General features: G+C 31.2%; 14 protein-coding genes, 1 non-coding gene and 1 pseudogene across 21 annotated transcripts; 10 read left to right on the top strand and 6 right to left on the bottom strand.

Annotated features, from left to right (window-relative positions):
* The first annotated feature begins 23,931 nt into the window (after positions 1-23,931).
* On the top strand, positions 23,932-25,146 carry LOC113867586 (putative disease resistance protein RGA3). The gene has a single exon (XM_027502979.1). It carries the CDS (start codon positions 23,932-23,934, stop codon positions 25,144-25,146), a length of 1,215 nt encoding a protein of 404 aa, XP_027358780.1.
* Positions 25,147-31,515: 6,369 nt separating this feature from the next.
* Positions 31,516-34,125, top strand: LOC113867585 (putative disease resistance protein RGA3). Its single transcript, XM_027502978.1, has one exon. It carries the CDS (start codon positions 31,516-31,518, stop codon positions 34,123-34,125), a length of 2,610 nt encoding a protein of 869 aa, XP_027358779.1.
* A 4,282-nt stretch (positions 34,126-38,407) lies between these two features.
* LOC113867584 lies at positions 38,408-41,244 on the top strand. The gene is made up of 3 exons (XM_027502977.1): positions 38,408-38,632; positions 39,222-39,714; positions 40,643-41,244. The coding sequence occupies exons 1-3, from the start codon at positions 38,408-38,410 to the stop codon at positions 41,242-41,244; spliced, it is 1,320 nt and encodes a 439-aa protein (XP_027358778.1).
* A 5,570-nt stretch (positions 41,245-46,814) lies between these two features.
* LOC113868244 lies at positions 46,815-46,921 on the bottom strand. The gene has a single exon (XR_003505266.1). It is a non-coding gene; the product is annotated as a small nucleolar RNA R71 (small nucleolar RNA).
* A 14,548-nt stretch (positions 46,922-61,469) lies between these two features.
* Positions 61,470-66,184, top strand: LOC113868086 (putative disease resistance protein RGA1). Its single transcript, XM_027503651.1, has 3 exons — positions 61,470-61,671; positions 62,372-64,977; positions 65,391-66,184. Exon 2 carries the CDS (start codon positions 62,373-62,375, stop codon positions 64,968-64,970), a length of 2,598 nt encoding a protein of 865 aa, XP_027359452.1. The 5' UTR covers positions 61,470-61,671; position 62,372; the 3' UTR covers positions 64,971-64,977; positions 65,391-66,184.
* A 6,112-nt stretch (positions 66,185-72,296) lies between these two features.
* Positions 72,297-79,158, bottom strand: LOC113867074 (deoxynucleoside triphosphate triphosphohydrolase SAMHD1 homolog). 2 transcript variants are annotated; one of them, XM_027502041.1, is made up of 19 exons: positions 78,980-79,158; positions 78,827-78,864; positions 78,716-78,738; positions 77,146-77,252; positions 77,016-77,067; positions 76,832-76,916; positions 76,541-76,631; positions 75,715-75,753; positions 75,506-75,573; positions 75,294-75,356; positions 75,113-75,168; positions 74,948-75,021; positions 74,686-74,778; positions 74,489-74,590; positions 74,185-74,265; positions 74,004-74,095; positions 73,873-73,888; positions 72,911-73,021; positions 72,297-72,824 (listed from the first exon to the last, which is right to left on the bottom strand). In XM_027502041.1, the coding sequence occupies exons 1-19, from the start codon at positions 79,100-79,102 to the stop codon at positions 72,711-72,713; spliced, it is 1,428 nt and encodes a 475-aa protein (XP_027357842.1). In that variant the 5' UTR covers positions 79,103-79,158; the 3' UTR covers positions 72,297-72,710. The 2 variants fall into 2 exon arrangements, with proteins under 2 accessions (XP_027357842.1, XP_027357843.1); XM_027502042.1 differs by having other exon boundaries at positions 72,334-72,824; positions 74,004-74,068; positions 78,980-79,127.
* Positions 79,159-81,267: 2,109 nt separating this feature from the next.
* Positions 81,268-84,463, top strand: LOC113867256 (photosystem I assembly factor PSA3, chloroplastic). The gene is made up of 3 exons (XM_027502444.1): positions 81,268-81,765; positions 82,302-82,466; positions 83,365-84,463. Exons 1-3 carry the CDS (start codon positions 81,394-81,396, stop codon positions 83,683-83,685), a joined length of 858 nt encoding a protein of 285 aa, XP_027358245.1. The 5' UTR covers positions 81,268-81,393; the 3' UTR covers positions 83,686-84,463.
* On the bottom strand, positions 84,306-87,738 carry LOC113867255 (formate dehydrogenase 1, mitochondrial). 2 transcript variants are annotated; one of them, XM_027502442.1, is made up of 6 exons: positions 87,467-87,738; positions 86,475-86,646; positions 85,706-86,246; positions 85,312-85,436; positions 84,872-84,984; positions 84,306-84,769 (listed from the first exon to the last, which is right to left on the bottom strand). In XM_027502442.1, the coding sequence occupies exons 1-6, from the start codon at positions 87,542-87,544 to the stop codon at positions 84,656-84,658; spliced, it is 1,143 nt and encodes a 380-aa protein (XP_027358243.1). In that variant the 5' UTR covers positions 87,545-87,738; the 3' UTR covers positions 84,306-84,655. The 2 variants fall into 2 exon arrangements, with proteins under 2 accessions (XP_027358243.1, XP_027358244.1); XM_027502443.1 differs by lacking the exon at positions 87,467-87,738 and adding an exon at positions 87,085-87,224 and having other exon boundaries at positions 84,399-84,769.
* Positions 87,739-93,958: 6,220 nt separating this feature from the next.
* Positions 93,959-99,169, top strand: LOC113867492 (protein farnesyltransferase subunit beta). 2 transcript variants are annotated; one of them, XM_027502856.1, is made up of 13 exons: positions 93,959-94,214; positions 94,305-94,410; positions 95,353-95,388; positions 96,036-96,118; positions 96,241-96,294; positions 96,631-96,682; positions 96,983-97,047; positions 97,148-97,204; positions 97,314-97,386; positions 97,498-97,584; positions 97,658-97,790; positions 97,921-98,045; positions 98,714-99,169. In XM_027502856.1, exons 1-13 carry the CDS (start codon positions 94,003-94,005, stop codon positions 98,948-98,950), a joined length of 1,320 nt encoding a protein of 439 aa, XP_027358657.1. In that variant the 5' UTR covers positions 93,959-94,002; the 3' UTR covers positions 98,951-99,169. The 2 variants fall into 2 exon arrangements, with proteins under 2 accessions (XP_027358657.1, XP_027358658.1); XM_027502857.1 differs by lacking the exon at positions 95,353-95,388 and having other exon boundaries at positions 98,714-99,074.
* A 3,286-nt stretch (positions 99,170-102,455) lies between these two features.
* On the top strand, positions 102,456-104,719 carry LOC113867583 (CASP-like protein N24). The gene is made up of 3 exons (XM_027502975.1): positions 102,456-102,994; positions 103,774-103,909; positions 104,528-104,719. The coding sequence occupies exons 1-3, from the start codon at positions 102,456-102,458 to the stop codon at positions 104,717-104,719; spliced, it is 867 nt and encodes a 288-aa protein (XP_027358776.1).
* A 718-nt stretch (positions 104,720-105,437) lies between these two features.
* LOC113867538 (2-methylene-furan-3-one reductase-like) lies at positions 105,438-107,752 on the bottom strand. Its single transcript, XM_027502923.1, has 4 exons — positions 107,504-107,752; positions 106,773-107,096; positions 106,424-106,583; positions 105,438-105,872 (listed from the first exon to the last, which is right to left on the bottom strand). The coding sequence occupies exons 1-4, from the start codon at positions 107,705-107,707 to the stop codon at positions 105,607-105,609; spliced, it is 954 nt and encodes a 317-aa protein (XP_027358724.1). The 5' UTR covers positions 107,708-107,752; the 3' UTR covers positions 105,438-105,606.
* A 4,928-nt stretch (positions 107,753-112,680) lies between these two features.
* Positions 112,681-115,505, top strand: LOC113867582 (2-methylene-furan-3-one reductase-like). The gene is made up of 4 exons (XM_027502974.1): positions 112,681-112,914; positions 114,135-114,458; positions 114,877-115,036; positions 115,237-115,505. The coding sequence occupies exons 1-4, from the start codon at positions 112,681-112,683 to the stop codon at positions 115,503-115,505; spliced, it is 987 nt and encodes a 328-aa protein (XP_027358775.1).
* Positions 115,506-118,868: 3,363 nt separating this feature from the next.
* Positions 118,869-120,624, top strand: LOC113867581 (annotated as a pseudogene).
* A 5,217-nt stretch (positions 120,625-125,841) lies between these two features.
* LOC113867282 (protein KINESIN LIGHT CHAIN-RELATED 2) lies at positions 125,842-129,366 on the top strand. 4 transcript variants are annotated; one of them, XM_027502491.1, is made up of 3 exons: positions 125,842-125,932; positions 126,633-128,553; positions 128,758-129,292. In XM_027502491.1, the coding sequence occupies exons 2-3, from the start codon at positions 126,635-126,637 to the stop codon at positions 128,972-128,974; spliced, it is 2,136 nt and encodes a 711-aa protein (XP_027358292.1). In that variant the 5' UTR covers positions 125,842-125,932; positions 126,633-126,634; the 3' UTR covers positions 128,975-129,292. The 4 variants fall into 4 exon arrangements, with proteins under 4 accessions (XP_027358292.1, XP_027358291.1, XP_027358293.1 ...); XM_027502490.1 differs by having other exon boundaries at positions 125,859-125,932; positions 126,596-128,553; positions 128,758-129,293; XM_027502492.1 differs by lacking the exon at positions 125,842-125,932 and having other exon boundaries at positions 126,282-127,060; positions 127,166-128,553; positions 128,758-129,366.
* Positions 129,367-131,410: 2,044 nt separating this feature from the next.
* Positions 131,411-134,311, bottom strand: LOC113867814 (GDSL esterase/lipase At3g27950). The gene is made up of 5 exons (XM_027503302.1): positions 134,015-134,311; positions 133,139-133,339; positions 132,606-132,778; positions 132,235-132,505; positions 131,411-131,839 (listed from the first exon to the last, which is right to left on the bottom strand). The coding sequence occupies exons 1-5, from the start codon at positions 134,271-134,273 to the stop codon at positions 131,604-131,606; spliced, it is 1,140 nt and encodes a 379-aa protein (XP_027359103.1). The 5' UTR covers positions 134,274-134,311; the 3' UTR covers positions 131,411-131,603.
* A 1,973-nt stretch (positions 134,312-136,284) lies between these two features.
* Positions 136,285-141,819, bottom strand: LOC113866975 (L-aspartate oxidase, chloroplastic). Its single transcript, XM_027501834.1, has 8 exons — positions 141,636-141,819; positions 140,714-140,858; positions 139,753-140,104; positions 139,088-139,330; positions 138,791-138,847; positions 138,627-138,707; positions 138,058-138,119; positions 136,285-137,618 (listed from the first exon to the last, which is right to left on the bottom strand). Exons 2-8 carry the CDS (start codon positions 140,845-140,847, stop codon positions 136,604-136,606), a joined length of 1,944 nt encoding a protein of 647 aa, XP_027357635.1. The 5' UTR covers positions 140,848-140,858; positions 141,636-141,819; the 3' UTR covers positions 136,285-136,603.
* Between the last annotated feature and the right edge of the window lie 2,360 nt (positions 141,820-144,179).

The raw sequence follows: 144,179 nt of genomic DNA, 5'->3' as shown, positions 1-144,179 counted from the left end.
ACATTGCTAGTTAATCATTTGAATTGACAAAACTTATGGCAATAACTACAGATAAGATTTTTTCACGAATGAAGTGACAATCAATCTCAATATGTTTCATTTGTTCGTGAAAGACTGAATTTGAGGCAATGTGTAAGACTGAATATGGTTATCAGAAATGAATGTCATTTGCGTATCTTCTTTAAATTTCAATTCTTTAAGTAGTTATTTCAGCCATATAAGTTCACATGTGGCTAAAGTCATGGATTGATATTTTGCTTCTACACTAGAAAGAGAAACCACATTTTGTTTCTTGCTCTTCCAAGAAATTAGATTACCTCCAATTAAAACACAATAGCGACCTCTTATCATGAGAGCCTACATAACTTGCATAAGAATATCCTACAATCTTATCATAACCTTTGTCCTTGTACAAGAGGCTTTTTCCTAGAGCACCTTTTATATACTTCAAGATGCGAATCAATACATCCCAATGTCCTTGACAGGGGCCATTGAGAAACTAACTTACCACACTAACAGCGAAAGAGATGTCGAGTTGAGTAATTGTGAGGTAATTTAGTTTACCAACCGGTTTTCTATACTTTTCTACGTCAACAAGAGGCCCCCCTGACTTAGTAGAAGTTTAGAATTAGGATCCATAGGAGTATTTACATATTTGGCCCCGTTAAACCTATTTCTTCCAATATATCCAATGCATACTTCATTTGTAAAATTACAATACCATGCTTGGATTGTGCCACCTTTATTCCCAAGAAATATCGAAGTTTTTCAAGGTCTTTTGTCTGGAAATAGTGTCATAAGTGGTTCTTCAAGTGTGTAATGTCATGATGGTCACTGTCAGTGATAACAATATTGTCCACACACACAACCAAGTAAATGCGTCATGTGGTTGAGTGGTGATAAAAAAACTGAATGATCAAGTTCATTTCGAATCATCCCAAACTATTGGACAACAATGCTGAATCTACCAAACCTAGCTCTTGGAGACTATTTAAGACAATACAAGGATTTTCGAAGACGACAAACTAATCCTGAAGACTCCTCCTGAGCAACAAAACTAGGAGATTGCTCCATATAAACCTCCTCAGCAAGATAGTCATGAAGGAATGCATTCTTAATATTAAGTTGATGAAGGTTCAAGTGGCGGATGACAGTCATGGACAAGATCAAGCACATAGAGGTCATTTTAGCGATTGGAGAGAATGTGTCACCATAATCCAAGCTAAAGATCTGAGTATAGTCTTTTGCCACAAGACAAGCATTAAGGTGATCCACTTGACCATTAGAACCCACTATAACAGTGAATATCCACCTACATCTAACATACACTGTCGCAATGCACTCAAATAATTAGGTTTTGAACAAAACAATGTAGTAATAGGTGCAACCTAGATTGTCTCCCAAGGAATTATTCTAAATTTCATAAACACATCAAGATAACTGAGGTTTGGGGTTTTCATCAATCAAGAATAAAAAATTCAATTTGAAATAGAAACATATTTAAATTTAGAAACAAATTAAGGGTTAACTTAGAAAATTCATTCATTCAATTAGGATTCATCATAGATTCACAAGAAACATTCTGAATTCAGTTCTGTTTTTTCAACTTTGATTCAAACACAACAAGATCTTCAAGTTTTTAATTCAAAATTAACCTAAATCTCAAATCTGAGATTAGCCTCTAATTAAACCTATTTCAATTCAAATTAATCAATCTGAATTTCAATTTTGGAACAAGAATTTATATTCTAATCAGAATAACTTCATCAAACATTAATCAATGTTTGATTGAAAATAAAATAAACTAGAATTGTGAAGGTAGGAGAAGAATTTGAACTGAAATTCAATCTAATTAAGAATCAAACCTCATAATCCATACATTGAATGATGAATCTCCTAAGTTGAAAGGAGATTTAGCCTTCCATTATAGCAAAACTCAAAAATGCAAAGTAGAATACGAGAAACATTACAAGAAAAATAAGAAAGAAAAGAAAATTACAATGAAAAACTCTAAGATTGAGCCTTGGGAATCGGCCCCAAAGCTCTCTCTCTAACCTCCTAAGAGTCTAAAAGTGAAAAATGATATTTATAATTTTCTTGCTTTTCTGGCGTAATCACTATTAGTGCATAGAGTGATCATGCAAAAGGCCTTTTATATCTTTCTCTGGCTGAAGCAATCACTATTAGTAGAGAAAGTGATCATTTTGTAGTGTTTTTCCATACTTTAACATGCGCGTGTATCTTATAGTGAACACGCGTAACTCTATTCAAGTCATAGCTCTCTGTAGTGAACACTTTGAGTGATGAAAGTGATTACATGTAACTGTTTCTACTTTTTGAATGAAGCATAATAAGTTATTAAAATGTAGAAAAATTTGTGAAATTTTGTATTTGTAATTTAAATATGAAATGTGGTCAATTGTGATGAATAATAAAATTATAAAAAATAAAATGTAAAAATATGTAACAAAATACAAGTGCATGTAAAATTGCAGTGTAATTAATATTGTTATTTAGAAATAATATTTAACTTTATTTAGAGAATATAAAACAATTAAGAAATAAATGTGGAAGTAACATCATTGTTTAATTTAGTATGGTAGGGTTTAACAAATTAATGTAATTTATTTAAATTTTTATGCTATGTTATTAACAATTAAATAAATATATATGTTCTAATTGAGTAGTATAATTTGTTGATACAAAATAACTGATTTTGTGATCATTGTATATTGGAATGGTCAAATATTTTCAAGTAATAAGAGTATTACATTTGAAAGAAATAATAAAATGATTAAGATTGAACGTATAATAAGTTTGAAGACATTGAAAAGAAAGATTCACGTAAAACTGAAATTGTCTACTAGTCAAGTTATATCTAGATTGATTTCATGATTTTTAGAGACAATACATAATTACAGATATATGTGATAACGAAGATATTGATTGCATGTTAAGTGCTTTTTTATAACAAAATCAATGAAGTGTAATTGAAGTATATGCAGATATTGCGTCTGGTGAGAGTTCTTGTATTCAGTCACAAGGTGTGGACTTAAATTTATCGTGTTCATGTGACAATATTTCTAAGGCAGATGAACCTCCATTTGGATAAGGTATAGTAATTTTATAACTTTGATAAAAATTTATATTTAATTTCATCATAAGTATGTTTACCTAAAAGTAAATGTTATTGGTGTGTAAAAACTGATCACTGGGCAAGTGTACCCGTTGTCGAAATAATATTATTAAAATTAAAATTAAAGTACCAAGTGTCGTATCCACAGGGACTGTTATTAAGAAACTTTTCCTTAATTGTGTAATTGTTAATAAATATGAGAAATAAACCTTGTTGATGAAATTGCTAAAAGTAAAAGAATAATAAATTAAAAGGAACAGATATTCTAGTGAAAATAAATTATAAAAAATTATGACTAAAGGTATTCAATGTAAAAAGGCAAGTATCTAGACTGTAAATCCCCCTAAGTGTCTAAATAACTGAAATTCTTCTTCAACTACTTAGTTCCAAACCCTTATCGCTGCAGGAAATTCCAAATTAAATCAATACCTTTCTCAAGGATAATGATTCCTAACCCTCAGTTGATTAATCGGAATCTCTTCCTTAATTAATACCCCTAGGTTGCATTAAGTTCATTATGAATTCCATAATTAGGGTTAATCTTAATACAGAAAACTCACGTCTTTCTATCTCTAGAAATACATTCAAGTCTTTTTAATTGAGCAATGTTAATTTCATGCAGGAATTTTACTCAAATTCAAACAAGAAAACAAGATAGAGAAAATTGATACTACTCAATTAAACCCAAGAGAAAAGAACATGAAATAGCATTAGAAGAATTCCAGAAAATTTAGTCAATTAGGATTCATTACGTCTAGATACTCAAAGGAAAATTAGAACCTAAACATCTTCAAATTAAAATTACAAAAGAGATGAAATAAAATGCTTAATCCCATCCTCTTGCCGTCTCTGAGTCTTTCGTCTCCAAAAACTGCCTCCCCTTTAGGTTTGAGTTCAGTTCTCCTTTTATAGAAATTATCCTAGGGTTAATTTTCTCGCAAAAGTTAAATTTCTGACGCGCGTAAAAGTACACGCCTAAGTACACGGCCATGTACTTGGCCGTGTACATCTCTGTTTTCTAATAAACGCCTTTCAAAGCTTTCCATAAAAGTACACGCTCATGTACACGACCATGTATCTGGCCGTGTACATCTCTGATCTTGATGATACACTTCAATTGACGCGACCAGTAAGATACACGCTCATATACACGGGCATGTACTTGCCCATGTATATCTCTGGTTTCTTTTTCTTCAATTCTTGACATCTTTAAGACTTTCACTTCTTGATCCTTTTTCCTGAAATATGAATAAAATAAAATTAATAATAATAAATTTTCTCAATAAATAGCTTAAAACTCTCAATTATCATTTATGAATTACAATGTAGGATCAAGTATAGAAAGCATTTATCAGTTATGGTTATGTAGAATGTGAATATAAGAATAAGGATCTTGATGACAATGAAAATGAATGGGGAGATCCTGAAAAAAGTTCATCTGATTCTGATTCGGATGTTCCAATTCATAGTAGTTTGAATATAAGTGATAATGCAAGAGAAGGAGGTATTAAGTACATTAATCTCTGATAAAATATTTTTTAATAACAAAGTAAACTAACTCGATTGTGCCGTTATATGTAGGCTTGGTTGAAACTTTCTTTTGGAATTCAAGTCCACATTATACTTATATTAACTAGGAACATGCTGATAAAGAAATGGAAAATATAGATGTTGATCCTGATCAAACATGGAGGGAGGGTGATACATTATTTGTTGGCCAAATGTTTAAGTCTAAAGAAGATGTTAAAATGGCTATTAAAAACTTTGCAATGAAAACACATCAAAGTTATTTTATGGTGGAATCAAAACCAACAAAGTTCCATGTGAAGTGCCTAAATCATATAAGTGGATGTCCTTAGAGAGTTACAACAACTTTGGGCAAAAATTTTAAAAAGTAGAGAATCACAAGGTGTGGTGGAACACATACGTGTGTTCATGCAATGATGTCTCTTGACCATAAAAAATTAGATTCAAACTTCATTTGCAGTTGGGTTATTGATAAGTTGCACCAATTTATACTGATAGGTTTGATGGTTGTATATTTTATTGAAAAACATTATACATAATGATATTGTTATTTGTAGGTATGGTAAAAGAATAACCATCGGTGCCAAATCACATTAATTCAAGAAAGAATCAGTGGTCAATTTGGTTATCAAGTTTCTTACAAAAAAGCATGGAAGGCAAAACAGAAAGCTATTGTAAAGGTTTTTGGTAATTGGGATGAATCGTATGCTACATTGCCATGCAATTACATTCATCTGAGTCAGTATGCAAAATTGAAACCAACGACTATGTGAGGGATCACCAAGTGGATAACAAATATAAAGTGTTTAATCAGTTATTTTGGTCATTCAAACAAAGCATCATTGCTTTCAACTTTTGCAAACCCTTAATACAAGTAAATGGTACATTCTTGTATGGTGAGTACCGACAAACTTTATTGATTGCTACCGCTTAAGATGGAAATATCTGTGTCTTTCCAATTGCTTTTGCTATTGTGGAAGGGGAAACTTTGTCAGCATAGGAATAATTTTTGGCTCTTATCCGTCTTCATGTAACTGAAAAGGCAAGTATTTGTTTGATCTCTAATAGACATCAAAGTATTAAAAGTGCAGTTTCTAATCCACATATTGGGTGGCAACCTTTGAACGCATATCATGTGTATTGCATTCATCACATAGCAAGCAATTTTAATCAACGATTCAAGAATGCAATTTTGACGAAAAAGCTAATCAAATTAGGTACGAATGTTATTTTAATTTAATGACATTTATTATTCACTCATTTGGTATGGAGAAAGTTGAAATTTATAATATAATTGATTTCTTTTAATAGGATATACAACATGCAAGCAAAGATTTGAAGAAAAACTTGAACAATTTTGTAATAAGTTAAAGGATATTAAAAGTTGGATTAATTGTGTCTCCAAAGAAAAATAGACTTTGTCTTATGACCACGAACAAAGATGTTATGGACATATGACTATCAATTTATCTGAAGTTATGAATAAAATTTTAAAAGGTGCAAGAAATTTGCCTATAATAGCATTGGTAAAATGTACATATGCATATTTAGTAGAGTATTTTGTGAAGCGTGGTGAAGAAGCAGTGACAAAATTTAATAATGGTAATAGATATTGTCCTAAGTTAATGCAGCAAATGAAAAAAAAATCAACAAGAAGCTTTTTTACATCAAGTTCGACGATATGACATACAAAAGAATAAGGTTTAAAGTAGAAGAGACTTTTAATCCTGTCACGCAACGAGGTGGTAACAAGTGGATTGTGATTTTATCCAATAGATTTTGTGAATGCAGAAAGTTTCAAGCGTATCGCTATCCATGCTCACATGTCATAACTGCTTGTGCATCTGAGTATTGATTATTGGCAATGGGTTGATCTTGTTTATTTTATGCAATATGTTGTTAATGCATACTCATCTGACTGGTGGCCACATGGAAATGACAACAATATTTTAACATCGAATGAATGGGAGTTAATACCTGATGACCAAAGATCAAGGAGAAGAGGTCAACCAAAATCTAAACTTATAAGGAATGAAATGGATTGGGTGGACTCTCAACCACGTCAACGATGTCACTTGTGTAAACAAATTGGCCACAACCAACGTCATTGTCCTAACCATAATCAACATACATGACATTTTTAAAATATAATTTGTATGACTATATATGTATTCATTGATCTTGGCTATTGTTTACTACCCATTACTATTATAACATTATTTATTTTTGTGACATATTCAGTTGTTATAATAGCCTATGCAATTATGTTAGATGTTTTATGATGGTATAGACAGTATTGCATATCATATGTATGGTAGTACTACAAACGAATCAATATATAAATAAAGTTTCAACTCTACATAGGATAGTCATAGTACATAATCAAAATACATATGAAAATGATGCTAATATCACTGATGTCTACCCTACTAATCATGGTCCTCATATGGAGCAAGAATGCAATGACGAGGTCGATCTCTAGCCTCCCTATGAAGATTAAGTCTCACATCATGCTAGGCAGCATCTGTAACTACTCTAAATTTGGCATTTAGATCAACGTCACGATCCCCCAATGAGACTGCAGAATGCTCTCCTAGTGTCTCAATAACTGGACCTGGAGCGGACGGTGTGAATAATGACAGATCATACAGAGGAGGGATCATAAAATGATAAAAGTCAAGAATATAGTCTTCTACATTACTAAACAGAGACCCAAACTGTGTGGTAGGTTGTGATGAGTGAAAGAATAAAGTTTGTGTAGACTGAGAAAGAATGAATGGCACCTATGAGGGGACAAAATACACACCATCTTGCCTAATTGGCAAAGGCGGTATAGACCATGTGGTAGCTTGCACCTATCTCCTCCGTCGTTGCAAACCTCTCCCTTCTTTGCGTCCCTCAGACTGTTCAAGATCAACATGTGGCTCCTCTGTGTGTCTACTTTGGACAAGTGGGTCAACTGATGATGATGATTCTAAGATCTGAGCCTGTTCATTCTGTAAAGACAGCATAGTCTCAGTTGTGCGCAACTCATCAAAAGTGAATGATTGTTGACCATCAGTAGCCAAGTAGCATGCTCTCATGTGCATCTCCCAACAAAAAAAAAATATTATACTTTAATAAAAAAATACATGCTAATATTAAGAAAAAGTTAGGTGCAAATACATACCAACAATGAAAAAATAGGTACATCTCTCGTCATCCAACATCTAGTATGACAAATGTACCATCGCATGTACTCTGAATTGGAACTCAATAATTCAATCTGTGGCTTGTTGCTGAAAACCCAATCTAGGCGCCTCTCCTATAACTCTAAGACATGTCTGAACTTCTCATTCCAATTCTCTCCAGTCTTACCTTTGAGTGTGATTTCATGTAATGTATCAGGTTGATAAGGATCCAGCGGAATGTGTTGGACCATCCCAAACTGACGCATCACACAATCCAATTGGTGCCACTCACAAATCTGGATACGAATAAGGGCACCACTGACCTCCAAGTAACTGTTGACTATAAGGCTATTATACGATCTGCAAATTGAATAAACATAATTCCTTTAAATTTTGTGATAGTATATTAATAAGAAATAATTTATAAATTAAAAAAATAAATACCTCATCACACATAAGACGATCAAATTTATATTTATAATATGCAATATTTTTCTTCCATTTTCTAGGCCTCCCAATTTACTAACCACCTAAACAATAACTAAATTTATAAAGTATATCTAAACATTAAGTATTAATATTTAAAAAAAAATTATAACAGTACTTATGATATAGTATGCATACTTGGCACCATAAGGAAGATCATGCCATAAATGTGGAGGATTAGAAGGAGCCAAATATAAGAACCTATCTCACGCCCACATAACTAGCAATGGAGTCAAACCTCCAATGGCAAGTCTATCAATGTTTGTCACCATGCATAACTCTCTGTATAAGAAACTAAGAGCTACTCCTCCCTAACTATACTACCTTGTGATGGTGAAATCGTCAAGCAACGGCAAGTAAGGAATTGTGACCTTACTACTAGAGTTATCAACTAGCATAAAACCTCCAATAAGTCTCAGAATATTCGCTCTAGCAAATCTTGTGAGCTGAAGCTTGTCATGATTATGCATGGCAACGTGAATAAAATGTTGATCTAACCAACTAAGCTTCAAACTACTCCCCACAAAAGCCTTCAATGGTGGTCTAACACCTAGACTATCCTCAACTATCTACGGCCAATTACCTCCGATAGCTGTAAATATTGGAAGCCCACGAACTCGAAGACCTATCTAGATGGCTATTTCCTCAAGCGTTATGGTGCACTCTCTTAGTGACATATGCCATATGTGAGTCTTAGGCCTCTATCTTTCAACTAATGCAGTGATCAAATGTCTATCCAATAGAAAGTTAGCAAGCTGAACAACTCCAGCAAAGTCAGCCATCTTCAAATGAGGTAGAATCTCTGTTGGAACACCATCTAGCCAACTGATATGAACTGACACTTCATGACCTTCAACATTGGATACTCTCACTCATCCCAAATGTGTTCAAAGACATGTATACTTTGGAAACGCAACAAAGATTGATCCTCTTAATAAACATATCTTCAGATGAAGATAAAGCCATCTAAAAAAATTAAAAATATATATTAGCATTATTATGTCATTATAAACACATATTCAAAATAAGAGTAGAAGAACAAGTTGTTTGTGACGCCGGTTCCCAGTATGTCACGTGTCAAAATCTTGCCTAGTATTGCCCATGATAAGGTGATAGGTAAGTCGTTGCATCAGAACCAATACCATTATGATCTGGACAAGTAACGTGCTTCATCCATGACTGTCCATTTTAAAAGTCTATCATCCCTCTTTAGTCGATACTCTTTTGTCAATAACACCTGTTTTTTATCATCTAATTTCTTTCGATATTATTATTACTATTATTTTCTTTTATTTCTTTTTTGTCGATTTCTAATAAATGTCACTTATTAGATAAATATTGACCTAATAGAGTATTAAATAATAAAAAAAATGGCCATCGTCAGTATATGGCTAATATTCGTGCTGACATAGCAAAAAATTACACAAATCATAAAATTAGTTTCAAACAAATATTATTTTAGAAATTTATTTTTAAATATGTATTAATTAGATAAAAAAGTCAAATATATAACTGATCTTTCTATCCGCATTATTTACCGGCCCCACCTTGATCCACACATATCAACAAAACAAGTGTGTTGAGGCCAGACACAACCTTGGCTAGGCCTCGCCATTGTCACTGAGTTGGTTGTGTCCTTCCCTTCTTAATGACTTCTTCACGCCCTTCGGTTCCAAAAGTTTATTATTCAATACTTTGGAGTGTGTCGGGTTTGAAAATAAAAATACAGTAAAATTTACTTTAATAAATTTTATGTTTAAAACTGTACATAAAAAGATTTTAATTTTTTTTTTCCTGAATTGCACAACTTTAATTTTATCTTATTCTAGAAGTATTTTTGTTATCCAAAATAACTATCCAACTTTAATTACGTATATGAATTAAAAAATATTAAAAATATTATGCTTTTGTATAAATTTAAATGATCGTATAAAATGATCGTTACTTAATATTTTTTTAATCTCTCTTACCGTGTATTTTCTCTTTTCTATTTAATAAGGATGTTTGTAGAACTTTTTTTAATATAGTCTAAATGTTTAAAATTAAAAATTATTTTAGACTAAATAAAATTTGAAAAATGAAAAAAATATTATAACTAAAAAAGTAACCATAAATTTTTATGTAATTATAAATATCACTGTTCACTGACTATATTTATGAGGCTGGTTATTTATAAAAGTGTACATGGATTGGATTTCTAAAAAATTAATTTAGATTTATTTAAAATTTATTTATATAAATTGGATTTTGAACTAATTTATTTTAATTTTTTTAAAAACTGGTTTAAATTTAGTTTTGAAATTTGAATTTGATTTAAAACTGATTTTGAACCAAATAAAATTATACTATAAATATTTTTATATTATTATTAAATTATTATATAATAACTAATATAAAATTATATTTAAATATATTTTAATCTATTAATAATATAATTTTTCTATTTTTGTATTTTATTAAATTAATATATATTTATATATATTTTACTTTTTATCATCTTTCCACTATACAATTTAATTATATGAGTTAAATTTTAAACTAGTTTATTTTATTTTTAATCAATTTAAAAGTAGTTTTAAAATTTAAATTTAATTTAAAAATTGATTTTAAATTTAATTTTTGTTGAAACTAGTTTTAAATTTAATTTTACATTAAATTAGTTTTAAATTCAGTTTTAAATTTAATTTTTAAGGTAAAACTTATTTTCAATACATTTATAAATTTATTTTTAAAAATAAAATTTATTTATTATATGCACTAGTACATTAAATTAGTGTGTTTTAAGAAGATTTTGATATATTTATTAATTATATTATATTTTATAGAAATTTATAAAATATTAATTATAATTTTTAACTTATTTTTAATAAATAGAGTTCATAATAAAAGTTTAAATTAAAACCTATAAAAATAAAAATTAATAATGTAAATAATAATAAAATTATTTGTTATAATATTTTAAAAACTAAAAAATAAATATAAATATAAAATAATATATATATATTATTAAATATAAAATAATATATATATTATTTATTTATATCTAAATCATATGTATTTTTCACTAAAATCATGTTCGGATATTATATTATATTTATTGAATTTTAAACTCAATATCACAAAATAATATATTACTTTAAACTATAAAAATATTAAACATTTTAATTAGTAATTAAAAACATAAAAAATACAAAGATCTAAAATTATTTATTATAATTATTTAAATATTATTTTAATCTTTGTACAATTTTTTATTTTTAATTTATTATTTACATAAAAATTGTAAATAAAAATTAAAATATTATTTTTAAAATAATCTTTCCTATTAATTTTTAGAGTTACATTATCATCTCATATTCTAAAAAAAATTATATATATATATATATATTATTCCTAATTATCAGTTGTAGTCCAAACTTGAAGTGAAATTTTACGTCGAGAATAATTGGGACTTATTGGAAAAATTACATAAGACTAAAACCGGTTTTATACAATTAAATCTAGTTTTATAAAATAAAATCTAAATTATGTCTACACTAAAAATAAAGTGATAGACTAAAACTGGTTTTATACAATTAAATCTAGTTTTATAAAATAAAATTTAAATTATGTCTACACTAAAAATAAAGTGATCTGGGTATCTATTTTTTTTTAAATTTAAATTTTTTAATCTAATTTAGATTAAGTTATTGATTATCTTAATATCTGAATTTTTTTACCACCCCTAGTTATTTGTCCTTGTGACTGATGGTATCATAAATTTGTTGTACCATGAAGATAAAAACACACACATAAATATTGATATAATCATATAACCAAACAATTAGTCTCACTATCAGGGATAAAAATATTCAAATAAATTTATATATTTTTTGCTCTCTTAAAAAGTGGAGATTGTGGAGACATGATACTGAAATAGAAATTTTTTTCAATAATATCCTTATATATTTTATATTTTCAATAAATTGTCATGAAACAATTTCTTCTAAAAACTTAAGTTATTATTAGATAGTAGCACATAAATGATATTATACTCTTATATAAATGAAATCAAATAGTTATCTTAAACTTCACTCTTAAACTCGTCATAAACTAAGTTTGTTGAACTATTAAAAAATCAAGATAAAAATAGCTCATGAGAGTTTACCTACTTTGAGTCTTTAACATTGTGTAGTCTTACCCCATTTGTTGTGGTTTTGTTCTTTTATTTTTTTTTTAATCACATTCACACACTACATTCAAAGAAAAATCATATGAGTTCGAATACACAATCACTTCTTAGATGATTTTTAGATGCAAAGATTATGCTTTATTCCTCACCACATTGCGGTCCTTTATGAGGGTAATGTTTTATGAATTGAATACAAATAATAAGTCAAAAAGTTCATATAACTTAACATGCTTATGAATTGAATTTTATGTCTTTTGCTCAACAGTGTCGCTTTATATATCTAGCTAATATTTTAATGATCAATAGAAGAGGTCAAAACTTTTAATTGATATATAATTAAATATTATACATAAGGGGATAAATACTACAAAATAACTACACAATTTATAAAATAGGAGATCAATTTTATGGTTTTCCTTTTTTTTTATTTGATATTTCTTTTATAGAGTTTCTCAAATACTATGAAATCAAATATAAAAAGTTAAAATTATTTCTGATCCTAATATAATATTTTAGAATTAATTAAAATTTTATCTATTGAAAATTAAATATTAATATTGTCTTTAGAGAAAATAAAAAATATTTTTTAGTAAATATATTTATTTATGACACAAATAAAGAGTTTTCTCAATATAGTAAATAATCAGACCAATATTTTACTGTATATATTATTTTGTATTTATTATATTAAAAACTATAAAAAAATTAATACTTTATATTTCTGTAAATTATTTATAACCAATCAGTAATTGTTTTATCATTATATATATGAGTATGAATTTCTTTAAAGAATTAATTTATTTTTTTTTACTTTTACTATTGCCACCATTTATCATAGTGATTATATATGTTGTGTTGATTATTTTTTGAGAAAAATATTTAAAATATAAGATATTCTATATCATTGTTAAAAAAATTATATATTATTATTTTATACTTTTGTTTGAATTTTATATGCAAGATAAGGGATAATTATTTAAACATTTTAAATACACTTTTCCTTTTAAATACTTTACCTCAACTCTTAGGTTAATTTTAAGTATCTAAAGACAATAAATTTTTAAATGAAAGATAATATTCATTGAATTTTTACTTTTTGAACATAATAATTTTTTTTATACAAGTTTACTATTTTTAAGTTCCTTATCCTTAGTGCAAATTAACATTTTCTTTTATCTTATAAAATGGATCTCGTAACAATTTTAAGTAAATATAATATAATATATATTAATTTAAAATATTTTTAAAAAAAATCATTAACAAGACTTGTACTTTTTAATCAATTTATATTATTTGTATTATAATTTTTTTTTTATCTTAGCTTGACAAAGAAAACTTTTTTTTTTCACAATTTTAGAGAATAAATTAACAAATGTATATGATTTTAGGGAATAAAGTAATGTATTAATCATTATTTGTATGTTTCAATTTCCAAGTTTTTTGTCGATATGATATTTTTTCTAGGTTTACATTCTTGGATCTTCCTAAATGTTAATGGGTGATTAATATGAAGTTTGCTTCCGTTCACTTGCTTCACAGTTTAACATTGAAAGCAACGTATCTCATTCTTTGACCAAATTATTACTCAAGCTTTTTTCGGTAAACTAGTTGAAAGTTTATAATTAGTATAATTATAGTTAGCTTCTTTTATGTGATATATTCAAAATGACTCAACTACCTTATTTTTTTAAAAATAAGTTACTACCCTTCCCATGCAACTAGATAAATATTTATTTTTCTTCAAAATCTCATTTGTTTACAAGAAAGAAGAAAAGAAGCAAAGTATCTTACTTTATTTTATTTGTTTTACGTACATTTTAAAACTTCTTTACTCAAAACACACGTTTCCTTACATTCTCATGTAACTGTGATACCTACACCCTTATTAGTTAATCCCTTCCATTCAACTGTCCTTTTGGTTTTCTCATATACACATTTCAAGAGCACAATTGTATCCTATAGCCTGCGATTAGAGCAAAGACTATAGAGGTGAAATTATACAACTCTTTACATTGTTCCCATTTTAGCAATTTTTACACAGTTATATATTTTCCACCAAAAAATTTTCAGCATGACAATTATACTACATACCTTTATAATTACAAAATTGATGTAAGAAAAATTTCATTTGCAAATCCCAACATTACAAAAATCTCACATATAAGTCAATTCTCATGCTTTTGAACTTCCTTCTAATTGTAGTTTTTTCTCCATTTTTGTTTTGCTGGAAAATCATAGGCAAACATTTACTATATATATTTTTATTTAAAAATTAAGATTCCGTTAATTCATGCCATTAAGGTTTAACTGAATTGCATTCTATTTAACAATTCACTTTTAAATCTTGGTTTCATGCGTAAGAAGGGAAACAGTGCATCGTGTATTGATGATCTTCGAATGAAACAGATGTCTCTCCAGGCCAAGGTTTAACTGAAATTCAAGGTACAAATAGAACCATTAATTAATCTTTAAACTCAATGAGCATGTCTAAATTTTGTACACTCTTATATGTGATACGTCTTTCTTGTCTCACCTTATCATCTTTTTTATATTTTGGGATGTCTAAACCCTAAACCCTAAACCATGCAATGAACACTTCCCGAACTCTTCCCCATCTATGAAAAATCCTCCATAGTCCTATTTCTCCAATGTTATCAAAATAAGAGAAATAGTAAGTTTTAATATTGCCCTTCTCTTTCCTTTCATCGTATTTCACTTCTTTTTTCTCATCTCTCATGTTTCCACACAATAATTTTATGACATTCACTTGTAAAAGATTTGCATGATTATTTTTTTTTCTCTTAAAGATCTTTTTCATTTCCATTTTCATCCATTTTATATTAGAAAACAAATAAAATTGCGCTATACAGTCATAGAGGCTATGATCAAAGTCTTAACCCATCCATCTCTCCAACTACGTGACTTTTTCATGCTTTATCTTTTTCATTCGCTTAAATTATATCTTGATGGTTACACTAATTATCTGTTGCATTTTGCTTTTACATTTGGCATCGTACTTTATTTATAGATGATAGCGTTGATCATACCCTAACTAAGCCAGCCATCACACTAGTAGTTTACAAACCGCAATACATTGTTAGCATTGAGTTTTGTTACAGTTAATATGGTCTCTTACTATTATTTTAAATTAAACAGAAGAATTGCGCTTCCAAAGAAGAACTCCCTCTACTGTTAGAGCACTAAACATTTGCATTTGTGGTGAGGTGATTCTCAATCCACTTAGGTGGTGCTAGATCCATCAACAATAAAGAATCAAGCTGGGTGAAAGTTAATTGCATAGGTATGAGTTTTTGACGTTCCTCTAGTTGAGATGTGATTCTGAATACGAGTAATGTTTTTCAAATATGCGTCTTACTTAGCTTCCTTGACTTGATTTAAAGTTTATTGAATTTATTACATAAATAGAATTACAAATTTAAAAAAGTTTAGCAAATTAACCCACATTTAATCCTTTTATATATTTATTTGGTTAGATAGGGTACGTGTGCCAGGATTTTAATATAAAAACCAACTATTAAAAGCAATGACAAAATGATGCAAAGGTATGATAAATATATTTTAATAATTTTTACCCTAAATTTGTTATTCTTAATGGTCAATAAGATAATTGATTAAAAAAAGCATTAGAAATTAATAAAAATAGGTTTAGATATTGACACACGTCGCCAGCAAAATTGTACTGGAGCTTTAGAGATGATAGTTATATCGCTATCCGTTGACAAATTGCGATACGTTTGGCTTTGTTACACTCTGTAAAGTGGTATTAGGCTACAAATGCTTCCATGCCAAGACAGAATTTAAAGATATATAAAATGAAGCAACAAATGAAATGGAAACTTAAGAACACATATTTATATAAAGTTTTATAACAATTCAGTGCTCATCATTGTCCACCTATCCCTATTTTAAACTAAAAATTGACAATATTGATGCGCTAACAAGTTCCAATTGATCGAATTTTTTTTAGTCTGTCATGTGTAATTTGAATTCTTTCTTCCATTATTGTCTCATTTGTATGAGTAGGAGGATTACCATTGTCATTTGTTGAAGAGGATAAAGAAGGTGCTGCTACAATCTGTTCTGCCTCTACCTCTATTGGTGTAGATTGGTTGGTTTTTTCAGATGCAAGGTTAGACTTCTGCGTAAGAGATGGAGAATGGTTTGTAGAGGAACACTAGATACAACCTCTTTTCTCTTTCACACTATAAGGACTACAAGACCCAAGACCCATTATCCTTACTCCTCTTAACAGCTCAATTAAAGACGCAATTCAATTGTCCATCTCACTTAATGCCCACAAGGAGAGATCAAAGAGAATCATTCACCAGCCACGACACCTCCAAGATTATGTGGTCACATGTCCTGCTTCCCGTAAAAAAGAAAAATTGGTTAGGAAAGAATGATTGCAAATGTTCTTTGTATTTTTTTTCCCTCTGCACATGATTAGTACAGCAAGGCAGTTGCCAATTGTGCATATATAACATAGTAATGTTATGAAAAGGATAGACAAGAATTAGTAAAGTATTACTTTCTCTCTAAAAATTCTCCTTCTTTTCTATTATTTTCCCCTTCTTCCTATAGCAGTACCTTTCATTGACCCCTACTCCCTATGACTGAGTCTCCTTTTCCTCCCAATAAGCCCACCAAATTCAACTTAAAACTAGAACAAATTCTTCTTTCTCATGCAAGCCTCTCTAATACCTTTCATGACATTACCAACCACACCTCCATTCTGGAAAACCAACCTCATACACAACAACTTTTTGCCCGCACCCGTCCTCTTAAATTTGACCTCCCTACTTTTAACAGCTCTAATGCCTTAGGTTGGATCTTTAAGGTCAACCAATTTTTTGAGTTCCACCAAACACCCATCGATCAACGAATTCAGATTTCCTCCTCCTATCTTGAAGGACAAACTCTTGCTTGGTTCCAGTGTATATTTAACAATAAACTTTTGACATCCTGGGACTTTTTCTTAAGAGCCTTGGAGCTGAAATTCGATGATCTCATAGCCTTTCTCTGCAAACTTACTCAAACCCAAAGTCTTATGGATTATTTCTTTGAGTTTGAGACTTTGGCTTACTGGATCTCGGACGACCCACAGAGCTTCTATCTTAGTTATTTCCTTTCTAGCCTTAAACCCTACCATTGCCACTAGGTAACTGCTCTTTAACCCCTATTTTTGTACAACCTTGTCGTTACCCCCATTTTCCAAGGCAAGAAATAGAGGCTCAAGTCCAAAAGATGTTGACTTCAGGTTTTAAAAAACCCAGCAATAGTCCTTTCTCATCACCGGTTCTTCTCGTCAAAAAGAAGGACGACACATGGCATTTCTGCATTGATTACAGGGCCTTTAACGCTGCCACCGTTAAGGACAAGTTCCCTATACCCACAATTGATGAATTGCTCGATGAGCTTAGGCATGCTTCATAGTTCTCCAAACTGGACCTTTTTTCTGGCTTTCATCATATACTGATGGTTCCTTCTGACTCAGAGAAAACAGCTTTCCAAACACACAATGATCATTTTGAATTTTGAGTAATGCCATTCAAACTCTGTAACGCTCCCTACACCCTAAACCTTAAACTCTGTAATGCTCCCTCTACATTTCAGGCCACTATGAATGACCTGTTTTGGCCTCATCTCTAGCGCTTTATCATCGTCTTCTTTGATGATATTTTGGTCTACAATTCTACCTTGGATGATCATATCCTTCACTTGGAAACTATTTTTCAGCTTCTGCTCTCTAATTATTTTCGCTTAAAAGGTAACAAATGTTATATAGGACACCAGCCCATTCAATACCTGGGTCATGTGGTCTCAAATATGGGTGTTTAACTGGATCTTGAGAAGCTTGAATCAGTCCGAAATTAGCCAACCCCCACCACTCTCAAGACCCTTCGTGATTTTCTTGGACTTACAGGTTTCTACTGACGCTTTGTCTCTAGTTACGCATCTATTACACACCTTCTCAATGACCTTCTGTTGATAGGCATATGTAGTACCTGTAAAAAAAAAAGTAATAAAGAGTTTTTGAAAAGAGTTTCTAATTTATCATCCCACATAGATTAAAAGAATAGTAATACAATGTATGAGAGAGATAAGATGAGATGAGCTTAGGACTTATGGATTCACCTACTACACTTTTTTATATTCTAATTAATTTAATCCAATATTGGTATCCAAATATTTGTCAACCACTAATAATTAGTTTTATTAATATCAAATGATTATGCAATGTCAATATTCTTTTTCCTGAGCAAATATCCTAATAATCATGCAAGATAATTGGTCGAGAAAGAATGAAATCCTATGAGTTTGTTACTTTAATAAAAGCTGAAAGAAATGATTAAGTGTGATTAACCTAGTCCCTTGTCTCATTTTATTCTATAGTTTCATTAATTATAGTGGTACGATCGCCTACAATGCAACTAACTATGAGATTCTAAGAGTGATCAAATCTTAACATACACAATATAATCCAATAGAATAAAAAATCAAACATTAAAGGAAAACCAACACCAACATTAAAGTAAAAATACACAAAGTTTGCAATAGGATCCATCATAACTCTAACTATAAGTTTAGTTACTCATAATAAAATAAACTAAAAAGAACGTGATAAATAAAATCATAACCACAAAGAAAAACTCAAACAAAAGGAACCCAGAAAGGTAAAAGATGAAGAGAGTTCTCGTTCTTCGAAGGGCGCTTAATCACTTTCTTGAACTCCAAGGAGAATATCGTCGTCTTTACCAATAGTCTCAATTGACTCTCAAAGATGAGTTTGGTTTGAACTAAGAAGGGGAAGAAGGTGTGTAGAGAAGTGAAAGTGTCTGAAGTGTGGAGCATAAGGCCTATTTATATAGGCTATGCCCTAAGTTTCTAATTGGTTTAGCTCTATCTTTTTAAATCAATTTTATTCACAATCAAAATCGCTCTCAATCTTTATATCTCAATCTTTATCTAAGTTTAAATTCAAAATTCAAACTCAGATTCACATAGCAAAACCAAGGACTAAAAGTATCTAAATTTTATCTAGAATATCTCCATAATGCATTAATAATTGTTCCAGCTAAACTACAACAAATAATAACATAATTAATATAAATATATAAGAAATAGGGTTTAAACGTATAAATATAAGTCATAAAATATATCAAAATATGAACTTATCACATTCTCAAGAAGGATAACTTTCTATGGAGTGATCAAGCATAAGAGGCTTTTAATCACCTCAAACACACTTTTCTTACAGCACCTATTTTGGCTATTCCCAAGTTTGACTCCTTGTTCACAGTCCAAACAAATGCATTAGGAATAGGCATAAGAGCTGTTCTTGTACATAATGGACACTCAATTGCTTATTTTAGTAAGCAATTCTGCCTTAAACTTCACAACTCTTCCACTTATATACGCGAGTTATGTGCAATTACTTTAGCAGTACAGAAATGGTGCCAGTATCTCTTAAGCTGTCACTTTGTTATCCAAACGGATCAACAGTCTGTAAAGGAACTCCTCACCCAAACAGTTCTCACACTAGAGTTGCAAAATTACCTATTCAAACTGTTGGGTTTTGACTTCGAAATACAGTACAGGCCAGGGAAGTCTAATACTGCCACTAATGCTCTTTCATGCCTTCACGGGCCTCTTGACCAAGGTAATGAGCCCACATTATTGTCCATCTATGTCCTGTCCATTACACATCTGAAATTTTTTAAGGACCTCAAATCCTCCTTGTCGGCAAATCCAAAATTCATAGAATTAAGGGACAAAATGTCTGCTGCTCCAAGTGACTTCCCGCATTTTTCCATCAAGGATGACTTCATTTTATACAAGGATAAAATATGGCTACCACCCTCTTGCTCTTTCATCCCACTTCTCCTCCACGAGTTCCACTTTACTTCTATGGTAGGACATACAGGAGTATCTCGCACCATGAGTAAGCTTTTGGCCGATTTTTATTGGTCCACCATTCCCAGAGATGTCCATCAATTTGTGGAACAATGCCACACATGTCAGCAAACTAAAATTTCTACACAATGCACACATGGGCTATTACAACCAATCCCTCCTCCATCGCGTTGTTGGGAAGATTTATCCCTTGATTTCATTGTCCGCCTTTCTCCTTATAAGGGTTTCACTACGATTTTAGTGGTCATGGACAGATTCTCTAAGGGTGCACATTTTGGGATACTTCCCAAGTCTTTCTCTGCAACCAGCGTAGCTCAATTATTCATAGACATAGTTTGTAAGCTTCATGGTTTACCACATTGCCTTATCTCTGACTGTGACCCTATTTTCATCAATCAATTTTGGCAAGAACTTTTTCGGCTAAGTGGTACCAAACTCTGTATGTCTACTGCGTATCATCCTTAAACGGATGGCCAAACTGAGGCGACTAACAAGGTGTTGCAGCAGTACTTTCACTATTTTGTGCATCACAAACCTTCTCTTTGGGACAATTTCTTTCTTGGGCTGAATGGAGCTTTAACACATCAGTAAATGCTTCCACAGGTTTTGCACCATTTGAAGTGTTGTATGGTCATAAACCCCCTCTCATGGCACTATTCCTTCCTGAGGACACTTCCAATGCAGCAATTTAGTACAAACTCTCTACTCATGCTGAAATTCTCCAAAAGCTCAAGTCTAATTTGAAGAAAGCTCAAGAGGCAATGAAAAAATGGGCTGACTAGTCTCGTCAGGATTTGCAATTTGATGTGGGTGATTAGGTTTATGTTCGACTTTTCCCATGTAGGCAATCCTCAATCCTTAGTTACAGGGTCATGCTCTGGAAAACTTCTGACAAATTCAAGTATTGATCCAATGGAAGGGAATGCCATTAGAAGAGGCTAGCTAGGAGCCTTGGTTCCAAATTTAGAAATAGTTCTACCTTGAGGACAAGGTGCTTCTCGAACCCAAAGGAGATGTAAGGACTGCAAGACTCATTATCCTTACTCCTCCTAACAGCCCAATTAAAGACTCAATTCAATTGCCTATCTCACTTGAGGTCCATGAGGAGAGCTCAAAGAGAATCATTCACTAGCCACGACACCTCAAGGATTATGTGGTCACGTGTCCTACTTCCCATAAAAAAGAGAAATTGGATAGGAAAAAATGATTGCAAATACTCCTTGTATTTTCTTTTTTCCTTTGCGCATGATTAGTGGTGCAAGGCAGTTGCCAATTGTGCATATATAGCACATTAATGTTATAGAAAAGGACAACCAAGAATTAGTAAAGTATTACTTTCTCCCTGAAAATTCTCCTTTTCTATTATTTTCTCCTTCTTCCTGTAGAAGTACCTTTCACACACCAAGTGAACAACTACACAACACAGCACAGTTTTAATTAACTAAATTAATTAATTATAATTAAAGCTATTCATTTGTCTTCTTCATTCTCTTTTTAATTAATGTTTGGCACAAAGACAAGAACAATGGTGGTTCCTTTGCTACCTCCCTTTGGAGCTGACTTGAAGTTGTGCTATAGGTAGGAGATGGAAGTTCCTTAACTGGTGGTTTTATTGCAACAGTTTAACGATTTACAGTTGCTAGTTGACGCACACCTGGTCGTCGTTGTGATTTCAAGAGACAATATTATTTTTTTTTAATGTAACAAAGAACAAAATAATAATGTAAGTATGCATTTGACCAAAGACATGACTATCGTTTCTAAAGCTCCGATACAATTTTGTTGAGAACACGTGTCAATATCTTAACCGTCCAATGTCTATTGCTCTTATCGTACTAGACAGAGAATTAATTTTAAAAAAATCTTCTTATAAGAATTTATTTTAAAAAATACATTATTTAAATAAATTAACCATTTTACTACATTAAATATATAACTGATCTTTCTACCCCCGTTATTTACCGGGCCCCTTGATCCACATATACCAACAAAACAATTGGGTTGGGGGCAGACACAACCTGGTCTATGCCCCACCACTGTCACTGAGTTGGTTGCGTCCTTCCCTTCTTGGTGACTTCTTCGTGCCGTTCAATTCCAAAACAAAATAGAGCACAAGCATTAGGCTACACAAATCTCTGCATCTCTGAACTCGGCTCATTGCTCTCTTTCTCTATGCTTTTTGGTGTTATTGCATCATAGTTCAACTAGGGAAGAGTGTTATATATATACACACACTTTAGAGCAGTGGTCTGTTTACGATATAAGACTTAGGTGCATATCTTACACCTTTAATAACTCTCACTTACTGTACTTTTTACAAAACTCACATCGAGAATGAAAGTTGATATGCTATAGATCATCTCTACAAAATTTTACACTAATCCGAAAGTACGTCAATCAACACAATATTTAGCTATAACTCAACCATTGAATAGACAAAAACTATATAGTATAAAAGAAAGGTAAGTATTTATGTCAAGTTTTACACCAGTGCCAACAAATCACTCCATATTAAGTTATCCTGTTCAGAAAAAAATGTTTGAAGAGCGTAAAATTTTTCTTTACGTTTGGATGGTTTGAAGAGTATAGAACTTTTTTCATTTTTCTTCTGAATAAAAAATTAATGTATATTAGAATGTAATATTCCACGATTTTCATTTTTTACTTAAAGAGTCCTTCATTTTACTCTTCGAAAGCTTGATTCTGTAACTAGCCTAATTAATTGTTTTTTGCTAATTTGAGCGTAGAGTCTTGCTTCATTTATTTTGTACTCACCTGAATTTGTTTGACCTGCAAGATGGTTATTATTATTATCATTATAATTAATAATGATTGTGCAAATTATCCATTTTAGAAGGATGGATTTCATAGCTGAAAAAGTTGTTGGAGGGTTGAGCTCTCTCGCTCTCTCAGAGCTCGGAATCATATGGAACCTCAGAGAAGATAAACAAAAAATTGAGAGCATAGTCTCTTCAATAACAGCAGTGCTCAAGGATGCAGAGGCAAAGGCCAATCAGCATCAAGTTAGGACTTGGGTGGAGGACCTCAAAGATATACTTTTTGATGCAGATGACTTGTTAGATGATTTCTCTACTGAAGCTTTGAGAAGGAAACTGATGAGAGGAAGTAAGATGATAAGAAAGTTGAAAACTTTCTTCTCCAAACAGAATCAAATTGCCTATGCTTTCAAAATGGGCCACAGAATGAAAGAAATCAGGAAGAGGCTCGATGATGTTGCAAATACTAGGCAGCAGCTTCAACTGCATAATTACCCTGTTGAGAATCCAGATGCATAAAGGCAAAGGCAAACCTTCTCTTTTGTGAGGGAAGATGAAATCATAGGGAGAGAGGAAGAAAAGGATCGTCTTAAAGGCTATTTATTTGATGCCAATGTAACCGATAATGTTTCTGTGATTTCCGTAGTTGGGATTGGAGGATTAGGTAAGACTGCGCTTGCTCAGTTAGTGTACAATGATGAGGAGGTCCAACGAAAGTTTGATCTAACAATGTGGGTATGGGTCTCCCATGAATTTGACATATGTAAAATAGCTCAAAATATTGTTAGGCAAGCCTGTCAAAAAGAAAACAAAAATAATGGTGGGCGAGCACAAAATATTCTTGGGCAAGCCGAAAATATTGTTGGGATCGAGGAGGCGCAACAAAAATTAAGAGACAAAATTCGAGGGAAGAAATATTTACTAGTGTTGGATGACGTGTGGAGTGAAGATCGTGAATTGTGGATTCAATTGAAACGCTTATTGATGGAAGGAGGACATGGTAGTAAGATAATTGTCACCACACGTAATAAAAGAGTGGCAAACATAATGAGCGCATATCAACACGTTGTATTGGAAGGTTTAGACTTTGAAAGATCTTGGAAGCTATTCTGTCAAATGGCATTTGATGAGGGAACAGAGCCTCGTGATTCAGAATTGGTAGACATTGGAAAGGTCATTGTTAAAAAATGTGGAGGAGTTCCCCTTGCCATAAGAAGTGTTGGTAGCCTCTTGTTCTCTCGAAAGTGGGGGTATAATTATTGGCGACATATCAGAGATGTTGAGTTTCCAAAAATTGAACAAAAGGAGGACAAAACCTTAGGGGTTCTTAAGTTGAGCTATGATTATCTTCCCTCTTGTTTGAAACACTGTGTGGCATATTGTTCATTGTTTCCAAAAGGTTATCGGTTTGAAGAATCTCAACTCATTTGGTTGTGGATGGCGGAGGGATTTATTCTCTCAGATGACACTAGATGTGAAGAAGATGTTGGACATGAGTACTTCATGGATTTGATGTCAAAATCTTTCTTTCAAGATGTCGAAAGGGATGTCTTCGGAGAAATATGGTGCAAAATGCACGATCTTATGCATGACTTAGCACATTTGTTAGCTGGAAATGAATATGCTGTTCTCAGAGAAGGAAAAGAAGCTGACATAAAACAGAGAACCCGCCGTCTGTCCTGTCATTTTCCCTTAATTTCTGCTAGTAATGTATCATCTTCTTTGACAAAAGGAGTTAAAATAAGGACTCTTCTTTGCACTGAAGATTACACAGAAAATTATCCAGGCTCGTCAGCTTTTGGTTATGTTTTAAACCTGAAGTGCTTACGTACACTAAAGCTTTTTAATTTGGACATTGAAGAAATTCCAGAAAGTATCAAAGAGTTGAAGCATCTGAGATACCTTCAACTTTCAAATTTTCCCTGGCTGCAGAAGCTCCCATAGGAGATTACTGGCTTACCTAACTTGCAAACTCTGTGGCTCATTCGATGCCCCAAGGTGAAAGAACTACCATCAGATGTCAATAAACTGATAAATCTCCGGCACCTTTCGATCCTTGGTTACCCAACTTGCCTAGAATGTATGCCGCAGGGTGTGGGGGAGTTATCAAGTCTCCATACTCTAATGCCATTTGCAATGGGCCCTACCGACAGCGAGAGCAGGCTAAGAGCACTGAGTGGTCTAATCAACCTCAGAAAACTATATATCACAAGGTTGAATTTTCTGCGCCAATGTGCTCGAGATGTTGACAACGCAAAGGTACTTGTTGCGAAAGCACATTTGCAAGAGTTGCGATTATGGTGGTCAGAATTTTACCAAGGGAACGAAGATGAAGAAGCTGTACATAATGATGAGATAATTTTACAAGGCCTACAGCCGCATCGCTCAATCAAAATCCTAGCAATAACTGGATTTTCCGGCACAAGTTTGCCAGACTGGATTTGGGGTCTCTCATCACTCGTCCGTCTTGAGCTCTGGAGTTGTGTGTTTCTGACTTCACCATCTGAAGGAATTCTGAACCTCAAATCACTACAAAATCTCGTAGTAATCGGATGCCCAATCTTAAGCGACAGATGGAGAAGAGAAGAGTTGAGGCTTGCTCACATCCCCAATGTTTTTATCGACAGTTACATACAACGAGGAATGTTCCCGTATTGGCAATGGCTTTGACATTGAGGTAATTTCTTCTTTAACTCCATGCTTAAAAGTTTCTTCGAAGTCCTTACTATGTATTTATATTTTAAATTTTCATTTTCATTCTAATCGCAACATATTAGCTATTTGGATTACTTAGATATGTTTTGATGCATGGATATATGGATTACTTGATCTTATATGCTTCATTGGCTCTGTATTTTCAAGTGTTGCTTCGAACTACTTTTTGGGTTGCATCTGATGTGGTTGCTTTGAATAATGATTTTCCATGTGAGTAGAAATCAAAACCTGAGTAATAGCATCTAGTATAGTTAACATCTACTATAGAAATCAAAGTTGTGAGTTTTCAATTCAGAAACTTCAACTTCTAACTTCTCTATTCTTAAATATTATTTTCTTCTAATATCCTAATTAATTGCGTTTATTCATAGGACGAGTGTACTCCGATCTTGGAAGGGGCTGATGATGGGACCAATTGGTAGCTCCACACATGCAAATGTGATGACCAAGTGAGATGCAATTCTGCTTTTTAAACCAACAACTTTTTTGCTTCAATCTTCTTGGATCTTGATATTTAAACTAATGTAAACCTTCTACGTCAATGCGACTTTTCTGCACTCATTATCGGCACCATGGGCTGGATTGTTAAGGCCATCGAATCCTAAAGAAGATGCGGGACAAAATTAAGCCAGTAATATTTTATTTTTGTTGTATGTTTGATGGCAGTCACTGTCTGAACTGCAATGTTTTGATGTTTTGGCCAGAGATTTAGTTCTTGTTATTTGTTAAAGTTCGGTGAACTTAGCCATGTGATTGCAAGGTTTTTACTTTGGTTCAATTAATAATTTAAATTGTTGCATGCTCTTTATCCTCAAGAATATGTAATTTTTCATTGGAAAGATTGCACATATTTTTTAGTTTAAGTGAAATTTATCCTAACTCTATATCCACTAGAATGAAAGTCAATATCCTGAATTTATAGGAATGTCTAGATATTTGCTAGAATTAGTCTTTTATCATTTAGCTGACAGGTTATAATGCTTTTTGATTGTTTGTTCTACTGAAAGCTTTATTATATAAACTGTTACGATAAATCAATGAAGGATATCAGAGTATCAATTTTCTTCTTCTTATCTTTAGTTCTACCTCTAAACAGAGCTATTATCCCCATCCTCAAAGTTAGAGGATGTCAAGGGTAATTTCTATCGTTTATAACCAGAATTAAAGTATGGAGAAATGAAAATAACCGTCAATGACCCTAGAGGCAAGAAAAGGAGATTTCATGGTACTCGTAGTAAATGCAGCGACAACTATATCTACCGGTAAATAGCATGATCATTTTATCTCCACACAAATCTAATGCTTAAATCATATACTTAACTCGATAAGAATTTTTTATTAGACAATTCTCTAAGCTAAAGATACTTACTTAAAATTAATTAATCGATCCAAGACTAGGTGAGAATTTCTCATGCTCTTGATGTACAGCCAGAACCACCCGTCAGTATTCAGCTCAATATATTCACAATTATAGTATCCTTTCAAACTTTAAAAAAGCTAATGAGTTCTTCAGCCATGGACAATTTATTGGATCATATCAGGATTGTATATGGGTGGGGTTTAGCAAATCGCATCTGAAACAAACGCACCCATAATTTCATGTTACGATGTATTGCGAGCTGTTCAAGGATTCGCCAAATGGATAGTATGGGGTTTAATGTTTCTGCTGCTACAAATATCAGAATTAGAGTAATTGTAGTTCCTGCAAGAAAAAGAAATTATACACGATTTTAGTTGCAACTCGTACTGGAAAAATAGTAACACACATATCATAACCTAAGTTTTATTGGATTTTTTATTTACATCAATGCCCCAGTCACCATTTAGCTTACATTTTTAAATATTTGGATATATATTTTTGTTTTCTAACCCCTTAAATATGCAATCATAAGAAAAATATAGTTTTAAGTGCTAAAGTGGGGACAGCACTTTTCAGCCATCAACCTGATAACAAGTGCATCTTTTTATTTTTTATTTTTTTCTCTCCTTTCTTTCTAATTTTTTCTCTCTCTATTTTTGTTTTTTTTTTCTTGTTTAATTCACAATCTCTTCATATATTTTTCTTGATTTTTACATATTTTTTATTTTTCTTCTTCATTTTTTCTTTGCGAAAGATTATTGATTATATAAATTTTATTATCGTTACTGTCTTTTTTTAAATATAGTTGTTCAAAGATTTGGATATTTGTATTAGAAATACTTGTGCATGTTCATTCATAATATTTTTTTTAAAATTTTTATTTTCATCTTTATGTTTTTATAGTTTTACATCGTGAAAAGTTTGTGTATTCTTGTTATAAATATTTAGACAGTGATTTTAGAAATATTTGTGTATCTTTACTCATTATATCTTTTTTTTTTCTTTTTTAGACTCTTATAAAAAATGTTTGTGTGGATGTGTTAAAAATATTTTCATATTCATATAGGAATGTTGGGGTAGTGGTGTTAGAAATGTTTGTGTATGGTTGTTATTTATTATATCTTCTTTTGCATTTCCATATTGATTTTTAAATTTATTTTATTTTTTATTTGTACGTGTTGAAATATTTGTGCCGTATTGTTAGAAATGTTTGAGTAGTGGTATTAAAATTGTTTGGGTCTTTTTATTGAAAATGTTTAGGCATTGAAGAAGAGAAAATAAAAAAGTGAAGGAGAGTCAAAGAAAGAGAAAAAAAAAACACACAATATGCTCATTATTTTTATGGGTAATGGATAAAGTACTCGATATGTATTTATAAAATTTATTTTCAATGAGTAGAGTATTTATCCGTTAAACAGATACGAGTGTGGAAACGAAAAAATACCCACAAATTTTAATTGGGATGAGTGCGGGGTATGGGTACCTAAATATTCATTCTGCCTCATATCTGCATATACATATATATATATATATATATATATATATATATATATATATATTATTAATTATGCTACTTATGTGAGATAAGTCTTAACCCAAAAATTCATGATGAGAAGGAATGAAGGTTAATACTTTACTGTCACAACCAAAAAGAAGGCTCATGATCAGCCCACAGGCTAAGTTACTTGGAAACACTACTTAACCTCGCAAGCCTACTTAGAAACCATCCCATAAGATAACAAACCTCTTCGACCAAGCAATATAACAAATTGGACAAGATTTCTGCATAGTTCTCTTTGTATTTTCATTATTCCAAAAATATAATAGTTTGTCCAAATATATTTATAATTCAACCAAAATCAACCAAACTCCAACATAATTATAATATTCACGCTAAAACATCTAATATTTATCCAAAATAAAAGTTTAACTACTAAACAACTGCAGAATGTCCAAACAAAAGAAAAGAAAAGAAAATATCAAGGTTGTCAAGACAATGGGGCCTACTAATAGTGATTCTACTAAAATGGACTGACGTTCTCAGTAACTTATAACTCTGCTACTTGATGATCTATGAACATTAAATAATAGGAGAGGTGACTCAATAAGGGCCAATAACCATAACGAACATGAAAGAGAAGCAAATAATGCATGGGTGGTTTGCAATTATAGGACTCACTTAAATATTTTACTATTTATTTTATGTAATTTCATGTCTTATATTTTTTACTCAGTTCAAAAAAAATTTTACGCTAACTTTTTTTTTAATGGACAAATATTATATTTTGAATTTTTGAGTAATATTTTCTTTCAATTTATAATTTTTTATTTTCAAAAAATTTTCTATGCAAAATAAAAGGTTAAGAAATTTAATATAAATATTTATGTTACTCAAATAAAAGAATGTATATTTAAAGATATAACAATCTGTCTAATTAAATTTATATTATAAGATTAACATAAAAATATATTTATCAATAAAGTAAACCATAAAAATAAATTTTGTTCATATCATTTAACTAGACTAATACAATTTAATTATTATATGGTTGATATGAGATTGAATTTTTTTTTTAAAAAATTATTTATATATGATACATACAAAATGTTTAGAAATTTAACAATTAATATGTTATATTTCATTTTTATATTGACATTGAAAATAGGTTAAAGTAAGTGAATAGAATTTTGCAGCTGTATCTCGGTGATTATGATTCTAATTAATTCTCTAAATTCTTGCTTCTTTGAACCAAGGGATGTGAAGGATCTTAATTTTTTTGGATCTTTTATTTGAGGATACAAAATTCTTGATAAAAATACAAGTTGTGTATTTAAGTGAATGAAAAAGAAACTTTGAAGAAATTTAAGAGAAATAGACAGTAAAATGAATTATGTAAAAGGAGTTTTGATTCATAATATTATTTTTTTAATAATAAAAAATAAATGTCAGTTTATACATGAATGACATTTATTTTTTTATTATTAAAAAATAAGTGTCAACTTTTATATAACTAATATTTTATATTTTATTATTATAAAAATAAAAATAGACTATATAAAAAACGTCACTCAACTAAAAAAAATCATCTAATGAAAAAATATTTTATAAAAATTTTATTTTAATAATTTATTTTTAAATTTATTATATTGTGACAAAAAAAAAGCCACATTATGGTCCTTGATGACGGTAACGCTGGTTCGTACTTGACATAATTAAACCTGTGCTAAGTGTCAAATTGGGATTGGCCTCAAGCTCATAGCCCATCAAGCCCGCACTTATTTTCGGCCCCTTTGTCCTTGTGTTTTATTATAGTACATTAAATATATAACTGATCTTTCTGCCCCCATTATTTGCCGGGCCCCTTGAACCATATATATCGAAAACAATTGGGTTGGGGACCACAACCTGGACTATGACCCACCATTGTCACTGAGTGGGTTGTTTCCTTCTTCATGCCCTTCAATTCCAAAACAAAATAGAGCACAAGCATTAGGCTACACAAATCTCTGCATCTCTGAACTCGGCCCATTTTGATAAGCAGGTCAGTAGCTCTCTTTCTCTAATATTTTTGGTGTTATTGCATCATAGAACATAGAACTAGGGAAGCGTGTTATATATATACACACACACACTTTAGAGCAGTGGTCTGTTTACGATATAATACTTAGGTGCATATCTTACACCTTTAATAACTCTCACTTACTTGTAGTTTTTCCAAAACTCACATCGAGAAGGAAAGTTGATATGCTATAGATCATCTCTACAAAATTTTACACTAATCCGGAAGTTTAGCTATAATTCAACCATTGAATAGACAAAAACTATATAGTATAAAAGAAAGGTAAGTATTTATGTCAAGTTTTACACCTGTGCCAACAAATCACTCCATATTAAGTTATCCTGTTCAGAAAAAAATGTTTGAGGAGCGTAAAATTTTTCTTTACGTTTGGATGGTTTGAAGAGTATAGAACTTTTTTCATTTTTCTTCTGAATAAAAAATTAATGTATATTAGAATGTAATATTCCACGATTTTCATTTTTTACTTAAAGATTCCTTCATTTTATTCTTCAAAAGTTTGATTCTGTGACTAGCCTAATTAATTGTTTTTTGCTAATTCGACTGTAGAGTCTTGCTTCATTTATTTTGTACTCACCTGAATTTGTTTGACCTGCAAGATGGTTATTATTATTATCATTAGAATTATTAATGATTGTGCAAATTATCCATTGTAGAAGGATGGATTTCATAGCTGAAAAAGTTATTGGAGGGTTGAGCTCTCTCGCTGTGAAAGAGCTCGGAATCATATGTAACCTCAGAGATGATAAACAAAAAATTGAGAGCATAGTCTCTTCAATAACAGCAGTGCTCAAGGATGCAGAGGCAAAGGCCAATCAACATCAAGTTAGGACTTGGGTGGAGGACCTCAAAGATATACTTTTTGATGCAGATGACTTGTTAGATGATTTCTCTACTGAAGCTTTGAGAAGGAAACTGATGAGAGGAAGTAAGATGATAAGAAAGTTGAAAACTTTCTTCTCCAAACAGAATCAAATTGCCTATGCTTTCAAAATGGGTCACAGAATGAAAGAAATCAGGAAGAGGCTCGATGATGTTGCAAATACTAGGCAGCAGCTTCAACTGCATAATTACGCTGTTGAGAATCCAGATGCATATAGGCAAAGGCAAACCTTCTCTTTTGTGAGGGAAGATGAAATCATAGGGAGAGAGGAAGAAAAGAATCGTCTTAAAGGCTATTTATTTGATGCCAATGTAACCGATAATGTTTCTGTGATTTCCGTAGTTGGGATTGGAGGATTAGGTAAGACTGCGCTTGCTCAGTTAGTGTACAATGATGAGGAGGTCCAACGAAAGTTTGATCTCACAATGTGGGTATGGGTCTCCCATGAATTTGACATATGTAAAATAGCTCAAAATATTGTTAGGCAAGCCTGTCAAAAAGAAAACAAAAATAATGGTGGGCGAGCACAAAATATTCTTGGGCAAGCCGAAAATATTGTTGGGATCGAGGAGGCGCAACAAAAATTAAGAGACAAAATTCGAGGGAAGAAATATTTACTAGTGTTGGATGACGTGTGGAGTGAAGATCGTGAATTGTGGATTCAATTGAAACGCTTATTGATGGAAGGAGGACATGGTAGTAAGATAATTGTCACCACACGTAATAAAAGAGTGGCAAACATAATGAGCGCATATCAACACGTTGTATTGGAAGGTTTAGACTTTGAAAGATCTTGGAAGCTATTCTGTCAAATGGCATTTGATGAGGGAACAGAGCCTCGTGATTCAGAATTGGTAGACATTGGAAAGGTCATTGTTAAAAAATGTGGAGGAGTTCCCCTTGCCATAAGAAGTGTTGGTAGTCTCTTGTTCTCTCGAAAGTGCGAGTATAATTATTGGCGACATATCAGAGATGTTGAGTTTCCAAAAATTGAACAAAAGGAGGACAAAACCTTAGCAGTTCTTAAGTTGAGCTATGATTATCTTCCCTCTTGTTTAAAACATTGTGTGGCATATTGTTCTTTGTTTCCAAAAGGTTATCGGTTTGAAGAATCTCAACTCATTTGGTTGTGGATGGCGGAGGGATTTATTCAACTCTCAGATGACACTAGATGTGAAGAAGATGTTGGACATGAGTACTTCATGGATTTGATGTCAAAATCTTTCTTTCAAGATGTCGAAAGGGATGTCTTCGGAGAAATATGGTGCAAAATGCACGATCTTATGCATGACTTAGCACATTTGGTAGCTGGAAATGAATATGCTGTTCTCAGAGAAGGAAAAGAAGCTGACATAAAACAGAGAACCCGCCGTCTGTCATGTCATTTTCCCTCAATTTTTGCTAGTAATGTATCATCTTCTTTGACAAAAGGAGTTAAAATAAGGACTCTTCTTTGCACTGAATATTACACTGAAATTTATTCAGGCTCGTCAGCTTTTGGTTATGTTTTAAACCTAAAGTGCTTACGTACACTAAAGCTTTTTAATTTGGACATTGAAGAAATTCCAGAAAGTATCAAAGAGTTGAAGCATCTGAGATACCTTCAACTTTCAAATTTTCCCTGGCTGCAGAAGCTCCCATCGGAGATTACTGGCTTACCTAACTTGCAAACTCTGTGGCTCATTCGATGCCCCAAGGTGAAAGAACTACCATCAGATGTCAATAAACTGATAAATCTCCGGCACTTTTCAATCCTTGGTTACCCAATTCGCCTAGAATGTATGCCGCAGGGTGTGGGGGAGTTATCAAGTCTCCATACTCTAATGCCATTTGCAATGGGCCCTACCGACAGCGTTAGCAGGCTAAGAGCACTGAGTGGTCTAATCAACCTCAGAAAACTATATATCACAAGGTTGAATTTTCTGCGCCAATGTGCTCGAGATGTTGACAACGCAAAGGTACTTGTTGCGAAAGCACATTTGCAAGAGTTGCGATTATGGTGGTCAGAATTTTACCAAGGGAACGAAGATGAAGAAGCTGTACATAATGATGAGATAATTTTACAAGGCCTACAGCCGCATCGCTCAATCAAAATCCTAGCAATAACTGGATTTTCCGGCACAAGTTTGCCAGACTGGATTTGGGGTCTCTCATCACTCGTCCGTCTTGAGCTGTGGAGTTGCGTGTTTCTGACTTCACCATCTGAAGGAATTCTTAACCTCAAATCACTACAAAATCTCGTAGTAATCGGGTGCCCAATCTTAAGCGACAGATGGAGAAGAGAAGAGTTGAGACTTGCTCACATCCCCAATGTTTGTATCGGCAGCTACATACAACGAGGATCAACAGTGTCCTCGCTTCAGCTTCCGCAATGGCTTTGGCATTGAGGTAATTTCCTCTTTAACTCCATGCTTAAAAGTTTCTTCAAAGTCCTTACTATGTATTTATATTTTAAATTTTCATTTTCACCCTAATCGCAACATTTTAGGTATTTGGATTACTTAGATATGTTTTGATGCATGGATATATGGATTACCTGATCTTATATACTTCATTGGCTCTGTATTTTCAGAGGGATTGAAGATTTTGTTGCTTCCAAAAACTTTTTGGGTTACATCTGATGTGGTTGCTTTGAATAATGATTTTCCATGTGAGTAGAAATCAAAACCTGAGTGATAGCATCTAGTATAGTTAACATCTACTATAGAAATCAAAGTTGTGAGTTTTCAATTCAGAAACTTCTAACCAGGCCTGTTCCTGACTTTTTTTTAGCACTAGGCAAAATATTAAATTGGAGCCTATTTAAAAAAAATTATATGACATAATACAACAAAATAAAAGCATAATTCTATTAAAATAATATGTTTTTTAAGTAAATAGAATTTTTTTCTTATAAAATTACAAAAAAAAATCCATTCAATTAATTTTTTTAACTCTTCAGTATGTTTTCTTTTTTTTTTCTTTTTTCACTTCCAGATAAATGCTTTTTAGGTAACATTACATATAAAAGATAAATAAGACAATACAATCATAAAACAAGAGAAAAAGAACAATAGCATCTGGTAGAAGAAATCAACTTAAATATTTGCTTTCACATATGCAAATTCCACAAGCATAATCCAGTTCCTAGGAATCTGAAAATATAATTATGATAATCAATTAGGGAACAAGATGATAATCAAAGGCATAACAACATATTGTAAACTTGCAGACTATAATTATAATTCGTATGCAATATGCTACATATAATAGATAATATACTATATTTCATAAAGGCATAACCTGAAACCACAATGCAAAGGATTATAGTAAATCAAATCTCCTAATTAATGTGATGATTATTCCTAATTACAGCAGTCGCTAGTTTTGGATGCCAAACAGCTCCAGGAAACTCACAAATATTACACATTCAATCATGGCATTGCAACCAGCACAAATTCTAAACTCACAAATATTACACATTCAATCATGGCATTGCAACCAGCACAAATTCTGCAATAAAACACAGCTGTAACAAGAGTCAGGAGATGGAACATAATTAATAAACCAAAAGAAAAATAAAAATGGCGCTCCTTATTCATAATATAAATATTCCTACTAAAGCATTTATATAAATAGCGAATTAATCACCTTTCAAACGCGAAACGCTTAACTGGGTTTGAATTGCATAATAGCTCTTTTAGCTTCCTTACTTTTCCCACTAAAAAGAAAAGCAAAGATGTCTTTGTAACAAATGTGGGTAAGTGGGTTATCTGTACATAATAAATAACAAAATCAATTTTTTAGGTAAACGGTTTTTTTAACATTTGTCGAATAAGGATTGAGGAACAGGGAGGAAGAAAGAAAAAAGAAAAAGAAAAGTGAGGAGGAAAGAACTACCTGCAACAATGGTGGGTTTTGTCTTTTTTATTATGATAAAATACAGAATTGCATACACACTGTTAAAAGGCCTGGAGAAGTCAAAGAAGTAATTATGTTTTTAACAAGCAAAGTGTGATTGTGTGAGAAATTGAAAAGTCTTCTTTATTTTTTTTATTTTTTCAACTGCAAATTACAAGTAAGTATTATAATTTTTATTTTGGGCCCCTTTCAGGTCTGGGCCCTTGACGATCGCACTCTCAGCCTACCCTCAGGACCTGCTTCTAACTTCTCTATTCTTAAATATTATTTTCTTTTAATATCCTAATTAATTGCGTTTATTTATAGAACGAGTGTACTCCGATCTTGGAAGGGGTTGATGATGGGACCAATTGATGGCTCCACACATGCAAATGTGACGACCAAGTGAGATGCAATTCTGGTTTTTAAACCAATAACTTTTCTGTTTCAATCTTCTTGGATCTTGATATTTAAACTAACGTAAACCTTCTATGTCAATGCGACTTTTCTGCACTCATTATCGGCACCATGGGCTGGATTGTTAAGCCCATCGAATCCTAAAGATGATGCGGGACAAAATTAAGCCAGTAATATTTTATTTTTGTTGTATGTTTCACTGTCTGAACTGCAATGTTTTGATGTTTTGGCCAGAGATTTAGTTCTTGTTATTTGTTGAAGTTAGGTGAACTTAGCCATGTGGTTGCAAGGTTTTTACTTTGGTTCAATTAATAATTTAAATTGTTGCATGCTCTTTGTCATCAAGTATATGTAATTTTTCGTTGGAAAGATTGCACATACTTTTTAGTTTCAGTGAAATTTATCCTAACTCCCCTCTGTTTGCCCGGATGTTACACTAATCTTCATTGGATGCACCGTTCATCAGGCAATATTTACATAGCTACCGAGCCATCAATTTTGATTGGCACGATACAAGCTTACAGGAACTGCTGCGGTAACTGCAGGGATATGTTTTGTAATGAAAAAGTTAATAGTTGTTAGTTATCAAACTAACAGTTACAAGTCTCTAAGTACTTCTATAAATATCCTTTATAATCACAATTTCTTATATGAAAAAATAATATTAAATTTTTAGGAATTGAATTCCTATGAGTAACGTGTGTGTTCTTTAATTTTACGTGTGGGTCTAGCATTAGTGAGTATAATGAGGACATGTATAAGTGGAATCCTTCCTACTTATAACAATTGGTATCAGACTTAGCTAGCAACAATAATGGGAGGTTCAACAACAAATAAGGATCTTGAAGAAAGCATTCAAGTCTTGGAGAAAAGATTGGAATAACGTCTTGCTGAATCACGTCACAACATAAAGATGGCGATGGAGTCAATGTCAACAATGCTGGAACAAGTTCTTGCAAAAATATCATCAATTGGTTCCACTTCCGGCAACAAACCTGAGCTCGAAGTTGAAGACGAGAATAATGTCGAAGGATGCAAAGTGCTCGAACGTGCTCGCATTCCATTTCCTTCATTTGATGGATCAAACTACCGGGAATGGCACGCCAAGGCGGAACAATTTTTTGAATTAGAAGATACACCAGAGAACTAGCGAAGGAAACTTCTTCTTCTATCCATGGATGGAAAGGTTTTCACATGGCAACGACATTACATGGCACTCAATGCATCCAAGAACAAATCTTGGTAAACAATCTTGACTAATGTCAGAGCACGGTTTAACATGGGTAATTACAATGATCTACTTTCTGAATTATCCAAGTTGAGACAAGATTCAACTTTGATAAAATACCTTGAAAGATTTGATGAATTATTAGCTAGAGTAACAGTTTTTGAAGAGATGACAATTAGTTTTTTCTTAGGAGGCTTACATTCTTCTTTAGAGAAATCTGTTCATGTTCACAATCCTAAATCTGTCCAAGATGTCATGCGAATTGCACGACTACAAGATGATATTATGCAAGAATTGGAGAAAAGATTAACAACAGCAAAACGTCCCTATTCAGAAACCTCAAAAAGGGGGAATTTGTGCTTGGAGTTATTCTAATATGAGCCAACGAAACATTCTTGTCACTAATCTCTAACAATCTCAATCAGCAACATATGCTGCTTCTAATACACAGAAAGAGACCAAGACAGCGGGTGCTACTCCAAATAGAAAAGAGATGAATGAGAGAATTTCCAAAGGCCTGTGTAGATTTTGTGGTGAACCATGGGAAAAGTTTCATAAACAGAAATGCAAGGTCTGGGGGAAGTTAAGTGTCATCTTTGCTGCACAAGGAGATGACAATGATGATCAAGCAGAACTTGAAGATACAACAATAGTAGAAGAAGCCTTGCACATTGGAAACCAACTTTTGCATGAGGATGATGTCCACATTTCTCTACAGGCACTTAAGGGCATTGCTGGAGGCCAAACATTACAACTGAGAGGCCTGATCAAGAAACAAGAGGTCCCTTTTTTTAAAGGATACTGGCTCTACTCATAACTTTATCAATAATAAATGGGTTAAGTCTCTAGGACTCAAAACTCAATTCATAAAAGAATTTCCAGTAATGGTAGCCAGTGAAAAACAATTACTCATCAATAAGAAGTGTGAACAATTACTTTGGAAATTTAAAGGGCATGAGTTTATAGGTGAGTTCTTAGTTCTCCCTGGATCACACTATGGAGCAATTTTGGGCATGCTATGGCTTACGACACTTGGTGAAATTAGATGGAATTGCTCAAAACATACAATGCAATTTGAGCATAATGACGACACTGTATTATTAGAAAGAGAACAATAGGACAGACTACAGCCAGCATTGAAAAGCATGATTGGTTCCAACATTTGTCGAGCAATGCTTTTGACCATCTCAGACATGGTTCACCTCAACAATTTACTAATTGCTGCAGGAGCTATGGAGGACCTCACAACTTCACAAAAAGCAGAATTGAAAGAATTGTTGTTGCATTATGAGGCATTATTTCAGGAGCCACACCAGTTACCTCCTCAAAGGAAATATGATCATAAAATCACACTGTTAAAAGATAATCCAGTACACTCCAAGCCATACTGATATCTACATTCACAAAAAATAGTTATTGAAGACATAGTGTAAAATATGCTTGCAAGTGGTTTTATCAGAGAAAGCCACAGTGTCTTTGCATCTCCAGTGGTGTTAGTCAGAAAAAAGGACGGAGGATGGAGGCTATGCACTGATTATAGGAATTGAATGCTCTAACAGTGAAAAATAAATTTCCTATTCCAATCATTGAGGATTTATTGGATGAACTAGCAGGAGCAACCTACTTCACTAAGTTAAACCTGAGGAGTGGCTATAATCAAATCAGAATGGAGAAGTCTGATATCCACAATACAACTTTTAGAACTCATAGTGGCCACTATGAATGGGTAGTCTTTCCATTTGGGCTCACCAATGCACTAGCCACATTCCAGAATTTGATAAATGACATATTCAGACCACATTTGCAAAAATTCATCTTGGTCTTCTTCGATGATATCTTGGTTTATTCCAAGACTTGGGATGATCAACTCCAACACTTACAAATAGCATTTTAGACTCTAATGGATAATCAGTTGGTCCTTAACAGAAAAAAAAAATATGTTCATTTGCACAACAACAGGTTGAATACCTAGGACATATAATTTCAGCACAAGGTGTAGCACTCGATCCTGCTAAAGTAGATGTTGTCATAACATGGACTTCTCCTACCAATGTCAAACAGCTCAGAGGATTTTTAGGGATTTCAGGCTACTACAAAAGATTTATTCAGAATTATGGCAAAATTGCACAAGCATTAACCAACCTACTGAAGAAAGATGCAGCATTTCAGTGGACTAAGGAAGTAGAAGAAGCATTTCAAAAGCTAAAAAGGGCACTCACTAAGGCTCCTGTACTAGCATTACCAAATTTTGATGACGAATTCACAATTGAAATAGATGCTTCTGGCCAAGGAATAGTAGTAGTTCTTCTCCAGAAAGGACATCCAGTGGCCTTTATTAGTAGAGCAATGGGAGTGAGGTATCGTTTATTATCAACATATGACAAAGAATTTTGTGCTATCTTATTTGCTGTAAAAAAAATGGCAGCATTACCTATTAGGAAATCATTTCAAGGTTAAAACATGTCAAAAAGCACTCAAATATATCTTGGAGCAGCCTCCTACAACATTGACGCAGAACTGAGGTTTGGAGAAGCTAATAGGATTGGATTTCTCTATTGAATATAAGCAGGGCAGAGAAAATATAGTAGCAGATACATTGTCAAGGAATGAGACTGGTAGCAGCTTATGCTCTATATTCCAAATTGGATCAGAAATCTTACAAGAAGTCAAAGTCACATGGTAGAATGATATGAAATTACAGAAAATTTGGGATAAAATAGAGGTGACTCAACAGCCTTACAAAAAATTTAGTGTGGCAGCAGAAATACTCAAAAGAAACGGCAAAATAATGGTTGGGGGAGATATCATGATCAGACGGAAACTCTTGGCTTATTACCATAATTCTGCTCTTGGAGGGCATTTAGGAAGCTCACAAACATATAGAAGATTGAGAGAAGTTTTCTGGTGGAAAGGAATGCAACAATTAGTGAAGGATTGAGTCCAGAACTGTTATATATGTCAACGGTACAAGCCCTAGCTCACCTATCCTGCAGGTTTCCTTCAACCTTTACCCATCCCTAACCAGACTTGGCAATCAATATCAATGGACTTTATTGGAGGACTCCAATCATCAAAAGGCAAGACAATTATTATGGTGGTCATAGACAGATTAACTAAATATGCCCATTTTATATCTTTTGTTCATCCCTTGTTTGCACCTAAAGTTGCACACTCATTCATGGACAAGGTAGTCAAACTACACGGTTGGTTAGTAGAGATAATATCAGATAAAGATCCTATTTTCATGAGTGCATTCTAGAAGGACCTATTTAGCATACATGGCGTGCAGCTGCTCAAATCAACAGCCTTCCACCCTTAAACGAATGGCCAATCTGAAGCATTAAATAAGACACTTGAAGGTTACCTACGGTGTGTTACAGGAAGCATTCTCTCTAAATGGACAGCGTTTCTCGCGTTGGCTGAATATTGGTATAATACCAAGTTTCACTCTTCAACCCAAGTTACTCCTTTTCAAACCTTGTATGGCTACCCACCTATATTAAATACACCGTTATTGGTAAGTGACTCAATGATACAAGCAGTTGATTACATTGTTAAGACCAGGGACGAGATTTCTACATTATTAAAGAAGAATTTACAACAGGCTCAAGACAAAATGAAGGTGAATGCAAATAAGAAAAGAACTGAGAAAGAATACAAAGTTGGTGATCTAGTTTATTTGAAGTTACAGCCCTATAAGCAGACCTCCTTGCCTAGCACATCATTCCATAAACTTGTTGCACGATATTTCAGCCCTTTCAAAGTATTGGAAAGAATCGGACAAGTAGCATATAAGTTAGAGCTGCCACAAGGCTCTAAAATACATTATGTTTTTCACATTTCCCTGTTGAAGAAATGTCATGGACACAACATTCAATTCCAACCTTTACCAAACTACAATGAAGATGGAGACCTTGAAGTCCAACCTATTGTCATACTAGATAGACGGATGAAGAAGAAAGCTAACCGGGCAGTCACATAAGTTTTAGTGCAATGGGACCAATTAGGCCCAAAAGATGCTTGCTGTGTAGAACTATATAATTTGAAAGCTAGATTTCCAGAGGCGAAGTAGGAAGCCTTGTTGCAGCAACCTTCTAGTCGCATGCCTTCAGGACAAGGCATTTTCCAAAGGGGGAAACTATTATACATAATAAAAGGATATGTTTTGTAATAAAAAAGTTAATAATTGTTAGTTGAGAATTATAGAAGAAAAATTGTCAAACTAATCGTTAGAAGTACCTAAGTACTTCTATAAATATCCTTTGTAATCACAATTTCTTATATAACAAAATAATATTGAATTTCTAAGAATTGAATCTTTGTGAGTTGTATGTGTTCTTTGATTTTACGTGTAGGTCCAACACTAGTGAGGACGTGTATAAGTGGAATCTTTCTCACTTATAACAGACCCTAGAGGCAAGAAAAGGAGATTCCATGGAACTCGTAGTAAATGCAGCACAATATACGACAACTATATCCACCATTAAATAGCATGATCATTTTATCTCCACACAAATCTCATTATTAAATCATACACTTGACTCGATAAGAATTTTTTATTAGACAATTCTCTAAGCTAAAGATACTTACTTCAAACTAATTAATCGATCCAAGACTAGGTGAGAATTTCTCATGCTTCTTGATGTACAGCCAGAACCACCCGTCAGTGTTCAGCTCAATATATTCACAATTATAGTATCCTTTCAAACTTTAAAAAAGCTAATGAGCTCTTCAGCCATGGACAATTTATTGGAGCATATCAGGATTGTATATGGGTGGGGTTTAGCAAACCGCATCTGAAACAAACGCACCCATAATTTCATGTTACGATGTATTGCGAGCTGTTCAAGGATTCGCCAAATGGATAGTATGGGTTAATGTTTCTGCTGCTACAAATATCAGAATTAGAGTAATTGTAGTTCCTGTAAGAAAAATAAAATATACACGATTTTAGTTGCAACTCGTACTGGAAAAATAGTAACAAACATATCATAACGTAAGTTTTATTGGATTTTTTATTTACATCAATGCCCCAGTCACCATTTAGCTTACATTTTTAAATATTTGGATATATATTTTTGTTTTCTAAGCCCCTAAATATGCAATCATAAGAAAAAGTGGGGACAGCACTTTTCAGCCATCAACCTGAGAACAAGCGCATCTTTTTTTTTTCTTCTCTCTCCTTTCTTTCTAATTTTTTCTCTCTCTATTTTTGTTTTTTTTTTTCTTGTTTAATTCACAATCTCTTCATATTCTTTTCTTGATTTTTACATATTTTTTATTTTTCTTCTTATTTTTACTTTGCGAAAGATTATTGATTATATAAATTTTATTATCGTTACTGTCTTTTTTTAAAAAATAGTTGTTCAAAGATTTGGATATTTGTATTAGAAATACTTGTGTATGTTCATTCATAATATCTTTTTTTAAATTTTTATTTTCGTCTTTATGTTTTTATAGTTCTACATCGTGAAAAGTTTGTGTATTCTTGTTATAAATATTTAGACAGTGATTTTAGAAATATTTGTGTATCTTTATTCATTATATCTTTTTTTTTTTCTTTTTGAGACTCTTATAAAAAATGTTTGTGTGGATGTGTTAAAAATATTTTCATATTCATATAGGAATGTTGGGGTAGTGGTGTTAGAAATGTTTGTGTATGGTTGTTATTTATTATATCTTCTTTTGCATTTCCATATTGATTTTTGAATTTATTTTATTTTTTATTTGTACGTGTTGAAATATTTGTGCAGTATTTGTTAGAAATGTTTGAGTAGTGGTGTTAAAATTGTTTGGGCATTGAAGAAGAGAAAATAAAAAAGTGAAGGAGAGTCAAAGAAAGAGAAAAAAAAACACACAATGTGCTCATTATTTTTATAGGTAATGGATAAAGTACTCGATATGTATTTATAAAATTTATTTTCAATTAGTAGAGTAAATAAAAAAGTGAAAGAGAGACAAAGAAAGAGAAAAAAAAAACACACAATGTGCTTATTATTTTTATGGATAATGAATAAAGTACTCGATATGTATTTATAAAATTTATTTTCAATGAGTAGAGTATTTACCCGTTAAACAAATACGAGTGTGGATACGAAAAAATACCCACAAATTTTAATTGGAATAAGTGCGGGGTATGGGCACCTAAATATTCACTCTGCCTCATATCTGCATATATATATTATGCTACTTATGTGAGATAAGTCTTAACCCAAAAATTCATGATGAGAGGGAATGAAGGTTAATACTTTATTGTCACGACCAAGAAGAAGGCTCATGACCAGCCCACAGGCCTGAGTCACTTGGAAACACCACTTAACCTCGCAAGCCTACTTAGAAACCACCCCATAAGATAACAAACCTCTTTAACCAAGCAATACAACAAATTGGACAAGATATCAGCATAGTTCTCTTTGTATTTTCATTATTCCAAAAATATAATAGTTTGTACAAATATATTTATAATTCAACCAAAACCAACCAAACTCTAACATAATTATAATATCCACGCTAAAACATCTAACACTTATCCAAAATGAAAGTTTAACTACTAACCAGTTGCAGAATGTCCAAACAAAAGAAAAGAAAAAATATATATCAAGGCCACCAAGACAATGGGGGCCTACCAATAGTGATTCTACTAGCATGGACTGACATTCTCAATAACCTACAACTCCGCTACTTGATGATCTATGAACATTAAATAATAGGGGAGGTGAGTCATATGGACTTAATAAGGCCTAATAACTATAACGAACATGAAAGAGAAGCAAATAATGCATGGGTGGTTTGCAATTATAGGACTCACTTAAAGATTTTACTATTTATTTTATGTAATTTCATGTCTTATATTTTTTACTCAGTTTAAAGTTTTTTTATAGGCTAATTTTTTTTTTAATGGACAAATATTATATTTTGAATTTTTGAGTAATATTTTCAATTTATAATTCTTTATTTTCAAAATTTTTTCTATGCAAAATAAAAGGTTGAGAAATTTAATATAAATATTTATGTTACTCAAATAAAAGAATGTATATTTAAAGATATAAAAATCTATCTAATTAAATTTGTATTATAAGATTAACATAAAAATATATTTACCAATAAAGTAAACCATAAAAATAAATTTTGTCATATCATTTAACTAGACTAATACAATTTAATTATTACATGGTTGATATGAGATTAAATTTAAAAAAAAATATTTATATATGACACATACAAAATGTTTAGAAATTTAGCAATTAAAATTGTGATATTATATTGACTTAGGTTAAATAAGATCTTTTATTTAAGTTCTTGTTTTGACATAGGTAATAACAAATGGAAAACGTACGTGGTGTAACTCCTTCAAATAGAAAGTTGATGTTTTAAAATACACTTAACACTTATGATTTTTAAATATTTTTTTTCCATCTATGCTTGAATTTTGTTCAGTAGTTACATATTAAACTTTTGTATTATTATGCTACTTGTGTAAAATTATATAGACATGTTTTTTTATAAGTATATTTTTTCTTAGATAAATGCGAGTATAAAAGGCAGCTATAGAGATTAAAATTACTACCCATGCGACTAGATAAAGATATTTTTTTTAAACGTGGGTACGGATGTAAGTACTAGAGTACCCTGCACATACCCTACTCATTCCTATCCTAGGATGGTCTGGTGATGCGTCACTAATTCAATGGAATGTTGTATTTGCTGAAAAATTCATGAATCACTCATATTCTGATGGTTGACAGTTTTATTTTGAAGGGATTAGAAAAAAATTGCAATTGGACATAAAGAGCTAAAGATGAGTGTTGCAGGACTCATTTGTGGGGACACAGATTCCTGATTGTGGGGACACGATGCTGACTGAGCATATAAAAGCAAAAAATTTCTGAAAAGGCGGCATCTTAGCATCTTTTACTTTTCTGTCTTTTACAATTCCAGAGCGCAGAAACCTAGATTTTACATACAGCTTACATAGAATATGGTAGCTAGGGTATTTTTCTTTACATCTTTGGTAAAGGATTCTTATGGGAACTTGGATTTCATCTCATTTTCTCTGGTTTATGTAATAGAACAGTAACTTTATCATTTCATCCATCTACTGTAAGCTCTTCTGTGAACATGAATTCAGTATTTGTAATATATTTCAGTTTTATATTATTTACTTGCATTATGTCTAGCTAGATATCTTTGGGTTGAGTGAGGATTAACTTATACTTTTGCCCTTTGCAATGAACTAACATCTTAATTCTGAACTTAATGCTTCCTTGTTTTACGTGAATGGGGTTGATGAAAATGAGTTTATTACTGGAAAGTAGTAAGCTTTCTTGGACTGAGATTAATTTGCTCATTATAAATTATCTAGGAATAGAAATTTGTGATGATGTGGTCAATGGATTTAATTCTTAATGTTGAATGTCTTTAATTGTAACTAAGGAATTAGGACACTAATTTCATTTTAGAACCAATTACCGAGGAATTAAGGTTGAGTATTTTAGAAAATCTGACCATTAGATGAAGTTGTATTTTGACTTATAAATTTATTTGTATGCAAAGGGAAAATGATAAAGGATTCAAAACTCAACCTGCCTTTTAATTGTTTTTAGACTATTTCTAATAATTAAGACATTTAAAATTCTGTAATTATTTTGATTTTTATTCCCCAGCCTTAGTTTTTCAGTTCTGTTCATTTATAAATATTAATTCTGGCACTTTCAATTCTATTTTTACAATTCTGCACTTAGTAATTTTACATTATGTTCATATTCTGTTTTTGGTGACCCAATTAGTGCTATTCTTGTGAGTTGGTACTTAACATTAATCCCTGTGGACGATAATCTTTTGTTACTTCAACGATTTGGTGCACTTGCCAAAAAGTTTATCAAGTTTCTGACGTCGTTGCCAAGGATTAATTGTTAATATCAATTGTAATGAGAATTTACTAGTTTGGGTTAATAATTTCTGCTGTGTTTTAAGTGTTTGCAGGAAATTTCTAAGTGCAACAGCTGAATTGGTTGATGCAAGGCAAGGAGAAGATAAAAAAAGAGTGATTCATCTCTCGAACTTGATCAGCCAATTATTAATTTCAAGAAAAAGAACAAAAAAAAGGGACAAATTTCAGAAAAAGAAAAAGAAGAAGACCCACAAGAACAGAATTCTGCAAAAATGGCAAAAAATCTCAATGAAGAACAGAGGACCTTGGATGATTATGCACGTGCAAGACCGAGAGGAAACCCCACCTCTATTGTTCGACCTCCCATTCAAGCAAACAACTTTGAGATCAGACCTGACCTTATGAGAGTGGTCCAGCAAGAGAAATTTGTTGGACATCCTTCCGAAGATCCCCACTTGCATATTCAGAATTTTTTGACCATTTGTGGAATGATTAGAATGAATGGTGTGAGTGATGAGGCTATCTAGTTATCTCTTTTTCCATTTTCTCTAAGGGATAAGGCAAAGAGTTGGTTGTTATCCCAACCGGAAGGAAGTATCACTACTTGAGATGATTTAGAGAGCAAATTTCTGACGAAGTATTTTCCAACCTCTAGAACAACTAAGTTGAGGCAAGAAATTTTGGCTTTTTCTCAAAAGGAAGATGAAACATTGCAAGAGGCATGAGACAAATTCAAAGAACTCTTGAGAAGGTGCCCTTACCATGAGCTACCTGAATGGTTTCAATTAAGAACTTTTGATGATGGCTGAATGTAGCAACAAAAACAATGGTAGATGCAGCGGCTGGAGGTTCATTTGCTCGAAAGACCTTGAAAGAAGCACGCCAACTTATTGAAGTTATTGCATCCAACAATTACAATCATAAGGAAAGAAATTCTTCAAAAAGAGGTGTGATAGAACTGAACAAATTGGATGCATTGCTGGTTCAGAACAAAGTAATGTCATAACAACTAAATTCCCTCAATGCCAAGCTTGAAAACATGAAAATTGAAGGGAATAAACCAGTGCACTATGTAGCCCCCACCAGCCAAGAGCAATATCATAAGGGAACAAGTGAAGATAGAGTTAAGTATTTTCAGCAACAAGGGACTGAACAGGTGAATTTCATGAATAACATGCCAAGGCAACAAAACTTTAATTCAAAATCGCGGTGGCAACAGCAGAATTTTCAACAAAAACTAGTTTATCCACCTTAACAGCAGTAGTTCAGACCAAATTCTAGCTTAAATACCAAGCCACCAAATCAAACATACTATACTCCACCTACACAAAGATAGAACCAGCAAGGAGGACAGTGGCAACAGCAGAATTTTCAGAGTTTTGGTCCCATGCAACAATAGCCCCAACAACCTCAAGTTCCAGAACAAACATCCACTCTTGAGAAGGCACTCTTGCAACTAACATAAACCTATCAACTTTTTCATGCAGGATTCAAGCACAAGGATGGCAAATCAAGAAGCCTCCATCAAGAATTTAGAGAATCAAATGGGCCAGATTTTGAAGAAAATAAATAAACCAACTCAAGGCTCTTTTTTTGGGAATACAGTGGAAAACCTAAAGGAATTCTACCAAGCAATTATTACAAGGAGTGGAAAGGTGACAGAGCTACAACCTAACAAGAAACCACTTGAAAAAGAAGATGATGTAATTGCTGAACAAAAAGAAGAAGGAGCAGAACAACAACTAGAACCAGAATTGGAGATTGTAAAAGAAGAAGAGAAAGAGAAAATTTCACCAAAACAGAAGTTGGTGGTGGATGAGGCATATTGGAACAGATCTAAGAAATAGATTTTGGAAGATTAATGCAAGCCTCAAATCCCTCCTCTTATATTAAGCTGTCATATCCACACATTCCCAAGAACCAAGGAAAGAAAGAGCAATTTTTTAAATTCTTGGACATTTTCAGAAAGCTGCACATAAATATACCATTTGTAGAAGCGTTAGAACAAATGCCTTTGTATACCAAATTCATGAAGGACTTGCTTTCAAAGAAGAGGAAGTTGAAGGAGGATATTACAATAGCTTTAACCGAAGAATGCAGCACAATATTGCAGCAAAAGTTGCCTCCTAAGTTGAAAGATCCAGGAAGCTTCATAATTCCCTGTACTATAGGGAATGTAACCATTGGAAAGGCCTTATGCGACTAGGGGGCCAGCACTAACTTGATGTTGCTCTCCATTTTGAAGAAATTGGGAGTGAGGGAAGTTAAAAGTACAAGAATGACTTTTCAACTAGCTGACCGGTCCATCAAGTACCCATATGGTGTAATGGAGGATGTGTTGGTGAAGGTGGACAAACTGATTTTTCTAGCAGACTTTGTTATCTTGGATATGGATGAAGATTCTGAGGTGCCTGTCATCCTAGAAAAGCCATTTCTAGCCACTTCAAGGGATTTGATTGATGTGCAATAAGGACAATTGATGTTAAGGGTGCATGATGAGAATGTGACTTTTAAAGTTTTTGAGGCTATGCAGCATCCGGATGATAAGAAAGACACTTATTTTAGGATAGATTTGGTAGATTCTTTGATTTCAGCAAAAAAATTTGGTAGTGGAAATTGTGAAGACCTACTGGAAAAAGCTTTGGCCAATATTGTCATGAATAATGATGGAGGAAGTGATGAAGAATTAAAAGAAATTGTATAGCAACTTGACGCTTAACCTATTCCGCAAAAAATTACATGTGCTGAAAAATTGGAAGAAGACAGCAAGGTAGAACGACAACAATTAGAATTGAAGCCCCTGCCCTCTCACCTTAAATATGTGTTTTTGGGGGAAAAGAAAAATTGCCCAATGATAATCAGTAGTAAACTCTCCCAGTGTACTAATGTACACTGTCACAATGCACTCAGATAATTAAGTTTTGAACAAAACAATGTAGTAATAGGTGCAACCTAAATCGTCTCCCAAGGAATTATTCTAAATTTCATGAACACATCAAGATAACCAAGGTTGGGAGGTTTTCATCATTCAAGAATCCAAAATTCAATTTGAAACAAAAACAAATTTAAATTCAGAAACAGCTTAAGGATCAACTTAAAAAAATCATTTATTCAATTACTATTCATCATAGGTTCACAAGAAACATTCCAAATTCAATTGTATTCTGTCAACTCTGATTCAAACACAACAAGATCTTCAAGTTTTTAATTCAAAACTAACCTAAATCTCAAATATGAGATTAGCCTCTAATTAAAACTATTTTAATTCAAATTAATCAATTTAAATTTGATAGGATTCAATTCTAGAACAAGGATTTATATTCTAATCAGAGTAACTTCATCAAGCATTGATCAATGTTTTAGAAAAAATGAAATAAACCAGAATTGTGAAGGTAGGAGAAGAATTCAAACTGAAATTCAATCTAATTAAGAACCAAAATTTAGAATTCATACATTGAATAATGAATCTCTTAAGTTGAAAGGAGATTTAGCCTTCTATTATAGCAAAACTCAAAAATGCAAAGTAGAATACCAAAAACATTACAAGAAAAATAAGAAAAAAAGGAAAATTACAATGAAAAACCCAAAGATCGAGCCTTGGGAATTGCCCCCAGTGCTCTCTTTCTAACCTCCTAAGAATCTAAAAGTGAATAATGATGGAAAGATCTCAAATCTCTGAGTGTTTATGCGCATCTCTTTTCCTAGAAATAGCCTCTAAAGTGTTCTCTGGACGCTCAAAGTGATTACGCATAACTCTACTTCTGGACAAAAGTTATGTTGTGTTCACTTTGAATGCTCAAAGTAATTACGCGCAACTCTGGACAAAGGCTCTATAGTGTTCACTTTGAGTGATGAAAGTAATCACTTTCACCATATTTTACTGAATCCACTCCAAAGCTATCACTTATTGCACCAATAATGGTCACTTTCTATTAACAATCAACATCAACTTTAAATGGTCATAACTTCTAAACCTGAAATCCAAAATTCACAAATAATATATCAAATTAAAGCTCTATGAATCAACTACCTATTGAAATAGAAATTGCCTCAAAATTCTGACCTTAGGAACAGATATTACAAAACTAATGAACACAGGTCAGAATAGTCAAAATAATTAATTTAAGAAGATTTTTTCACTAAAGCTTAATTAATAAAGTTTGGATTAAAATAGCTAGAATCAATCAATTAAGCACAACCAAGAAGCATATTAACTCATAGAAAAGTTAACAGCATGGCTTAAAATATTGTTCATCAACAACTAACAATAGATTTACCCGAAGGATGAGAAACAAGGTCCTAAGTGTCACTGCTTTGAAGCACACACATTTCATCAAGCATTGCTTGATGCCAAGCGGGATGTGAGAGAGCTGCTACTAAATTCTTAGAAATAGAAACATAAAACAAAGAAGAAAGACACATATATTGAAAAGAAGATCGATGATAATATGATAAAGCAGCATAATGACGAGAGAAGTTACAAGGGAAACGTATACCTTTTCAAAGTGAAATAAGGAGATCAGTGTCCAATGATAGGGCCTAAGAAGGCACATGTGTTGAAACTGGCGAAGGGTCACATGGTATGTCAACAGTGGGCAAAGGTGGCTGATGATGGTGTACTTTTAATAGACGTAGAGAAGGGTCATCAATAAAAGGTGTGACCTTTGGTGAGTGAAAAATAATTAGAACTGGTGGTGAAAGTATGACAGACTCTGGTTTTAACTCAAACATAAGAAAACTAAAAAAAGAAACAGACTCAAAGAAAGTAATATTAGCAGATATATAATAACGTTTAAGAATTGAAGAGTAAAATATATAACCCTTTTGAGCATGACTATAACCAAGAAAAACACATTTGTGGGCACGAGGAGAGAGTTTGTCATTGTTTGGACTAAGATTATGAGCAAAGCATGTGGATCTAACCACATGGGGAGGTATATGATGCAAAAGCTATTTAGGAAACAATAGAGAGTGTGGTACCTAGTTATCGAGAACAGAAGAAGACAACCGATTGATAAGGTAACAAGTTGTCAATACGTCATCTCTCTAAAAATGATGTGGAACACAACTATGTAAGAGTAAAGTGCGAGTAGTTTCAACAAGGTATTTTTTCCCAACAACCCCACCTTATTGAGGAGTATGAACACAAAAAATTTGATGAAGTATGTTATTAAACACTATGAAATTTTGAAAAAAAAATGTGACAAGTACTCCTTATCATTATCATTATGCAAAGTGAAAATTGGAAGACCAAATTGAACTTTAACTTCATTAAAAAAATTTAAAAAAATAGAAAATAATTCAGAACGATCTTTCATTAAAAATAACCATGCATAACGAGAATAATCATCGATAAAAATAACAAAATACCTAAAACCTAAAGTAGAAATAGTACAACTAAGATCTCATACATCATAATAAACTAAACTAACAAAAGATGTGGCTTGCTTCTTTTCATGACTCGGAAAGGAATTACAGATATGTTTTCCTAGTTGACACGACTCACAAGAAACTGTAGATAACTGAGAGAGACTTGACACCAATAGTTGTAGTTTCTAAAGACTTGGATGTTCTATCCTAACATGCGAAAGAAGAAGGGAATCCACTGCTTAACCAGCATGTGTGAAGGGTTGGAGTTGATAAAGTCAATGTGACTCACAGGAGGTGCCAATCATCTGCCCTGTCGTCTAGTCTTGGAAAAAAAATAGAATCTTTAATAAAGGAGACAACATAATTAAGCCTGCGAGTGAGCCGACTTATAGATAAAAGATTAAAAGAAAACCCACGAACATATAAGACATTGTTAATAAATAATGATGGAAGAGGAAAGACAGTGCCAACACTCTGAGATTGTGTTTGAGACCCATTGGCCATAATAATAGAAGGTAAGTACCCAGATGTAGAGAGAAATGAAAAGAGAAATTTGTTACTAGTAATATGATCAGTGGCATCTGAATCTAACACTCATGGACCAAAAGATGAGGAATGAGAAGTACGAACAAAATAATTACTTGTATGCACAACAAAAATAGTGAAACCAGAGGCCTGACGATCCTTATACTAATGAAGGAAATTATTGAAGAATGTTGGGAGCGAAAGTAGACTCAGTAGAATCCGACTGTAAAGCGAATTTGAGAGGAGCAGACTGCACTACATTGGCTGTTCTAGGTTGACATGAAGAGTATAACAACGATCAATAGTGTAGCTAATTTTGAGATAATGATCACACTTAAAATGCGAGCGACGATTACCGGTAGGCTTACGAGAGCGACCATGATCACCTCCTTTTGAGATTAAGGAAGAAGAGTCAAAAGGAGTAAATGACACAGTAGTCAGAAGAATGTCTAGGCAGTGGTGGCCTTGGTATGTGTAATGTAACGCCCCAATTTTCGTAAATTAGCTAGTAGTTATTAGATTTTAATTATTAGCTAGTTCTGGCTTGCTAGCGTCAGAATAATTAGATAAATACTGAATTTTAATTTTTAGAATATTGATTTATTTCTGAGTTCGGCATTTTAGGGTGACTGCATGCAAAATACTTGGTTCCAATATCGTCCAAGAATTCCCTGATATTGTTCAACAGTATTGTCTAAAATATCCCCGAGAGATTTATCCGAAAAGTTAAATTCCATCTTATTTGAATAATTGTCAAATCATAAGTATCCGTCTTGAAAAACATGAGATTTCCTAATCATTACAAGGATTTAGTAATGATTTCTTAGCCATCAAAATCATTGCATAAAATTCCGTGAGATCTAGCAATCATTACCAGGAGATTTCCAAATCTAGTATCGACCACTAGATTTTCATGCAAACAAACCTTGTCCCCCATTTTACAAACATCGTGATTGCCCGAATATTCCGAAATCTAGTATTGACCACTAGAATTCCATGCACAGGATTTTGTCTCCCGATTTGCCGGCAAAAGTCATTTTGGAACTTTCTTTTCATGTCTTCCAAATTGCCAACATCATAATTATTCTAACCAATTACATTCTCTCGAACTTAACACCACATCAAAAGTCTTGTCCAAGTGACAACCTAGTTATGTCGCATTTTCTCGGCCAACCAAATTTCATGCATTGCTGCCCCAAAATCTTAGCTTTAGTATTTTGTGCCGATTTTGGAATTTGTGATATCCAAACCGTGTGCATGCAGCCTAGGGTATTCCATGCACTTAACTTGCTGAATTTTACTAACTTTGCCTACAAGCTTTCCCAAAATTCACTATTCATGCACTAAAAACCGTGACACCTTTTTCATTTCACCAATTTACCAAATTCACTTCAGCTTTTACTTAATTAAAACTGTGTGCAGTTTTTCAGTTTGGAAGTCTTGCCAAGCAAGCCAAAATGCACATGTTAAGTGGCAATTGGTCACTTAAAACTTGAACCCTCCATATAAATAGATTCTAATTGAGATTAATCCTTTTGGAAGCCAAAAATCGAGAATCTCTCTCTCTTCTCTCTACCTTTCTCTCACACTTTTCATTCTCTCAAAGTCCTAAACTCTCTCAATTTCTCTCAAGAAAATAGAGAGCTTACAACCCCTCAAACACCACCACTCCTCCATCCAAATCACTCAAACACTTTACCTCACCATCACAAACTTCTTCCTCCTTCATCCTTTCAATTTTCGTGTGGAAGGAGCCAACTTTAGAGGAGAACTTTGAAGAACTTGGCTGCTGTTTTCTCGGTCCAGCAAAGCTTTCCTTGGAGATCCATCTATTCCAACCCCTTCTCCATTTCATTTCACGCCTAAAACTCAAGGCAAGGGGGAGTTCTCATCCTTTGTTCCTTTGTTTGTCTTCCTTGGTTGAAAACTTTGTAAAATCTTGTAAAGGTTCCATCTTTATTTCCAATAACTTTGATCAAGCTCATTGTACCATTTGCATGTTAAAATTCTACTTGATTCCTTCACTTTATTTACCTCTAAGTTTGCGGTTTATGTCAAAAGGAGGTAATCTCTCTAAAAGTTTGCATTTTGAACATTTGCATGTTGATTCATCCCTGTGTATGTCTCAGTTTGTTCACTTTCTTTGCTTTATTCGTGGTTTTAATGATGATCCACCTTTGAAAACAAGTAACCATGAGCTTGGAAGACAATTTCCTTCAATTGCATGTTGAGTATTTGTCTTGTACTCCATTTGATCGCCTTGAAATTTTCGGTTTCATGCTTAGATGTGTTGATTTCTCTCAAAGCTTGAAACTTTATTAAGTGCTTGCAATTTCTTCCTTGAAAGTATTTCGGTTTTGCCTTTGCATGTTTGAAATCCTTGATTTCTATGATGATCTACCTTCAAAGCCATGATCCATGAGTTTGCATGTTGTATTCCTTAACTTGCTTGTTGGATTTTCGCTTGAAAATTGCTTGATTCACTTTCAAAGTTTTGGTTTTGGTTTTGTGTGAAGAGATTCTTTAGAAAGTTTGAATTTTTAACCCTTGCATGTGACATCCAACCTTTGTACGAAATTTTGGACTTGAAAATATGTTGGAAACCTTTTGTACAAGTTTCGGTTTAGAGGTCTTCTTGCCAAATCTCTTGAATAAATGAAAATCTACCCTTGAGACCTTGGAACCTTGAATTTGCATGTCTTGAACACTTTTGTTACCAAACCTAATTTCATAAAAAGAACTCCTTTAGTAATTTTTAGAGTTTGAACACTAAATTGCCCTTATGTTGTCTCGGTGTATCCTTTTAAAACATATTCCTTTGCTGAAAATTAAAATACTGCACTTAGATAATGGAATCTTGTGTTTGCATGTTGATTTCCCCTAATTTGCTTGTTAGTGACTTGTCAAATGATGAGATTTTGGAGGCTGAACAGTTCTGAAAATTTTGAGGAAAAAGGTTGAAATTGATTGATTTGGAGCTTGAAATAATTTTGAAAAGTTTATTAAGAGTAATGAGAAAAAGAGTTATGAAGGAAAAAGTGGAAATGGACTTGGATGGTCTCGGTTTTGACATCCAAAAGTGTTGCAAAATTTCAGAAAAATATCTTGTATGTACTTTGCATTTTAAGGAAACTAAAACTGAATTTGAAAGTGTGTTGTCTTGATTTGAATGCCTTGAACCGTGTGGGACTTGGTTGAGTGTGTGATTGAATGATTGATTATAAAATTGGTTGTGATTGACCTTGATGTTGCTTGGTATTGGTACTTTAAATTAGTGATGTTTGCTTGAATAAGTTGCTGGAAAAATGTAAATGATGTGAAATAAGGTACTATTCATGAATGATATTATTCCTTGAAAAACCGTGAAGAGGTTGAATTGACACTTGGCTGAAAAATTTGAATGACTTACTATTTGTTATGGTTATGCCAAGAAATGTCTATATTGATAGTGCTACATGCATCATTTGCATCTCACCACAAAAGACTTGATGAATTAAGGGATTGTGCAGCGAAAATAATTATACAATGATATATTGGTATTGATCTAGTGCCCTTGAGGGTTGAATTATCAAAAAGGACCTTGGACCTAAATGGAATTATTGGGAATATCATGAATTTGAAATATATTGAGTGGTTGAATGAAGAGAGTGAGGAACAACATTTATCTTATAAGAAAAAGTATGAAAACCTGAGAGGATAGAACTTAGAAAGAATGGTGAATGAATAGGTCTAAGTTAGTAGCATGACAAGGACATAAGCTTGAATTTTTTTCCCTAAATAAAAGTAAGAAAATCGAGAGGTAATGCCTTTAAATCTAGTGTAAGTTAAATTGTTTGGTTGATGGTTTAGGCAGGAGATAAGTTTAATAATTTATCCATTTAAGGAGAGAAAAATCGTGAGGAAGAGATGGAGAAAATAAGAATTTGAATTAAGAGAATTATGGATAATCAGGGGATAGAGGTTAATAAGCATAATGAAATGAATAGGATGAATTTGAATGGTGAAATTATAAGGATTGAGAAATGGGATGGTGCTGAATTTTAAAAGAGAATGAAGTGAGAAAAAAGAAATGAATTGTGAAGGCTTGAATGATTCGCCTAAGAGGTTATGAATTTTGATGAGAAATTATATGTTATGTCCTGAGTTCCTGAATTGTATTATCTTGAGATTATTATTATGAACTCAGTGAGAATTATTATGAGACTCATGGTATCTATTTATCCATGCTGAGGCATGTGACTCATGGAGATTATCTATCCATGTTGCTAAGTCTATGATGACTTTTAGCTTGATGCTATATGCTATGATTTTAAGTCCGATGTGACTTCTATTATATCTGTGCAACAGCCCGAATGGCTGGATGATATGAGTTGAGAAAACAATCACAAGAAAACTGAAAATGCTATTCATGCATCATATATAATCTTGTGAAACGACTTGATGGCATTACAGAGGCACAGTTGTAGGTATTGGAAGTTCGGTCCAAAGTAGATCTTCTGGGGATGGCCAAAGGGGGAACATCCGACCTAAGTGGCACATGGCAGCTGAGCTCCTTGTAGCTGGGTCGTGACCCACTTGCAAGACCTTAGCCAAACCTGACGTGAACTCCATAATACTAGGGTCGTAGAGGTCCATTCCTGAACGTGCCATATGGCCTTTCACATTAATGATGTGCTATTATTATTTTTCTATCTATTATATCTGTGCAGAGTAGGGAATGGAGTCCTCCGATCGCCACACGACTTGAATTTATCTATCTATCTCTATTGTAAATGCCGGGCAAGTCGCCAGTCATAGAGAAATGGGATCCCCATGCATCATTGCATGCTAATAACACATGAGTGACTATATAAGAGAGGTGAAAACTTGCATTCATGCATCATATGCATTATTATTAGGGATGGTTGAATGCTTGTGAAATTGACTATGATTGTGATTACATTTTTCTCCCCATTATATGCTTGAACTTTGTATGATGCTGAGTGAGAATGGTTGAATGGATTTGTGACTGTGATGCCGCCTTCCTTGGGGTTTGGCTATGATTGTTGTTTGTATTTGGAGAACTCACCCCTGTGTTTGTGTTGTTTGTATCGCTTTTCTTTTATTTATATAGATGAACAGGAATAAGGTGAAGGTGTTCATCCTTCCCTCTAAGGATGACATATGGGTGTTTGACTCCGTGGCCCAGTAAAGCGTCTTCCGCGGATTTGCCCGAGTGATTCATGGAGTCGATAGTGGAGGCTCATGGATTACCCAGTATACTGCCGACACACCCATCGAGATTGTCTTTTCTGTACCTCCTGGTGACACTCAATTATCTTTCCTCGCCTTGTTTGCTTCTCCCACACCCATGTCTGTAGACCCCCGTACACCTACTGCTACACCTGCACCATTCTCTTTTATGTCCCCCACTTCTCCACCCGTGCCAATGGAGAGGGATATCCATGTGGTGGAATCCTCCATTAGGTATACCACCATGCCCTCTTACATGCATCTTGCACACCCGTCTACTTTGGTTTCACCTGCTGCTACCCGTTCATCCCCTCACCCGGTTGGATGGATAGAGGAGGATAGTGGAGGTTCTGTGGCTGCAACTCCTAGTTCCGCTTCCCCGACATCATCTGAGGAGTCTGACCCTATTGAGGATTATTCGCCTCTTGATTGATGTTATTTTTAGTTATGTTGTAGTGGGACTACTCTTAGGGAGTTGAGTCTATTTCTATCTTACCTATGTTGTATCCGAACCATGTTGACCGTACTGTTGAACTATGAACCTATCGTTTCCGCACATTATATTTAATATATTTGAGGTATCTTCTGATGATGAGTTGTGATGATTTGATATGAGTATATTATTGATAGTGAGTTATAGATTGATGAGATGAGAAGATATATGCATGTTAACTCTCTTCTTGAAATAGAACTATTATTGCAAGTTGTGTATGTGTCTGAAGAAAGAAAAAAAAATAATGACCAGATTTTGGTATTTTCTAAATTATCATGTTATAAAGTAGTTATCAACAATGTAGTGAATTAGGTCGCTACATGTAACAAAGAGGACAAAGCAGTAGCTACAATGGGTGTAAAAGTGGAGCCTAAAATTTGATCGCGAACTTGGCAATACTTTGCAAGTAAACCATACAAAGTTAGTAACAAAAAATGTTTGACAGTTCTCTAATTCCATGGCAACAGTTGTAACCAGAGGCAAAAGTTCATTGAAATCATGAAGAAGACCACTCATATGGCCCAAATAGGTTGACAGAGTGCTATCAAATTTTCAAGCCACAACAACATCTAGTTTGACATATTCTATATAGACTTTGTATGTCGTTAGTGTAAAGTGACTTGTCTTGTGACCAAACTGATTCACACGTATTATGGGAGCAAAAAATATGCTTCACAGAGGGATGAATGGTGGACTTGATGACACCACAAAGTTAAGCATCAATCTTACTTCATTTAGTACGTTCAATTACATCTACAGTTTCTTCTTTGGTAGTGAGATGGTCCAGATAATCTTGATCCTTGAGCCAAAGTTTGATGTCAGATGCCCAAGAATCATAGTTACTACTATCCAACTTGTCAGTAGACAGCAGAACGGTGATGAAGTTGGTGAAGATCGAAACTTCAGGTTTGGGAGGAGCTGAAGTTGCCATAGGTCATCCAAGAAGAGAGAGAAACACAACTAAACAGTGGTAAAAATAAGATAAACAACAGTGGTGGGGGTGAGAATTGGTCAAAAAAGCATATCGATAAATTCACCAACGGTGTGAACAATGTGGCCCAAAAGGTTACCAACGTTGAACAGTGTTGCTAGAAAAGTCGTCGACGAGTGAATAGTGACAGCCATAAAAATTACCAAAAACCAAAGACACATAGTTTCTTAAAAAAATTACACCTATAAGCAGTGGGCCCACTAAAAAAGAACGGATTTAGATTTCCTCCTTGTCAGGCTCTTGATTTCATGTCAAGAAACATATAAGGGGATTTTAAGTCCAAAGAACCCCAAAATAACTATTCCAAGGTTTTTTACCCGTACAAACTCATCTTCAAGCTTAGAATTCACAAAAAAAGGCTCTAACATAGTGAAATTATCATATTACCCCTTCGATTTGCCAAAATTGTAGTTTATCCCTAAAATAGATCAAAATCATATGTTGACCTCAAAATTCATTATAATACTTGGAAAATCATTTTGGTATTGAAAATCATCTTAGGCTTTCATAACAACTTTGAACTTAATTTCATAAGGTCAAAGCATTGGAAATTACCATTTTACTCTTGAGAGTTCATAAAATAACCCTTAGGTCTAATTTCCACACATAATGGTAAAATTCCCAATTCTTGGTCCCTAGCCTAAGTTTTCATGAGGATCCCAATTCCAATGTCAAAAATTGCATTTGAAAAACTTAACATGTCTTAATGCATGGGGTCGAATTGCTTGGTCTAAAAATCCATAATTTGGTTCTCTTGTTACTTAGAAAAATTGGACATAGTTTAGCCTAGTTTTTATTCTTAGCTCTTGCTCAATGCTTAATCAATCATCCAAGCATTTCCACACTTAAAAATTTATCTTAGAATCAACACCAATTCAGCCAATACCAACAACCAATCCAATTAATATGCCAACATAACCACCGTAACAACTACACCATTGACAATTAACTTGATAGAGTAGTTAGGTAACTCACCTAGAAGCTTGAACATCAATTAATTGATGATGATAATGTCCCTAGAGAATCGGTGGAGCAACGTGATCAACATAGGCTTATCCTTGAATCTTGTAGTGTCCTAGGCTTTTCCTAGTAAGCTAGAAATACATAGAACTATGGTTAATAAAATTCCTATTGAATGGGATCTTAGATTTGATCAAGGACATAGAATACTTATGTTAAGAGTTTGAAAATTTAAGCTCTTGATGATGGAATTCCTTGGCCTTAAAACCGTGGACATATCAAGCTTGTCTTGAATGTCTCTACGCCACTTCTTGTCTCCAAAATCAATGGAAATGAACCTAGCTTCAAGGAGTGATTCTTAGGCTTTATTCTTGATACAAATTGAAGGCTTAAAGATGGTGAAGGGTGGCGGTTTTGATGAGTGCCATGAGGCTCCTTATTGTTGTTGTTTATGAGCACTTGTTGTAATCTTATTTTAGTAAGCTTTTCTAACCATAAAATTGTTGCAATCCAAGGCCCATTTATAGGCAAGGAGGCCGTGACTATGAGGGCATAATTGGAAGGGAATTTTCACTTTCCATAATGCCAATAATGCCCTTGAGCTAAATGGTAAGGTACTTAGTTGGATTCTAACCACACTTGGCTAGTTTCATAAGTAAGGTAACTAATTAATGAAACTTAGTTAGGCTTTTAGTTCCAAATGAACTAAGTTGTCCCTTTCATTCCTTAATGACTCATAAATGTATGCTTATCAACTTATCTCTTAATTAAATGCATGCTTATCTCTTAATAAAAATCTTAACAAAATATGTATGTTGTTATTATGCTACTATCTTAGATATTTATAATTTTTTTTTTGGGGTAAGATATATGTTTTCTCAAGGAGGTTCACGGTCAAGGGTTCTCATGATGCATCTTGGCTGAAAAATTACTTTTAAAGGGATTGTCTACTTGCTTGGGGTATTTTTGGTGCCATATGTCGCGTTGTAATTCTTATCCTGTTTGTTGTGGTTAGATGTGGGTTGAGCCTAAAAATCTTCCCAAATCCATCCAATATATTTATGTGTGTGTTAGAGTGAGAGAGATAGAGAGATAACCAACATAAACATAATACATAATATAATATACACATATATATCAAGTCAGCTCAATAGTTAGTAAACCATACATAGTACAATTTTAAGTTCGACTAATTCAATGAATTATCATAAAAACTATTTCTCCTAAAAATTTAAGGTGTTAGATAGTAGCATCTGAGTTATAGTATACTCTTATATCAATGAACTCAAATAGTTATCTTAACTCATGAACTAATCATCAATTTAGCTTCGTTAAAATATTAAAGAATCAAGATAAAAATAGCCCACAAGAGTTGACCTACTTTGAGTCTTAACATTTTTCATTCTTATCCTATTTGTTGTGGTCTTGTGTTTTTTTTTTTTTTTTAATCATCACATACACACACTTCATTTTGCAAATCATATCTTAAGTTTGGATACACAACCCATTGCTATATGATTAAACTTTATGCCTCAACCACATTATGGTCCTTGATGAGGGTAATACTGGTTCCCCTGTGCTAAGTGTCAAATTGGGATTGGCCTCAAGCTCGTAGCCCAGCCCCATATCAAGTCCGCACTTATTTTCAGCCCACCTAACTCAGCTATCTATAGCCCCCACTTTGTCATTGTGTTTTACTATAGTACATTAAATATATAACTGATCTTTCTACCCCCATTATTTGCCGGGCCCCTTGATCCATATATATCGAAAATAATTAGGTTGGGGCCCACAACCTGGACTGTGCCCCACCATTGTCACTGAGTGGGTTGCTTCCTTCCCTTCTTGGTGACTTGTTCATGCCCTTCAATTCCAAAACAAAATAGAGCACAAGCATTAGGCTACACAAATCTCTGCATCTCTGAACTCGGCCCATTTTGATAAGCAGGTCAGTAGCTCTCTTTCTCTAATATTTTTGGTGTTATTGCATCGTAGAACATAGAACTAGGGAAGATTCTTATATATATACACACACACTTTAGAGCAGTGGTCTGTTTACGATATAATACTTAGGTGCATATCTTACACCTTTAATAACTCTCACTTACTTGTACTTTTTCCAAAACTCACATCGAGAAGGAAAGTTGATATGCTATAGATCATCTCTACAAAATTTTACACTAATCCGGAAGTTTAGCTATAATTCAACCATTGAATAGACAAAAACTATATAGTATAAAAGAAAGGTAAGTATTTATGTCAAGTTTTACACATGTGCCAACAAATCACTCCATATTAAGTTATCCTCTTCAGAAAAAAATGTTTGAGGAGCGTAAAATTTTTCTTTACTTTTGGATGGTTTGAAGAGTATAGAACTTTTTTCATTTTTCTTCTGAATAAAAAATTAATGTGTATTTGAATGTAATATTCCACGATTTTCTTTTTTTACTTAAAGATTCCTTCATTTTATTCTTTAAAAGTTTGATTCTGTGACTAGCCTAATTATTTTTTTTGCTAATTTGATTGTAGAGTCTTGCTTCATTTATTTTGTACTCACCTGAATTTGTTTGACCTGCAAGATGGTTATTATTATTATTATTATTATTATTATTATTATTAATGATTGTGCAAATTATCCATTGTTGAAGGATGGATTTCATAGCTGAAAAAGTTATTGGAGGGTTGAGCTCTCTCGCTGTGAAAGAGCTCGGAATCATATGTAACCTCAGGGATGATAAACAAAAAATTGAGAGCATAGTCTCTTCAATAACAGCAGTGCTCAAGGATGCAGAGGCAAAGGCCAATCAGCATCAAGTTAGGACTTGGGTGGAGGAGCTCAAAGATATACTTTTTGATGCAGACGACTTGTTAGATGATTTCTCTACTGAAGCTTTGAGAAGGAAATTGATGAGAGGAAGTAAGATGATGAGAAAGTTGAAAACTTTCTTCTCCAAACAGAATCAAATTGCCTATGCTTTCAAAATGGGCCATAGAATGAAAGAAATCAGGAAGAGGCTCGACGAAGTTGCAAATACTAGGCAGCAGCTTCAACTGCATAATTACCCTGTTGAGAATCCAGATGCATATAGGCAAAGGGAAACCTTCTCTTATGTGAGGGAAGATGAAATCATAGGGAGAAAGAAACAAAAGAATCGTCTTAAAGGCTATTTATTTGATGCCAATGTAACAGATAATGTTTCTGTGATTTCCGTAGTTGGGATTGGAGGATTAGGTAAGACTGCGCTTGCTCAGTTAGTGTACAATGATAAGGCTGTCCAACGATATTTTGATCTCAAAATGTGGGTATGTATCTCCCATGAATTTGACATATGTAAAATAGCTCAAAATATTGTTAGGCAAGCCTGTCAAAAGGAAAACAAAAATAATGGTGGGCGAGCACAAAATATTCCTGGGCAAGCCGAAAATATTGTTGGGATCGAGGAGGCGCAACAAAAACTAAGAGACAAAATTCGAGGGAAGAAATATTTACTAGTGTTGGATGACGTGTGGAGTGAAGATCGTGAATTGTGGATTCAATTGAAACGCTTATTGATGGAAGGAGGACATGGTAGTAAGATAATTGTTACCACACGTACTAACACAGTGACAAACATAATGAGCGCATATCAAGAAGTTGAATTGAAAGGTTTAGATTTCGAAAGATCTTGGAAGCTATTCTGTCAAATGGCATTTGATGAGGGAACAGAACCTCATAATTCAGAATTGGTAGACATTGGAAAGGTCATTGTTAAAAAATGTGGAGGAGTTCCCCTTGCCATAAGAAGTGTTGGTAGCCTCTTGTTCTCTCGAAAGTTGGAGTATAATTATTGGCTACATATCAGAGATGTTGAGTTTCCAAAAATTGAACAAAAGGAGGACAAAACCTTAGCAGTTCTTAAGTTGAGCTATGATTATCTTCCCTCTTGTTTAAAACACTGTGTGGCATATTGTTCATTGTTTCCAAAAGGTTATCGGTTTGAAGAATCTCAACTCATTTGGTTGTGGATGGCGGAGGGATTTATTCAACTCTCAGATGACACTAGATGTGAAGAAGATGTTGGACATGAGTACTTCATGAATTTGATGTCAAAATCTTTCTTTCAAGATGTCAAAAGGGATGTCTTCGGAGAAATATCGTGCAAAATGCACGATCTTATGCATGACTTAGCACATTTGGTAGCTGGAAATGAATATGCTGTTCTCAGAGAAGGAAAAGAAGCTGACATAAAACAGAGAACCCGCCGTCTGTCATGTCATTTTCCCTCAATTTTTGCTAGTAATGTATCATCTTCTTTGACAAAAGGAGTTAAAATAAGGACTCTTCTTTGCACTGAATATTACACTGAAAATGATTCAGGCTCGTCAGCTTTTGGTTATGTTTTAAACCTGAAGTGCTTACGTACACTAAAGCTTTTTAATTTGGACATTGAAGAAATTCCAGAAAGTATCAAAGAGTTGAAGCATCTGAGATACCTTCAACTTTCATATTTTCCCTGGCTGCAGAAGCTCCCATCGGAGATTACTGGCTTACCCAACTTGCAAACTCTATGGCTCGTTGGATGCCCCAAGGTGAAGGAACTACCATCAGATGTCAATAAACTGATAAATCTCCGGCACCTTTCGATCCTTGATTACCCAACTTGCCTAGAATGTATGCCGCAGGGTTTGAGGGAGTTATCAAGTCTCCATACTCTAATGCCATTTGCAATGGGCCCTACCGACAGCGTTAGCAGGCTAAGAGCACTGAGTGGTCTAATCAACCTCAGAAAACTATATATCACAAGGTTGAATTTTCTGCGCCAATGTGCTCGAGATGTTGACAAGGCAAAGGTACTTGTTGCGAAAGCACATTTGCAAGAGTTGCGATTATGGTGGTCAGAATTTTACCAAGGGAACGAAGATGAAGAAGCTGTACATAATGATGAGATAATTTTACAAGGCCTACAGCCGCATCGCTCAATCAAAATCCTAGCAATAACTGGATTTTCCGGCACAAGTTTGCCAGACTGGATTTGGGGTCTCTCATCACTCGTCCGTCTTGAGCTGTGGAGTTGTGTGTTTCTGACTTCACCATCTGAAGGAATTCTGAACCTCAAATCACTACAAAATCTCGTAGTAATCGGGTGCCCAATCTTAAGCGACAGATGGAGAAGAGAAGAGTTGAGGCTTGCTCACATCCCCAATGTTTTTATGGACAGTTACATACAACGAGGATCAACAGCGCTCTCGCCTCCGCAATGGCTTTGACATTGAGGTAATTTCCTCTTTAACTCCATGCTTAAAAGTTTCTTGGAAGTCCTTACTAAGTATTTATATTTTAAATTTTCATTTTCATTCTAATCGCAACATTTTAGGTATTTGGATTACTTAGATATGTTTTGATGCATGGATATATGGATTACTTGATCTTATATGCTTCATTGGCTCTGTATTTTCAAGTGTTGCTTCGAACTACTTTTTGGGTTGCATCTGATGTGGTTGCTTTGAATAATGATTTTCCATGTGAGTAGAAATCAAAACCTGAGTGATAGCATCTAGTATAGGTAACATCTACTATAGAAATCAAAGTTGTGAGTTTTCAATTCAGAAACTTCAACTTCTAAGTAACTTCTCTATTCTTAAATATTATTTTCTTCTAATATCCTAATTAATTGCGTTTATTTATAGGACGAGTGTACTCCGATCTTGGAAGGGGTTGATGATGGGACCAATTGATGGCTCCACACATGCAAATGTGACGACCAAGTGAGATGCAATTCTGGTTTTTAAACCAATAACTTTTCTGTTTCAATCTTCTTGGATCTTGATATTTAAACTAACGTAAACCTTCTATGTCAATGCGACTTTTCTGCACTCATTATCGGCACCATGGGCTGGATTGTTGAGCCCATCGAATCCTAAAGAAGATGCGGGACAAAATTAAGCCAGTAATATTTTATTTTTGTTGTATGTTTGATGGCAGTCACTGTCTGAACTGCAATGTTTTGATGTTTTGGCCAGAGATTTAGTTCTTGTTATTTGTTAAAGATTTGAATATCTGTATTAGAAATACTTGTGTATTTTCATTCATAATATCTTTTTTTAAATTTTTATTTTTGTCTTTATTTTTTTATATTTTTACATGGTGAAAAATTTGTGTATTCTTGTTAGAAATATTTAGATAGTGATTTTAGAAATATGTGTGTATCTTTATTTATTATATCTTTTTTTTTTCAGATTCTGTTAAAAATGTTTGTGTGGATGTGTTAAAAATGTTTTCATATTCATATAGGAATGCTGGGGTAGTGGTGTTAGAAATGTTTGTGTATGGTTGTTATTTATTATATCTTCTTTTGCATTTCCATATTGATTTTTGAATTTATTTTATTTTTTATTTGTATGTGTTGAAATACCTGTGCAGTATTGTTAGAATTGTTTGGGTATTTTTGTTGAAAATATTTATGCATTCAAAGAGAGAGAATAAAAAAGGAAAAATGAAAAAAAAAAAAAACCACAATGTGTGTATTATTTTGATGGCTAGTTTAGCGATAGCAATAGGTAAAGTATTCGATGGGTATCCTCAAAATTTATCTTCAACAAGTAGAGTATTTACCCGTTAAATAGATACAAGTATAAATATAAAAAAATACCTACAAATTTTAATGAGAATAAATGTGGATATGAGTACCTAAGTACTCACCTTACCTCATACCAGCATTATATATATATATATATATATATATATATATATAAATTATTAATTATGCTACTTATATGAGGGAAGTCTTAACCTAAAAATCTATGATGAGAGAGAATGAAAGTTAGTATTTTATTGGCATTACCAAAAAGAAGCCCATGATTAGTACACAAGCTAAGTCACTTAGAAACACCACTTAACTTTGCAAGCCTACTTTGAAACCATCTTATAAGATAACGAACCTCTTCGATCAAGCAATATGACAAATTGGACAAGATTTCGGCATAGTCCCTCTATACTTTCATTATTCCAAAAATATAATAGTTTGTCCAAATATATTTATAATTCAACCAAAACCAACCAAACTCTAACATAATTATAATATCCACACTAAAATGTCTAACACATATTCAAAATGAAAGTTTAACTACTAAATAACTGCAGAGTGTCCAAACAAAAGAAAAGAAAAAAATATATCAAGGCCACCAAGACAATGGAGACCTACTAATAGGGATTCTACTAGGATGGATTGACGTTATCAATAACCTATAGCTCTGCTACTTGATGATATGTGAACATTAAATAATAGGGAAGGTCAGTCATACAGACTTAATGAGGACCAATAACCATAATGAACATGAAAGAGAAGTAAATAATGCACGGGGTGGTTTGAATTATAGGACTCACTTAAAGTATATCATATTAATATATATCAAAATTTAATAATATTAGTTTTCTAAGGACATCATTAAGGTCGACATTGTATAACGTTATAAGAGTCACTCATAGAAGAACCAAAGTTCAAGACATATCTGCTTCGTTGATAGCCCTCTCCTCCGATAAAATAAAATTTCCAATAACTTCTTTCACACTTTTGAATACCAATAATATTTTAAAGAGGTTCAAAATTAAATTTAACAACAAAGTTCTTTGATCTATATTCAGAGCTCAGAAATACAAATTCCCTAAAAATAAGAACCTGCCAAAACTTAACAATTCTATATGTTTAAGTTGTGGGCATAGTTTAGGAATTCAAATAGGAATCTATTCTCCAATAGTTATCCCTTTCTCTTGAGAGCACTATCTCTAATTCCAAAAATTCACCCAAGGATATCTATGTGAAAGGAAAAAATAAATGGGTTACAAGGATTTTTCTAAAATCCCAAAAGGATGAATTAAAGAAAAAGAATAAGTACTCAAAAGAATAAGGATGAATTAAGGCGACATAGTGGGTTAAGGAAGGTTGCAGCGGCACTTAGATGATTGGATGGGAAACGGGGAATGCCCCCTTTTTATTCACGTAATTTGTGCACCCTACCTCCCTCTCTCTCTCTCTTTTAAATGAAACTATATTTAGCTAGGTCTTCACTATAGTTATTGGTAATTATATCATAAAAGTTACTTTATAACCTGTCCTACCGAGGTGCATTAAGAGTGTAACTTATAGAAAAAGATCTAACATAATTATATTGTTATTTCTAATTATCTTTATTGTTCTAATTTTATATAATCTTGTTTAAATAATTTTTTGCTTGCAATTGAGCAAATAAGAATTTAAGAAAACAAGAACCTAACTCACTTTTAGTTTTTAGTTTTAGAAAGTTTTTGCGTATTCTTTTATAAAATTTGTATTAAGATAAATATTTTACTATTTATTTTATGTAATATCACATAATTTTATAAAATTATGTGATATTATATTGACTTGGTTAAATAAGATTTTTTATTTAAGTTTTTGTTTTGATATAGGTAATAACAAATGGAAAATGTATGTGGTGTAACTCCTTCAAATAGAAAGTTAATGTTTTAATATACACTTAACACTTGTGATCTTTAAATATTTGTTTTCCATCTATACTTAAACTTTGTTCGATAGTTGCATATCAATTTTTTATATTATTATGCTACTTGTGTAAAATTATATAAGCATATTTTTTTATAAGTATTTTTTTCTTAAACAAATGCGGGTAATAGAGGCAATTATGAGGATTAAAATTACTACCCATGTGGGTATGAGACTAGTACAGTTTTTTTTTTTAAAACGCCAGTACGACTAGAGGCTTTCGAGGATTTTTTTAAGTCTCTGACACTTAGAACTGCTCGAAAAATAGGACTGATAAGAAATTATTCTAAGTTCACAAGACTGAAAGTCTATCGAGTAGTTTTTTGAGATTCTCAAGTCCCTAATACCCAAAATTGGTCGAAAAATAGGAACTGACAGGGAAAATATTTCAAGTCCATAAAACTGAATAAACTCTCAGATTTCTTCCAGAATTGGTCGAAAAGTAGAAATTGAGAGAGAAATTATTCTAAGTCCATAGGACTAAAGAACTCTTAAATTTCTCTCAAAATTGATCAAAAAATAGAAACTAAGTGAGAGAAATCATTCTAAATCTACAAGACTAAATGAGCTAACAGATTTATCTCAAAAATTGTTTGAAAAATAGGAACTTAAAGGAAGATATTTGAAGTCCATAAAAGATATGATGGGGCTCAAAAAAGGGATATTGAAAGAGTTACAAGGCTCAAAGTAGTTATCAACAGTTAGCATCAGTTCAGTTGAAGGTCCAAGATACAAAAAAAGATCGTGGGTGATAGCAGTTATGAAAGGACACAACTGTCACCATGATCAAAAGCAACCATGGATAATGGATAGTAGCAGTTGAAGGCAAACACATTCTGAGAAGTGCCTGCGAAAAGAAGAAAGCAGTGGTAGTCCAGTTGCCTATAAATACAACAAAGTTTCTTTTTCTAGAAGATGACTTTTTGCACCTAGACACTGCACCTGAAATTCTCTGGACGCTAAAAACTCTGCATCGCGCTAGACACCAGCTATCAGGAGGCTCACGCTAGTCATTATTTGTTATTGCTAGGAGTTGTACATTATGTTTTTGCAATTTACATTTTTGTAGTTTAATTCTAGTTTATTTACTTCTTGTTTATTTCATGTTGTTAATACATTTTTGTAAAACTTTCATGTTTGATTTAGTCCTGTGTAATTGTCATTCGCTATTCATATTTAATCATTTACTTTATAACGTCAATTTGAGCATCATGTTAACAATATACTTAAAAGAAACTAAGAGAACTTAAATCTGGTCCTCAGATTATTCTTAAATTATTTGTAAAGAAATTAAGAGGACCTAAATCCAATTTTTAGATTATTCTTAGATTATTTATTTCCAAATTGACAATTTTTCACCATAAATAGTATCATATTGCGTTTTGATTTTAAAAAATAAAAAACCACCATTTTGTGTAACCATTTTGTGAAAGCTATTTTCTCTATCCAACTAACCTCCATGTTGAACCCGTACCATATAAATCTATCGGTAGTTATACACTGGCTCTACTGTCATTATTCACCTAGATGTACTATTAAAATAAAGGGTTTAATTGTTTTTCCTATTGTTTTTTGGTTTTCGAGTGAAATAAGTTTGATTATAATCGAATTAACTTAACTAAATCTTATTTGAATATTTTTAAGTGTCAATATATTTTTTCCAAATTTCATTCTTTTTTGTTAATCAGTATTTTTCATCATGTTCCTCGGTTTAATTTAGATGGCAAATTTTGTTGTCTTTAAGGATCATAACGTTCCTCTTTTGGTTTTGACTGTTTATTGCACCCTTCCTGTTAAGCTTGAAATCATGTTCCTCGGTTTTGACTTGCGGCCTCATGAAATTGTTTTATTTGTAGAAGAGTTTTATATTCCCACTCAATGACAAACTTCTATTTCTAAGACTTTTAAACTAGTCGATTAATAGGGTGAACTGCTAAAAGAGTGTATATTTTCATGTTCTTTTGTCCAAATTCACCAATCGGTATCATATATTCAAAATTGAAAGAATAGAATTAACCCAAAACTAGCTCGCCTAATTTTGGGAAATCAAACAAACCGATCCTAATCTAGGATATGTACCTATTATTGCCTAATATAGTTGCTCTCTATATCTAGCAATATTGCCTAATAACTAGCTGAATCATTATCTGATACAAGTAGAATAATTGACTGCGATACTCAAGGCGGTACATGCAAGTCTTGAATGCCCAGTTTGTCCAAGAGTGTTTAAAATCATTTGATACCAAGTACCTTGATAAAAATATTATCCTATCTAAGTTATATAAGATTAATATAAAAATATATTCAATGTTAAAGTAAATCAAAAAAGTTATTTTGGTTTATATTTTTTATAAAAAAAATTATTCTCCCAAGTCTATTTTCTTGCCGTGCTTAGCCATCAATGCCAATTTGACACCCTACGTGGCTGAGTACATACCAACTGTCTCTTCAGTATTGACTAGTTTAAGGGAAGCACAGTGCCTGATTTCTAATAAAGGGAAGGACTTCTTTTTGTGGAAAGATAATTTCAATGACAAGCTTGAACAGGTCATCTGGGGAAGGTTGCATTTGAATTTTGAAATACTATGCTCTTAATAAAGCAAGGGAAAAAGAACATAAAGAAGCAAACTGAGAGCCTTAGCCACCAAATGTGATATTCTATGTTGAAAGGAAAAATAAAATGCTTCTAATAAAATAGCATAGCTCAAGGATTTTATTTTTTTTTGTCACGTATCAAGGAGGTCTTAAATGAACATAGTTACGCAATGCAAGAATCAAACTAATTTTCATGGGCCATAGTTACCTACGTAACCTAGGATCAACATCAAATTTGATTGAAAACTAAAATATGACAAATAGATAGATGGATGAACCAAAACCAATGACTTCTTTCTTTTGAATTCATTTACCTTTAAGATGCTTTGAATTTTTCAATGATCATATCGTTAGTTGGTGTCTAACACTTTGGAATCATGAGAATAAAAAAGTAACAGGTTATCATCATTTAGAATACAGCCTGTACTTTATTTATTTTCAAGAAGAAAAAGAAAACTTAATTCTGCAATATCTATTCCAGATTTACAAAAAAAGAAATAAAGTGCTTTTTTTGTTGGTGCCGGATGAGCACTAATTCCAATTGCAAATGGTAACTTTGAATGATTTCATAGTTAATTAAATTCACCCTTTGAAATTCTAATTATAAATTGTTTACTATTGGAGATTTCTTTCTCCTTGTATCTGTAAAACTGATGTAATAACATATGAACAATGAAGAATGAATAACGAGCTGTATGGAGGTTAGAAAAAACTATTTTACATTCGTATCAAACATGGCTGACATCTCAAATTTTAACAAGATTTTAAATTTTAATAAATCACGGCATATACTTAAATTCCAAAAAGAAAATAATAAAAGGAAACATGTAGTTTGGCATTAGCTTTGCAATGAATTGAAGTGCAAGTAACATTGCTGTTTCAATGTTGATATGCAATGCTTAATGCTTGCCCGTGAAAACCTACTTTGGGACTTGAATGTGGCCAAAGAGATGTCTCAAGTCTCAACATGGTCATGAATCACGAGGCCAAGTTTCAACTGAATCCCAAAATGCTCGAGATTTTTATTAAGAACTATCAGTAGTTAGTATAACACCCGTGATCTTAAAGAGGCATGACTCTCCAAAACAAAAACTACGATGACCCTTCCCCATACCCATAATTATGCCCCAAAAAGAATGATAAAAAATAATAATAAAAATAATAACCTTAATATTCACAGTTCATATCATTGAAAACCGAAAAATTCAAAATATCATCAGTGATGTAGGCATGAAATATGCTAGGATCTTAATATAAGCACCGTGGTCTATGACTTGTATGTCTTCAGCACCACAAACTTTCTTGGTCACGAGATATACATGCAGTTGGATTTTCAGCCATAAGGAGTCAATATGCCAATTCAACAATGTAAATCACACAACTTTTTTCAAACTTGACAAAATTGTAATTAATGTAATGAATGCTTAGTAGTTAGTAGTCTAAACTGGTAGAGATGCGTAACTAACCAGACTTTTGGCATATCATTCTTATCCATGAAAACTGGACCAATTTTTCAGGAACATGAAATTTGGGAACATTTGCAAGTTGAACTGCCAACTAGCAGTGACAAGAAATGTTTGCTGCCACAGACAATTACAGCTAAATGAAACTGTTACACTAAACCATTGCTGTACATGTGATTGATTCTTGGATATGATAAACTCAAATACAGCCTTCAGAGAGTGTACCATTCATTGAGGTGTGGAAATAATACTCTCTTGCAAACAAAGACAGCTGCTGTTGACTAGGACTATGTTTCAATTGTGGAAATTATTTTATATTTCTATACTTATAAAAGAAGGAAAAGAAGAGCACCAGGGAGGAGGGAAAAAGAAAGGTGAAAATTATTAGTAATATTGATATAATAGTGCCCTCATATACATGAATTGTATCGACGCTTCTTTTTCTCTGGCGTTGAATGTACCTGTGCTTTGATCCCATATGTTTTTAACTGAAAATTTTCAAAAGCATCTGAAATTGCCTCCACCTATATAAGATTGCACAAGCATAAGGTAAGTCAACCTGACCTGAACATGTAAAGCAAATAAGTTCAAACCTGAATAGGACACACACCAGTTCTGGCTTTTTGGAGTACACCCTAACTATCATGTCTTGATAAGATGTAGGCAGCAAGTGGCTTATGCGATCATCAGGTATTGTAAATTTCTCGTCACTTTCATAATCCTGAATACATTATTGAACAGGTAAATGTAATATAGCTAGCAGCATTATATAGGTATACATATAGATAGCAGCAAAAGATTAAAAAGAATTCAGGTTATCCTCTTACTGTCTCACTCCTCATCCCCAATAGACCTCAAAACCAGCATTCACTTTATACAAAAGGTAGTTTAATTTTTTTATGAAGTGACATTAATGTTTACATATTGGCATATTATTAACACAGTGCTTCTCACAGCAGCATTTTAAAAGAAAAAAATTTCTCAAGGAAATATTCATAAAACTTTGTACAAATATTAATGTGTAAAATCCCATAAGAACTTCAACATTCAACCCATTGATATGCAACTTAGTTACCAAGAACAAAATCTGCAAGAATAAAAGAAAACATTGAGCCTAAGGCCTCTCTGTTGACCCAATCTTTGAAGTTTAAAATCGTACTGCTGTAAGCTTTCAGGATCGTACTAAAACTTGTGACAATGAACTCAAATTACGGTAAAAGAAAATAATTTTGCATAATAGCCCCCCCACTTAATTGTCAAAATGAACCAATCAGTTGTGTCGAAGTAGAACATTTCGGGCTCTCATAGCCACATCAACTAAACACCAATCATAAGCACCCATCAAACACAATTTAATTTTTCATATAATTTTCAACAAATTAAGCGAAGTACTATCTGGTCTGGATAACCAAATTTGTCTATATTCCAACAGATGTAATAAAAACAGTATAAACTAGAACTAATTAGCTAGGAAGAATAACTTAAAAAACCTAGAAAATGTCAGACTGCACATCAGGTCAGAGGGCTTGCTAGTCCAAAAAGACATAATCCACCAATACAAAATAGATGTACCTTGAAAAAGTTGATGCTGCCACAGAAACATGCACCAGAAGAGAATAAACATAGGTTAGTATATGATATTCGGAAGTTAAAACAAACTGAAGGTCTATGATCAGCATGCATGATCATTCTTCCCTGAATACCTTTCCAGAGGGTTATGCTTTCCACGAGTCAAATCAATTTTGACATTACAAATAGCTACATCCTCCTCTTTCAGTGTAACTCCACCACTCTTCTGTCAAATGATGTCACATATAAAACAACACGGAACTCCATGTTGAACAGAAAGAATCAAAACTATTTGCAAATAATAAGATTGAGGACCTGAGAACAAACAATATCTTGCGCAGTGACTTTCTTAAAATTGTCCAGCATATTCTTTGGTACAGCATATTCATTACAGAACTGCAAAAAATAGAGAAACTTCCTGAGCTTCAGCAAGAAATAAATAATTCTAATTGAATAGATACAGAAAATGCTAACCACACAAACTTGTAGGTTGAATGTAAATTTAGATACAGCCACACTACAGTTGGTGTGAAATTTGTGTTGAACACCTTGAGAAAATAACACAGGTGATTGTTGTATGTTACTGATAATCACAGAAAAGCAACAGGTAAAAACATGCCTGGTACAAATTCCTCCTTCGAATGCGCAGAATCAACTCCCTGGCCTCCTTTAGTTCTTGACTTGGAGCTGTCTCAATGGTTTTAACTATCGTGTCATCCAGCTGCATTTTTCAATGTAAAATATATTTTATGCTTTAAAAGAACATTGTAAACATGCATTTAATTCAAGTTCATTAGCAAGAAGCCCCCTCACAACCTTCCAGTACTCAGAAGGATTATGTATGTGAGATGAAATCTCCAAATAATTATTAGCATGAACAAGTGCATCAACCACCATAAGCTCTATTGCCTGAAAACATCAAGATGAGATTAGAAACAGTAAAAGCCAAAAAGGGTAAGTTTATGGATATTAAAGAGACAGGAAATGAACAAAAAGGCAAGGATCTGTCTCAACAAATGAAATAATCCTCCTGATAAAATAACTACTCCATCCTCCTGATAAAATAACTACTCCATACCTTCACTTTTGGGTGTGTATAAACTGTTCTATACAGATCAGCACGAGTAGCAAACAACTTGTGGATGGTAAGATCTACCAAATTACACAGCCAAAAGTAAGGGACATGAAGAAACACAGTTCAATTACAAAGGTAATAAAAAATTGTTTGCAGTATAACACTAACAGTCCTTAGAACGATAACAAATCTCATCATCCACAACTCGCATTGTCTCTAATAACCTGTAAAGTAAATTTCAATTTAAGATGGTAATAGTTATATATAACACATTTACTTTTACTTTCTTGCAGAGGAAAATTATCAAAACAATGATAAGAAAAAGTTATTTTAGAAAAATTCATGAAACCTTTGAAATTCAAAGTTGCAACCCAGACCACAAGCTCGACAGTCACGGCTAATATAGTCAAATCTGCAAACCAATAGTTTCCACTTAGCGTTATAATATAGCATAACTCAAATGCCCAGACACCCAAAGAATATACATGTGTGAGAGAGAAAAAACATATACAAAAGATTTATAAATCAGATTTGACTGTTAAATTTTATCTGTTTACTTACTTGTCAACATCAATTCCATTTCGGCCATTTGCAACAATATCATACAAGAAACTTTTCTCACTTGAGCTCTAAATAACAAACAAAAAGGAAAAAAGAAGACATTGGTAACAAATATCTATGGTAAGAATAAACAAAATCATCTACCAAAACTATTAGTACATACACCTTAAAAATGGACAGCATAAAATAGAATAGATTAAAAATCTTACCCTTGGAAGAGCAGATTCAGAGCTTGCTAATATCATCTCCTGCCAATTTAAAACCTGTTAGATGAAGATGCAAACTTCTTCCTATTTTTCATTTGTCAGGGTGATGCAGCATAAGTGAATAACTATATCACTAAGTGAAAATAACATAAGCACATGTAATAGCCTCTTTCAACTTCAAGAATCCACACAAACACAGGGAAAGAAAACAGAAGCTAGACAACCTTCTAAACCTGTTTTAAAGATGTCCATGGTAAAGCTTAAACATACATTTCCAAATGAAGGCTACTATTGATCAGAGAACACCAATGGCTATCTGCAACATTTATCATATTTTATATGCTTCCTCAATTTCTTTTTTATCTGTCTACTTTTGAAACAACTTTGTTTTTACTTATCTGTCCATTCGTAATTTCAAGACAACATCAATTACTATCTTATGAACTATGCCCTTATCTCTAACTAATTCTTAAATACTTTACAAATTATCATAAATGAGAGATAAGCAATGGTAATATTAGGAAGTTAAAAATAATAAATATGAATATATTAATTACATTTCCTAATTTGTTTGTTATTCTCCTAAGTAAACAGATAAAAAGAAACAGAGGTAGTATACTATGTTTCGAAGTCCAATACTTCTAAACCAAAAGGAAAGGTGTTTCCAAGCCTACTTTAACTAAGCACTCAGTCTATTATACTGACAACTTGGAACAATTAATTTACCCAAAACTTCAAGTGGATGATGGTTATCATGAAGTGATGCTCAAAATTTAAAGATACTTAATCCATAGCAGGTAAAAGATAATAGTAAATTATATAGCTTTACCTTGACTCTTCTTATCATTTGGGGATCAACATCAATACAGTGTTCATCAACTATATAATCGACCATATTCACTGACATTTGTTCATGTGACCTACCAAATACAAAATATGACACATTTTGAACGGATTATGATCACAAAAGCAATTTAAGATTGACAAGATAAAACATAAATATCTTAAAGGATTTCATCAATGAGAAAAACAGAACTCTACAACATTATGAGGGCATAAATGCAGAGAAAAATAAAATAAATTAGATTATTAAATTCAAGAATATGTAAAAATAAGATACCAATGAGAACCACTGATAACTTGGGGAAGGAACTCCCGTTCAAACAAGTGACTGAAAGGGCCATGTCCCACATCATGCATAAGTCCTACAGAAATGACAATATCAACCGTAAAATTTGTTTATAATATATATATATATATATATAGGATTAAAATCATCAACAGATCTAAAAAACATCAGATACCTGCAAGTTTCACTGTTTGAATATCAAATCTATCAATACCAAGCTCCATGCCCTGCAACATCACAAGCACATTAGCATCCTGTCAAAAAGACTTTCGTAAAAGGGTATAATATATAATAAAATTTCGCACCTGATAACTTTTAAGCTTGTCTATAGATTGACCAGCAAGCCAATACACGCCAAGAGAATGCTCAAATCTGGAATGCACAGCACCTGGATAAACCATGTGCGTAAAACCTGAAACATAAAACAAATTGATTTGTTGGAGAAATCACATACTGAATATTCAAAAGGGGATCTCATGCATGTGTTCATCGATTGCATAACAGCATTTGAAGCAGCTTTAAATATTACCTTTTACACCAACAGTCTTCCTTTTATAGGTTACATGAAAATGACAGAAACTATTTTGTTACCAAAATAAATATGCTCAGTAATCTTAACAGATATTTCATAAGATCCTTCATATATTCCATTGTATCACCAATGCAAATTTTTTTATTGACAAAGATAGATTTATTACTGCCAGTGGTTAGAGGGAATCAAATGGGACCTCCTGGTGCTAGTTATGTCATAGCATAAATGCATAAAAAAATATTTCATCTAAGTTTCCATATAACATATATGATTATATGATAGGGAAAATTTCAGAAAAAACCTTTTTCTCACTTCATGGCACTTTCAAAAAACTATAATAATTACCAAAAACCCACACACAGACTCACAAGTCACAACTTCACATAATGAAGCTGAATTTGTTTAATGGCTATTTCGAAAAAGCTTATGACTGCATACGCTCTTTTTGGTGTATTTCAATAAGTTTTATGACATAAATTATCAAAATATGTTGTTTTCAACTTATCCCATTAAGTTTCATCCATGAACTTATGATATAAGTCGTCGTTTAAAATGAACTTATCAACTAAACACTTAAATAAGTTTTGTATCCAAATGCACCCTGACACTAATCTTTTTAAAAAGCAAAAACAGCTTCACCAAATTCTAAAGCTATATCTTGAACATGGTGTCATTTCAATATCAAAAATAACTATGATTACAAGTACAAATAAACTTCCAAAACTCTAAAACCTGTTTTAGGATACACATACATGGTGTTCCTTTCCTGCAAGTAAAACTATTTAGATGTAGAGCCAGGAATGAGTATTGATGACTAATAAAAGTATCTTATCTGGTATTTAAAAATTGAACTTAAGACCAACATCTTGGCACACTATTTAAAATACATTTGAAATCCCAAAGCAGAAAACTCAGCATTTCCATGAAATTCTCCAGTTTGCAAAATACATTCAAAATCTTCTTGCCAAAAATGAGAAACATAGATATCTTCCTTTTAAAACAAAATAGAACAACTACTAAACAGTCCAGCTTCGTACTTGATAGTCTATGATTTACTCCATTTTATGTATTAACCTGAATTCACTAAAATAAAAACAAATTAAAATTACCTCTAAATACATAAAATATGCCCCACTCTAACCCAAGTTCCATCATAAGATATACAGATTCCAAGCATAGAAAAAGCAAACCAACTGTATTAAAGTTCATAGTGAAAATAACAATGCAAAATCCCATGAAACATAACACAGAACAAGTAATAGTGCAAATGTATTTCGATTTCAAAGTAACTTCCATAGCACTTGCTCTAATCTATTGAATTAAAGAAACAACGATTAACTCACCGAGTTGCTTCAACTCGCGAAGCCTACAATACAACCAAAAAAAAAAAAAAAAAAAAAACACATAATTAACAAATAACCAAACACGCAGACAACAAAACGTTTCACACTTACCTCTGAAACTGCTCAGTGTCTATGAACTTCAAACTGAGCTGCAAAAACGAACAATTACAAAAAAAAAAATTGATAAATGAAATTAGCATATTCATTAGCTAAAAAGGAATAAAAATCGAAAAACAAAGTAACTCTACGGTTGATGAAAATTACGGGATCGAGATAAATGTTGCCATGAACATTATCGTGAACGTGCTTGCAGAGTCTGAGATCTCGAGATGAAGCGACGTCGTATGATTGTGGCAACGAAACGTCGCCGTTGCAATATGCTCCCATGTCTTTCTTCCTTTCTCTGCTATCAACCCAGGATTCAGGTTCTTGGCTTCAGTTTCAAATTTAAACGAAAACGCTAACCTGTATTTATAGGGTAAGAGTTAAGACCATAAAAATCACAAAATTATTATATGAAAAATATTTAATATGGATAAGTTTAAAAAAAATAAAGCATTTAATGAAATATAATTAATTATTTTTTTAGAGTATTTCTTAACAAAAATAAAATTTAAGAAGAAAAAAAAATACTAGCATCACAATTTTATATTTTATATTTATTGTAATAATAAATAAAAATACTAAAAAAATATCTTTTTATCAATTAAAATTTATTTTTAAAGTATAAAAATATTTAAATTTTGCTCATAATTTAATCATTTTCACTGATTAAAAAGACATATTAACTTTAATTATTTAATTAAGTTAGCATAATTTTTTATTAGATAGCCTAGGAAGGTGATGAAAGAAATTATTAACTATAAAAACCATTAATCTTTAGAAAAATATAGTTGAGTTGACTCATTAAGTAATCGTTTCTGAACACGTGAAGTTATTCCGAGTCAACGGGAATATGAATTGCTTACAGGGTAAGTCAACTTTTCTATAAGACCCAATAGAAGCTCGACACGTGGATTAAAAAATGGATTTACCAAAAAAATAGACAATGATTTACTGAAATTATATTATTTTTAAAATTGGAATTATTTTTTCACATGTGCGTTTACACATTCACCACGTTGGGGTTACAAAATTTCAATTAAAAATTTAACGTGCATGAACCTTATTTTATATATAGAAAGAATATTAACAAAAACTATTCTTGAAATCATGTGCTTCATGATAAAAATTATCATTTTATAGGGTCAATAAAATCACTAAACCATTCAAATTCTTTGTAATTTTTTAATTGATTAATTTTAGTAATTACTTGTTCATTAATATAACATAAAGTGTGACCTATAAAACAGAAAAAATAATTTATACACTAAACAAATTCAGATGGCATTAAAGATTTAAACATGTTAATAATGTTTAGCATTAAAATTATCAAAATATGGCTTTAATTTTTATTAAAAATCATAACCCTTTATTTTGGCCATTGAAAGTAGGAACCTCACAATTGTTAAAGCACAATTTGGTAAACACACAATTCTCCTGGTGAAAACAAGCAAAGAATCTCATAATAACCATCCAAATTCCATTCATTTTATAACTGATCAATGTTAGTAATTGCCTTTTTAATAATATAGTAGCAAAATGTTGTTTAGAACAACAGCAAAAATATAAATTTTTTGGTACCATAATGAGCCTGGGCCCTGAAAAGTAAAAACTTAACAAGGAGTGGTAACTTAGAAATCATATAACACTTCTGATTATCAGTGAAGCCTAAATCCTCCACAGAATCACAGATTAATATGAATCCATTAAGGTTACACATATTTGTAGTCTTTGGGGTGGAAATAAGTTAGTGCTATTAGTTTTGATTTGGATTAAACTTATATATTAAATTTGTGAAGATAATGTTTTTGACAAATCTTTTTTAGTAAAGAAATATCATTTTTAGATTAACAAAAAACTTGATGAGTCTATTTATTTAAATAAATATAATAATATACTATTATTGATATTATTCTTATTATATTATGTTTTTGTTTTAATAATCTATCTCATCTAAATTCAGAGTTTCATTTTAGAAAATAAAGAGCACAATAATAAGAGTTAATCATTTAAATTTTAATAACTTCATAATTTGTTACTAACATACATTTTGACTAAAAAATTATTATAACCTCGGTCTTTAATTGATTTGTTATATAACTGTGTATTTTACTTTTTAAAGCGAATTTTACACTTTAAATATATAAAATAAAAGTATGTTATTGATAATATATAGAAGAATTTGTCTTCTTTTATTAAATATTTAAAGAATATTTTTACAATAATTCTATCGTACTCAAATATAATAATCTTATCTAAAAGATATTTGTAGCCCATCTAAATTATTTAATAAGACACGTAATCTGATTTTAAGTAAATTAACAAAATTTAAATTTATATTAAAAAGTACATAAATTTTTTGTTTGACTTTTTATGAACAAAATATTACTATTAACTTATCTAAAATAGAATTATTTATTTAATAAACTAACTTACATAGAATATTTTCCAGAATCACAATCCTTCTCTCTCTCGTGAATGAACCCAACACAAACCAAACAGATAACCCAAAAACATAAACATATACATAAACGAGAGGCCAAGAAACAAGCTCTCTAACTTGAAAAACATCAAAAATGGTGGCTTTAAAGGCCACTTCACCATTTTCATCTCTCACCACAAACCTCTCCTCTTCCTCCAACCTCACTTCCCCATCTTCTCTTCTCCTTCTTCGCCACCATCTTCTTCTTCACCCCACAAGACCCACTTCAAGAGTTTCACACTTCACTGTTAGAGCCTACATAGAGAACCAAAATTCCTTTGCCTCTTTAGCCAACAAAGTCATTGGTGCACTCCCTGTGGTTGGCCTCTTCGCTAGGATCCTCAGTGATGAAGGTGGCGTTGGTGATGACCTTGTTGACTTTGCTGAATTTCGTAGGCGCGTTGGCAAGAACTGCTCCAACACTGATACCACAGCTTTTTATGAATTCCAAGATCGACGTGGAAAGGTAATGAATCATTTGGTTCCTACCCTTTGGTCAATTTTTCATCTTCAGTTTTTTTTCTTCTTTTTATGTAGAACTTATGAGGGTGATTAAGTTTGGTGATTAATCGTTCAATTATTTGACTGCCTCCCCAAAATCAAGTTTGAAGCTTGGGTTTTGTAGTTAAGCTTAACGAGGTTGATTTCATGCTCAAAACTTGATCTATATAAGCTTAAAATTTAATGAATTGGTTTAATTTCCTACCCCAGAATCAAATTTGAAACTTGGGTTTTGAAGTTAATTTAGTGAAGATGATTTAGAGAGCGTTTGGAAAAACCTGCATGGAGCTTATGAAAGTAGTTTATGACTGGCATAAGTTGATTTTTTACATATTTTAATGAGTTTTTTTTAGCTTACGATTAAAACTTATTGATTAAATTATGTACTCAAACGTGTCCACATTCATTAATTTAAATTAAATTTTTTCTTGTCATTCTTGGCAAGTTCACATTGAATTTGAACTTGGTGTGTCTGACTTGGTGTTATCTTGTTGTGGATAGACAGGGGATCCTCTCTATGTTCTGTTATGCTGTTGGCTAGCAGCCATTGGAGCAGGTCTTCTCAAAACTGAGGATCTTCTGGAAGGGGTGGCTAGGCTCCGCCTCTCTAATGACATTGAATTTGAGGAGCAGAATTTCATGGCCCTCATGAATGAGGCAAAGGAGGTTGGTCTCTATTTCCCTATGTAATATGTATTACTTTTGGTGTATCCATCTTCAAAGGCCATTTAGTTTTGAAGGGAAACTCTATTCTAAAATATGTTGTCTAAACTCTAAACAGTAAACACAATAGTTCTGATGTACTTATTGGCCTGAAAATAATTAGTGATTCAAAGGTTTCCTCAAGGCTTATTGTTGTTCTCTACTTTCGCGGAATCAGCATCTTTACACTTTACATTGCCAAAGATAATGCTTTCTCTTGCCTAAACCATCCTCTCTCTTTGGTGTAGACAATTTTCAATCACTGTAGCTTACCACACTGGCATAAGACTTTGCAAATATACCCTCAAGCCTTTCATGGAACATTCTTGCCTAGGCATAGTCCAAAAACTTACCTTGTGCCTCTATCACTTTCATTCAGTTTATATTATCTATAAAGGTCATTCTATTATCTGTGACATGAGGCCTTCCCTACAAAACATTTAATGACCTTTGGCTCGAGGGAAATAGGTATTCATTTCTTCTAGGTTGCTGCACTGCTGAGACATTAGCTAGTCACACATAATATATGTAAGGTGCATGTTTGGTTTTTATTTTGAGGTAAGAATAGTTTATTTTTTTCAGCTTCCTGAGAGAGTTTTTGAAAAATAAGTGACAATTTCTCTAAAATTAATCGATACCAAAAATGTAACAATGTGTTTCTCCCGGATGAAATTCTCATTCATTTTTTGTTGTGAGAAGTGCTATGTTATCAACTGGCTAGCTTGAGATGAGGAAAAGCAATTCCAAGACATGGCAAATATTTTTGTTGTTCATATCACTATTGCTCCTCATTTATGCTTGGTGTTTGATTATTTTTATGCCTCTACCCTAACAACTCAAGAAAATATATTCAACACTGTAGAGAAGGGCAAAGCTAAGGACTGAACCTCCTGCAATCCCAATGGAGATTCGAGCTGGGAAGGCTCTTGATGCTATCTATGTGTGCTGCTTTGGAAAGGACCCTGTAGAGGAAGAAGATGAAAGATTGCTAACTGCAATGCTTAGTGCTGTTTTCCCAACAGTTCAGAGAGAAAAGGTCCAGCAACTTGTCAAAGACAAGGCAGAGAAAGTAGCATCAGGAGTTAACGAGGAATATGTTTCTGAACCCAAGCCTCTATCAAAAGAAGCTGTGGAAATCCAAATGAAAGAACTTCAGTTCCTTAAACAAAATAGTGAGACTTAACTATAAGTGAAGCCTGTAATTTCCATTACATAATGCATTGAATGAAATTATATTTAGAAACTAAGCTGGTTTAGCCTTTTGGCTACTCAGAAAAAAGACAGATATCCTATATCTTATTCTCTTATGTGGGGTTATGACTTTTTGGAAAATGCAGAAATTTCATGTAATCACTGTTAGAACTTAGCATTATAAATGGTCAAGGTAGAAAATCATTTTATCTCTAATGCCATTTTATTTTTTGAAATTTTTGGAGTGATTTAGTTCTTCCCATTGCCACCCTATTGCTACATATCTCTCGCTTTGGATTGCTTCATCCGTCTTACATATTTGCAACACCTTTTGTGGCATTTAATAGGCACGGGAAGGTGTGAAAAATGAGATAGAACCGTAATTTTCTGTTAAGTTTGAAAATTTAACAAGAAATTTACTTAAATATTCTTTATATTATATATAAGTATTTAACAATTAATAAAAAATAGTTTTACTAAAAAAAGTATTAACAATGTAACGTCAATAGTTAGCTGAAGTTAGAAAAACGAGATGAAATTCGCTGATTATTCAACAAACCTCAAGATAGGAAGAATTTCCTCTTCAACGAGACTGTAATTTACTTTTTATAAAAGACAAGAAGAATGGAGTTAATTTGTATTTTCAAAATGAAGAGGAAGAACATGTAATTTTACCAAATCATATGGTCTGGTGGACATGATTTACTTTCGTTAGTCAATTTTCAATCCCATGTTAACCATAGATACTAATATCCTCGCATTAAAAGCAGTACATTCAAATTCTAAAAACACAAGAACCATACACAGAGAGCGGTCCTTACAATTTTATTTCTGAAATAAATTAAACGAGTACAAACTCAACAAAGCAAGCACATATCGTTATAGTGCCCTCTAGATCTTTATTTGCTCATCCATTGGCCTAAAAAATGGAAGATTTAAAGGCCACATTGACACACACTACTTCACCGGTATTGGCTTGCAAGTTGACCCCCCTTGACAATGTAGTTTTGTTCTGGAAAATCTTCACCCTTAAAGTGCCGGTCAAGCATGTCTTTGACACCAGCAGCATAACGTAGCTGAACAAGTTTGATTTATTATCAGTATTCCACCAAGTGAAAGAACTTACGCACATAGAAAAAAAAAAAAAAAGACAAGTAAATGCTAGAAAATTAAACAACCTGTGCATCTATTGTGGTGCCAGAAATATGAGGAGTCATGGCGTGGTTTGGCATGTAGCGCCATGGATGATCCTTTGGAGCTGGTTGTGGGTACCAAACATCACCACCATAACCTATAGAAATAAGAGATTAGGAATGACGATGAAAGAAGCGCTTGAATGATTTTAAAATTTAACAAATTTCAGGTATATCACGTTCAGTTTATTTTTACATGTGCCCAAGAACACAGAATAAAAACTTAAATATAGTAAATTTTTATTGAAAATCACAAGATATAGCAAGATTTAATGCATAAGTAACATTAAATCCTACTATTTTCAATAAAAACTTATTATTTATTGATTTTTCTAAACTTATTATTATCGTATTACATTACTTCCAACAGTAGTTTCAATGTTTTGATGGAAACACAATTTTTTGTGTGCTGGTTTTAGAATTACCTGCAACGTGGCCACTAGCACAAGCATCAGCAACTGCTTGGGTGTCCATGATTGCCCCTCGAGCATTGTTAACAATCAAGACACCCTTCTTGCACTTAGCAATTCTATTTTTGTCAAACAATCCTCTGAATCACAAAAACTTTAGTCACTACTCATCACTGGAAAATGATCAAAGAATTTGAATATCCATGCATAACACCATGTCTAAACCAGTACAACAAAAAGTATGGAATATACATGTACATTATTAAAAAAAAAACTTCATATATATGTTGGATTTGCCATGAATCCCTGGTGATAAATACTGATAATGCACAATTTTGAAAATTATAAAATGGCATAAGATTTCAACTGTTAAAATGTATTTTGTTGGATTAATATTAGAAGTATATACCTTGTCTGTTCAGTAAGAGGCATGTTGATAACAATTACATCACACTTTGGAAGCATTGCATCAAGGTCCTCCTCAAACTTTGCTCCAATTTGTTGCTCCAATTCAGAGTCCATCCTAAGTCGATCATAATACAGAAGATTACAGTTAAAAGGCTTCAATCTTTGTAGTAAAAGCTTCCCAATTCGTCCGGCACCAACGGTCCCTATGGTCTTGCCTTCAAGATCATAAGCTCTATATGCAATGCCAGCAACATTCCACTCTCCATTAACAGCCTGATGATACCCTGGCAAGAAATTCCTCACTAGAACAAGAATTCTCATGAGTTCGTCCTCTGCAACCGAAACTACATTGCTTCCTGTGATCTCTGCCACAGTTAAACCAGCAGCAGCAGCAGCCTTAAGATCAACATGATCAGAACCAATGCCAGCAGTCAAAAGTAGCTCTAAATTTTTCGCTTTTTTTATTCTTTCCGCAGTGACATAGGCAGGGTGAAATGGAGTAGTTATGAGGACATGGAGATCATGAAGGTGTTTCTCAAGTTCTGTCAACAAGACAACAAATAGCCATAAGTTCAAGCAATCAAAAAGATATAATTACATTTTTTTTGTTTACACCATCCAGTATCAGATCACTATACTGGTGCTGACTATATATAATTAATGTTATACTACTCTCAAGAATAACATATGCTACCAATTCATTATTCTACTCTCAAGTCTCAAGATAATGTTATATAAAGTGGAATTAAGTTAGCAAGATATATACTAACCACAATTCGGTCCTTCTTTGTCATCAGTGACGATATACTCATGACCTTGTGATTCAAGCCACTCACGAATACCCAATGCTCCTTCCACACATCCCACAAAGTTGGGATTCATGGAAGCATACTCATTCCCTTTGTAGAACACCCCCACAATCTTCTTCTTTCCACCAGTGGCCTATTCATAGTAGTACGAAAAAAATAAACAAATTAATCATGGTCATGCACAAACGAAATTGAAGAACAGAGACCAAAAATTAATATACACTTATTTTGATGCAAAAATACAATTGCATTAATGATTAACCAATTACATTTTTTTTTTCTTAATTAAATGTTTAATCCCTACAAAAATTAAACAATTTATATTTAATTCTTATAAATTTTTTTGTTAAAATACAGTATCTGCTATTTCATATACTGTTGTTTTTAGTTTCTTGTGTGAGCTTTTGATTACATCCCATCAACTAAACAAAAAATAGTCTGTGAAAAAGGAAATAAAATAGTAGGGAACTTTTGTCGTAACAAAAACTTAATTAAGCCAAAATTAATTTAAGGTTTAATTTGTTCAAGGAGAAACGAAAAAGACAAGTTTGATGACAAGGATGAACTGAACTACGTGTACTTGAGGTGCAATGGCAGAGCGACACCAACATCACGTGATCGTCACGGATCACGCATGCAACAAAGAGAAACTGCAATCAACAACCTCACAACACCAGATCCAAGCTCCGATCATTGAAGAAGAGAATGATTATACAAGAAGAAAATAAAATTGACACAGATACCCATGTGTTCCATGTGTTTAAGAAACATATTTTTATTTTTCACAAGTGATTCTAAAATGTTTTGTTTAGATTATTTTAGATAAAATGACGAGATTTTATCCATAAAAAAATTAATATAGTGTTTTAATTTCGATAATTCACCAAAGATTAGCCATAATAACTTGTACAAACTATTTTTCTAAAATTGGTGAAACAATTAATTGGGCTTACGTGAAGGTTCCTGGTGAAAGTGGAAGAAGAAGCAAGCAGGGAGCGAACCGCAGAGGAAGCCACACGTTTCATGGCCATCGTCAGAATCACCAAATGGTAATAATTAGAGAGAGAGAGAAGAAGAAGAAGAAGAAGAAGAAGAGAGCGATGAATTGAAGAGTGGAATAGAGTAAGGTTTATATAGAACCAAAAAACGTATCAGCAGACACCACAGTAGAGTACTAAGGTGAAAGCATAGCAATTACTAAGGTGAGGTTGCTCAGGGAAGGGATGAACTATTATTTTGTCCCCACCTTTGTCTTTGTCGCTTTTTATTGTTATACACGTGTGCCTTTCCATTCCTACGTGCCACTCTTTTCTTCAACTTTTCATTTAAAAAAAACACACTTTTTAAATATTTTTATAATATTTTAATTATTTATTAAAAACATTTGAGTCATTCTCTTTTTTACGCTGAATGTTTCAGTCTTACGATTTTATAATTTTTGATAAATTTTATTTTAAAAAATTTATTTATAAATATTTAAACTTAAGTTCAAGAGTTGAGGTTATAAAAAAAAATTGGTGACTGAAATTTATTGATAATATAAAATTAAGTAAACTTTATTCCTAATTTAACAAATTTTATTTATAATATTAATAAATTTTTACTAAAAATAAACAATATATTAAAAAATGTTACTAATAATTTTTTGTCCCTTTTCTCCTTTGCTCTATGCGCTTAAACTTCCTCAGCAATCATTCACTCACGTTATCTTCATTCTATTCCTAATCCCAAATTTAATTATGAAACTACTTTGTTATCTGCCAAGATTAATTTTAGCATGAATCATTAAGTACAAACCCTAGTGTGTTTGTCTTCAATTACTTTATTTTCAATTTATCTTTTTATATGTTAGCGTACGATAATTATTCTTGTTAGTTTTTTTTTAAGAAATAAAAAATTAAATTATCAAAAATAAGAAAAGTAATTAATTCTGTTATATTTTTTATAAATATAAATTTTATTTTAAAAATATTCATAATATTAAATAGTGTAGTTAGTAATTTATATATTTAATACTACTAATAAAAGAAAAGTTAAAAAATTTAAAAATTAATGTATCTTAAATTTATTATTTATTTTTTATAATAAGGATTAAAAAATATTCTATTTTACTTTTATAAAAAAAAATAAGAGGAAGTATTAATTAGTTGATGTGATAAAATGGTAGTCATTTATGATTCTTTTACACTGCAAGATCTGAAACATCAAAGTATGAGAGGAAGGATAAAAGGAAAGATAGAGGAAACAAAAAGCTAAATTTTAAGGACTTTTCGGTGATATTATATTATTTTGTAAATAATAAAATATTTATAATAATTAAATGAATTGAAATTTTATTATTCAATTTATTATTAAATAAAAATATTAATGATTAAATTATAACAATTGTTTTAAAAATTACTTTCAAATTATAATATTTTTATATAAACTAAAAATATAATTAAGTTTTAAAAACAATAATCTTCTTTAAACTTCGTATTCACGTGGTCAATCTATTAAGTTAAAAGTCTTATATTTAAATCTCACATTGTGCAAAAAATTTTCAGACGAGAGTCACAAATATATTTCGTGATCTATGACATTAGAAAAAAAAAACATTAAAATAAAGAAAAATGATGAAGTATTAATTAATTTTTCTTGTAAAAATTTATAAATCTATTTTACATTATAAAAAATTTTAAATTAGTAAATTTTATATTTTATAAACAACTCTAAAAACGGATAAGTGATATATTTTAAAAGAAAAGCTAATTAAAAATTAGTTTGAATTTGGTGTTAAAAAATACTCCAGGCAACAAGTGGGAGGAATTGTTTTTTGAAGCGCATATATATTGGACCCACAGGACGAGTCGCCACAATCACACTAAATAATTTTAGCTTTTAAAAAGTTGTAATCATTATAATAAATTTATAATTAAAACTTAAAATACAAACATTTATATTTCAAAATTTAATCACGTCCAATCAAGTATTTGTCTTTTAAGAAATAATAATATTTACAAGTAACAGTTAAATAGGATTTTTTTTAACAAGTTAACATTTTCGAAATTACCTTTTTAATAGACTTACTTTTAAAAATTAACATACATAACGATTTCAGATATTAAATTATGTATTAGCCGGTTTGATGAATAAAATTAAAAATACAATAAAATTTTATTTTAATATTTACTTAATTAATATGATATAATAAGTTGTGAAATATATTTTATAAACTTATCATATTCTTCTCTCTAATATAAACTTTCTATTATGAAAAGTTTGAATTAAAATTTAATAATATAAAATTAAATAGTCTATTTAATTTATTATTTTAATATATATTAAATTAAAAAATAAAATTATAATTTTTATATAAATTTTATATATTAATATTTATTAATTTTATATTGCACATCAAACACACTTCTACTTTTAAATTTATAAATTATGCTGAACCAAAATGTATATTTATCTAAATCATAATTTAGAAATGTTAAATTAATAATAATAAAAAAAACGTATTTTTATATGCACTATTTAGAAATTATATATACTGAAATATGATATTTTTTAAAATATATAAAACTTTAAAAAATCCAAAGATAATTTTTAGTGTAATATATAAATATATAAATTTAGAATAAAAACATAAATTCTCAAAAATTATTAATAACAACAATTTTTAAAAAATATTAAAATAAAAATTTATTAATAATGATTTTTAAATAATAATAAAATATTTAAAAATATATCAAAAGTCATCGCTGATCATTTTTGAAAACAAAATTATATTTCTGTATAAAAATTTTATAAAAAAAAAGCCCACGCACACTAAGCTGCTGCCGTCGGCGACCTCTCTCGTATTCGTATAGTGTGGCCTGACGTGACAGAGCCGTGTTTGACTGTTGGATTTGGATAACTTCCAAAATATGAAAAACGGATTTTTGGGTATTTTTCAAACCCCTATCATAAATGGGTTTTAAAAAAATGAAAATTAATTTAAATATAAAATTTGAAATTATTATATATTTAAATACAAAATTTTAATAAAATTATGAAAATATAGAGATAATATTTTAATTTAATAAAATTAATTAATTTTATTTAATAAATATTTTAAAATTTTATATTTTTAAATATCATATAAAAATCCAAAAAATTGTGAAAGTTAAAATAATAATAATAAGTATAAGCCTTAGATATTTTATACAATACTTTTTATTGAGAGGATGGATAAAATGTTGTGAGATGACATAAAGATGTCCCTATGGTTTATATTGTCGACTACAGAGTACAGTCCTTATAATTGTTATTTTACAATTTTATATTATTTACATAATCATTATTTTATTAAAGTTAAAAAGTATATGTACGGTTTAATGGCCTTAATAATGTCTTTTTAATTACTTATTACTAAAATAAAATTAAAAATAACTAATTCTTTATTTGGACAAATTTTTATCACATTAATTCATGTTTTGTATAAAAGTAAGACAAAATTATTTTTTTATTTTTTAATTAATTAAATTTATCTAAAAGAAGGATGAAATATCATATAATACGACATGTGTTAGTTATTTTGTATATAAGAAAGACGAAAAATAAAAAAAAAATTAAAATTTAATTTTGTCACTTAAGTGACACGTGGACCAATGAATTTTTTTTGTCTTTGATGTAAATAAAATAATAGTTTTGTCTTCATTTAAGACGAAATATTAAGATGACTACATGTGTATAAATTTTGTAAATTTTGTCTTTATCTGAAATAAAATTACAATGACTAGCGGCTACATCTTAATATTTAAAAAAATTTGGCTATATAATCTTATTATCGCTAGATTAAGATTGAAATGAAGAAAGGCTTGAAATCAAAGACTTGGAAGACTTTCCAAAAAAATTGTAAGATTAGTTATAAATTTTGAAAATTTTGGTGAAATTTTTGTATTTTTGATAATTTATTAAAATTGAAATGTTTTGTTAATTAAAATTGATAAATATTTAGTAAATATATTTTTATATATGTTGAAATTAAAGACTAATTTTTTAGATATTATTAAAAAATAAAAAGAATTATGTTAGTAAATGTTTAATATTATTGTGATGTTAAAATTGATGTTATATTTGTTGTGAATATTTAGTTTATATATGTGGAATACATATGTAACATATTAATTTTTTTGTAATATAAAATATGTGAAATGAGTAGTATGTTTGTATGTTTTAATAATAATTTAATTTGATTATTTATATAAATAAGTATAATTGTAATTGTTTATTAATATTGTATATTTTTTAAAAATACAGATGAGTAAGATTATTGTTATTGTATATTAGAATAGAAAAATTGTTGTTGGGAATGAATGTGTGACATTTGAAGGTAACAAAAAAATGATAAAGATAAAAAAAGGGATAAATTTTAGAAATTTGAAAAAAAGATTCATAACAAGTTAAATTTTAATAATAATTATTTCATATTTAAAATAATTTCTCATTTTATGATTGATTCAAACGTTAAATAATATACTATATTAAATATATATGATGATAAAAATATTAATTGTATAATTAGTATGTATCAACAATAAAAGTTAGGTCAATATAAATGATATGGAAAGTATAAATTAAATTATTATTATGAATATTGATTTATTTTTACCAGTAAAACATATTAAATTTATAATTGTAAGATATTGATCATTTGTATAATTTAGAGAAAAACAAATAGACGAAACATTTAAATAAAATAAAAAATATTAAATATAATGAATTTGATTTACTGATCTGTGTAATTTATTTTCGTTAAATAAAAGATAATGCTCTGACAGTATACAATAAACAAAGAAAAAGTATTATTTGGCAATAAGAACATTTTGTATTACAAAAATTTTTAAAACACTTATTAGTTAATAATCGTGTCACTAGTCAATCATCATGACACCACTGTCGTTACGAAGCACCACAACCAAACACTATCATCTGCCATTAGATTAGATGCCTGAATCTGATTATCCTTTGCAGTCTATGATGGGCCACAGATTCCAACCTTTGTCACTAATAATCAAAATAAGACAAAATATTTTTACTCTGCCATCGGTTATCGACAATCTTTGACTTTAGATATCTTGGTTGCCACTTTATTTGTGTCAAAATAATTTAGATTAATATTTGATTACTTATAACTTGTATACAGATAATTTAGATTAATCTTTAAAGTTTATATTTAAGTCATTTTTAGAAATTAAACTTTATGTTAAAAAAGTTAAAATAACCATTGGTCCTTGACATTTTGTAACTGTTGAGTCTTAACAGGCCCATTACAGTTAATTGCTGGACATTGTCCATGATTTTGCTCTAAGCAGGCCCATTAAAGATAATGCTATTATTGCTTTTGAGTATTTTCATTGTACCAACTACCAAGGAAGAAACAAAAGGAAAAAAGGGTTTTGTGACTTTTAAAGTGAGACACATCAAAAGCTTGGGATAGAATAGAATAACTTTTTCTATAAAGCACTCTTGTTAGTATGGCCCACATATACTTTCTATAAGACCAACAAAAAAATATTGAATATTGTATATTTTAATTATTTAATAATTATTTTTTGAAAAATAGACAATGCTTTGAACTTGTTTTTTATTTAAAAAATTGTTTTAATTTCATAATTTTTGTGCAGTGTATTACAAAGTACTTGTTTTCTAAGGCATTTTATGGGACAGCAAATTTTTTTTCAATATTTTGTTAGACAAATTGTCTTAAAAAAATCAACTATATTGTATTCAAAATATTTTTATCTTAATAAAAATTTGGTCTTTTTCTTCTACAATTTTAATTTATTTTTTCTTCTTGTAACATTATATTATTTATAATATCTTTCACTTTTACTTTTAATATATATATTTTTATTATCTCCCTCTTCTCTCCACCTATTACACCTAAAAATATTTCAACGTAGAGCTTTCAATTCGAGTTATCTTATATTTTTTCAAATCTTTAAAACGGTAGTTTATGCTTAACTATATGAAAGTAGGAGTTCATGTAGATTGATTCACATAATTATAATTTATAATAAAAATGCAACAACAATATAGCGTGTAATGAGTTTATATAAACCCATCTATACTAGGGTAATTTTTTAAGTGGATTTTCTCAGGTTAGACTAAAAATTTTAAATTTGTTTAGGTTTTAAATTTAAATAAAATATTATTCTCAACCCCAAAAATTGAGAACAAATAATTGAAAAATATTTATTATTTGAATTATAAAATATTATGATTTTATAATAAAAAAAATACCATTCTTATGTTCTTCATTTAGTTGCTCACACTTTACATTTTAACGCATGATTTTCCTAATTTAAATGGGCGGGCTGAAAAGTAGTAATTGGATTGGGCCTGGGAGCCCAATAGTAGAAAAGCAAAGAAAATGATAGTTGGTTCTGGCAGTTTCCGTTGTTCAAACAAAATAAGAAGGTTGTGGCAGTTTCGAAGCACAGTGGGAGTGAAGAGAGAGATGGATCCATCGGCGGCACAACCGAGTCCGACGGTGAGTCAACGCGACCAGTGGATGGTAGAGTCACAGGTGTTCCAGATTTACCATCTCTTCGCCACCATTCCTCCCAGCGCTCAATCGCTCATGATGGAGCTTCAACGCGATAAACACTTTGAGTTTGTATCCAAAGGACTTCGCCACCTCGGTTCCTCCTTTTCCGTATTGGACGCTAGGTCTCTCTCTCTGTTGTTTGAACTTTGAATTGCTATTTCTGTTATTGTTTTTACCTGTTTTTGATTAAATGATATGTTGTGATTATGCAGTCGACCTTGGCTTTGCTACTGGATCGTTCACTCCATTGCTTTGTTGGGAGAATCCGTCGACGACGAACTTGAAGATAACACTATCGATTTTCTCAACCGTTGCCAGGTTTGCGTTTCTCATTCTATTTCTCTTTGCGTTGTTTACTTTTTTCTTTTGCATTATTTGTAATTTAGTGACGTAATCAATTCAAGCAGATAAACAAAAAATTTGAGCCGTTGTTTGGAATTTTTTTTTCAGTTGATATGCTTTTCTTTTTTTGCGAACTGTTACAACGGGATTTTATTTGTAAGTCAGTGACGTAATGCATGAAAGCAAACGAACAGAAAAATGACTATGTAAGATATTCATTTTGTAGAGCAATGTGCATGTTTGGAAACACATTAAAAACTTGTAAACATCAATCTAACGCAGAACTTACAACATTGTGTTTGGTTGGATGTTACTGTGCCTTGGACGTGCATCATTTCAAAACAACTTAGCGTGTGTTGGGTTTTGCTTTCGGAAAGGTTAAATGCACATCCTTTTAATGCTATTCCGAGCAGTTTTGCTTCAAAAATGTGCCTATGATTAGAATTGATGCTGTTCCAAACATGCGCTTAGAGTTGCTTCTGGAACTAAATGTGCATTTACAATATATTGATGCTGAACCAAACTGGCTGTAATGGCATTGAAGCAACCATGGATCTATGTCCATTCAATTGTAAATCCAAACATGCTAGATAAGGCCTTGATATTAGACAGTTGAACTTGAAGTAAGCAATCAATGTTGTTGAAAAATGGATATATGTATACATATGGCTGAAAAGTTATGATTAAATGATATCCTATATTACTAAGTGTAGAGTGCCTCTTTTTTTTAATAGTCTGGAAATAGATTTTCACTTTTTGCATTGTAATGGTTTTGATCAAGAGTGCCAAACATGGCCTGGCTGATCCTTCAGTTACCATATTTTAGTATTAATTTAAGACGGGATTTCTTGGCTGGCCACTTTTTTCCTATCTCATTCCTATTCCCTCATAAATTTCTCATTCTTTTATAACCAACAGGATCCAAATGGTGGATATTGTGGAGGACCAGGCCAGGCAAGCAACTATTCTTATCTTTTGCTTACTTCTACTTGATTACTAAGCTATGGTTTTGTTGAATTTGATTCTTACCTTTTATCTCTACCTCTCTCTTTGAAGCTACATTTTTTTTTATTTTTGGTTCCCCATCTAGTTTAATTTGGATCCAACCCGAGTCTCTCATTGAAGCTACATTTTATTGTCTCTTTGTGCCAACTCTAATGTATATAAATAGAAAACTAACTAATATTGTGATTAGTTATTAAGTAAAATATGCCTCCATAATTACGTATAATATATAGCTGCTGCTTTTGCAAAGACTAAAGAGAACAGGTCAAAGGGATCTTATACTGCATGTTTGATCCTGTGGCTTGAAGGCAGTATATTTGAATTGGGACAAAATCAGTTGAATAAGTTTAGGCTGTATTTTTTTGTACACTTTCTTTTTCAAAAAATAGAATTCTTGTTATGTAATTCTAATATTTTTTATGTGACATTTATTCTTATATTTTCTAGGTTCTTTCATTTTGTTGTAACTGACTAATTGTATTCTTGGAAAGAGTATAAAACTTCTCAAAATGAAGTTGCTTGTCTTTCATGTTTATTCTTTCAATGTTCAAGAAGCATAATGGATTAATGATTAATATCCTTGAAATCTTCCTCAGATTCCTCATCTTGCAACAACTTATGCTGCAGTTAATACACTTATTACTTTGGGTGGTCAGAAATCCCTGGCATCAATTAATAGGTGGTCAGTTTATGCACTCAGAGAAAGTTTTTACGATGTTGTGTTGCATTATTTATATGGTAGAGTAAGTCTTCATTTGGTTGGAATTGATTGGTTTGGTACTTTGAACATATTATTCCCAGAGATAAATTGTGTGGATTTCTCCGGCGGATGAAACAACCAAATGGGGGATTCAGGTTTGATGTCTTATTCATCTCTGTGCCTTCAATTAACAAGAAGAAATTAGACTGATGTCGTGTATCCATTTTTAATTGTATCTGATGACTATTCATTAAATTTTTATATATAATGGATAACAAGAAATTAGACCTATTAATGGTGACAGATTTGATTTGCTTGTGTATTTGGTGCCATGTGTGCAGAACTTAATCTGTCACTGTGCACAAATCTAATGGGTTTGACTTCAAGTGATGTGTTAAAGTATTTTCTTAATCTAATGGGTGTTGACACATGCAGAATTGATCCGGGAAACCATCATCTTCTAATTCTTTCTTTCCAAATACTTTATTCAGGATGCACAATGAAGGAGAAATTGATGTTCGAGCTTGCTACACTGCCATTTCTGTAAGTTGGTATCTGTCTTTATTTCACAAATGCTTGTGTGTGTGTGTGTGTATGGATGGTCAGAAATTTTACTTGGTGGATCAGCGTCATACATAATTGTTATTAGAATGGTCCTTTAATTTTATAAGACATGGCTTAGATAGCATATTACTAATTAGTATTGAAGGTTGTTAAAGATGTTGAGTGAGACTTTTTTACTGTTATCATCTATTTTATGTTCGTTGTGGGAGGGTTTTTTTTTATGCTATTGCTGGTATAAAATGTTATCTATTGCATAACACAGAATCTTGTTGGAATCAGGTTGCAAGTGTTTTAAACATTTTGGATGATGAACTGATCCATAATGTTGGAGATTACATTTTAAGGTTAGTTTGAAGAAGCAATAACTTTAATTTTCCAGCTTGAAGTGCATTGTCTTATAGTTATTATGCAATACATATTTTATATTTTGGTGCTTCTCTGCAGCTGTCAAACATATGAGGGTGGCATTGCAGGTGAGCCTGGTTCTGAAGCTCATGGTGGGTATGTGTCATCATTCTTTCTCTCCTATTTTACCTCTTCACTATCATATATGGAATTAAAAACCAAAGGAGGTATGAGAAACATTTAATTTTGACTATTTATTTATAAGGTACACCTTTTGTGGATTAGCCGCAATGATTCTGATTGGTGAGGTTAATCGTTTGGATCTGCCTCGTTTAGCTGTAAGAGAATTGTTCCTTTCCTTATTGGCTTCCAATTAATCATATGAACTTTTGAAGTTGGCAACACTTGAAGTTGTATGGATGGTTTAATTATGTGAGGCTTTGCATTAGGAGTGGGTGGTATTTCGGCAAGGTAAGGAATGTGGATTCCAGGGAAGAACAAATAAATTGGTGGACGGATGCTATTCCTTTTGGCAGGTGATTTAAATTTTATATTTTCTTTATCAATCTTCTTTGTGATATAGTTGGATTGAAACTTGAAAATAAGCAGGGAGGTTCTGTTGCACTATTGCAAAGATTATATTCTATTATGGACAAACAAATGGAACAAGCCTCACTGATTTTTCCAAGATCTGATGTATCTGAAGAAAAAGAAAGTTTGGATGGGACCACTAGTCATGAAGGTAGGTTGACTTTGAAGTACATGTTTGAAAAATTTATTTTGTAACTTTTCCCTTTAATACCTATATTTCTTTCTAATTTCATTCCACATTATATTAATAATTTACTTTTTTTAAATTCTTATTCTCACAGGCACTAATGAATCTTGTTCTGCCGATTTTAAAAATATTGGCTATAACTTTATCAATGAGTGGACGGCACAGGAACCGATTTTTCACAGCATTGCTTTACAGCAATATATTCTCCTATGTGCACAGGTCTGCATTTTATCTACTAGTTTCCCATACTGATCCTTGTGCCTCTAATTTACCTCTTAAGATGCCTTCTTGATTCCTTGAAAGCTTGAAATGAAAATTCAGCTTTATATGAATGCATCTTGTCCAATAATTTGAAATTTTGAAGTTTTGATTCACCTGACATTATGTTCTGTAATCATTGTGATGGATGAGAGCTAAATATTTTAAAATTTCTGCTAAGTTTGAACTTTGACAGAATCAAAATGTTAGTTGAATCACTTTGACTCTGCCCAAAAAAAGGGGTTGAATCAGTTGACTGCACTTTCGGACAATTGATAAACAAAGTTCAACCTTTTTAATAATTGATTTCTTTTTCCTGTTAAAACCAACCTCCTCTTTCGACATTTGATTGATATCCTTACTTCAACCATCTATCTATGTACCTGATGCTACCTTCAATTTGTTGAAATTTGCATTATTTTATTTATCCAATGCATTGGTCGTATCACATAATGCATTGATCCAGTTTTCTAAAGAATACTGCTTTTCCCCTTTATAGGTTCGATTGGTTGTAAGTGATTAAACTAATGCTTTTGAGTGATGATGACATCTTACGTGCCAGCGTTCATTATCCTTCCTCTTTGCAATTTTTTTTCCTTTGGTGTCACCCCAATATGTGCTTGATGCAGGAGCAAGAGGGTGGATTGAGAGACAAACCGGGTAAACGTAGAGATCACTATCACACATGTTACTGTTTGAGTGGGCTCTCATTGTGCCAGTATAGCTGGTCAAAGCATCCAGATTCTCCACCGTTGCCGAAGGAAGTATTGGGACCCTATTCTAATCTCTTAGAACCTATCCATCCCCTCTTTAATGTTGTCTTAGATCGATATCGCGAGGCTCATGAATTCTTTGCTGGGTCGTGACTGGTGACTAGATTTTAGCTACCAACAGCTTTCTCTGTATAATGTAAAATAATTTCATTGGAAAGTTACTAGTAAATATGATAAAAACAGTGCTCGAATACTTGGGTTATGTGTCTCTAGGTTTTCGGAATTATTGTTGTGGATATTATGTCAATGAAACAGAAGTTGATGATGTCTGTTGTATTTTTTTTTTTTTTTCAATATAAGTTGATTTCTGTTGTATTGTGTGTTTTGGGTGCACGCGCGCTCCTTTTTTAGCCCGTGGGACCGCCATATGTAGGCTATGATGCATTAAATAGTGTAAATAAAATACGGTTTTGTTAACCCAATCTAAGAGTTGAGATTAAATATCTAAATGTAAGTTTTTATTAGAAAAAATTGTTTATTATATTGGAGATACAAAAGTATAATAAATCTTTTATTTTTTTACTAAAAAAAATATTACTATTAGATGTTTAACTCAATTCTAAAGATTTAGGTCAATGTTTTTTTATTAAAATATATGAAATAGAAATAAATTTTTTTTTTTGCGATCCATGGTTAAATTTGATGTATGATAAATTATTTTAATTTGTCAACAAAGGATACTATATTAAGGATTGAACTTGTATTTACAACTTCAACATTTTTGTAACTTTTTTTAAAAAAATTTTCATTAATAATAGTGAAATTAATTTTCATTATTTACTCGATCTTTGTAATTTACTAATGATGCAATGCCTACAAAAGAAATACTAGCAACATTCTTTAAAATATTATTTTAAAATTTAATAATATTATTTGTTATTTGTTAAAGTTTATAAAAGTATGTGAATTTTACTTCTAATTTAATGACTTCTACTTAAAAATTGATAGTGTTTAAAAGAGTGTTTGTAGAGTATGTTTTTAACATTCCTTTACCTACAAAGTTTTGTCTAGGTGAATCCTGAAAACAAATTTTGACACCATGCTGAACTAGTGTTTCATTGGCTAAATGACTTTGATCACGATTTAGTTAGTGTTTTAATTACGGATCACGTGTACTGTAGGTTAGCGTATCATTGGTTAAACTTAAATGACCCTTTAGGTTTTGAAAACTTTGCTTATAAATCAAATGCAGGAATAATTGTTGTCGTGACAGACCCCAATCTCTAAATTTTCTCCAAACTAATCTCACCTCTTCGAGTTCACTTTGATGAACGAATAAATTTTAATATACTTAAATCACCGTAAATGCCACTAATTTCTTCGTGGATTTATTTTAAATTTCTCGAGGCTTCAACGGTTAGGCATGCAACATACAGTAGCATGATGAAGACAACATTGATAATAAAAAAAGTTTTGCGTCAATGAAGATTTACAATGAGATTAAAAATTGTTTCTGAATTCTGATCTAAATAACACACTTGTCTTAAGCTAAAAGTTGACAAAGTGAGCTCATCTTATGGACTTCATGGGATAAGCAACTGACTTGGTCCTTTACTTGTGACTTATAGTTATGCTAGAAAATGTTTATAATCAATGATAAACAATCATTTTGTGTTAACTTCATCATCTATATATCATAGGATTAAAATTTATCATTTTATCACCCCTTTCTAAATTATGTTTTACAAAAAGTTTGAAGCGAAAGATCAGCCATGATCGAAGGACATTTTACGACATTATCACAATTTCATAGGCCTAATGAAGCATATTATGGACGGGTGATTTAGGCTCTTGTGACTTAGTTATGCTTGAAAACTGTTAGCCATATAATGTGCCCTTATACAATGTTGAAGTAATTTTTTTGAAAAAATTTGAAGTGAAATAGTAGTCCTATCCTCAAACCAAAAGATAAATGTTTTTTTTTTCTTTTATTGTCCCCTTTTAAATTGAAAGTTTTAAAATTTCAAGTAAAAGAACAGGTAATTAATATCCAAAAGGCATTTGTACCCAAAAGGAAAAAAAAAACCCAAATTACAATTACATCTCATATTGCAAAGACAAAAAAGTACAGGGATAATCATAATTTTCATCTTACAATAAAAAAGAAAAACAATTTTAGCTTCTGTAAATGGGGCGAATGGGTCAGAGTTACCCTCATGATGGCCTAACAGTGATTATTTTTTAGCAAGAAGAAAAGTGTATCTTCTTCTCTAGTAAAACGAATAAAAAAAGTACTTTGACCACACTTAATACACACCAAACGTCAAGAGATGAAACGAATTCAATTAAATAAAGGTAAATTTTACGGTGATATGGGAATTGAGGGAGTATTGTTATTCTCTTATACGTGAATCATGATGGTTGATTTTAACAGTAGAATTAGTAGTTTATTTAGAAAAACATAAATATCTTTTAGTATCTTAGTATAATTTAGAGAAAATATTTAATGTCTCTTCAAATTTAAAAATATCATAGCAAGTACTTTAAATAAAATATTATTTTAATATTTTTTTTTGTGTGTATTCTTCATAAAAAATGAGAGATTAATCTTAAGTCACAATTAGGCGTTGAAACAAGAACTCGCAACAATCCAACGTTATTTTTTCCCCTTACACATAAATCTAAGATTAAACTCATAATTATATATTTAATTGATCCGAATCTCCATGGTTGGCCCATCATTTATTTAAAGCATAAAACAGATTTTGAGAAGATGCCTTTTTAAAGAAATAGTCTACTAAAATTCTTACGATTTTTAAAAGTTTTTAAGATGCAAAGTTACTTATAAATTATCATAAGGTGCAAGTTTTTAATTATTCAATAGAAGGAAAGACCAAAAATAAAAAAATGCAGATAATTAAAATGAAGAGAAGATGGAATGACGTTAACTAATCAAGAGACAAATCAAACTTGTTTTTGGTAATATTAGTTAGAGAAAGTCATAATTCATAATAGGTAAGATGAGAGACTTCTTTTAAAAAATTTGTTACTCTATGAATTAATTAATATTTATTACTATTCTGTAAAAAATTAACAAATAGAAGGTCTTTTCACAAGCCCAAAGCGTGGCCGGCCCGTGAACCCCTTTTCACTCAAACCTTACACATATTGGTGAAAATAAACCGTAATTTGATTCTGAATATAGTACAATAAAATTATTAATGTTTATTTATCACCATCATAAAAGGACTAGAAATAAATGGAAATAAAAAATAAAAAAAAAGAAAAAGCATAGAGAAAAAATAAATATAATAAATAATGTGAAAAAAAATATAAAAAACAATAAATATTGAAATGATTTTTAATGATTTTATCAACATCAACATGTGTGATTGATTTGAATTAAGTACTAGAAGTGGTACAAAATAAAAATATAATAAATATTTTTTTCTAACAAAAAATTACCACTTTATATATTTGAAATTAAAACATTTTTCTTTTCTTGTTTTAAAAGCTTCCTAGTAATATTTATCAGTCATTAAATTACCATGAATGAAAGCAGCATGCATCTTTAGCAGCTCACAGTGAAAACACAACTTGAATAATTGATTATATATATATCCATTTCCAAAATCCTTGAACACACCAACACAATACCATGACTACGACTGAGAGTAAAAGCTTAGGTGAAGCCAAGAAAGAGAACAAAGAAGGGGAAGCCGTGAAGAAGAAAGAACAACAACACCCACTTTCTGAATCACAACGATCAATCTCTTTTGACTCTTCTCATTACACACCACCCAAAAAATCTCCTACAGCACCAACACTTCATTCTCACATGCATGGTCACCACTCTATGAGTGATGATGGGGACCTTCAAATGGTGGTGGCCAACCAGTCTCATTCTCACTCTTCAGTCCATGATGATGGGGCCAACGTTTCAATTGTTAAGGAATTAGAGCCAAAGATGGTGAAGAACATCGGTGAAATTGAAGAAGGATCAAAGAAAGAGGGTAAGTTATGCTTTGTTGTTTTGTTGGGACTAAGGATTGCTGCTTTTTTGCTGTGTAAGATAGCTTTCTCGGTGTTGGCTTCTGATAACCAAAAGATTTTCGGTCGAATGCCATCTCCTTATTGGCAAGGGTTCTATCAGGAAGTCTTGTATGAGCTTCACTGGTATTACTATTGGGAATTCAAGTATGTTCCTCTCTTAATCTTTCCTTCCTCCTAATTAACATTACTTGGTATTTCTTGTTGAGTCATCAAAAAGTTTATATTATCATGCTGATCGTCTGATAGAAAATTAGTTCTTCTAACTCACTTATTAAGAATCAATTCATTTTAAAATATTTGTTAAATTTTTATGGAGTATTTTAATTAATATTTTTATTTGACATAAAACATCTTGACACCATTATTATCATCTTTGTTATTATTATTTAAAAGTATCTTGTCATTGTTATTATTTTTGAGTAATGTAACGATGTTATTCAGCTTGAGAAACTTTTCATAAAGTTGAGCATAAGGATATGTTAGATTTTATGATTTTTTAAAATGTAAACACTAAAGTGAATTTTAAAAAAAAATTAAAAATGTTGAGTTATCAATATTTTTGGAGAAATTAAATGGTAACTTCTTTAAAACGTTACGTGTACAAGTTAATTGTATACAATATTACAGAAGATGTATATATTTTGTTTAACTCCTTTGATATGTGTTATTTTTTTTAAGTATTTATTAAAAAATTCATCTAAAATAAGTCTAAGGAAGTATATTCGCAACTAGGAAATGGTTTTTGTGCAAAACAAAAGTTTTTTTCCCCTCTTTCTTACCCCATCCTGATAATAGGGCTTTGAGTCTATTAATGAAATTCATATGCTGTGCTTTTTCTTTTTTTTTTTATTGCTTCTGTCTGGTGCAAGTTGAGAAGGTGTTGCATGCCAATGAGTGATTTTGGTTTGGGTGTGATTCTGCAGGTACTGCTTGTCAGTAAATGTGATTGCTTTTGTGTATTCTTTGTTGCAAATATGTGATCTAGTGAAGTACTTGGTCACTAAAAGACACACTCTGGATCCTAAGCTGCGGGGTTACTTCAACATTGCAATGGATCAGGTAAAGCCAGTGTTCAGCAGTTTTCATTCTATTAATTATAATTCAACCGAATGTAGCCCTATTTGAATTTTGGTTTACAATTATGTTCCTCATACACCCACACCTTATTTTTGGAATGTATGAGGTGGAAAGAAAGAAAAAAAGAATTTTCTTTTTAATAAATGATGTCACATTAAAAAAGGTATCTCTAGTGAAAGTATTTAATAGTATAAATATCATTGTTATTTAGTTAAATTAAGTTACTCAGAATTTGTTAATGTTAATCGGTGAAAGAACATGTTTTGATATTGTTATTATATTATTAAGATTTTGTCAATTTCAATTCTTAAAACTGAGTTTAAACATCTAAAAAATAGAAAATTTTTACTGAAAAAAAAATTCATTGTATTAAAATTATGTAAGTATAGTAAACACTGATGTTAACATTTTTCATATTATTGTTATTAAAGTTTTCATGTCAATTGGGGTAATGCATGATATTAATTATTGTTATGCTTCCATCTCTGTTCTCATACTCAAAATTAAGGTATGTATGTTTCCTAATTTCATGAATAATTATTAATTGCATAGATACTTATATACTATGCATGGTGTTTGATGTTTTCATTTTAACTGTAGGCCATGGCATATCTTCTAATATCAGCAGCATCATCAGCTGCCACTAGAACCCATGACTGGAAAAACAATACTGGGATTGCATACAAGTTCGTGACAATGGCCAACGCATCTATTGTTTTCTCCTTCTTTGCATTTGTGGCCTTCGTCTCTTCCTCAATTGTTTCTGGCTTCATCCTTTGTAGATTTAACTAGTTTTACTACAATCTTGCTCTATAATAATGTTATATACTATAACGTGTCGAGTACACTATCTATATTTAAGCCTTAGAGTGACGAAGTTTTATCATTTCCAGATTAGCAAGTGCGTGCACAAGTTTTCAGAAACATGATTCGTTTCTTAAGTAATGTGTTTTCCTTTCATCCTTCAAGGGGAAAGTTTAATAATACATTTCACTTTTATATATACAAATTTGTTAAGGTAGTACATGTGAATATAGAAGTGTTACATCAAATAAAAATAAATAAATTTTATAACATATAAGTGATAAATATTCACAATTTAATTTAATTTGTTTAAGTTTTTAGAGGAAAAAAATAAAATAAAAAGAACTAATTTAGTCTTCTATTTATTATGTAATTTTATACTCATAAGCAGTTTGATAACTAATTTTATCAAATATTTTGAAATTTAATTAACTAAATTATCATTTTAAAGTTATTTTATCAAACAGGCCATTATTATTACTATTATTATTTTATTTTTTGTATGATGACGAATGAATAAAAAGAAGGGCATGACTATTGGTTACTAATAAAGTATATATAAAAGTGCAGAAGCCATAATATTACTGTACTACAGTGCTGAAATAGAAGTAAAAAATCACATCAGATCTCTAATCACTCCTTAGCCTTACATATTATCTATTTTGTAACGAAGTTAGAAACCAAACGTGAAGCTATCACAAAGACGGTTATATAAGAGATTTATTACCAATTTACACACTCTCTTGACTAGCAATATTGAAGTCATTAGAACATAAAAAACTGTGCTCTCTCCTTATCACTCACATATTAATATTAGCTTCATAGCACAAACAAAGATCATAATGCACAGCAGAATTTGATATGCTTAGTTATGTTTATGGGATCGGATGAATGACTATTTTCCCAATGGCTTTGTTAGTCTTCAGATATGTAAATGCTTCCACAGTCTGAGAAAAAGGAAAAGGACTCTTAGGGTCCAATATTGGCTTCACATTTCCACCCTCTAAGTAAGGTTGTAGTTTCTCCAACACAGCACCATTTGAAATCATAAAAAATGGGACGGCTGGTGGGGTTGCTGGTGGTGCAATTGTCACTACTTTCCCCCCTTCTTTGATTGCCTTCAATGCCTTGTCAGTCTGTCCTGTTTTTGGAATTAACTATGTTTTAGTTCAATAATATTTTAATATTGTATGAAAAATTATACTTGTACATCAATCTTGTACAAATTTTTACTATAAATTAAAGTGGCAAAAGAAGAGGAATGTGACAGAGATGAAGAAAAATTGTATAAAGTGTTTTAAGAAATTGTTATAAGAAGAATATTATAGCTCGAATTGTACTGATCAATCCAGTGTGTTTGAACAATCTGTAATGCAAAAATTACAAATAATAATATTTAAATACCAGTTTTTTAATATATGTTCAATAACACACAATATATATATATAATACGTTTTTTTATATAAAATAATAATATATTACAAAATTGAACACATTCATAACATCAAATACTATAATTTTTTTTATAAAATTTTACTATTTATTGATTTTTACTATGTATCTTTAAATGCATATTAAGAAAATTATTTAAATAAAAATATATTCATAACTACTTAAATGTATATCTAATCACACTTTAACTTCATGTAAAGCAATTAAGCAAGTAATATAGGGTCAATTTCAGTAACTGACCTACTGTATCATACACTACATCAAACTTTTCTTTTAGTTCCTCAAAATTGTCCTTTGTATAGTCAATAGGAAGGTCTGCTCCCAAGTTCCTCAACAAATCGAATTTAGCAGTACTAGCAGTGGCTGCAATCTTAGATGCACCAAAAACATGTTTGGCCAGCTGTATCATCAAACATATATATGCACAAATGTCAGCAATAATTTCCATTAAGTAACATAAATATTTATATTGTATATAATTGAAATACAAACTTTATGTAAATAGAACAGGTAGAGTAAGAACCATAGAATAGCATCAATGTGATTTGAAGAAAACTAAAACAACAAAATAATAATAAAACTATCAAACCTGAATGACAAGGGATCCAACTCCGCCAGCACCACCAAGAACAAGTATTGATTTTCCATCAGAAAACTCAATTTTTTCAAGGCCTTGGTAAGCAGTGATTATGGCTAAAGGAAGTCCAGAAGCTTCAACAAAGCTCAAATTGGAGGGTTTGTGAGCCAACACTTTTTCCTCAGCAACAGTATACTCTGCCAAAGATCCAATGTTTTTTGGATTATTCACAGCATACTCATTGATATCACCATAAACTTCATCTCCAACCTTGAATTTCTTCACTTCACTTCCCACTTTGACCACCACACCAGCAACATCATAACCCGGAGCAGTCTTAATTTCCAACACCAAACACCACATTACACAACAAAAAATATAAAGAAAAAAAATAATGCTAATCAGGATTAGGTTTAAGCATATAATAATATAGGTTGTTTAAATTTGCGGCATCCATGTAACATAAGTCACTCTTTATGTGTTAAAAATGTCACTTAAGGTATAAAATAAATGTCAATCCAAGCAGGTATATTATTAACGTTCAAAGAAATTTTTATTTTTATTTTTATTTTTATTATTATTTATATATTTTTTAATAAATTTTATTGTTTCTACATATTTAAAATTAACCTTAAAAATTGATGGTAACATAGTCAAATGAAAATTTATATTAGGAGGTAGAAAATGGAAAGTTTGCTTATAATCTCACATAAATATAATTTAAAAAAAAATCATATTCTTACAGGTAAGGGAGAGTCAGTGTTCTTGAAATATCCACGAGCCCTCTTATAATCTACAGGATTAAGAGCTGCAGCTACAACCTTAATAAGAACCTGATCCTCCTTAATATTTGGTATAGTTACATTAGGATCAAATTTGAGAATATCTTCTATGTTCCCATATTCAGAGTAGACCCAAGCTTTTATGTGTGATGGAATGCTTGCCATTATCTGCTTGGCCTGAAGTGAAGAGAGTTCCTGGTTGGTACTTGAACTTGGTGTGGGTAGTGTGATGAAGCAATAACAAATATTTATACAAATAAATAAATAAACTATCATTTTTACATCTCAATTCTTTTAGTCTCACAACTTTTTTCCCATATCAAGAAAGAAAGAAAAAATTAAACTTAAAATCTTTAATCTCGTTCTTTATATTATAGAAGTCTTGTTAACTAGTATTTTTAAAGTATCAATTAAAGATTTGAAAGTGAAAATTTTTTTTTCTCAAAAATTACAGGAAAACTTATTAGTTATAATTTTTAATAAATATTCTTCACTTTTTAACAAGACACTTTTATCTGTTATAAAAAGAAAGGTGTGAAAATAACGTAAAAAAATTATGATGTAAGAAAAACAATGTTTAAAAAATTTCACCTCTTTCCTTCCTCTTAGCAGTTAAGATTCGATAACCTGGTTAGTTTCTAGTTTCTTCTTTCATGATGTTAATGCAATTTCAACATTTTTCTTGGTCTGCATGCATGCAGACGACTAAGTGGGCAGGTTGACTGTTATAATATGTCACGCTCGTGATGTATTATCTCCTTTGTTTTCAATTCAATAAGGAAAAAGGATTGTTTATCATTCTGTATGTGGACCAATATACAAGCTTTGTGCCATGCAATTCAATTGTCTTGATGATTTCTGTGTTGATAATTTTGTTTACAGTGTAAAGCAAAGTCTGATAAATTCTTAATTAATATTTAAATGTCAAGCTTTGTGCCATGCAATTCAATTGTCATGACGATTTCTGTGTTGACAAATTTGTTTACAGTGTAAAGCAAAGTCTGATAAATTCTTAATTAATATTTAAAAGTCATCTTAAAATCAAAGTTTGGAAAGTTTATTTAGAGAATAGGTAAGCAATTCAGCATATTCAAAGCTCATTCAAAAGTAATGTCTATTTTTTTTTCAATGAGTTAAAAATATTAATTTAAATTTTATTAAGAAGATAAATATTTATTATTTTAAACTTTAATATCGTAAATGTATTTTTTAATGTTTTATTTTAAGTGTTTAAACTCAATTTTAAGAGTTAAATTAACCAAACTTTTAAAAAAGCTTCAATATATATTTATAATAATTTAAATATTTAATGTGATATATTCAACGATTCATACTTAGACCCAGAAAAAAAAATTTATTAATTTTTTCCCATAACAAAAAGAAGGAAAACAACATTTAAATTTGAAAATTCTTTTCACTTTCTTTATTTATAATATAAAAGAAAGGTGTGAGAATATAGTAAAAAAATTATGATAAATAAGAAAAACAATTTTGAAAAAATATCAAAACTTTCCTTCTTCTTAAAAGGTAAGATTTGAAAACTTGGCTACTTTCTAGTTTCTTATTTTATTATTCTTTAATGCAATTTCAATTATTATTACTTTTTTCCAGTATGGAGACGAATTGCTGACAAGATTCACTTCGTGCAAATAAACTGACACTCGGCTAAAAGAAAATTAATAATATACTTTTTTAACATATTTTATTATAAGTTAAAATTAATTAAACTAAAAAAATACAAAAAATTAATATTAATATAGAGCAAAAAAAGTAAAACTTATATTATTTTTATAATTTTTAACAAGAAATATATTAATCCTAACATTACTCTTTTAAATAATTATAATCGAGAAATTAATATTAGCAACAAATTTTTTAATATATATTTTTAATATATGCTTAATTATTAACTGAAATTAATTAAATAATATATAAATTTTAATTTTTATTCTTAAATTAATATTTTTGTAATTTTTAATTAATAATTAAAAAATATATTATGAACATTCTGCGTTGTCATATGTTAGGTTAATTTTTTATTTTTTTAAAAAATATTAATATTAAAAAGTCATCTTAAATTTAAAGTCAAGCAAAGTCTTTTATACGATTGCTGAAGTAAAGTCAAAACTCATCCAAAATGCCAGTCAAAAGTAACCTGGTTTGTAGACTATAAGAATATTGGGTTGGGTTATTAAAGAAAAAAAAAAGAAATAAAATGACCGGTTAACTTATCTAAAAATATTAAATAATAAAATAATAGAAATAATATTAAATTAATAATTAACTAGTAAATAAATCTATTTTAATCATTTTAAAAAAAGTTAACTTAACAGGTCAATCTATTGTTAACAAATTAAAATATGATAATCATCTAAAACTTGAATTAATAAACAGATGATTATTTTAGTTTAATCTTTAATTTTTACTTTGAGTTTAAGTAAACATAATTATGTTAAATAAAAAAAATAAATTTGTTGTATAATAAATTTATATAACTTGAATGTAATTACCTCCAAAATTTAAAACTATAATAGGATATAAGTCTAATCTAATTTATCCTTTGAGTAAGTTAAAAGGATCAATTCACTAAGTTAGATCCATTTTACTTCTCTCTGCTCTTTTAAGAAAATATAAGTCTTTAAAAACTCACAAAATTTGAATAAAACTTTAAAAAAAATATTGATGAAGTTCCTTAACTCCTAAACCAGTAGACACTTGTGTGGTAAGGTTGTGTTTATATATATATATATATATATATATATATATATATATATATATATATATATGGTATTTTTAAATTATCACAATTAATGTATTTTTATAATAAAAATAAATAGATTTTAAATGTTATAGAATTTTAAGTTTTTCATTTTTATGTCAAATAAATATAATTTCAAATAATTAATTTTAAAAAATTAAAATTTTCTATTATACTTAATTTTTTATATTTTTATTATTCATAACTTCTATCGTAATTAATTTTTACTTCAAACATTTATTATTATTACTTTCATATTTTTTAAAATTTTAAAATTCTCCGTGAGTTAATTTACTCTGATAGTCCCACTAGTCGCAATTAAACCAATCTTAAAAAATGATTTGGAAGCATACGATTTTTGTTCAATCAAATCATTAACCCAACCTCAATACAACTTCAAACAATCCAATTATTATAAATTTTTATCTGTTAAAATATCTTAACAAAAAGCAACTTAATTTTATTCTTTTAAAAACAACATAATATTATTGATAGAATTTTTAAATTATATATAATATATATACACACATTTTTATATGGGTGTGAAAAGTATAAATATAGAACATACAACCATATACAAATAATTTAAAATAAAAGAGATTTAAAAATTACATAATTACTTAAAAATCATTTTTTTAAATTTTCATAACTTATATGTTTTAATAATTATAATTTATGGTAAGATTTAATTATTAAAATTTATTTATTTTCACTTTTACATAAAAAATGTTTGCTGACATATCCTAGTTTTGTTTAGAAAGGGTATTTTAATAAGTTACAACTTAAGTGTATTTTAAGAAAATCAAAGTTATAAATCATTAATATACTTTTTTCTAAAAATAAATAGACGTATGTTAGTACACATATAAAAAGTATTTTAATAAACTGCACCTAAAATATAATATAAAAAAATCAAAATTATACTTTATTAGCCTACTTCTTAGTTCTTAAAAATAAATATGGGTGTATGTTAGCACTCATTTCATTTGTCTGTTATTTTCCAGTTGTTTCTTATATACTCCTATTTATTTGTCAAAAATTATAGTAATAATTTATTAAAATATTCCTTTTAAAACACTAATGACTGAAAATTAACAAGATCCTGTATATATAGTCATCAGTTGACCCAATTAAGTTGATATTAGTAGGGTTAAGCATGCAAATTTCTCAACTCCTGGGGACCCAACTTGATTAAATACAATTAATTTGAGTTTTTTTCATGTAAAATCAACACAATCTAACCCAACTTTTCAAGATTCCACAATTATAACAATTAGATATTTTACTGTTACTTATAATGTAAAAAATCTTCATTTCAATGAATGAGATTTTAAAGCATTGAATAAACATTATTGCAAAAATAATATAGTCAAGTTCTAGTGGGGTGGGTAATACCATTACCATATTAAAAAATATTAGGTAACGAAAGATACTTAAAGTATTATGATATCCTTTTTGTCCGGCTGCTCTTTTAAATAAGCAATTAAATATCATTCAATATAAAATAAATCTCATAATATTTCTGTTATTCAATAAAGTAAATGATAGCGACTAAAGATTTTTAATGTTTCATAACATATTAAAATATTTAATGTTTTTTTTATTATATATATATAAAGAAAGATATTCTTATACCAGTATAAGTTTAAAAATTTTTATATTCAATTTAAATATTTCATTTAATTTTTAATGAATAAATTATAACTCATTAGATATAAATTAAAGAAAAAAATTAAATTGAGTATAAAAGCTTTTAACTATTAAATATAAGTTAAATAAAATCAAATGTAAAAGCTATAAAAAAAATCTTGACTCTATATATATAAAATTAGTCCAATAAGAAATCTTATCGATTAATAATATACCCATCAATAATGATTTATAAAATTTCAAATACAAGAATAGAACTTTGATGGCACAAGCAAACACTTTCAGACAGCTCAAACTTGTATAAGAAATGAAATATCACAAAAGGAAATCAAGCAACTTTAAGAAATAAGATCTCAATGCTAATTTTTTTTTTCCAAGCCAAAAAAAATCTATATAAATTGAATTCAATGCATGTTTAAAAATTTAATAAAATCACGTTTTAACGTAAACATTATAATTTACAGTGTTGAAATGAATTGGTATTTGAGTATATTTGACTCAGAACACAAAATGTTATTAAATCTTTTAGTATCATTATAATATAGTTATATTAAAGAGAAAAATACATGATTTTAATTAAATTTAATCATAGTGGATCTTTCTAAGATAAAAAAAAAAATGTGCCTTTATTTATTTGATCGCCATCACCCCTAACCCTCACCACTTAGTTGAACACAAAGTGTTTTTTCCTTTTCTTATCTTGCAAACACAATTCATCAATCACCACAACATGGAAACAGATGCTTCAAGCACTGATGCTGTTATTAGTATTCCAACTCACACAAAAGCTTGGTACTACTCTGAACATGGAAGAGCAGCTGATATTCTAAAGTTAGATCCTAATTGGGAACTTCCCCAACTCAAAGACGATCAAGTGCTCATCAAAGTCATAGCAGCATCCCTTAATCCCGTTGATTACAAAAGGATGCATGGCTTGTTCAAGGACATTGATCTTCATCTACCTGTACGTTTACAACTTCTATTTATTCCCCTTAGTTAATCAGTTTCAATTTTTTTTAAAGTGGGTTTGTGTTAAAAAGTTAATAAATTTTATTTTTTTAATTAAATATTATAGTATTTTATATTATAAATACATTGAATTTTGTGATATTTTATGATTTGTAATAAAAATTTACTGTTGGGTATCATTGGTTACACGTTAAAAAAGTTAAATTAGTTTTTATACATTAAGTTTTCAAGTTACATGTTTGGCTCTTGTATGATTTTTTCTTTTATGTTAGTGTTTTAAATATTACTTTTCATATGTGTATTTGGATTAATTCTGTTATTTGAATATCAAAAGGTTAATTTTCTTATCTTAATTTTTATTTCTCATTTTTTGTATATGCATTTTATTATATGTACTATAAATTAAGGAAAATATTTTTTAGTTGTCCAAATTTTATGTTCACTATTCGAAAATGCTTGGAAAACTACTCAGGTCTTAGTAATTTTCTTACAAAATATTTTTCTTATACTCCTTCCGTTTACTATTTCACATCCATATAAGAAGAATTAAAGAAGGGAAATTCAAATTCTTGTATTTAATTATCATAGTAGAAGTGCCATTCAGTATGAACAAGAATGAGGAAAAATTAATACAAAACAGTTTAATATTCTATTGGAGGAATTAAAAATTTAATTTTTTTGGTACAAAATCAAGGGTGGCTATGCTTATACTGTTTTTGTGATCAATTCATCTAGCTAATTTTCGTACTAATAAGCATTTTTGTGATCGTAAAAAATGCTGAGAGAGCATAAAATAAAATAGGTGTTCATCAATTTATTCCTGGCTTTTTTAACTCTTAAAAGATATGAGTGCGTAATAATGTTCTTTTTTTTAACGTCTCTTTGAGACTTTTTCTTTTTCATCTATCTTTATTATTATCAATATTTTCTACCAAGAAATATCTATCTAGTTTGAGAGATTCTATATGTGATATGTCATGCATCTATATTCTTCAACAAATTTAACATTGCTGAAAATAAATATTTAATACATTCTTTTATATTGTCCAATACGCACCTCTATAACAGTATTTTAATGTATTCAACCATCAATTCATGCATTTGTTGGCATCTTATATTATTCACAACGAATTTAAAATAATTAGTGGCGTCTAAAACTTAGTGGGTAATTAAGACTCTCTAGCTAACTTTAATTTAATTATTCAATCTATATAGATTGTGCCGGGTTTTGATGTTGCTGGCATAGTGCTCAAAGTGGGAGAAGAAGTGCAAAAATTTAAGGTTGGGGATGAAGTATATGGTGATATCAACGAGGAAGGCTTATCCAACTTAAAGATTCTTGGCACTTTGTCAGAGTATAGTATTGCTGATGAGAGACTTTTGGCTCATAAACCATCAAATCTAAGCTTCGTTGAAGCTGCCAGCATTCCTTTAGCACTTGAAACTGCTTATGAAGGCCTTGAACGTGCTGAGTTTTCTGCTGGTAAATCAATCCTTGTTTTGGGAGGAGCTGGTGGAGTTGGAACCTTTGTCATTCAGGTATACATATGATGAAAGATATTTGCTAGAAATTTTTTTAAAGTTTAAAGATTTTGTATTACTCGTTATTTGTATAGTATGTAGAATTGGGTGAGTTTAATAGGACAGAAAAACACGTATTTTATTTCTTAATTTATAATATGTCAGGCATTTAATTTTATTTCTTAAGAATATAACAAGTACATTTTGCATTTAATATTATATAATACATACAATGTGTAATTATTTAATTTGTTTGATATAAAGGTCACCCTCACTCTATTATGAATAGGAGACTAATTCTTATGTCAAGTGAAAAAGTATAATTTTTCTTTGACAAGTTTTCTATCCTCCAACAAAGATAGCACCTTCTTTCATTTTTTGGCATGCATATATGATGGAGAAGTAGCAAATGCTATAAGTATATGTTTGGGTGCAGCTTGCCAAACATGTTTATGGCGCGTCTAAGATAGCAGCAACAGCTAGCACTGGGAAACTCCAACTTTTAAGGAATCTGGGAGTTGATTTGCCTGTTGATTATACAAAGGAGAACTTTGAAGACCTTCCAGAGAAGTTTGATCTTGTGTATGATCTAGTAGGTCAGACATCTTAACCAATGTTTATTTGGTTTAGAATAATAGCTAGATCATTTAAATATTATTTAAAAAATTGACTAATAAAAAAATGTGTTATAAAAAAGTGTTATTATTATTCCTTATATGAAAAATGAGCATGCATGTATATGTATTGTTTCTAACAAAAGACTAACTATTGTACCAAAAAATGAATACTTGTAAAGGGGAATCTGATAGAGCATTGAAGGGGATTAAGGAAGGTGGGAAAGCAGTGACAATAGTGTCTCCTGGACTTCCACCACCAGCTATTTTCTTTGCACTCACTTCCAAAGGGTCTATCTTAGAGAGATTAAGACCTTACTTTGAGAGTGATCAATTGAAGCCAATACTTGATACCAAAACTCCAATGCCATTTTCTCAAGTTATTGAAGCCTATTCCTACTTGGAAACTTCAAGAGCCACAGGAAAAGTGGTTGTTTATCCCATCCCATGACCATAGTATAAACTGATATAGTTTCATTCTAATTAATATATAATAAACATATCAAACTACCAACCATGCACGTTGATTAACTAGTAGATGTTTGTTCCAAAAGTGTGTACTGATGACTTAATTACCATTTATTTTATATCATGCTTCAAGTTTATGTATGTATGTATATGTCCATAGTTGCTACCTTTTTGCTATTATGAATAAATATCTGTAATGGATGCAATAAGTTAATTATATCATTGGTGATGTTTATTACTCATGCTTCATGATGTAATATGAACATGGCGTTTCATATTTTTGACAAATTAATATAATGAAATTAAAATTTGAAGTGACTAAATTAGATAAAGAATCTTCAAAAAAATTATATAATGATTACTTTTGAAGAACTAATTTGATAGGTAATTTTTTTTAAAGGCCTGATTAGGTATCCTAGACCAATAAAAAAAATACTCTAACAAGTAAAACCATAAATAGAATAGAGGACTGAAAACTAATTATAATAATAATAGCAAGGACCACGGTCTTAAAATGCACTTCACACGAAATTAATATCTTTCCTATGAAAGCCGAAGTAGCTAAGCAAGAAAAATAAATTATGTCTTTTCTGGATCAATTTTAAAAATTATTATTATTTTTATATGAATTATAATATTTATTTTTAAAAGATAGACATTTTTAATATTTGTTATCAAGTCACGTAGTTTTTATTACATTAATATCTCATACTTTATTTATATATTATTCTTTTGAAATATTATTATTTAAATTTAATAAATTTCAATTAAATTGTGATGTAACACATCAAATATATAGATGTAAAAGTAATATATTTTAATTCAAATAATTTTTTTTACAATTTTATTTTTAATTTTAAAACTTTTAGTTTTTTATTTAATAAAATACGATTCTCATTATTGACCATAAAAGTATATTTTGTTATACTCAATTTTTTCTTAAAATATGTGAATATGCCATTGTTTAATGATGATTATATTTTTGTTTCTTATATATTTTCATTTAAAAATTTATTTAAATTCATATATTGCATGAAAAGCTCATTAATAACTTGATATAAGCATAATTCATAAAACCTTTTATTCTTTCTTATCCAATTAAATTGAAGATATTAATTTAGTCTCTAAATTTGCACTATCACTTGCTTTGATAACTAATTTATGAAAAGGAAAATATGGCTCCAAATTTCACAACTGTGGGTCAGTTTAGTCTCTTAATTTAACGCTATCAATTAACTTAATATTGATTTTTTCTAATATATAATAATTTTCATTTAACTAGGTCCCTGCTGGCTGATGCACATTAACATCGAGGATTAAATTCACTGTACGCATTAAAGCAACTACGAAAGTGGTTAAGCAAATTAATGTCAAAGACTAAATTAATTGGCAATTATAAATTAGGAATTTAATTTACTTTCCCATAATGTTAAAGAAATTGAGCGATAGTATTTATTTCAAGAACAAGATTGATTTTTATTTATAAAGTCATAAATTAAATTATTTGATAGTACCAATTTAAAGATTAAAACAATATTTATATTTTTGAATTTAAAAATAAATAATTTCAAAATTAAAAATAAATTATATCAAAACATCATACCAACTTAATAATCAAATAATGGAATATATATTCAATTTATATATAATAGTGATACAATTAATAGTTTTTTATAACACCTTTTATAATTCATTTTTATTTAGAATTTTCAATTACATTATTTATCTTATTTAATGCTTTTTTTTGTTGCTCTCTTGAATTATAAAATTTACTGTATAAAATTAATATATGCGTTGCATTATCCATTTATATAATATTAAAAATTAGCTGCTCAAAGAATCGATCAGAATTTAAAAACTAATCTAAAACCAATAAAACAAATCAAATCTAATATGTAAAAAAAATTAACACGTAAAGACTATAATTAAAGGATTAAAAATTAACAATAAAAACATGAAAAACCCTCTATGTTAGCTTATCATACATGTAGGGATGGTAATGAGTTTTATATCTATTGAGCCCTGTAAAACATATTCATGACGGGTTAGATAAATACTTATTGAATTTAGATCAGATTATGAAAAAATACCCTTAAAAAATTTGTCGTATATGATTATGTGAAAGGACATTAAAGTACTCATATCCATTCATATATATAATTAAAATTAAAGTTTTAAATAAATGATTGTGTTATAATTTTGTATATATACTACCTTATACTCTATTTATAATAAACAAATACTTAATTTATCAATACTAATAAAAAGTATTATATATTATAAATTTATACTTTATTATGAAATTATCTATAATATTAAATGGTCAAATTAATATCTTATGTATTAAATAAATGAATATATCTATTTATATAGATAATAAATGAGTGTTTTGTTAACATAAATTTCACAATAAATAAAGATGTAAAAAGAATTTATCAGCTAGTGCATATAAAAATAATTCTTTGTTTCCTATAATTGAAATAAAAAATAAATAGTTATTTCTTTTAAATAAGACAACGAGTGATTTTATATTGTAATTTGATATTTTATGATATTTTATTTAACTTCAAATGAATGATTTATCTGAGTTTTATATTTTATTTGAATATTTTAAAAAATGATCTTTATTTTCAATAACATTCATAATTTATTAGTTTTAAAAATATATTAAGAGAAATTATATTTCAGTTAACTAACTGTAAATAACAAGTTCGAATATGAAGATTTGGATACTCAACAGTTATTAGGATTAAAATTGTACCTAATAGATATTAAGACAGGCATGAATAAATTTTTTCTTCTAAAAATATTAATATAAAAACATATTTTATAATACCTACCCAAATCTCACAATTACCATTTTTATAAAATTTAGTTCATTTAAAATGAATAAATATATAAAATAAAAAATAAACATATATCTATCATTAATTTAAATATTTATTATATATAATTAATTTGAAAATTAAAAATTAAAAATTAATTTTTTTTTCTTTATAAAGAAAAATCCCCTAGAGATCTCAATAAATTTGATGTATCTATCTGGTTTTGTATTCGGTGCAATTTCTGGACTGTATAAGGCTGGCCATTCTCTTGAAGCGCATCCACTAAACAAATATCTCAATAAATATGATGTATCTGATTTCCTACTCAGTGCAATAGTATATAATATTATATGGTATTGTTGATATTCCTATAGCCATTGACAAAAGCAGTTGTTGATATTTTTATAGCCATGTTTACCTATGCAGCCATAATTGCAATATTTTTCTTCTTTTTCTTTCACATCTTTCATAGGAGACAATCTTGCAAATACCCCCTCTTAACAGACTACCCTTTCCTTGGCATGTTACCACAATTCCTTTGCAATTTGTGGCAAATCCATGATTTTGTTGCTGAGGCATTGAAACAACATGGGGGCACTGGTGAGTTCAAAGGACCTTGGTTTGACCAAAATGAACTATATGATCACTAGTGACTTCACCGATGTGCAACACATATTATGCAAGAAGTTTGACAACTATGTGAAGGGACCTGAATTTCGTGAAATTTTTTAACCTTTTGGAGATGGGTTATCCCTGCTGATTCAGATTCATGGAAATACAACAGGTCTTTGTTACATTCTTTGATTAAACAAAAAACAGGTCTTTGTACAACAAGAAGGGGTGGTGGTGGATTTACAAGATGTTTTCAAAAGGTTCGCATTTGATAACATTTGTTACTTAGCCGTGGGACATGATCCTAATTGTCTTTCTATTGATTTCCCACATGTTGCAATTGAGAATGCTTTTAATGAAGCTGAAGAGTCCGCGTTCTATAGACACATAGTGCCAAGTAGTGTTTGGAAGTTGCAAAAATGGCTTCAAATTGGTCAAGAGAAAAAGTTGACAAAAGCTTGTGAAACATTTGATCAATTCTTGTATACATTTATAGCATGCAAGAGAGAAGAGCTAAAAAAGTACAATGAAAATTATGAAATGGGTGAAGCAAACTTTGACTTGCTCACATCTTTGATGAGAGAAGAGAGGGGACTAATGCATGATGACGAGTTTCTAAGAGATACTATGTTTACCTTTTTTGTGGGCGGGAGAGGAGCCATAACTTCAGCTCTAACTTGGTTCTTTTGGCTTGTTGCTACAAACCCTTTAGTGGAAGCAAAGATTCTTGAAGAGATCAAAGAAAAATTTAATGGGAAAGTAGATAAGCTAGTTTATCTACATGGTGCTATAAATGAAGCTTTGAACGCAAACAAGCAATTGAAGTTTATGTTCTTCCTAGTGGTCAGCCTATTAATCTTAATGAAGTGATACTATTTTCATTTTATGCAATGGGGAGATTAGAAGAAATATGGGGAAAAGATTGCTTGGACTTCAAGCCAGAAAGATGGATCTCAAAGAATGGAGGCATTGTTTATTTGCCATCTTACAAATTCATTGCTTTTAATTCAGGTCCTAGAACTTGCTTAGGCAAAGACTTGTCCTTCATTCAATTGAAGATGGTGGCAGCTACTATTTTGCGCCACTATTGTGTCCAAGTGGTGGAAGGTCATCATGCTACTCCAAGCCTTTCTATTGTACTTCTTATGAAGGATGGTTTGAAGGTTAGAATAACAAAAAGAAAAGTTTTATGGAAAATTTTCATTTTCACTTGTAGAAATTAATTATTGTGTTCATGGAAGCATGTTTGTTAGGTATAGAAATACTAGTAACACATTCTTTAATATTTGTTAAAATTTATTTAAAATTATAAAAATATGAAAAAATATTAAATTAATAGTAAAAAAGAATGTGAATCACATAATTTTTATAATTTTCAATAAATTTTAATTGATAACAAAATATGTATTAAAAAATGTGTTGTTAAAATTTTTATTGTTTAAGAATTTAATAATGTGTTACAATAAGATGCCTTTGTGTTACAAGAATGTCATTAAAACTCTGTAAATTTTTTTAATGTGTAGTAAAACGCATTTGAATTGAGAAAATATTTTTAATGAAAGAAATTGGATATTTTGTATTCATAAGAAAATTATTTGTAGATCAAAACTTTTATTAAATAATTGAATATGATTTTTCTTTATGCAGATTGAATATGTTTATTAACTATCGTTTACTGAGTAGTTTTGGTTAATTACTTTATTTAAATACTTTATTGTAAAATAGTGTAATATTAAAGCAGAGGCTATTGTGAATCAAACAAAATACCATCCAGTTTATTTGGGTAAAATTATATTCTCTTTTTTTATTATTATTATTATTATTATTATCAAAACACGAAACATTCTCTTTTTTTTTTTTGGGGTCAAAAGATATTCAACATTCAAACAACAGAAACGGGCTTTTTTTCACCCTTAATAGATGTTTCCGACGGTCCTACGGGCTTTCAACATTCTTCTTTTTTGGGTCGTCATTGCATCATTATTTTTGTGACTTAAATTAAGAATAAATAATTTTAAATAAGATCTTTCAAATATAACAATAGAATGCTAATATAATTTCTCAAAAAATATCTTTTAAATTCAAATTTTTTAATAATTTAAAATTGACTTAAATAATTGTTTAAGTTCTTGGTTTATTTGAATATTAAAGGTGTCTTAAACACTTGATATTAATAGTCTCAAAGGTAGGTGAAAGTTATTGATAGTCTCTTATAATGCTCAAGTAAATTTAATAAAAAGTATTCTCATAAAAAACATTCTAACTCTCTAGTCAAAATTTTTTTACCTTAATCTCTATATTTTATCAATTTATTATATTTAATCTATCTCAATGACGTAGTTTAACTAAATTAAAATTGACATTTGAAAATGTTTTAATAAATTAAATTAATAATAAGAACTAAAAAAAATAGTGAAAATATAAAGAATAGAAAAAAAAAAGTATTGTTTTAAGTAACTAAAACTAAAAATTTGTTAAATTGCAAGGATAAAAAAATTATTTAAGATATTAATTTAAAAAAAATTAATCTGAGTCAGTTGATAAAGCATGAGCAAGTCTAATCTTAACAAGTAATCAACCAGCGTCTACACGACTTGTCGTTTTCACTCTTCGTGAGGCGAACTCTTCAAATAACAACCTATTCAACTTGGTCGCAAATTGCAAAGCACCGTTCTGCATTAACGTGTGATATAAAACAATATAAAAATTAGATTAATTAACGTGTGCATCTAAAAAATGAAAACATTTGGTAAATATAATATAATATACCGTTTTATGAATAAAGCTATGTTTGATGGACAAAATATTTGTAGGTAAGGGCATTGTTGTTTGCTAGTAGTGGTTATGGAGGAGACATCCCATTAAATATAAGACTAGTTTTAGGTTAAAATGTACACAAAAAATGAAAATGTTGGTTGGTGTATCATTTTTAAGATTCCCTATCATGGACTTGGTGGATACTACGTCTACTTCCCTATGAAAATTTATACATCACCAGAAATATATAATAAGCTCTCTTCTTTATACCCTTTTTTATTTCTTTTAGATCACAACTCCTTAGAACAAAATTATTCAATTCTAAAGTTGCCTAATATTCCTTTCAATGTCTGGTTATGGTGTTTTCGTTGTCTTTATTTAACTTCAATTAACATTAATTCACATTTGTGCCATAAACCCAATGGGGCCATTGCCACTTAATTCGTTAACTAATTTTTTAGGAGATTGTTTTTTATACCTCTCCTTTTTGCATTATTTCTAACATTTTAATTCCAAACATATATTAAACTTTTTATATTCAATTTCTAGAAATGATATGGAAAAGCTCATACAAAATCTTTTTTCAACTCTCTTTCTTATTAAAAAAAATAATATGTTTCCATTTAGATTTATATCCTATGGTTATAAACGATTAGAATACTTTCATAATTGGTGAATTTCAAATGAATAAAGTTTTGAATAAATGCTAATTTTAGTCTATTAAATTATAAATGTTCATTACTTTATAGCCTATTCGTCATGCATGCAGCAGAAATTGATTGTTTTGGAAGTCAAAATATTCAACGTCGATCAATGTATTTTGGTTTTTGCAATAATTAATCTATCTATAACTTTTTATTGTCTCGTTCATAATCGATTATAAGTGTGTAGTATTTAAACTTACAAGAGTTTTAGATTTTTTAAAAATATTCAATTTGCTCTTGTTTAAAAAACACTAAAATAAATGTCATTCTTTAAAATGAAGAATTATAACATTTTTTTTACAAAATAAAAAATAGAAGTGATTAACACATATAATTAAAAAGTTAAAATAAATATATACTCATAAAATTTTACATTGGTCAATAATATAGTCTATTGCTACAGAGAAACCGAAAGAGGGACTCCAAGGAGAGGATCCAAACTTATAACATGTTTTAAACTGCATTTTAACATGCTTTAACTTAGAATAACATCAAAATTATAACTAATAATATCAGAATAAGTGTCCATTTATGATTTATCAAAATAATATAAATCTAAATAAACATTGTACTGTCAATGTATGTGGAGAAAAAGATAAAATTATATCCTTTCATGTTTTTTTTTATTATAATTATTATTTCTCCATGGGTTACAAAGTTTGGTGTTCCCCCAACAGTGCTAATAATTTGATTTGTCTTGATTTGGTTTCTTTGACTCAAAAAGGAATCTTTTTCCCCTTTAAATCCCTTTAACTAATTAGTATGATTAAATAAGAAATTGGGTACTGGCTTTCTATAATTGAGACATGAGGGTGCTATGTTTGGTTTTGAAAAGATAAGAGGGAACATGTAGATTGTAGTGTTTATATAGTATTTAGGTTTATATAGTATTTAGGTTACTTTTTCTTAGATTTTGGGATTAACTCCTATTTGAGTGTATGATTTAGACCCATGATTTCAATAATTAATGTGCATTATGCAAAGCTTTTAATAAAGAGTTCTTCAGTCTTTTTTTAGTTACTTTCAGTTCTTATTTTGGAGGAATTCTTCCGTATATATAGTGTGCCACACATCATTTTTCAAACACTTAAATTATTATTAAATATACTGATACTTTCAAATAGATTAGTTAAGTTTTAAGTTTAAACTATAAGTGTCTTTTTCCAAGAGATGATCTTACTAAATATAAATTTAGTAAAATATAACTTGAATCTAACTATACTAGCAAATAATATTTTAAATAATGATTTGATTCAAATCCACATTTTAATCTATATTTGTGTCATTAGATGGTGAATTGTTGCTAAATCTGATGACATATTATATATATAAAGAAAAAGTATATATATATTTTTTATAAATAGATGATGTAGAAGCTTATTTATATTATATCTTGTACTTTAACTAGTATTTGAAAATAATGATGAAAAAGACCAGAGTGTGTTGTTGGATGAAGCCAAACCTTTCACAAGAGTGAAATATGAATTATAAACCATTTAAAACACATTATTTTATAAATCTAAATTGTCTCTGAATTTGTGTAGGGGCTATAAAATACTATTTCTTTCATGAAAAAAAATACAAAACCAACAGCTCCATTCCAATTTTATTAAGATATTTGTAAATTTCAATATCATTCAATAATTTTAAATAAAACAAAAGCACAAACTATATATGCATTGTGTCAGCTTAAAAATATCCTCAAATCACGTTATCTACCTGTCAACAAAATCCAATCTCGACTTGCTCCATCTTTTTCATAATTCTCTCACTAATTATTTCTTTTCTCATTTTCTTCATCTTAAGGAATCATATCGAATAAACTATTTTGATCTATAAAATTATAAATATTGATCACTTTAGTTTATTTTATGGAATTTTACTCTAAATAATGGAATTATTATTTTAATTCTTCAAAAAAATATCAATAAAAATTAAAGTAAACAAATATTAAAATATTAAGAATTAAAATAAATTTTTTTACAATTAATAATTAAAACTATCAATGCTTATAATCCTTTCTTTTGGAGTGAAAATGAATGTTTGTATCTTAATGACTAAAATAACAGTTGATTCAAATTATATCACCCCAAATATATAAATCAATTAAGTAAAAGGGTTATTGGGCAAAGTATATTTATAATCCTCATAAAATTACTAAAAATATATTTAACTCAAAATTATTCTAATTTATTTAATAATTTTGAGTTAATCTTAAAAACACCACAATATAAAAATTGATAAAATAATATTTTATATATATATAAAGAATGATATGATGAGAGAATATGTAACTTTTGAGAAGTGGGCCCGGGCCCGGCCCACGTCGGCGGCTGGGTATGAGGGGCCCATGAAAGGTGCTAACGAGTCACCAGCCTCAATGCAGCTGGATGTGGTCCACGTGGACGCCCACTTTCAACCAATCATATCACTCGCTGTGCTTTCACCTTTTGCCACGCGTCAACATTCACCTCCTAACATACGACCGCACGGTCATCTTATCATTTCCCCAGTCTTTTCGCGTCCAAAAGCCGTTAATCCCGCCACCCTATGCTTCTTACGTTTCAACCGCAACTTCACAACTCAAATCAAAATATAAAAATCAATTCATAATTATTGTGTAACCCAAAATAATAATAATAATAATAACAACAACAACATCCTCTCAATTATCCACTTTGATTTTCTTTTCTTTTCCAATTTTTTGTTGATGATCTGTTCAAACAAATATTTTAGCTTTGTAATATTTTTCTATATATTTGACTAAATAATAATGGTTTTATGTCTTTTAGTATACATAATTTAAGAGGTAACTATTAAATATTTATTAATCATTTACTCTTACAATAAATATTTGGAATTTGAAAAATATAATAAATAAGATAAGATAGTTGACTTTGTTGTTAACCATGCCAAACCTTGTGATAATCAAGTGTGGCTTAAGGAACAATGATTTATATATGTATACTTCTTTTTTTTTTCCGTTTCTAATTTGGCTTAAGATGCTGCTAATCAAGTAAGGTATTTCTTTTCACATGAGAAAAATCAATCAATAATTAATAAATGGTTGAGAATAGATAAAAGACAATGCATGCATTTGAATATCTGGCAACAATCCTTAATTGATACTTTGGAAAATTTTGAATTCTTTTATAAGAATGATAAAGCAGTTGAAGTTGAAGATGAAGGGAAAAAGGTGGGAGAGAGGTCACCTTCTTGGTTTTGCTTCAACATTCCAACTCTGAGCAACAAGTACAACTCTTACACATGCAAATTATCTAGAAAATCCCAATAATTTCAACTCTAATTCCCATTATACCCTTCACATTTCCCCAAAATCCCATAACCTGCCACTAGTCTTCTTCCACACCCCACATGAATATATATAAATGCATGCCACTACAAATGGTACAGCTATATTGACCCATTTCCCTTCATCTGTAGTATATAACACCCTTACGAGCAAGCAACCTTGGAAAGTTTTGGCTTTTATTCTTCGGAGAGTACTAAAGGTAACACCTCATTCATTGTCCCTCGTGTGTTTCTATTTTTTGTTGATGGATTAATGTCTTCTGTGACACCCTTTTTGTGTGTCTTCTCAATGAGGTTTGGTGCTGCATTTTCATTGCTTTTAGCTATTTCTATCAACATGTTTTGTATGTTTGTTGATTGCTATGATCCTAAGTTCCTAACCTTGTTTCACATTGGTTTATTTGTTGTTCTGAGTTTGATTATGACAATGATGGAGTTTCAGAAACTTCTTTTTTTTTTGTGCGTTGTGATGTGATTGTGCATAAGGAGCATCTGGGAAGAAGCAATGTCACGCAATCAAACAGATGGAATATTTTTGGTTGCTTTTGGCTTTTCTTCTTTTTCTTTTCTTTTTGGTTTGCTGTGATGGGTTATAAAGTTTGATTCATTTCTCTTTTGCTTTTGTTTCTTTTCTGTTTCTTCTTAGATAATTTTTTTGTAGAATATTATTAACAACCATGAAGTCATCAATGGTTTTGTGGGCTGCACCTGTAAAGTGAAAATTGGGTCTTGATTTTGTGATTGGGACCCCAAAACATTATTAATGTGTAGTGTATTCTGAACCTCCCGCAAACCTTTGGTTTTTGTTTTCCAATCTTTAGAAGAATTTCATTTTTTTTTTTTTTTTTGCTTATTCATTTTAGGTAAGGTTCTGACTATACTGTTCAATGCCTGGTTTAGCTATGGATGAATCAAATGTAAATAGTGCAGCAGAGGAACCTAGTGGGAGTTATACACCCTACAAGGAAAACTTCACTCAGCAAGCATCACCAAGGAGTACACTGAGTCCAAGAAGCATTCAGAGTGATTCAATTGATTTGGCTATTGATGGGGTGGTGGATACCTCTATTGAGCAATTGTATCACAATGTGTGTGAAATGAGGAGCTCTGATCAATCACCCTCAAGGGCTAGTTTTTACTCATATGATGGTGAGTCTAGGATTGATTCAGAACTGTGCCATCTTGTTGGAGATATTGTAGATTTGGAGATTACAAAGGAGGTGGTTACAGAGAATAGAGAGGATAGCAATGCTGAGAAAGATGTTGTGTCATTTGGGAAGGAACCTACAAAGAAGGATAATAACCAATCATCACCAACACCAAGGGTCATTGAAGGATCAGGATCAGCCAAGTCAACTCCCAGAAGCAGAAATTTTAGGCCATCCAATGACAAGAGGAATGAGAAGGGTGTCAGAAAAGCAAATGGTGTTTACCATATGCGGAAGAATAGGAACCTTGGTTTGAAGGGAATTGAAGAACGTATCGCTGCCGGGTTAGATAATCCAGACTTGGGGCCATTTTTACTCAAGCAAACAAGAGATATGATCTCTTCAGGTGAGAGTCCCCATAAAGCTCTTGATTTGGCTCTTAGAGCTTTGAAATCATTTGAGATGTGTGCAAATGGGAAACCAAGTTTAGAATTGGTCATGTGTCTGCATGTTTTGGCAACAATATACTGTAATTTAGGACAATATAGTGAGGCCATTCCCATTCTTGAGCGTTCCATTGAAATTCCTGTGTTAGAGGATGGCCAAGATCATGCACTAGCTAAGTTTGCAGGGTGCATGCAATTGGGTGATACTTATGCAATGATGGGGCAGATAGAGAATTCTATACTGTTCTATACAGCAGGTCTTGAAATTCAAAGGCAAGTCTTGGGGGAAACGGACCCAAGATTCGGTGAGACGTGTCGTTATGTGGCTGAGGCACATGTTCAGGCACTGCAGTTTGATGAGGCTGAGAAGCTTTGTCAAATGGCTCTTGATATTCATAGGGGAAATGGGTCTCCTGCTTCCATTGAAGAAGCAGCAGATAGGAGACTAATGGGGCTTATCTGTGACTCAAAGGGTGATTATGAAGCTGCTCTAGAGCATTATGTTTTAGCAAGCATGGCCATGGCAGCAAATGGCCAGGAAGTAGATGTGGCAGCAGTTGATTGCAGCATAGGTGATGCCTATCTGGCGTTGGCACGCTACGACGAGGCAGTGTTTTCTTATCAGAAAGCACTCACTGTGTTCAAATCAACCAAAGGAGAGAATCATCCAACAGTTGCTTCAGTCTATGTCAGGTTAGCTGATCTGTATAACAAAATAGGGAAATTCAAGGAATCAAAGTCTTATTGTGAAAATGCACTCAGAATTTTTGGTAAGACCAACCCTGGAATTCCCTTAGAAGAGATTGCTAGTGGTTTAATAGATGTTGCTGCCATCTATCAATCCATGAATGATTTGAAGAAGGGATTGAAGTTACTCAAAAAGGCCTTGAAGATATATGGAAATGCTCCTGGTCAACAAAGTACTGTTGCAGGAATTGAGGCCCAAATGGGGGTTATGTATTACATGCTAGGGAACTATTCTGATTCTTACAACATCTTCAAAAGCGCCATTACCAAATTCCGTGCCAGCGGAGAGAAGAAATCTGCTTTGTTTGGAATTGCTTTGAACCAAATGGGCCTTGCCTGTGTGCAGTGTTATGCTATAAATGAGGCAGCTGATTTGTTTGAAGAGGCCAGGACTATATTGGAAAAAGAGTATGGTCCATATCACCCTGACACCTTAGGGGTCTACAGCAATCTAGCAGGCACCTATGATGCAATGGGAAGGTAACATGTTCATTGTCCCCTAACTCTCCTTAGTCCTTGTTGTTCTTGTCTGAAAATAGTACATGTCTAAGAGCATTATGGTATTTGTCAGTTGTCATTATTACTTTCTTGATCACTTTTGTTTACAACTTCATGTAGTATAAGAGCACTGAATTTTCAGGCTATAATTGCTCATATTTCTTGTTGGTTTGTAATGATTTGCAGAGTGGATGATGCCATTGAAATTTTGGAATATGTAGTTGGCATGAGAGAAGAGAAGCTTGGAACAGCAAATCCTGATGTGGATGATGAGAAGCGTAGGTTGGAAGAGTTGTTGAAAGAAGCAGGCAGAGCCAGGAACAGGAAATCAAGAAGATCACTGGAAACTCTTCTTGATACCAAATCTCAGCTTATAAAAGACAATGGCATTAAGGTCCTATAAAGCCGGGGATGTATATAAAACACCATCAGATTAACTGGTTTGCTTATTTTGATCATTGCTTGCAAATTTGGCCAAAAACAATAACAAAGTGGAAATAGGTTCCACTTCTTCCATTTGTTCATTGGTAAAGGATATGCTCACAAAAGTTACTTCGTATGTCTATTTACTATAGTGCAGAGGAAATTTCGGTTAATCATATTTCTCTTTGTATAATTGGATTAATAAATGGTGTAAAATCATTTTTCTATGTAAACAATGGATGTTGCAACTTAATTTTCTCTGCTGGTACACCAAACATCCTATTAGAAAATTCAGTTGCTTCTAACCATGTTTGAGATGCAACCATATTTTTATAAGTTCACATGTTACAGTCAAGGATCTTATGAACGTGACAAGCATGAATATGACTCTGAAGACTTCAGAGCCCTTGCTGTAAGTGACATCATAGATTAAAAGAACCCGTGTTCTATGCTTACATTGTAATACAAGACAAAAACAATTCTGGGCTGCATTCATTTGCGTAAAAATCTTACTTGCCCGTCTCTTGATCAATAAATTTTATATAATATTAAATTAACACCGAGGACTACAACAACCAAGCCTTTTCTAATTAGGTGAATTCAGATCACACAAAAACAACTGAGTCAAAAATCAAATTCTTTTAAGATATTATTTACCAAAAGATCCTTTTAATAATTTCTTGTAAAGTTTTTGTAGGTCTCCCTCTGTCCCTTTTCACTGGACAAAAAATCATACCATCCATTTTCCTTTCTTTTAGTCCAAATTACCACTGGACTAAGTGAATGAAATATGAAACAGTTGTGACAAAAACCAAGTCTCCAGCTTAAAAGAGATATCAGATATTCGCGAGAATCCTATTATTTAAGTTAACTGAACTATTAATTCTTGTTTTCCAGTCCTTTAAAGATGCATATATTTGTCTTGTTTTCCAAAGTGAAGTTGCATTTGCTTACACACACAGACCATTAATTATGACATGTTCTTTCTCGTGCGCATCTCCCCATTTGTTGGAACACAAATCGCTTGCTCATTGAAACAACAACGTGAAAATCCACAAAACAAGTGAGTAGTTAATATCATATTAATTGAATTTGGCTCAGGAACATGCCTACCCAATTGGAACTGGTGGGTCAGAGAAGGATAGAGAATGTGTTTAGCAATCCATTGATTTTGTGATTGAGAGTAGTGTAATCCATCATAGTAAACATGTTGAGAAGGATTTTTTTTGCATGCATTGCCATTACCGCTCCATTTACTATGCCTTTTTCTCCACAAATTGTGTGGTAAGCGCCACAGCAGTCCCAATGGATTGACAAAACCAGCCCCAAAATGAAGCATAAAAGTTAATCATGCAGTGATTAATTTGATGATATCCAAAACAATGCATTCCACTCAATGATGTGAGTTTGGAGACTTGAACACCACCTTGGCTCCTTAAGTTTGCACAATGCATATAATTGGATCCAACAGAGTTCAAATATGCACTTCCATAGTCCAATAAGTGAAAAAGTTGTCTATGTAATTGATACATATGAAGTAAAACACAACTAAGCCCAAGCCTATGAGTTATCTGTGGTTGTGAATCTGTGAAGGGAAGAACATATTATATTCTGCCTATTTATAAAATCTATAATGAGATGGCCAACACAAGCTCTTCCTGAGAAATTTCCAAAAAAGCTTATGCCATTGGAGGATGCAACTCTTATAAGCTGCAAATGTGGCTCCATTGTCTAAATTCGAGTCACCAAAGTTATATAAATAGCCGGGTACCAACATTTGCTAGAATTAGAACCTTTACCACTCGAGACATGAATAAATGTGCATGTCACACAAAGATTGAAATACCAAGTACATAATTCAGCCTCCAATAATTCTTGGTTGAAGTACAATCATTAAGGTTTAATAATTAGTTTGAAACTTCCTTCCAAAAAGGTGGTCCTCTACGAATCAATAGGGATCAGAAAGTAGCCTCCTCAGACTTCAGTGAGGCACTCTCTGTCTTGACAACTTTAAAAACATTTTATATCACCTATAATTTTGTTGCAATAAGGTTATTCAAACATAAATATTTTGTTTCAATAAGGATATTCAAAATGGCCCTTAGTATCTTATGTATTTATGTTCTCCATCTTTTTAGCCTTTGATCATCCGTTTATCTTTAATATTAATGGTGCGTAGTCTCTAATTTCAACAAACATTATTCATTCCCCTACTTAATCATTTTATTGATGTAAATTTAGTAATTAAAAAACAAGTCTAACACCATAAGCTATCGAATGGAAAGATATTTTGAGAAATCAAAATCCCTTCTTATTCATCAGCACAAAAATATCCACATCCCCTAATGTACTGGGATAGAGAATATTCACCTTACATAATTCATCGCATTAAAAGTATTTCATTTATTGTGTGTGGGAGGGGTCCCTTTACTCTACGTGATGGGCACTTGAGCCTTTACTGTGTGAAAGCACAATTTAAAATCAAGTTACATTTGCTATCTCACAACATCAATTATGTGACATAAACAACGTGAAGACTCATATAATATCTGGTACTCTATATCATATCAAGAGACTAGCTAGTAATGCATCAATTGAATGAATGATGCTCAGAAACATGCTTGCCCAATTGGAACTGGTGGATCAGAGAAGGAGCCGTAGAGAATGTGTTTAGCAGCCCATTCATTTGCTGCTTGAGAGTAGTGTATGCCATCCCAGCTAATATGTTGAGAAGGATTTTGACATGGATTGCCATAAACTGTTCCATTTACTGTGGCTCTCTTACCACAATTTATGTGGTAACCATAGTAACTGCCACAGCAGAACTCCAATGGACTTACAAAACCTGTCACAAATCAAGCATAAAAGTTAATTGTGCAATGGCTAATTTGAAGATAACCAAAGCATCACATTCCCGTAAGTTATGTGTGACTTTAGGTTGTGTTTAGATGAAAAAATTTAAAACTCTATAGAGTATGAAATCAATAATAAAGGATGATCAAAGTGAGAATCAAGTATAAGAGTAGTTATGAATGATAATTACAAAAAAAAGAATAATAGCGAAATTTTTAAATTCTCTCAAAAGACATGTTAATTGAAATTCCTTCTATGTGATATAAAAATTATTTAGTTAAAATTCTGTGTTATTGTAAAATCACTTTTCTGTATTATCTAAATGCATGTAATGTAGTAACTTAGAGTTACTTTATCTAAATGCAACCTCAGAGACTTGAAGATCACCTTGGTTCCTTGCATTGCTAATTAGTTCATATTTGGCAGAGTACACGTCAACATATGTAAATTTGGCTAGTGGAAACTTTCTCCTTAGTTGAAACACTTGGTCCTTGAGCTGTCTGTTATATTCCTGAGCAAGCTCATTCTGAGGTTTCACACAGCCATTTGCATCCAAGTTACCCTTCTTGGGCTCATAATAAATGTAACTGTAGGGCAAGCATCCAATTGGACCTACGTTGTGAATCCAAAACACTCTTGCCCCTTCATTGTATACTTGCTAAAATATAACCATGAAATGACAAGTATTAGTTCCATAACAAAATTTTATTGTTATCTCGTATCTCACAATGAAAAACAAGGCTTTGGTGGTTGCTTACTTGCACTGCTTGGAAGAACTGGCTCAAGATTTCAGGAATTGACTTTATAACTTGTTCCTGTGAAGTGTGCTGAAGACCAAAGGCAAGATCATTTTGACCAATATCAAAGGTGTAAAGGGCCTTGGAAAAGTCCTCAGGCCTTGGAAGACTACTCTTGAAAGGTGGTTCTTTCCCTGGAATATCACACATGTTTAAGTTTCTAAGTTCAAAAACGTGTTGAAAAACCTGTAAATGTGGATCCAACACAGAAGCTACAACTAGTAGCTTTGAAGTAAACATAAATCTATACTCATTAACATACCAAACATGTTAGTAATCACTCATCTCATCAAGAATCATCTACTGCTCTTCAATTAGAAGAGAGGGAGTCAATAAAAAATATGCCATCAATTGTAGCACTTCACTAAATTCTGATTATGCTCCAGGATATTCACAGTTCTTGTTGGAAACAATATCAAAGCACATTTTCCTTAGCACAATAACAAATAATAGGCATAAACATGAAAGGAAATGTAGAGGGAAGAGACTCTAACCGCTGTCAGAAAGCTGATTGAAGAGAATCTTGGTGTGAGACTTGAACTGTATGAACTGAGACACTTGAAGGCCAAGATGGAATGGACTAAAACCACCAGGACGAATGGATGAGCCTCCTGTTGCAAAGTTTGCACCATGCCTGTAATTGGATCCAATTGAATTCAAATATGCACTAAGGTAAGGTAGCTTCAACTCTTCAGCTGCATATGTCCACACACAAACAAAAAAACAAAAGGAGATATACATAAGAAATGTATAGCATAACCAACAACCACTTCCACAGTCTAATCAGTAAGTACCTGTTGGGTTTAAACTATTTTGAAGAAATAATCCCTTGTTTTTATCAACTTCCTAATAGTTTTTTGTTGAAAAAAAAGTCATAATTTCTCCTAATTTAGGACGTGTTTGGATACACAACTTATTTAATTACTTATTCAATAAGCTCTTTTATAATGATGGATTATGACCCAATTTTAGAGAAACTAAACAAGAGAACTTCTAAACAAAAAGAAATATAAGTTATTTCTACCTTATGAGAAAAGTTTTATTTATTTTTTATACTAAATTTTTTCTTTAGAAGTTTAATAATCTGAGCCCATGGCATAAGTTTTATAATAAAACTTATTGAAATAACTTGAAAACAACTTATTTTGATAACTTGTTGAAATAAGTAAAAAGAATTTAAACAAGTCATAAACTCTTTCTATAAGCTCTTCTAAACATGCCCTAAGTGAGTAGTCAACCGGGTCAAATTTTCAGAATGACCCCAATAAAAAAGGTTGCCACTTTAATATAATACATATAAAATAAGGCTCCCACAAGCCAATGTGCTATATGTATATTGTTGAGGAGAGTGTAGACTAAGAATTGCTTACTCATAAAATCTATAATGAGACGGCCATCAGAAGCTCTTCCTGAGAGAATTCCAAAGAAGCTTATGCCATTAGGAGGCTGCACCCCAGTGAATGCTGCAGATACAGCTCCAGTGTCTGAATTTGAGTCACCAAAGTTGTATATTGCTGGGAACCAACACTTGTTGGAGTTAGAAGCATTACCAGCTGAGGCATGAGTGAATGTAAATGCCACACACAGATTGAAACACACAACAACATAAATCAGCCTCCTAGAATTCATGGTTGTGTTGGTAATCACTATATGTTTTAGTGAGAAATTTTCTCTGATAGAAGTGGTTTCCTCTGACTCTAGTGAGACAGTGACTATCTTATGCTAACTCTAAAGAACATAGGTTTATATCACCGACAATTATGTCTCAAAGATGTTACTTATACATAAGAAGTTTATGTCATGATTGTCATCATAAAAAAAATAATTAATTTTCCTTTTTATTCATCTATATTAATTGTGCAAATCTCTTGCTCTCTCTCCCTCTTTTTGGTCTGTTTTATGTTTGAAAAAGTTAAATGGACTTTTTTTTTTCGTTTTACTCTTTGTAGCTGCATCTGGAAATGCAAAATTCACAAGCAACCTCTATAACGGAGTAATCATTTTATGAATTAGATTCGTAAATTATAAGTTATACGAAGTTCTTTGAGAAGTTTCTACATTAAATTTCTTAATTTTTTTGTGATTTTTTTGGGTAAGTTTGGAAGTTTTAAAATATTTGAAGTCTGTAATGTAAAACATATGGATTAATTAGTAAAAGATTATGGATTAATTAACAAAAAATTATTTCAACTTAACTTATTATCTTGAATTTAAGTTTCAGTAAACGCAGGTTCAATTTTAACGATAGAATAAATTTTTTATATTTTTTAATCATTCAAACGCATTTTATTATTGTTCCTTTCTCTTTTTGTTTTTATGATTATTGAATTGGCATCACCAAATTTGGAACTTAAGAGTGAAGGATAAGGCTTAATGATTGGGTGTGAAGTGCCAGACAGCAGCCATGAATGCTGTTCAGAGATTCGCTACATGTCAGTCATGAAATTAAATCTTAATTCACCGCTACTAGGTTTGAATTTAAAAATGCTTTCTAGTATGAAGACGATAAGTTTGATTCACTGTTAAATAATTATTAATATTTTTATTTAAAAAATGTTAATTTCAATCTTAAGAGAGAAAGAAAAAAATTAATAATAAAATTTTATTAAAAAAATATTTATTATATTTAACATAATAAATATGTAGTTTTTTCATAAAAATTTATTATTTATAAATATTTATACTTAGATTTAAAAGTTAAAGTTAACAAAACTCTTATTTAAACTAACTCCAATTTTGATTGAATAGTATTTAAATTCATAAAAAAATTTTACAAAAATCTTTCATACCGTTTAGCATTATTTTTAAAAATTTAATATAAAAATTATAATTAACAACACTAAAATACCATTCAAACATGAATATATATATATATATATATATGTATAATTTATTTTTTTATGTAAAATATTATTGATATTGATATTATAAGAAAGAAAAATAATATTTTAGATTAGAAAAAACATAAAAGGAAATGGTAATCAAAATATTGTCACACCTTTTAAATGTGTAAACAAAGACACATAATAAAATAAATAAATAATAAAATGTTATTAAAAATATAACATTTAATAATATTAATAAATTAAATTATATAATTTTTAATAAAATATTATTATAGGTATAGATTAGAAAAACAGAATAAAAGGTTTGGGGGTCTTCAAAACCTGCACGCATAAAATGATTCAAAAGCCGCGACCAGAATTAAAGAGTAACTAGTTACAAACCCATTCGCATGACCACAATATAAAAAATACATTTTTAATTTTATATAGTTAGAAGCATACTTCAAATTACGAAATGAATATTCTCTCTCTTCAATTACACATCACAAGAAAATTTAAGTGTTATTGGATTTATGGAGCAAAAGTAAAAAAAAAAAAAAGTGTTTTTGTAGAAGGGACAAAAGTCAAAATCTTTATCTCTGTTGTAACTACAAGGCTCATAACAATTGATAATCATAGTTTCCTTATATTAATTAGTAATTAGTAATGCACTAAACAAATCCTAAAATTTAAAGCTGGGTATGTTCTACTGTAAAATGACGTAATGTGATTCAGTGAAGCAACAAAACTACCATCTTCTGCTAGTGTGATATGCTTAGTGATAGAAGGAATGTTCTACAGCATTGATTATTATACTTTATACATTTAAAATACTTTAATTCCCTAAATATTGGCCGTAAAATATTCCAAATCTTTGAGATTTGATCACAATCTGAAACTGATACATCTTGTTAGAAGGGAGATTGACCCAAATTACCTAGAGTGAACATATTTCTTGCTATAGTTAATGAAAGAAAATAAGTGAAAATAATCAGAAAACTATAAGGGAGGGGAGATATTAGACATCATGAATATTAGATTCTAGCTAATAGGCATTCCCTTTAGATGCTTATTTAACTTAACTAGATTTCAATGAGCTCTCCCTATTCATATGCAATGCCACAAACTGGAACCTCACTGGTACATGGGCTGCTTGTGTAATTGTCTAGAACTCCATGTGCTATTTATAGATGAACTTGGAAAAATGATGGTTGGAAGTCTCTTACTTTCCTCAAGATGAGGAAAATCAATGGTGTAATGTAGTCCTCGGCTCTCGTGCCGAGAAAGGGCACTGCTGATTACCAGCTTTGCACAACAAAAGAGGTTTCTCAATTCACAAATCTCAGGCACCACCATTGTAGGCTTCCATCCATGCTGAAATAAGTACTCTTCCCATTTGGCCTCTAAATTACCAATCTTTTGCTCAGCAGTCTCTAGTCTCATTGTGGACCTAACAATTCCCACGTAGTACCACATGATAGATTGCAGCTCTTTCCTCAGTTCCTTTGTCATTGATAAAATTTTGTCTTTGACATTACTTCCAAGTGACACAGGCACAACAGGTCGAGGCCACATGTTTGATGCAGTCAGATCAAGGCTAGAACTTTTCATGTGATCAACTGAGGGTTGCACGGCTCTTCGTGCAAAAACAAGTGCCTCAAGCAATGAGTTGCTAGCAAGTCTGTTTGCTCCATGCAAACCTGTGCATGCTACTTCACCAGCTACATAGAGACCTTGGACATTTGTCTCTCCTTGGAGCCTGGCTCGAACTCCTCCACACATGTAATGAGCAGCTGGAACAACTGGAATTGGATGATGTGTTATATCCAAACCATGCTGGAGACACATAGAAGCAATGTTGGGAAAGTGTGAGAGAATTTCCTCCTTGGGCTTGTGACTTATATCAAGGAGCACATACTTCTCATTGCGCTTTTTAAGTTGGTCGTCTATGCTTCTTGCCACCACATCCCTTGGAGCAAGCTCTGCCCTCTCATCATACAAGGGCATGAATCTTTCCATGCCTAAATTATAAAGGATACCCCCGTCACCTCGGACAGCTTCGGATATCAGAAATGCATTTTCCCTTGGCTTGGTTGGTTTAATAGGAAGCCCTTCGTCAGCTAAGGCAGTTGGATGGAACTGCACAAACCTGGGCCAGGCATGATTGAAAAGTTGAAAGTCACAAGAATGAAATAGGATACAATAAGCTGATAAGCTCCATCATATGTATCAGGGGTGAATGTGCAGCTTATAATAGAATACTACATAGATCACATATTAAACTCCCAAGCTTTGTAGACTATATTGCCTATTTACATTTCTTTTAAGAGAATTAAGTAATACAAAAATATGCCCCCAACATAGTAGCCTATCCAATTCTGTAATTGATAGAGGCAGTTAAGTTGCTCCTTAATTTGCACTTAAATGCAACTAAGTTGGTTATTCATGTTCTTATATCATAAAAATACTGCAAGATATCACATTTATCCTCAAACACTACCAGTGTCACTTTATGGTTTATTCAGTATGACTGGCATGACAGATTCATTTAACAATAAATATTCACTGTGTTGAAATAATCCACTCACTCCATGTTGGAAATCACAGCTTGAGCCCGGTGTGCCATGGCAATTCCATCTCCGGTGGCTACCTGGGATTAGAAAAGTAAGTTAAATTAACATGCAAATAAAACTTGCCCTATGATGTAGGTAACACAAGCATAAACAGGTTGATAGATTAAGGATGTAACCAGAATGAGATGGTTCATTTCAATACTACTATGAACAATACAAGGTGAAAATTAAACCAATTAATGGCTCAAAATTTTTAGCTTCAAGTAGACTGCATTTCTCACTGATTTTTATTTATACCTTTATCATTGCATGGTAAAATTTTTAGTGTATCATCCAAGCAAATTAATGACCTGTTATGAGTAAGTTAGTAACAATAATAATGGGTCACTTATTTGCAAATTTTTTCTTCAAGATAATGTTATAGCATCATTAATGAGTTCAGTTATTGTAATAAAACTGCATCATAAACTCTTGCTATAATATTCCAATTTCAATCATGATTATGTTCTTAAATACTTAAAATATAAAATAAACCAAGCAGCAAATGGGAAATGAGAACTCAAGCTCCAGAAAAAGAGGACTACCAGAGGATTTGTAGTTTTAGGATAAATATGTCCAGCTCCGCCTGACGCAAGTAAAGTCACCTTAGAAAGAAATCTTACCACCTAGAAGCTAAAAAAGTGAAATTTCAGAAAATGTATTCAAAGTGATTTTCTTCTAAAAAAACACACACAATTGCTTTTCCCACCTCTAGAGTTTCAGTATTCAGTGTGTCAACACCGAGACAAATTATATCAGATCCATCCTGCAGCACCAGTGACATGTTTTAGTATTGTGAATACATCTAAACATTCCCAATGCTCTAATGTCAAATTTGGATACGGAAGATTCAAAAGAAAAAAAAAACCATGAAAACTTATAAATTAAAACTTCTAAATATTTCTCCAATGCCAGCACACCTGCATGCTAGCAACACCACATATGATGCTACAAAACCTTTTAGTATACCAAAAGAAAAGAAAATATAATTCTAGAGACAACAAACCTGACAAGTGAGAAGATCTATTGCAAAATGGTGCTCAAACACAAAAATATTCGGATTGTTAACAACTGCCTTCAGTAGAGCACGTTCAATCTCTCTTCCTGTCATATCAGCAGCATGAACAATCCTACGATGTGAATGACCCCCCTCCCTCATAAGATGCAAATTACCATCTTCCCCATAATCAAAAGATGTGCCCATAGCAATTAGTTCTCTGACTCTTTCAGGTCCTTCGGTACAGACAACCTAGAAATGAAGAATCAAAGTTAATGAAATGCACAACACAGATGTCATAGAAACTAGTGATTCATTATATATAACTCAAAGGTTCAAGGACCATTCTCACATGTTCAAATTAAACATTTCCAAAGAATTAAAAGCAGAACGCTTGTTGTTTACACAAATTAACAATTCACTAGAAATTTGTGCTTATCAATTGCGAAAAGGAATCAAGTAAATGAATTGCATTTCAAATTCAAAATATCTTTTTATTTAATCTTGTTAGAACAAAACACTATATCAGCAAATGGAAATAAACATTGAAAAAATGAAAATACGGTTCATAAAACAACTTAAAAATAATCATTCTTCTGCAGCTTAAGGCATATTAAGATGTATTTGGTTGTAAGAATGATTTACAATGTAAATTTAACAGGTCTAGAACATACTCGGACACTTTCCTCATCACAAAGATATGCCCCGGCCACAATGGTATCCTTCATGTGACTCTCCACAGAATCTGAAGGGCATAGCACAGCACTAACACCACCTTGTGCATAATTAGTGTTGCATTCATGAGACTCAGCCTTGGTTATCACTGCAACAGATCCATATTTTGCAACTTCAAGCGCATAGCGGAGGCCAGCAATTCCACTCCCAATGACAGCAAAGTCAAAGTATTTTGTGGGATTGTCTTTTTTGCATGATGAAATGACTTTGAAGAGTTTCCGATTCTTATCAAGTGGAGGTACAGAAAACCTACATCTGTGTATCTGCAGGGCCTTGGATACCGCTTTAGACCTAAAATTTTGCACCCCAAAACAATGAAAATATTTAATCAAGCTAAGAATGAATCATAAGTGAAGATCCATTTCCATTCAATATTTCTAATCAATATTACTACGGAGACTTTTTTCTTTACTGAAAGGGTGATTTCTAGCCAGCTCCCACAACTTGTTTCACACAACACAGATATAAAAGTAAACACTGGGAGATGATAACTTTATCTAAATCAAGATTCCAACTTGTCAACCCTGAACAACCAACCAGAGCCAAATACGCTTAGGATTTTGCAAATATAAACAATATTCTGCATACAGGTAAAATTCATTAGAAACAATTCTATACTCTAGCAAAGAAACAAGTATTCCTTTTAAAGGCATTTTGTCATAGCAAGATATGAGAACTCTACTAGTGTGATTCCTGGATCGAAATCTTCTAAACATATCTCGGAATAAAACTATAAGTCAAAGTTATAACAACAATAAAAATCATATGATTTTATGCAAACGAGTAAAACTTCCCTCAACAACACTAGAGAAGCAAAGAAGAACTCTTTTTTAGACATCAAAACACAGTGAGACATGAAAACTACTAGTACAAATATGATTCATGGATTAAAATTTTTACCACGACAGATTGTTTGGTAAGAATCTCTTGGAAGGCAAATCAGAAACCCAAACAGTCCTTCCACAGCTTTGTCCTTTGCAGTTTGTCAATCTATAATGCAGTGTGCCACTTCCAGAAGGTACACAAGTTGCCATTGCAATGCCCTCTGTACAAAAAGCACAAAGAGGTTAAATTAAAGAAAAACTACAAACGAGAACACCTTCACAGGTCAAAGAATGAACGGCTTCCACTGAGAGAGGAAAATGTGGATCCACCAAATCAATAGCGACACTTGGTAAAAACCAGTGACATAACAAGGTTAACAAAGGCATAAACAAAACACCATGATCTCAAACAGTCCAAATCAATGTAAAATTATTATCAAAAACAATGAGCCATGCTGAACCAAAATGAAAGCTCATAACGTGCGAATTCTTATTCAAAAAATGAGAGTTAAAATTATTGTAAAATACAAGAAATTAATTATAAAAAAAAAAACTAAAAATTGCCTCTTTCCGCCTCCCCAGATGAAAAAGAAGAAAAAACAATTTTAGGAAACACCCAACAGGCTAAGAAAATTCAATTTTTCACCTTACCCAGATAGCTAAGTACTACTCAAATTTCATAAACTAAAAAACGAACAAGTTTTTCAAACACGGTTGCAGAGAGGTTCAAAAAGAGAAGTGGGTTATATTCAGTTGAACGACTCCCTCGGAAAAAAAAAATCACCTTCCAAAAGTTTAGGATAAAAAATTGTTTAAATATATGTTTGGATTCACGTTTAGTTGCAGCTTTTCAGTTAACATGATTTTAAAGCATGTCCCAACAAGAAGCAAGTTTTGCAACAACGTTAAAAACTAAAGACAACCCAACAACGTTGAGGTTTTGGTGATGATCATGGAATTGAACATATAGAAATGCTAAGGAAGAGAAAGCAGCATACCTTGTTCTTCTCCTGTCAGAGTGAGAAAAACAAAGGACACTACAATCTGGGTCGCGTTGCTTTGCAGAAAATGAATCTACAGATTCCTAGTATCTGTCCTCATATATTAAATTTAATAATAATAATAAAAAAAAAAAGGATCTTTGAATAAGAAATTAGAACTAGAGGCGGTCAAGACCGTAACACTGAGTACTGTAATATAATATTATTAATCACTATCAATTCACGTTAGATCCTAAACTTTAATTTAATAATCTTTTACAAAATATAAAATTAACCAATTTAATCATTAATTTAATTTTAATTATAAAATATTAAAATTAATAAATATTTATTATATTATTTTAATTTAACCGATATTATATTTTTAAAACATATGTATAAAAATAATATGCCTTTTATATTATATATTATATTATAAAAATAAAGATAAAGAACAAAAATAAAACAAAAGGAGGATCGAATGGGCTGGCTATACGTATAACGTTCCCGAGGCGCCACGCGCCCATCTTCATGGGGTCCTCGTTCGTTTCTGATCTTTTTTGTTTTTTATTCTTTTTTTCTGTTTTCTAAAAAGTTTTAAGCCGTTAAAATTTATGTTGGAAAGATAATTGTAGAATAAATTTATATATTTTTATATCATAATTTAAGTAAATAATAATAAATATATAATATGACAAAATAAAAAAAATATTGAGAAATTTAAATTAATATTACATGTAAAGAGAAAGATCTAATTGCAGCAGTGTAAATTTAAAAAAATTTATATTTAATTTTAATTTTTTATTTAACTTAAATTTAATGATCAGCAGAGTGATAAATAAAAAGTTTAAATTAAATGTAAAAACTTTTATATTTAAACTAGTGTAAAAAGATTCTACTTTTATATATATATATATATATATATATATATATATATATATATATACTTATCTTATAATATAATTTAAACATAACAATATTTAAAAAATACTTTTTAAAATAATTAAAAATACTTAACCATTGTCTTAATAACAAATTTTTTTTTATGGATAGTATATAAAAAACAAAAGTGCCAATTGATATTATTAAAATATTAGTTAAAGAATAAAATCGAGGTACTTTATTAAAAATATATATATACAAGTACACTCAATCTCATATATTTTAATAAATTTAATATAATTTTTAATAAAATAATTGCCACCCAAAAATATAATACTTTCTAACAGCAGTATTGTAAAGCACTCACAGCCATCCAAATTATTTGAAAAGGTAATAAAATGCAAAAATAATTTAAAAAAATGGTTTTGATAATAATTTAGGGTTGACAATTGAAGTTGTAGGCTTTAGTGACAAGAAAAGAAGGGCCACATATCACATCGCTTTTGATGGAAAGTGTGAAACACCAATTAGAATTCGACTTTCGCATAATGGCGAATCGGATTCGATAGTGAAACACTTCTACTTTTCTCTCTTGTCACACTCACATCACAACTTAGAAAAAAGAAATTATATATATTACAAGTTGGAGCTAAAGATAAAATTCTGCAATAAATATTTAATATAATTATATTTATTTAAATTTAAATTTCAGATTTAGTAATGGGTCTAAAAATATTAATTAAAAAAGTTAATAAATATTTATTATAATTTTAATATACTTTTTATTTTTCAACCTACATTAATTAACCTGACTTGTAATTAGATGACCATTATTAGTTAAATTACGAAGCAGTCACTTTCGTTTAATCTAAATGGGGAAAAAATTATTAGTTGCTTTTTTCGAACAATTCAATGGAGCTCTGGTTGCAATGTCATTGACTATTTCTTAGAGACATATTCGAGCATAGTTTCACTCGTTCATATTTTGCCATTTACCTAACCCTCCCCAACACTAGTCACTTTCTTCATTGTCTTTTCATTTCTAGAAAATATACTGTACTATTCTAACGAATTTATATAAACGTCAAATTCATTTTAATATAAATATATGTGAACATGGTAAATTATATTTTTTATATCAAAATACGATTTAGCATAATTTTATATATTTTTAAACATGTGCTTAGTATTTACAGTAAGTTCACACTATCAGCCTATTAGTTTATAATTTTATAATCTTGGGTGTCAAACTTAACACACAAAAGAATGGGATAAGCCAAAAATAAAGCAAGTGCGAGTAGCTCTTTACTTGATCGAATAAAAATTAATACTACCACTTTTTCTATTATATTGAAATTGTACCCTGATTTTTCTTTCTATATTTTTTGTATATTTGGGTACGTTAGGTTTCATTTTATAGTAAATTTTAGTTTTGAAAATTAGGTAGTTTGCATAGATCATTTAGTTTATTTCTTCATTTTGTTATTGTAAATATTTAATTTTATCCGAATCTCTTTTAAAAATAGTTTTAAAATTAAAAATTAAATATAATGATTAAATTTTGTAAGAGGTTAAAAAAATAGATAAAAATTAAATTAAATTTAAAAATTGTCAAATTAGTTTATAGGAGTGTAGATGAGAAAGAAAAAAAAATTGATTAGTGTTCATGGAGGGAACAAG

Source organism: Abrus precatorius, unplaced genomic scaffold, assembly GCF_003935025.1.
Source record: "Abrus precatorius isolate BTA unplaced genomic scaffold, Abrus_2018 Scaffold5, whole genome shotgun sequence".
Lineage (NCBI taxonomy): Eukaryota > Viridiplantae > Streptophyta > Magnoliopsida > Fabales > Fabaceae > Abrus > Abrus precatorius.
This window is presented reverse-complemented; position numbering and strand designations above follow the sequence as displayed.

Bases quoted from the DNA above. Each gene is read 5' to 3' on its own strand.
- LOC113867586 (XM_027502979.1), top strand. From the start codon at position 23,932: ATGTGGGTATGGGTCTCCCATGAATTTGACATATGTAAAATAGCTCAA.
- LOC113867585 (XM_027502978.1), top strand. From the start codon at position 31,516: ATGGATTTCATAGCTGAAAAAGTTATTGGAGGGTTGAGCTCTCTCGCT.
- LOC113867584 (XM_027502977.1), top strand. From the start codon at position 38,408: ATGATTGGTTCCAACATTTGTCGAGCAATGCTTTTGACCATCTCAGAC. The intron at 38,633-39,221 runs GTACACTCCAAG...GCACAACAACAG, and splicing joins CACTGTTAAAAGATAATCCA to GTTGAATACCTAGGACATAT. The intron at 39,715-40,642 runs GTTAAAACATGT...GGTGTGTTACAG, and splicing joins TATTAGGAAATCATTTCAAG to GAAGCATTCTCTCTAAATGG.
- LOC113868086 (XM_027503651.1), top strand. From the start codon at position 62,373: ATGGATTTCATAGCTGAAAAAGTTATTGGAGGGTTGAGCTCTCTCGCT.
- LOC113867074 (XM_027502041.1), bottom strand. From the start codon at position 79,102: ATGGGAGCATATTGCAACGGCGACGTTTCGTTGCCACAATCATACGAC. The intron at 78,739-78,826 runs GTAAGTGTGAAA...GTTGTATTGTAG, and splicing joins GACACTGAGCAGTTTCAGAG to GCTTCGCGAGTTGAAGCAAC. The intron at 76,632-76,831 runs GTATCTTATTTT...TGTATTTGGTAG, and splicing joins GTTATCAGTGGTTCTCATTG to GTCACATGAACAAATGTCAG.
- LOC113867256 (XM_027502444.1), top strand. From the start codon at position 81,394: ATGGTGGCTTTAAAGGCCACTTCACCATTTTCATCTCTCACCACAAAC. The intron at 81,766-82,301 runs GTAATGAATCAT...TGTTGTGGATAG, and splicing joins TCCAAGATCGACGTGGAAAG to ACAGGGGATCCTCTCTATGT. The intron at 82,467-83,364 runs GTTGGTCTCTAT...TCAACACTGTAG, and splicing joins TCATGAATGAGGCAAAGGAG to AGAAGGGCAAAGCTAAGGAC.
- LOC113867255 (XM_027502442.1), bottom strand. From the start codon at position 87,544: ATGGCCATGAAACGTGTGGCTTCCTCTGCGGTTCGCTCCCTGCTTGCT. The intron at 86,647-87,466 runs GTAAGCCCAATT...TACTATGAATAG, and splicing joins CTTTCACCAGGAACCTTCAC to GCCACTGGTGGAAAGAAGAA. The intron at 84,985-85,311 runs GTAATTCTAAAA...TTATTTCTATAG, and splicing joins TGCTAGTGGCCACGTTGCAG to GTTATGGTGGTGATGTTTGG.
- LOC113867492 (XM_027502856.1), top strand. From the start codon at position 94,003: ATGGATCCATCGGCGGCACAACCGAGTCCGACGGTGAGTCAACGCGAC. The intron at 95,389-96,035 runs GCAAGCAACTAT...AATCTTCCTCAG, and splicing joins ATTGTGGAGGACCAGGCCAG to ATTCCTCATCTTGCAACAAC. The intron at 96,683-96,982 runs GTAAGTTGGTAT...TGTTGGAATCAG, and splicing joins CTTGCTACACTGCCATTTCT to GTTGCAAGTGTTTTAAACAT.
- LOC113867583 (XM_027502975.1), top strand. From the start codon at position 102,456: ATGACTACGACTGAGAGTAAAAGCTTAGGTGAAGCCAAGAAAGAGAAC. The intron at 102,995-103,773 runs GTATGTTCCTCT...GTGATTCTGCAG, and splicing joins TATTACTATTGGGAATTCAA to GTACTGCTTGTCAGTAAATG. The intron at 103,910-104,527 runs GTAAAGCCAGTG...TTTTAACTGTAG, and splicing joins TCAACATTGCAATGGATCAG to GCCATGGCATATCTTCTAAT.
- LOC113867538 (XM_027502923.1), bottom strand. From the start codon at position 107,707: ATGGCAAGCATTCCATCACACATAAAAGCTTGGGTCTACTCTGAATAT. The intron at 107,097-107,503 runs GTAAGAATATGA...TTGGAAATTAAG, and splicing joins ACACTGACTCTCCCTTACCT to ACTGCTCCGGGTTATGATGT. The intron at 106,584-106,772 runs GTTTGATAGTTT...TTGATGATACAG, and splicing joins TTGGATCCCTTGTCATTCAG to CTGGCCAAACATGTTTTTGG.
- LOC113867582 (XM_027502974.1), top strand. From the start codon at position 112,681: ATGGAAACAGATGCTTCAAGCACTGATGCTGTTATTAGTATTCCAACT. The intron at 114,459-114,876 runs GTATACATATGA...GTTTGGGTGCAG, and splicing joins TTGGAACCTTTGTCATTCAG to CTTGCCAAACATGTTTATGG. The intron at 115,037-115,236 runs GTCAGACATCTT...ATACTTGTAAAG, and splicing joins TCTTGTGTATGATCTAGTAG to GGGAATCTGATAGAGCATTG.
- LOC113867282 (XM_027502490.1), top strand. From the start codon at position 126,620: ATGCCTGGTTTAGCTATGGATGAATCAAATGTAAATAGTGCAGCAGAG. The intron at 128,554-128,757 runs GTAACATGTTCA...AATGATTTGCAG, and splicing joins ACCTATGATGCAATGGGAAG to AGTGGATGATGCCATTGAAA.
- LOC113867814 (XM_027503302.1), bottom strand. From the start codon at position 134,273: ATGAATTCTAGGAGGCTGATTTATGTTGTTGTGTGTTTCAATCTGTGT. The intron at 133,340-134,014 runs GTAAGCAATTCT...GGACATATGCAG, and splicing joins TCTCATTATAGATTTTATGA to CTGAAGAGTTGAAGCTACCT. The intron at 132,506-132,605 runs GTAAGCAACCAC...GTTATATTTTAG, and splicing joins AGTTCTTCCAAGCAGTGCAA to CAAGTATACAATGAAGGGGC.
- LOC113866975 (XM_027501834.1), bottom strand. From the start codon at position 140,847: ATGGCAACTTGTGTACCTTCTGGAAGTGGCACACTGCATTATAGATTG. The intron at 139,331-139,752 runs GTATGTTCTAGA...CTTCATTTCTAG, and splicing joins GTGATGAGGAAAGTGTCCGA to GTTGTCTGTACCGAAGGACC. The intron at 138,848-139,087 runs GTTTGTTGTCTC...CTGGTGCTGCAG, and splicing joins TAGATCTTCTCACTTGTCAG to GATGGATCTGATATAATTTG.